This window comes from Mustela lutreola, chromosome 1, assembly GCF_030435805.1.
Source record: "Mustela lutreola isolate mMusLut2 chromosome 1, mMusLut2.pri, whole genome shotgun sequence".
In the NCBI taxonomy this organism is placed as follows: Eukaryota; Metazoa; Chordata; class Mammalia; order Carnivora; family Mustelidae; genus Mustela; species Mustela lutreola.
Genome location: NC_081290.1, coordinates 260,498,840 through 260,643,018, shown reverse-complemented (window position 1 = coordinate 260,643,018; position 144,179 = coordinate 260,498,840). Strand labels below are relative to the sequence as shown.

General features: G+C 39.0%; 2 protein-coding genes across 4 annotated transcripts; both read right to left on the bottom strand.

Moving 5' to 3' along the window:
* Positions 1–884: 884 nt before the first annotated feature.
* Positions 885–18,615, bottom strand: DEPDC7 (DEP domain containing 7). The gene is made up of 9 exons (XM_059139121.1): positions 18,458–18,615; positions 7,926–8,316; positions 5,914–6,041; positions 4,891–5,080; positions 3,110–3,321; positions 2,217–2,359; positions 1,715–1,840; positions 1,515–1,593; positions 885–1,207 (listed from the first exon to the last, which is right to left on the bottom strand). The coding sequence occupies exons 1-9, from the start codon at positions 18,528–18,530 to the stop codon at positions 1,014–1,016; spliced, it is 1,536 nt and encodes a 511-aa protein (XP_058995104.1). The 5' UTR covers positions 18,531–18,615; the 3' UTR covers positions 885–1,013.
* Positions 18,616–42,019: 23,404 nt separating this feature from the next.
* On the bottom strand, positions 42,020–119,823 carry QSER1 (glutamine and serine rich 1). 3 transcript variants are annotated; one of them, XM_059139003.1, is made up of 14 exons: positions 119,422–119,526; positions 117,567–117,668; positions 88,428–88,540; positions 87,670–87,831; positions 79,929–83,609; positions 67,136–67,464; positions 65,815–65,931; positions 65,154–65,287; positions 63,710–63,927; positions 55,504–55,641; positions 52,971–53,068; positions 48,826–48,978; positions 46,680–46,775; positions 42,020–45,672 (listed from the first exon to the last, which is right to left on the bottom strand). In XM_059139003.1, exons 4-14 carry the CDS (start codon positions 87,764–87,766, stop codon positions 45,532–45,534), a joined length of 5,202 nt encoding a protein of 1,733 aa, XP_058994986.1. In that variant the 5' UTR covers positions 87,767–87,831; positions 88,428–88,540; positions 117,567–117,668; positions 119,422–119,526; the 3' UTR covers positions 42,020–45,531. The 3 variants fall into 3 exon arrangements, with proteins under 3 accessions (XP_058994986.1, XP_058994993.1, XP_058994977.1); XM_059139010.1 differs by having other exon boundaries at positions 117,567–117,665; positions 119,422–119,442; XM_059138994.1 differs by lacking the exon at positions 117,567–117,668 and having other exon boundaries at positions 119,422–119,823.
* Positions 119,824–144,179: the final 24,356 nt, after the last annotated feature.

Sequence of the window (144,179 nt, the reverse complement as noted above, 5' to 3'; positions counted from 1 at the left end):
TATGAGAGGAACATGGTAAAAGATAGCATAGGCTTACAATTAGCAAAATCCAGACTGTGGAGAAACTCAAGAACTGATCAATTTTTATTTAATGAGAAAAGCAGAGAAGAGGAGGAGGAGGAAAAAGGAGGAGTTAAAAGAAGAACATATAAATTAAAAGAGAATTAAGAAGCACATTAAGCAATTGCAACTTATGGACCTTAATGGATCCCTCTTGGAATTAACTGTCAACATCATTTGAGATCAGAAAATGTGACTATTGACTGCATATTTGATGGTACTAAGGAATTGTGGGTTTGCATGTACATAATGATGATACTGAGGTTATTTTTAAATGTCCTTTTCTTTTAGCCATGCATTCTGAAATTTAATAGATGAAGTGATATGATGTCTGAAGTTTGCGAGGGTGGGAGCAAGGAAGGCGTGGGGATATAGATTAAATGAGATTGGCCATGAGTTGCCACTTGTTGAAACTGGAAAATGAGTACAAGTTATTCTATTATTCTATTCTTCCCCATTTTTATACATGCTTGAATTTTCCCACAATAAATTTTAAAAGATGAAGTTTTTGAAATCATTAGGACAGTTCAATTTCTGACTTGTCTACTCTTTATGGTAATTAGCAAATTCACTTTATCATAGCCCGAGTTTCTATCTTGCACCTTTTTAAGGAGTACCTCTCAAGGTAAAAACCACACTCTTATTAACTTGTAATTACAGACTTCCTTACTATTTAATGCTTTGTTAAGTAAACACTGCAATGTCGTCTAATTAAATTCCTATGATGTTCCATAAAGTACTGGGCACAGTACTTACAGATCAGCTCACCTTAAAGAAGTCAATACCTAACAGCAATACACCATCTAATAGTTTCAGGCACGGAAGGTTATATAAAACATGTTTTATTAAGTACAATTTCATATTTAGAACATTTAAAATTACAAATGTGATTAGATATTTAGGATACATAATTTATTCTTAAAATACATAAGTTATATACAGACATTAAAAACTCAGTCTCCAAAATACTCAATAAAGATGTCTGGATGACACTTATAAAACTGACCTAGCAATTTTTTCTTCTCCTTGGCAGACAATTTTGAATCCTCATCAATAGTCTTTAGTAAATTCATTAGTTCATCCTTGGTTGTCTTCTGTGTATGGTCAGAATAATCACTTTGATCAATTCTCTGGCAATATATGTATCCTTTAAGATTAAAAGTAAAAAGTTCAGTTAATCTATTCCTCAGATTTAAAATAAAAAAAACAATATTTTTACATTTATATTCTTTTTCCCCAGTTTGTAAAATGCACTGAAGATGCTAAACACCGCTGAGTCTCTTACCTAGTTGACAACTTACCTTTTTGACATAAGGACACTCTCTGCTAAGTCTGGATAACTCTGAGGAGTTTTAAAATCTAGCTGAAGTGCAACTACTTACAACAAAACACTTACAAATAAATACTAGAAATTTGCCTTTGGAAGATCATGAAAATTGTATTTCTCAGATTACCTGTGTCTCTATTTGGATCTCTTCCTTTCTGAATGGCCATGAGTTTAACACTAACAATTTTATGTAGAGTTCCTGGAATCTTAACAAAACAAAAAAAGAGAGAGAGAGAGAGAGAGAGAAGGGACACAAGAGATTATTCAAATGATTTTAATCTAGTTATCTACTACATAAACTCAGTTTAACTACTTTCAGAATTTTACCTTAAAAACATCTTTTTGATGGTCCATTAAAAAGAGTACGAGAAGATCAGTTTTGCCTTTGGATAAATTTTTATTGTCAACAATCGCTTTTGAGAATATCCTTTTCACAACCATTCGGTTGTCACTCTATAAAAATAAAAACATACCCAACAGTGTATATTTAAAAGAATGAATTTCATAGGGACACCTGGGTGGCTCAGTGGGTTAAGCCTCTGCCTTCAGCTCAGGTCTTGATCTCAGTGTCCTAGGATCAAGCCTGGCATTGGGCTCTGTGCTCAGCAGGGAGCCTGCTTCCCCCCCAACCCTGCCCCTGCCTACTTGTGACCTCTCTCTTTCAAATAAATAAATAAATAAAATGAGTTTAATAGAAGAGGCAATGTTGGATATTAATAGCTACTACTCATTTCAGCATACTTGATGCCAGTGTGAAATAATTTGACATGTGAGTCCTGTAAGTATTAAGACTACTCGAATACAATTCACATTTAGACAAAACACTTACTTCTTTCTGTAATTTAAATTCAGAAGGATGTGCTGCAACAGCCATGAAATACAGTAGTCTTCTAAATTCTTCTCTATTTTGGGAGTCCAGAAGCTTTAAGAAGAGCTGAGTGGCTTCTAATGCTATTTCAGTCTTCCCGTTCACTTCAGCCAAAAGAAAAAACTGCTTTTAATTTTGACCAAATATGACTATCAAAGGGAACAAAATTCAAGGTAAAGCTGAAGCAAAACACTAAACTAACTCAAAACTATTTTCAAAAGCAAAACCAAATAAAACAACTAGGAATTACAATACATGACCAATGTCAACCATTAAGGCAGACTCCTAAATCCTTGTATAATCCTTTTTGGATGTTAAATCAAGCTCTTGGCTTTGTAAATAAATCCCCAGCCTGCTTTTCATTAATCAAACACATTTCAAGGGTACACTACGTGTAAAGTAGTGATATATCCAACTCTACCTGAGAAAAATAGAAAGGAGTCTTTGAAACCCCCAATTTGTTTTCAACAAACCATGTGGAAGAGTTTGGCTCATTGGTAGCGGGGCAGAGTGTCTGCAACTTTGAAGACAATGAAGTGGGGGGAGTGGAGATGTTGGTAGAGCCTTCTAAAGAAAAGAACTGCCACACTAGACCTATTAAACCTCCAGTGAATAGGGCAGCTTTCTCCTGTGCCAACCAGAAGTAATTGCAGAGCTTGCTAAAGCCTCCTTCCAAGTGAGCCCTAGAAGTTTTGGAATAAACATACTTTCCATGGATTAATCCAGATCCACTTCGAGCTTAAAGTAGTGCCATTTTGGTTCATTTGGAGGATTTAATTATCCTCCTTTTTTATTATCCTTTTTCCTGTTTCCTCCAAAAGACAAATTCCAGTATCCAGTAAGATCTTACTTACCTAAGAGTTCTGCAATGCCATTATGAACATCAGATAAGTGATTTAACAGAGGTTCCCTACTACTGTAATATTTGCCAATGGCATCAAACAGAAGTTCTTTCACTAAGTCTATCCTCTCTGGTTGCTCAGGAAAGTTTCTGCTTATGTCCACCACCGTCTGGTCTGGAAGGTACTCTAAGCAGTCAGTTGCTGCAGAGAGCCATTCGTCTTCTCTATGGGGGAGAAGAGAATTATTTTTTAAAAAATTATCTGAATTATTTTAAAAAGCAAAGAATAACAAATATACACACAGTACCTAATGTACTACCTCTTTCAAGTCTGCCATGAGGATAAATTTCCATAGACTTAGATATAGATATGTGTAATTCTTTTTAAAATACAGCTAGATCATGTATCACAGACAAAAAGTTTGGCTTCATAGATCTTCCTTTTTCTTCTTGAAGAGGAAACAGAGGCTATCCACTATAAGACAAACTGAAAAGGATATCAAAATTCAAACCCTACTCTTAAAATGCCACCTGGGTAACCTCAGAAAAGCAGTGTCTTTCAAGAAACAGAATTCTAGAATAACTTCTAGTACTCAATTTGGTAATATGCACTATATATTTATATGTATTTTGTATACGGTTTTAAAAAAGAACAATCTTGTGCTCTACCGCTAGGAATCAGGACAACAAATTCTGCCAGCACTCAGGGGCATTACTTCGGGCAGGTCATGTCAGCTTTCTTTCTTTAAGATTTTATTTATTTACTTGACAGACAGAGCTTACAAGTAGGCAGAGAGGCAGGCAGAGAGGGAGGAGGAAGCAGACACCCTGCGGAGCAGAGAGCCTGATGTGGGGCTCGATCCCATAACCCTGGGATTACGACCTCTGCCTAAGCAGAGGCTTAATCCACTGAGCCACCCAGGCGCCCCTCATGTCAGCTTTCTGCACATCAGCTTCACCAAGGTCACTGTTAAGATGCGGTGAGATGATCTCTAAGGTCACTTCTAGCACAATTTATAACTCTGTATTTAAAATGTAAGGTAATTATAAAATATTTTCATATGTTGCTTCAGATTGTAGAAATATGGGGTGCCTGGCTGGCTCAGTCGGTGGCTCATGCAACTCTTGATCTTGGAGTTGTGAGTTCAAGTCCCTTAACAGGTGTAGAGATTACTTAAAAATAAAATCTTTTAAAATACTTGATTATAGAAATAGGATTTAAATTATTTCTTTTTGTACAAGAATTATAGGTATGCGGGGCACCTGGGAGGCTCAGTCAGTTAAGTGTTCTAGACTCTTGATTTCAGCTCAGGTCATGATCTCAGGGTCATGGGACTTAACTCCACCTCCGGCTCCATGCTGAGGGTGGAGCCTGCTTAAGATTCTCTCTAGCTGGGGCGCCTGGGTGGATCAGTGGGTTAAAGCCTCTGCCTCTGGCTCAGATCATGATCCCAGGGTCCTGGGATGGAGCCCCGCATAGGGCTCTCTGCTCAGCAGGGAGCCTGCCTCCCTCTCCCCGCAACCCCGCCTGCCTCTCTGCCTACTTGTGATCTCTGTCAAATCAATCAATCAATAAATCTCATTTTAAAAATGAATATTTAAAAAATGATGAAAATTACATCTGATTTTGACCGAGGTCATTTTGTTCTTCAATTTCCCAAGTCCTGATAATTAGCAACTAATGCTTATCTGATGCTGTGGACAGAAGAATGCAAAAGATTATCTGAAAACCACCATCTAGGACTTTCCCTACAAACACCCTCAAATTATTGAGACAGATGTATTTCCACATACTGAGAGTCACTGTAAGCCTTGAGGATCCCTCGATCCAGATAGTTACTGCTGTTGACCAAGTCAGGTTGCCCCTTAGGCTGAGGTACTTTAGATACAACCTCTTGCTGTTTGAGTAAGGAGTCAAGAAGTGGAAGGTCTACAAGCTGCAGTAGACGTCCAATTGTTTCTTCTTGCCATACTTCATTAATAACTACACAGGAGAAATGACAAAGTAAAAAGAAACAATATTTACTAAATGCTCACCATGTTATTTGCCCAGGCAAGTCTAAGGTATAAATTTGTGGCAAAAGAAAAAAAAGAGAGAGAGAGAAGAGAAAGAGGAAAAAAGAAGAGGGAAAAAAAAAGTCAATCTTATTTATGAAGTGGTTTCATAAAACAATTCAAGATTTGTTTAAAGTGTAGGAGAACAGACTTTGGACGACAGGAATTCTTTTCATTCTTTTACTGTAAAACCAATATGGCAGAGATAAGAGATCAAGTCATATAACATGTTAATAAGGACTTTGGAAGAAAGAATGATTCATTATTCCATCTGAAAACTGGTCTGAAACTATTGGCTCCAGATTATTCCACTCAGGGTTTCCACAACTGGGATGGGGGAGGGAAGGTGGAAATTGGTCATTAATCTACATTCCATTGCCACAGACAAGGAAGAACATAAGAGTTCTGTTTATGTTTTAATGTGAGTTTCAAAATTTTATTTAACCTAATAAAATGTTAGAGAAAGAAATATCTGAGAGCATATTTTAAATAAATAAAAATCTGCACGCAAAACACTGCAGATTTGAACCTCTGCCAGCTGATAGGACAAAAGTCAGTGTTCAAGAGTTGCAACACTGATCTATTTGTTAAAGATAATAGACCTCTGTTAAAACTTAATATAAACAGCTTTAATACACAGTGTACTCTTTCTTTGTGCTCTGAACATTTAAATTCTAATAAAGGTTAAGACTGAAAAGTTTTAAATAACTTATTTTATCTGAAGTTGGTCTTCTATTTCTTACTTGTATCATCTTTACTTACCTTGTGGAGACAAGGTTGCAGAGATGTTTACAGGAGGGGAGTTAGTAGGCTTTAAACTCAGATTTTCCCACAGATCCTCTAAACTTGCTGATTTGATATCAGATGACTTAAATAATGCACCTGAATACCTAAAATGAATTTATTTTTTAAATTACTGTTTATTAGTAAGTTCAGAGAAATACTTTACTATCAGAGAGCTGAGTTTCTACAAAGTTCATGTATTTCAGAGCAAAAACACAACAAATGCAAATTCTAAGAGTAGAATACAAAAATATCCACCTTCTCTCTCAAGCCTAAATACACATATGCTAAATTTTCCTTTGAATATTCAGATTTAAGTAATTTGATGACTAAAATTTTGATCTCCAATTTTAAAACATAATCTAACTTTAACAGCTTACTGTTTTTAATCACTCGTCTCTATTTTGGGGGCATTTTTTGGTGGATAGGGCTCATCGTTTTCCACATATAGGCCTATAATCCTTTATACACAATTCTGAAACCCCAAAAGCTGTGAGAAATCTGAAGTTTATTCAGAACTCAGATGGTGACAAAACTTGTCCCGCCTGCATAGTCTTTACTTATCCCAGTTAGTATGACTATTTTGTTTACCACAGAAATATTACTGCATTTGGTTACCAGATGCTCTCCCAGATCCATCAAGGAGGGCCATCTAATATATGGTTTATGCACAAAATTATCTTTTTAAAACCTCCAAAGTTCCAAATTTCTACATGCACGTGCCTCCAATGGTTTCAGATAAAAAATGTGCACCTGCATTTGGAAAGCAGTGATTTTGCCCTATCTTACCCTCACATTTCCATCCTATATAGAGAGGTAAAAGTTATCATCTTCTAAATAGAGTGTTGAAACTTAAGACATTAAGATATTTGAAACACTAAATAACACTAAATTTGATACATGATATATTAAAAATAACTAAAAGTTGGTAACACTAAAACCCTTTGGGTCAGATCTGAATTAGAAGAGCTTCGGTTAGGGGTGCCTGGGTGGCTCAGTAGGTTAAAGCCTCTGCCTTCGGCTCAGGTCATGATCCCAGTGTCCTGGGATGGAGCCCCACATCGGGCTCTGTGGGGCTCTCTGCTCGGCAGGGAGCCTGCTTCCTTTTTCTCTGCCTGCCTCTCTGCCTACTTGTGATCTCTCTCTGTCAAATAAATAAAATCTTAGGAAAAAAAAAAAGGAAGAGCTTCAGTTACATGGTCACCTCTACAAAGTTTTGCTGAAAGAAATATAAGGGAAACGTTTTATTTCATGACAATTAATCAAGTTAATGTACTTATCACCAACACCCATTTCAAGCACTGGGCACTATAGCTCCGTCCCCCAGTGTCCCCCTCCGTCCCCCAGTGTCCCCCTTGACATGATTCCTTCCTCCCCAGTGGAGCTCACTGTACCCTCATCTGCAGACGGCAATGCTGCAGTAGATTCCTAACTGGCTCTCCTCGTTAGGCTGTCCATATGGCTGCCAGGATGACGTTTCTAAAATACACTGTCATTTTCTGTGGTCTCCCCAACATCTGTACGATTGATTGCAAACTCCTGATGTCATATGTCATATGAAATCCTCTGCATTCTGGGTCCCACGTACCTTGCAGACTTCACATCTGCCATGTCCTGGAGTCCAGTGATAACCCACTTGTCTCCCTTCCGCCCTTCTTCCCTCCCTCCCCTTTTCTGTTGTTCTGTATGTATAAACCCCCTTACATGTTTTTACACTGCGACTGTGAATTGAAGCAGGAAAAAAAATAAAAATCTGTTGATTATTCTACTAAATATAAAATATGAATAAGTAGGAATTCCAGGAGAAATTCACTGTATCCAAATAGAAATTTCCAAATAGAAATTCACTGTATCCTGTCAAATATCCCCACAGACCCAGCCCTTAGCCTAGTTTACAGTTTCCAAAAGAACATAAAGCCGGTCAGCCTCTCGCTAAAAAGTAAAGGAAAGCCTGCCAATGTCCCCAGGATAGTCCAACATTTCATACGAACCTGGAAGGTGAATATAATTTATTCTCTTTGCCCGACTGACTCTCTTGGCCAGGTACAGTTGTGAATCTATAAAGGCTGCAACTACTATCTTCAAATGTAGGTTTCTTGTCTTTGCCGAAGACTTTGGTTGGAACTGCTTCAAATACTTTGTAGTCCATAAGTGCCTGACACACTCTCACCACTTTGGACCGAGGAATATCCACATCACCAAAATATTTATTCTGAATTAGGTGAGAGAAAATGACATCCACAGCCTCTGAACCAACGAAGCAGTCATTGTGTCTTTTTAAATGGTGTCTTCGCCTCTTCACTTCCACCTGTGTTTGCAGAGTGTTAATAATGCTGCTCCACACATAGGTGGCTCCGAACGGTTTCTGGGCCACACTGAAACCTGCAACGGGAAAAACCGCAGAGTAACCTTGTTTATTAATAATCAGGTCCAAGCAATCCTTAAGCAAAAAGTGGCAATTTCCAAAGTTATTAATGAGGAACAGGTATGGGGTCAGCTTGTTGCCCAACTTTTCATCAGTAGCCCCTACTGTATGGCGAACACTGTTCTACGGGCTAAGATACATCAGTGAGCAAAACAAAGTCCCTGTTCTCACGGACCCTACTTTGTGGGAAGATACAGACAATATGCGGATGTTGGACAAATGCTGGGGGTGGGGCGGGGGGGCGGTGGTGGTAATAAAGACTGGTGAGGAGAACACGATTTTGGAGGGGATGTCTGGAAAGATCTGACAAGGTGGTATGTGAGCAGAAGCCGGAGTAAAACCAGGAAGCAAGGTGTGCAGATATCTGGGGAAAGGGCAGAAGAAGCAGGAAGAACAAAGGCCCGAGAAACAAGTGCGCTTGGCCAGGAGATGAGGAACAAGGCCAACATGGCCTGAGTGGGTAACCAGGGAGAGAACAGTAGGAAGTCAGATCAGAGGGGACTGGAAATGGTCTTTGGGGAGGGGGAGTGCAGATCAAGTAGGTCCTTGCGGCAGTTACGAATTATGTGGCAGGAACTCTATTAAGTGCCTCACATTTAGACCATTAGCAATGCTATGAGGCAGATATAATGTCTATTTGAGAGATGGAAAACAGATGCACAGAGTTTAAACGTAACTTCCAGACATACAGTAAGAGGTGCTACTGGAATTTGGCTCATGGTCTGCATCATTTAAAAGCATTTATCGGTAAATAGGTAGATGGATAGTTATACACACACACACACACACACACACACACACACACACGAGTTGGAATAAACTAATATTTTTAAAGCTTCCTATTATGCAGGCTTAGGAGTTAAGTACTTTGTGCAGGGAAGACTGCCTTCTGCCCAAGAGCTCACAGCCTACCACAAAGAGAGGAAAAGCACAGAAACTGAGCAAGATTTTAGCAAAACAGAAAAGAAAGAAAACATGCTTTCAAAGAGTTATCACATTTTTCCTCATTGTAATAAATGGATATTTGGCAAAACTACAAAGAAAAGGAGAAACAATTAAGAGGGAAAAAATGGACCTTAGTTTTAATAAGCTGATGGAACAGAGTCTAGCTAATCATCAGCTCGTTGGCCAGCTGGCTGGCCTTTTTTTTTTTTTTTTTTAAAGATTTTATTTATTTATTTGACAGAGAGATCACAAGTAGGCAGAGAGGCAGGCGGGGTGGGGGGGAGTGTTTGAGGGGGCAGGGAAGCAGGCTCCCTGCTGAGCAGAGAGCCTGATTCTATTTGATGCTTTCGATTTAATGCGGGGCTCAATCCCAGGACCCAGGGATCATGACCTGAGCAGAGGCCTTAACCCACTGAGCCACCCAGGCACCCTGGCTTGCTCTCTTTTTACATAAACAGAGAGTATGCCTTTTTTTGTGTTATACCTTTCAGTGATCCTCGGAATACACAGTGGTTCTAATTTTTAAGCCCCCAGTTTTGTTAAGTGTATTACTTCCTATATTTTTAGGATACTCTGACAGAGAAGTTGAAAACTTATTATGTCCCTTAAGGTCATGTAAAAAGGAAAACTAAGCATCAGCACAAATATAAGGAATGAGGGGAGCTATAACCAAAGAAACTGCTACCTGAAACTACCTTCCTGCCTTTTTAGAAAAAATAGAATGTATGAGATGAAGGTAAAGTTGAGTTCCTAAAGACAATAAAACTCCATTTAATGTGCTAGGGTCATAAATTTTAAGTAGGTCATTCAGTCTTTTATATTATAATAAAAGAATCCCAGTGGGCCATCACACTGTATTCACTTACAGTGTCATTTCGCAGCTACTAGAAATTAACATCTTCACCATGAAAATCACTAACATACACGCAGGCATACACATAAAATCCTTTACTATTTGTATACTTCCTGTACCAAAAGTAGATGGGTAATTTAACTATCTCAATTATTATGTTGGTTTAAAATAATCAGCAAGACTGTTTTTATATTATTTTATTATTTTTAAGATTTTATTTATTTGACAGAGAGAGAGAAATCACAAGTAGGCAGAGAGGCAGGCAGAGAGAGAGAAGGGAGGAAGCAGGCTCCCTGCTAAGCAGAGCCCCATGTGGGGCTTGATGCCAGGACCCTGAGATCATGACCTGAGCCGAAGGCAAAGGCTTTAACCCAGGCGCCCCTGTTTTTATATTTTAAAATTCAAGATACTTCAGAATCCAGTAACAAACAAAGAAGGCAGTAATTGATGCTAGTTTTCCAAATATCATGTGAGCGAGCAGTTTTAAGGACTGAATTATGGAGAATCAATTAGATAAACCACACCGGTAAGAGATTTACTACTGGCACAGTATTTAATATCTACTGAACAGAGCCAGAATGGAGCATTTGATGAAATCTTAAAACCTGTCCAGCTCATTCCTGGTGTCTAGAACCCAGGAGTAGCTGCACTGTTTCCAGCCACAATAACTAAATAAAAGGAGTGTTCATAGTTAATATTTTTTTTAAGATTTTGTTTATTTATTTGACACAGAGAGAGAGAGAGATCACAAGTAGGCAGAGAGGCAGGCAGAGAGAGAGGGGGAGAAGCAGGCTCCCCGCTGAGCAGAGAGCCCGATGATGGGCTCAATCCCAAGACCCTGAGATCGTGACCCGAGTCAAAAGCAGAGGCTTTAACCCCCGGAGCCACCCAGGCGCCCTCACAGTTAATATTCTTAACTTCTTAAAATACTAGAGATCATAGCTGAGATTTAAATGAACTTAATGTCTGATCTTTAGCCTTTCCAAATATTCACTGTTATTAATAACAACTCATGTTTGAGTAAATATGAAAAGCTCTGCCTTCTCTTATTGAATCCTGATAAACTTTCTCTGAAATAGTTGTTAATAATCTTATTTTGAGGAAATCGAGGCTCATGAGTTAAACAAACCCAGTTTCACAGGTAGTAAATATATGCTTTTTCTAGTTCTCAAATGCAAATATATTAAATCACCAGAGGGTTTTAGCATCAACTTTTCATTGAAGACTAGGATTAAGTGAAAGAGCTTTAAGTGAGCCAATGATATCAGAAGAAACAAAAAACTTAAAGATTTGTGAGCCCTCCCCCTCACCAAAAAAAAGATTGTGAACCCTTAACAAAGCTATTTAAAACAGCAGCCATGGGCGTCTGGGTGGTTTAGCTGGTTAAGCACCTGCCTTCGGCTCAGACCATGATCTCAAGGTCCTGGGATCGAGTCCTGCATCAGCCTCCCTGATCAGTGGGGAGTCTGCCTCTCCCTCTCCTTTTGCCCCCCCCCCGAACTGATGATCCCCCCCCAATATATAAATAAAACCTTAAAAAAAAAGGCAATCATTAAATAAACCAATAAATAAATGCCACAGCCGTTAGTCCTAAAATAAAGTAGGATATCATAAATTCTATAATACATACAAGCCACAGTACACAGGAGTAGGAGAGGAGAGGAAAATAAGATTCAAACGTGTAGAGATCAGAGGGCCTTTTAAGTAGCAGTGAAATAGACTTCTGGCTGGTAATGATATTAAATTTGAAACACCTCAGTCCTAAGAGTTGAGCTACAAGTAGGTAAGTATAAAAATCCTAAAAATTGAGGCTGAGTCACTTACTAATTAGAGATCAACAAGACAACAGAAGGGGGTAGGAGGGAGGGGATACACAGCTTCAGTGACAAAGGCTAATCCTCAGAGGGGAAGTAAGAAGAATAAATTTCCGCATATTAACTTGCTGCTTAAATATGGGAAATCAGGAAGTTCTACAGGTTGGATAACAGTATAAAAGATTAAAGAACAGGTTAGAGCAGGATAGTAGGCACCTCTGTGCCACACAATGTTTCCAGAGTCCTCTAGGCAGGATACAATTCAGCCCTTTCAGGTCCCCTCTGTTCTCACTGACCATTAATTCCCAACACTGCAACCTGGGATATTTCCCCTTAAGCATCACCACCCACAGACCCAAACCAGCTCATGTTCATACAAATACTTTAATACATAACATAACCTGCACTTGACAAGTACATGTGCCAAAACCCACACCAGGATAACCTGTTTTTTTAATGCTGACTTCACCAGTTGAACATAGATCCCCCACATGCTGGTCTGAAACTTATTCATCATCATCGAAGAGTTGAAGTGAATATGGGTATAGCAGACCACGGCCCAGTGAGACAAATTACTGTGACTTCTGAACAGGATTCAAGAGACCAGAAGTAGACAAAGAGTGCTTTGTAAGTCTAGCATCAAATTTCAGCTTCAGCTTGTCCCCAGCCCTTACTTGCATATGAGCTAGACATTTCTTTAAAAGTCATCACTATCTAATTACTAGTGATGCTCACCTTAAACCAGGTGCCCCAGTCGGTTAAGCATCTGGCTCCTGATTTGGGCTCAGGTCATGAGCTCAGGGTTGAGAGAGGGAGCCCCACATGGGGCTCTGTGCTGGGCATGGAGCCTGCTTGAGATTCTCTCTCATCCTCTGCTCCTGCCCCAACCCACTCTCTCCCCCTTCTCTAAAATAAATAAATTAACAAAATCAGATTCAGCACTATCTGTGCCTTGATGCTTCCTTTGGTCACAAATGTTCTAAAAGCATCATGATGAAAGGATCAAAGAGTCTAGAGATTAGCTGTGATGACCTGGGATAAGAGAATTAACCTCTATAGGTTGGTTTCTTCATTCACTGATACAAGAGCTGAACACTGTGTTTAAGATTGGTTTCAGGTCTAAACATCTGATTATAGGATTTCAGAGACTGAAATTCTACCCATTTCCATTTAGATATGGACACTGAACACCACAGAAAATATGGTAAGAAATGAGGAATAGGAACAAATGTGACCTTATAAAAAGCTTTTTGGAAGGTGGCCTAACAAGAGGCTCAGAAATTGTTTTAAACTAGATCTATAACATACTGTGCTCATAAGCCCTATATAAATCTAGGTTAGTTAACATTCATTTTTCAAGCACTCATCTTTATTTGCTTGAAAGCTTTCATTCTTCAAGCACTCATCTTTATTTGCTTGAAAGCCATACTTACTTTTCAAAACGAAGACCTGTCCTTTGCATGTATTTGAAATCTATCCAAAAAAGTTTACCAACCATAAAAAGAAGTTAAATTTCTGATACTGAACTCTGATATATATGTGTAATACTAGTATCTTCCCTTCTACAAATACACACTAAATACTCAAGTTATTGAAATAATTCCTTAAAAGATCAAGTCATAAGGCAGACATGTCAAGAAATTACACTTATTCAGAAGTTACAAAGGGATAATCAGCTTCAGCTATGATCTGCAGAACAAACCTCCCACAGCCCTGCTGGTGAAACCGACCTAAGGACATAAACAATTCTATAGTCACTTCAAATTAGTAGGATTAGGGGCGCCTGGGTGGCTCAGTGGGTTAAGCCGCTGCCTTCGGCTCAGGTCATGATCTCAGGGTCCTGGGATCGAGTCCCGCATCGGGCTCTCTGCTCGGCAGGGAGCCTGCTTCCTCCTCTCTCTGCCTGCCTCTCTGCCTACTTGTGATCTCTGTCAAATAAATAAATAAAATCTTTAAAAAAAAAAAAAAATTAGTAGGATTATTCGCCTGAGAAGATCATACACACATTACAAAAGTGGATCCCAGTGCAAGGTAAATGCAGAGAATTATGAAAAAAAAAAAAATGCTACTTCTAAATGAACATGTAACAATCTCCTTTTCCTTCTTGGGCTTTAGAATGCCCCTACCCCACAGGAAAAAAAAAAAAAAAGAATTCAGATAGCTCATGTTAGGCTATTTTCACAAAACTTGGACAGCAAGTTAATGCCTTTTTTTTTTTTTTTAAGATTTTATTTGTTTATTTGACAGACAGATCACAAGTAGGCAGAGAGAGAGGGGGAAGCAGACTCTCTGAGCAGAGAGCCCAATGGGACTCGATCCCAGGACTCTGAGACCATGACCTGAGCTGAAGGCAGAGGCTTAACCCACTGAGCCACCCAGGCGCCCCTAATGCCTTTTTTTCAAATGTCCTTACAATTCACAAAAGTTCAAATTATTTAATTGCCTTATAGACTGCCTCACATAATAGATTTGGATATTCAATACTTGTGAGTGGTAGATGATTGCCAACTACTAAAAATTTTTAAAGGAGAGTTAATGCAGTGGTTCTTAGTGAATGATTTTATAGTTACCTAGATACCTGGCAATGTCTGGAGCCATTCTTGGTTGTCCCAGGCTGAGGAAGGGGAAGTGCTACTGGCATTTAGTGAGCAGAGGGGCTAGGGACACTGCTAAACACAGGCCAGCCCTCACAACAGAGAAAATGTCAATAGTGCCCACAGTTCAGAAAGTGTGGGTTAACTGAACAGTATTAGGATATGAAAACTTGTGTTAATGCAGCAGGCACAGCGCTCTTTTCTGTGGATACAAAGAGTAAGACCAAAGCATGAGTTCTGGTGTCCCAGATACCTGATTTCTATTCTCGGCCCCATCATTTACTAATAATGCAATCCTGGCCAAACAGCCTAACTTTTCTGTTGCAAAACAAGAGCTAGGTCCACTTCCCTCAGTTACCGTGAGGATCACAGGAGACAATATACGCTAAGTGGCTACCATCAGTACTCAGCAATGAACAGACGTGTAACTCCAAACAGAGTGGGAAACTGTCACAATTTGGAAGAGCCTAAAGATTCAATGTAATATGATATCCCCTCCTTTTTTAAAAGATTTTATTTGACAGAGAGAGAGAGAGAGAGAGAGGGAACACAAGCAGAGGGAGTGGGAGAGGAAGAATCGGGATCCCTGCTCTGCTCTGCAAAGAGCCTGATGTGTGGCTCCATTCCAGACCCTGGGATCATGACCTGAGCCAAAGACAGATGCTTAACTGACTGAGCCACCCAGGAGCTCCTGTAATGTAATATCCTGAATGGGACCCTGGAACAGAAAAAGAACATTAGGCAAAAATTAATGAAATCTGAGTAAAGTATGGAACTTCAGCTCATAAGTATGTGTTAACTTTGGTTCATTAATTGTGACAAACATACTATACAAAGGTAAGATGTTAATAGTAAGGAAAAAATGAGTAAAGGGCAGATGGGAACTCCATATACCAACTTCATGACTTTTCTATAAATCTAAATCTATTCTAAAATTCTAAAAGTTTATTTAAAAAGTAAAAAGAAAAGGGAAGGTATCTTACTTCTTCCCTCCTCTGAACTAAGGGGACAGTCTCTACCTTCAGAGTTTATCCTTTAACTATTCGTACCACCTGAGGACGTCAGGCTTTAAACAGAATTCAATAAATAAATTCTGCCAGCAGATTAAGACAAAATGTGTCACATACCAGAGGATTTAACTCTTCCTCAGAAAATAATAAATAAATCCTAATAAATCTTAAGTCATTTAGTCATGAGCATCTGCCTTCAGCTCCAGTTGTGATCCCAGGGTCCTGAGATAGGCCCCAAGTTGGTCTCCCTGCTCAGCAGGAGGCCTGCTTCTCCCATTTCCTGTGCTCCTCCCCCCATTCATGCTCGCTTGCTCTCTCATGCTCGCTCGCTCTCAAATAAATAACATTTTTTAAAAAAAATCCTAAGTCATTTAGGATTAAAGAGAATTGTTTTAAAAGATTTTATTTATTTATTTGACAGACAGAGATCACAAGTAGGCAGAGAGGCAGGCAGAGAGGAGGAAGCAGGCTCCCTGCTGAGTAGAGAACCTGATGTGGGGCCCAATCCCAGGACCCTGAGATCATGACCTGAGCAGAAGGCAGAGGCTTTAACCCACTGAGCCACCCAGGTGCCCCGGATTAAAGAGAATTTTAAGAATTTTTTTTAAGAGGTTTTAAAACATTACTCACAGAACTGCCAAGACAAAAGAAAACAACTAATCTACTGGACATTAACCAAAACCTTATGAAAAAGGATAAATGTAGAGAACTGAGATTTGGGTGTTCAAATAGGCAGCTGTGACTGAGTGGGAAAACCCTGCTAGACACTGAGAGCAATACGCAATGCTTTTACTGTATATTGGTTTTGGTAGTCCAAAGTTTGCTTTCCTCTTGTGTGGTATTAGAGATGTCAGGCTAAACCCAAGACTGCCTCTAAAAAGAAGCCTACAAGTAGGTAAAGGATGTAAAAGAAATCTTTTCTAATAAGAACAATTTTAAAACAGGCTAAGAGAAGTATCCACAAAAGTAGGCATTGGTCCCTACTTTAATTGAGACAGATTAATGAGACAGCATATGGGAAGTACTTTGAGCTCCCTGGAAAAGTGATACCAGGTGAATTCAAAGAATTAGGTTACAGTATGAAGGGATAACAGGATAACACACCACTTTCTTGTCTATATTGAAAGGCAAATATCTTCAAGTGCTGATGGCTAGCTTATAGCATTCATTTCTTCTACATAAATCAGGTCCCCTGGTCACTACAGCCCCTTTAGGTGTGGAAAGAGTAACTATTCAGTAGAGAATGAAGAGTACAAAGCTGCTGGCAGCACACAGAGAGCCAGTTGCAAGGAACTAAGAAGCACAGGCTCCTATTACTGTGCTCCCTGGGACTGTGACAGGGAACTCAAGGGTGGAAGAGGGATTAACAAATGCTAACAGGTAGAGTTCCAACTCTAGCAAGCAAAACAAATGAGAAAAGGCAGTGGGCCCTTCTCTGCCCACTGCACCTGCCAGGCAGGAAACTGGTCTTTTCCTTGGGTTTAGATCTGCTTACCAGCACCTCAGCTCTTCCCTTGGAGAGTCGCCTACTTAATTTTGAAGATACATACTCCCTTATGCCATCTAAGAACCTGTTCACAAATGCCCAAAGCTCAGAACTGGTATTTCAGCTGTTAGAGAAGACAGGGTGCTACGGTTCTAATCACTTAAAAGCTGGCAATTGCTTTCACTCAGAGAGTAGACTTCCCAAGACTGTTTCCAATTTTGAATTCTCAAATGATGAATGAATCCCTTCTCTTCACAATGTAAAAGAGAAATTCTGAATGTAGCCATCATACGCTTATCTGATCCTTTAAATTGGTGGGGAAAAGGTCAATATTATGATTGTGCTTAGAAAAGTAGCTCTCTATCACAATTTATTGGCATTTTGAAGATTAAAAGGAGTATTAGTAATTGTAAGTCGACACAAGACTGGAACCATTGAGATGGACCCAAACGACCTGAGTCAATTCACTGACTGACTACTGTTCATCTTGAGGAAGGAGTCAATTTCACTAGTAGGTATTTTCCAAAGGAAACGTTTTTGCCGGATAGGGAACCAACAGCCCACACAGCAGATACAGAAAGGGAGAAAGTTGTATCTGCTCTAGAAAGGGGGAAAAAAAAATGCTGTGTTGTGTGAATATCTTTACTTACTGAGTTGTAATATGCTAGGATCAGAATTTAGAATTGGTTATCCCTTCCGTTCATTTGTTTGGATATTCAAAGAAAGCAAAAGGCTAAGCAAGCTGTCCCCAAAGATACGATTAAGCTGGTGGCAGAGTTCACCAAGTTCTCTCCTAAGGTCACAAAACCATTAAAAAAAAAAAAAAAAGTTCAAAACTTCTATTCACTGAAATACTCCTTATCCAGAAAATTTAACGAATAAATACTTTTTATGCCAAGTTCCTTCCCATCGAACAAAAAACACTCATCACTCCCAGGAAGTCTGGGGAACAGAGTGGGCAAGAGAGGCGCTCGGTCCCTGGCCATATTGTGGGCCGAGGTTCGTGCTTGAGACAGAAGGCGAAGAGCCATCGCGGTCCGGAGATACTCGCTACGCGTAACGCCGTGGAGCCGGTCTGGAGACCGAGTGAGAGCGCCTGGCACTCAGCGGGCCACTGACGAGCGCGCGGCGACGTTCAAGTTGGGGAGCTAAGTAAAAGCTGAGCTGTGAGGGCGGCGGGGTCTGCCGGCCGAAGCCCACCCGCCGGAGAGGGATCCAATTCGCCGACACCGAGAGGTACCCGCCCGAGTGGTTACAGCTGCGCCGACGCGCAGGACCCGGCGGGGTCCCGGTCCAGCGCGAGAACCGCAGCCTGAGCCCCTCTCCGCCAGCGCCCCCCAGCCCGGGCCGGCCCGAGACCCCCTACACACCCCGGACAGGGGGCCTCAGCACCTACCCGGAGGCCTCTGCGCCGGGCTATGGAAAGCCGACAGGTTCAGCGCCGCCGCCTTCTCCCGCACCGTAGCCATGGCTGTGGCTGCCAGGTCGCCAGCCCCACCGACCGCGGCACCGCAGAGTCAGCGCCTGCCGCTCGGCCGCCAGTTAACTGGCCCAGGACGGGGCGGGGCTGCCGTCAGGTCCCGCCCCCGCCCCGCCCGGCCCCGCCCAGGGCGCCGCGCGCCACGGGTCATGTGGCTGTCGGAGACGCGTGTAACCTGCAGCCCGAGGGCCGGGAAAAGGTGCGGCCTCCGCGGTCCTTGACTGCGCTACTCGCTTTTGATGAGGGAGATAGCCAAGCAGGGAGCACTTCGCTGTGGGCCCGGTGACTGGCGCCGACACCTACGCGACCCGCTTCCCACCGTCGCTCGGCGCCTCCTAAGCGCGGGCAGCAGTTGGCGCCCGGCAGGCCCAGCCCACCTGGGTGCAAACCGTGTCCCGCGGTTGATTGGTTCTGGGACGCAGCATGTAGCTTAACTGCTCTGTGCCTCAGGGCCCTCACCTGTGGCGTGGGGTTTGTTTTGTTTTTTTTCTTTTTAAGTGGGCTCCACACCCAACTTGGACTCCCAGGGGGGCTTGAACTCAGGACTCTGTGATCAAGACCTGAGCTGAAACGGAGTCTGAAGCTTAAACGACTGAGTCACACACACCCCCCTCCGGCGCCCTTGGAGTGGAGTTTTTTTGTTGTTGGTTTTGTTTTTTGAAGATTTTATTTATTTGAGAGAGAGAGAGCAGGGCTTGGAGTAGAGGGAGAGGGAAATAATGTCGAGCAGATTCTGGGCTGGGTGCAGAGCCCATCCCGGGACCCCAAGATCATGACCTGAGCAGAAACCAAGAGTCTGAAACTTAACCAGTTGAGCCACTGGGGTACTCCTGGTGTGGAGTTTTTTTTAATGAAGATTACACAAGTTAATTCATGCTCAGAATTTTAGTAGCTTTTTCTAAAAGTTAATGCTTAAAATTATGTCATCATGACAAATGCACCGAGATTTCGCGCACCCCTCCCTGTAAAAAAACAAACAAATCTTTATCTGGCCCAGGAGAGCAATGTCTAGAGGTCATGGTTAGGAGGGCAGCTGGCTGGCCACGGGGCTGACTGCCAAGGAAATCGGTGCCGCCTCCAAAGTAACTCTGGGTCAGGAGGGTAAGGATAGAGTTTGCTGCGCAGAGGGAGTGGAGGCTAGGAAAGACGGAAAGGGAGGGTTGTTAACGGGAATCTGAAGCTAGAGAATCCAGGGGTCTAGGGCTGGGGTACTTCTGAAAGGATAAATGCTCTAAGGGACCAATAATTCAACCGCCAGATACTTGCCCAGTTTTTTTTTTTTTCTTTTCTTTTTTTTTTTTTTTATTTTTTTTAAAGATTTTATTTATTTATTTGACAGAGAAATCACAAGTAGATGGAGAGGCAGGCAGAGAGAGAGAGAGGGAAGCAGGCTCCCTGCTGAGCAGAGAGCCCGATGCGGGACTCGATCCCAGGACCCTGAGATCATGACCTGAGCCGAAGGCAGCGGCTTAACCCACTGAGCCACCCAGGCGCCCTCTTTTCTTTTTCAAATTTGGGAATTTTGTAATGATTTTAAACCATTGGTACATATAATGTTTGGTTAGAAGGAGGATGCCCTCGTGATCAGATTGTAAATTAGAATGGCTTTTAGGTGGGAATTCATTAGCTTATTGGAAGAAGCTCCTACATGCGGCTCAAAGAATACAACACTAAAACTACAGACGTGGTTGTTTCAAAGAATACAAACTTAGGAAGCTGTGACCCTAGAATCCCAGTTTAGTGTGTGGGACCCAGGCAATTGCTGTTCTAAGATTCAGAAAAGGTTACCAGCTGGTTAGGCCTTTTTTAATATACTCTCTCCCCCTGGTGGTAGTAAAACCTGGTCTCACCTTGTTCAAGGAATTTCCTCTGTAATTTCTCAGTTGTTTCCTGCTTGCAGAGATAAGAAACAATATAGGACTAGTTTCAGGCATTCAACAGACCAGTTAACATTAGTCTGTCCCAGGCTGCGTAACTAAATAAAAACACATGTTCATCCTCACTGCTTGGGAGAGAAAATAACTCATACCAAACTCTAAAAACTAGTCTTTTTTTTTTTTTTTAAGATTTTATTTATTGGACAGAGATCACAAGTAGGCAGAGAGGCAGGCAGAGGTGGGGTTGGGGAGCAGGCTCCCTGAAAAGCAGAGAACCCAATGCAGGACTCAATCCCAGAACCCAGGAATCATGACTGAGCCAAAGCCATAGGCTTAACCTACTGAGCCACCCAGGTGCCCTGTAAAAACAAGTCTTGACAAACACTAATATTGGGTCTTTTGAAAAAGACAGGTGACCTTAATGACCATTTTAATAATTTATATAACATTTCAGATAATTTTTACCAGCTTATGCTGTATCTGTTTATGTCACTCAAAATGCTGTATTTCCTCTTTTCTACCTAACCACAGTCTATGCACCCTGGAAGCCTAACTCAAAACCCACCTTCTCTGCTGGAGAGGTTGTACTCTGGTATATTCCCTCTCTGACCACCGATGACGCTTACCAAGTCCATTAGTATTTAGTGCACCCTCCCCCAGCTTGTACAGATATCACCTAATGCTTTCAGCACACATTGCCTAACAAAACTGGAAAACTGTCCAGGGCAGAGAGCATATTTTAACCTTTGGGATTTCTTTTAGTACCTAAGGTTAAGCATATAAAAGATATATTCTTTTTTTTTTTTTTTAAGATTTTATTTATTTATTTGACAGACAGAGATCACAAGTAGGCAGAGAGGCAGGCAGAGAAAGGAAGGGAAGCAGGATCCCTGATGAGCAGAGAGCTTGATGCGGAGCTGGATCCCAAGACCCTGGGATCATGACCTGAGCCGAAGGCAGAGGCCTTAACTCACTGAGCCACCCAGGCACCCTAAAAGATATATTCTTACACAGAGTTTTAAAAAAAATAACAGCTTTACAACCTAAGTGTCCATCAATAGATGAATGGATAGAGGAAGTGGTGTATACAGAGATATGGTATATATGCTTACTTAGAGAGTAAATATCACAGTCTAAAATAACATTTTCTACTCATAATGGTTTCTACTGTTATGCATTTTTTTTGAAAATGCAGACTCCTGCTCCCACCCCACTTTTTGATTTCCTGTTTCTGGGATGATGTTCCTAATAATATCCATCAATTTTTAGATTATGGTAAAAATATACAAATCTTCATTGAATTTTTTTAAAAGATTTTATTTATTTACTTGAGAGAGAGAGAGAGCATGAGAAGGGAAAAGGTCAGGGGGAGAGGCAGGCTTCCCTGCTGAGCAGAGAGCCTGATGCGGGATTCCATCCCAGGACCCTGGGGTCATGACCCGAGCGGAAGGCAGACGCCCAACCAACTGAGCCAACCAGGTGTCCCAGTGAACCACATTTTGAGAAATATTACTCCAAAATCTTAAAGTTTCCTTTTTCCTGATAGAACTTTGTTTTCATAGAATGTAAGTTCCAAGACCACAGAAATTTTTGTTTTTTCACTACTGTATCCTCAGCATTTAGTTCAGAAGCTAGTTTGTAGGTAGCTCTCAAAAATGTTTGTGAATGCCTGAAAAAAATTTCAGATGCGGGCACCTGGGTGGCTCAGTGGGTTAAGCCGCTGCCTTTGGCTCAGGTCGTGATCTCAGAGTCCTGGGATCAAGTCCCACATCGGGCTCTCTGCTCAGCAGGGAGCCTGCTTCCTCCTCTTTCTCTCTCTGCCTGCTTCTCTGCCTACTTGTGATCTCTCTCTGTCAAAATAATAAATAAAATCTTTAAAAAAAAATTTCAGATGCAATAATTACCAAGAGTTTATTGCAATTATTGCATGCATTCAGATGCAATAATTACCAAAAACCCCATCCTGAATGTATAATTTTCTCTATATATAGTATACTTGATATAATGGTATATCCTGAGGTTTTCCAAATTTTTATTTATTATTACTTTTTGAAGATTTTATTTTTAAGTAATCTCTACATCAAACATGGGGCTTGAACTCACAACCCTGAGATGAAGAGTCACATACTCTACCCACTGAGCCAGGAGGGTAACCCCTAAGTTTTTTTGTTTTTGTTTTTGTTTTTTTAAAGAAGCATAAAATTGGGCGCCTGGGTGGCTCAGTGGTTAAAGCCTCTGCCTTCGGCTCGGGTCATGATCTCAGGGTCCTGGGATCGAGTCCCGCATTGGGCTCTCTGCTCAGCAGGGAGCCTGCTTCCTCCTCTCTCTGCCTGCCTCTCTGCCTACTTGTGATCTGTCTGTCAAAAAAAAAAAAAAAAAAGAAGCATAAAATTTTAATGTAAGCTTCTGTACAATTTTATTTGGGTATTTAAATTATAGAAGATTGAGGAATAAATTCGTAGCCCTTCATGTAATTCCAAATACAAGACTTTTTAAGTTTAATTAGTTGAAAGCTGTGGATACTATGAAAGAATTAGAATAAACTATGTTTCCCATAAGTATTTTGTAGAAATATTCCAGTTATCCACAGTCCACCTCCTTTGTTCTTTATATAGACCATAAATCAACAATGACCCTTCTCATGAACAGTGAGATACACTAGACAGTTGTTTTACTCCTTCTGTTCTATACAAGTTTCCATTAATTAAAAGCTAATACATATTACAACTAATATTTAGAACACAATTGTGTTTCTAGCAAAGTCGTGTAACTACTTTGGGCTGGTAAACTACTAAATAGAGATTAACTATGACCATCATTGCCATGATTTTATTACGGCCCCAGAATTTGCCTTAGATCAACCATTTTCTCTCTCACAAATGGTGTTTCTTCCCCCCTCCTCCGTGCAAAATGGATATAGCTTTATTTTTCTTCTAGCAGTAGAGTCTAAAAAATTACCCCTTAGTATTTAAAGCTACAAAACCTTTTATGATTCAGTTGTTAAGCGTCTACCTTTGGCTCAGGTCATGATCCTGGGGTCTTGGGATCAAGGCCTGCATCAGGCTCCCTGCTTGGCAGGAAGCCTCCTTCTCCGTCTCCCACTCCGCCTGCTTGTGTTCCCTCTCTTGCTGTATCTCTCTCTGTGAAATAAATAAATAAAATCTTTAAAAAAAAAAAAAAGGAATTCAAGATACTGTTCATATATTACCCAAGGGTCAACATTAGTCTAGAATAACCTTTGCCCCTCAAACTTCTCTTCAAATGGTCTTTAAAATCCTAACACTAAAATGGTAAGAATAGTCTTTGCCAAGAGCCATAAACACAAAGCTGAGTACACAGAATGTTCCTCCTATCTCACTGGTTGTTATTCCTCTGTCTCCTTTCCTCTGATAGCTCTTCTTCTCCTTGCCTACTAATGTTCGAGTGTCCCAGGGCACTCTATCCTCTTCTCTGTTACTCACTCCCTCGTCTAGTCTCATGTTTGTAAAAATTTCCAAAGTCTTCCAAAATTGTATCTCTAAGTATTTCATATTTCCAGACTCATATCTGCTGCCAGCTCTTCATCTCCTCTTGGATGTCCAGGAGACATCCCGCACTTATCATGTCCAAAACCAAACTCCAGGTCTTCCCCCTCTAAATCCGTTCCACACTGACTTTCTCCAGCTCAGCTAATGGCAGTGCCAACCCTCTAATAGCTTAGGTCAAAAGTCTTTGTCATCCTTGACTTTTCTCTTTCTCTCACCCCCTACATCTGATTCATGAGAAAACCTGTTGGTTCCATTTTCTAAGTATATTCAGAATCTGACCATGTCCCACTATCTTCCTTCCTATTACTCTGGCTTGAATCTCTGTTGTCTCTTGCTTGGACTGCTGCAGTAGCTTCCTCATTGACCTTGCTTTTTTCTCTTTGTCCCCATCCTTCTCAAGCTTTTAACAAGGGTGCTAGAGTAGTCCTTGAACCATAAATCAGATTATGCCACAGATTAAGCATCTACACACTCTACCTTTCCATCTTTCCATTCCAGACACATTACCTTTCACCTGTTCCATGAACATATCACACACATGCCTGCCTTAGGACCTCTGCACAGCTGCTCAGTGTGCCTGCTCTGCTCTGTCCCCAAATAAACACACGCTTACTTCTCTCCTGGTTTAAATGTCACTTTCTCAACAAGGACTTCCTTAACCATACAACAGTCACGACGTCATCTTTCACAGCATACCTCAGCACTCCAGGTCTTTCTTAATCTGATCTTTCTCTCTTTTCCATATTTCTTATTTCTTTCTAATACATATACTGACTTTTTTTTTTTAAGATTTTATTTATTTTTTTGAGAGTGAGCCAGTGAGAGAGAGAGAGAGAGAGAGAGAGCGAAAGCGAGCGCAACCCAGGGTGAGAGGCAGAGCTGAGGAGGAACCCCAATGCAGGGCTCGATCCCAGGACCCTGGGATCACCATCCAAGCTGAAGGCAGATGCCCAACTCATTGAGCCGCGGTGTCCCTCGTGGATTGGATGTAAATTCACATGAACAGGTCGATAACCCAACACCCTGAGAGCTTCTTTCTTGTGTTTGAAGAAATCTCTGTATGAGGGCCAGCTTTTTAATTTTATATTTGGTCCAGTCCCCACTCCATATACATGGTGTGACTGCTCAATGTCTTTCCTATTGCAACTTCCTCCTAGTGGGGAAGAACCACACCACCTGCTGGCTTCTGTTTAACGTGAAGGTGCTTTCCCTGAGGCTTTCCAACTCCTGTGGCTCTGGAAGGCCTTTTAAATGTGGGGAGGGTGTTTCGATTGAACTGCTCCATTAAAGTCTTGTGACCCATCCTTTCTGCCCCTCTATCTTCCTTTGCATTAGAGGTTGAGAGTTGGAGTCGCCCAGATCTCTCTTTACTCCCTGTATCAACATCCTGCTTTGTTTGGAAGAATGGTTGAATGTCATCTCTGGTGTTTTTCTTCAATCTCGTCTCATTCAACACTCCGCTTAAAGAATTTTTTTTTTAAGTTTGGAGCATTTGGATTATATCGACTTGTTGATGAAGACTTCCCCCCTGTTTTTAAGTTTCTCTGGCCTTTTCAGTTGCAGTTTGTCAAGAGCCGACTATAAATTGGTGCTTGGAAGTCCAGAGAGTATATAATTTAATAATTACCAGTGGGGTGTGTGCGAAATTTTCCATCTCTTTTGCACTTGGAAATAAGCTTGCTAAATGATTTCAGGGGATCGGGGGACTGCTGGAATGGATGACCAGTGAGGCTTCTCTTTAAGATTTAGATAAAAGGCAAAATCTTGTGCTGATTATAACCATATCCGAGAGCCCTTAAGTAGCACCCTCAACTGGTCACCGTTTGCCTGCTTTTTGGTTTCAGGTCTCTTTTTTTTTCCCAAAACCAAAAGGCAGGGACAGCTGGGTTACTCAGTCCATTGAATGCCTGCCTTTGGCTCAGGTCATGACCGCAGGGTCCTGGGATGGAGCCTGCGTCGGGGCTCCCTGCTCAGCGGGGAGTCTGCTCCTCCCTCTCCTCCCTGCTGGTGCTCTTTCTTGCTATCTCTGTCTTTCTCTCTCAAATAAATAAAATATAAAAACAAATGAAAAACAAAACAAAACACAAGAACAAGAGGCACTACTCAGAATATCAAGTTACTAAAGATATCCAGTACCATATTTCATTAGATCTTAATTATGGGATCAAATCACTTATCCATTTAAAAATATTTAGTGATTTCTTACCATGTGCCAGTACCAGAGGTGGATCCCAATGGGCTTGACACTTATTGCAAATCTGTGGACCTTCTTTAAAAAAAAGGGGGGGTGGGGAGGAGAAAGAAGAGAAGGAGAAAGAGGGGGAGGAGGAGGAGGAGAAGGATACAAAATTATAAATTCAAAATTAGGTACAGACTTCTGTTTCCAGGAAGATGGACTAGAAGTACATTTCCCTATTCCTCCTAGTAAGTGTAACCCAAACCCCTAGACACGATGTACAAAACAAACCAAGAAGACTCTGAAGGGTGTAGGAAAGGGACTGGCTAGGGGCCTTGGGACCCAAGAATGACATGGCAATGAGTTTTCTTTTTGTCTCAGATATTCCAGACTTAGAGATGAAGGAGCCAGGATATGCCAATGAGCACAGACAAAAAAGCCCCCTCAGAAGCCTGCTCCCTCTAGCCAGAGAAGACTTGAAGGTAGAAGGACTTGTTTCTAGTCACAGCTCTGCCATAAACACTGTGTCTTGGTGAACACTCTCTCTTGCTGAAGCTACTGCAGCAGCTAAGTCCAGCATTTTGATTCCAAGTTGGGAGAGGAAAGGAGTTTTTTATTTTTTTTAATTAAATATTTTATTTATTTATTTGACACACGGAGAGAGATAGCAAGAGAGAGAGAGCACAAGCAGGGGAAGTAGCAGGCAGAGGGAGAGGGAGAAGCAGGCTCCTTGCTGAGCAAGAAACCCTATCCCAGGACTCGGGGATCATGATCTGGGCCAAAGACTGAGCCACCCAGGCACCCTGAGGAGTTATGTTTTAAGCAAAATTGACTTTTCCCTGCTTAGAATAGAAGTAATTGCGCACCCCAGAACATATGCAACTTGAGAAATGTATAAAAGAAAAAACTCACCATCCAAAAACAATCACTATTAACATTTGAGGCATTAAAAAAATTTTTTTTAACAATGCATGTACTTTATGTATTTGGTGTTTTACTGTATATAAAATTTTGTATTTGCATATCTATGAGAAAGATCTGTTTTTAAAAAATACATCTAAAGGGGAGCCTAGGTTGCGTTGGTTAAGCAGTTGACTCTTGGTTTCAGCTCGGGTCATGACTGCAGGGTCTTGGTATCCAGCCCCACCTCAGGTCCATGTGCAGTGGGGAGTCTGCTTATGGATTCGCTCTGCTCAGCCTCCTGCTCTGCTTTCTCTCACATAAATAAATAAGTAAATCTATCTAAAGAAAACAAAACAGAGGGTGCCTGGGTGGCTCAGTTGATTAACCATCTGCTTCGGCACAGGTCGTGATCCCAGGGTCCCCCCTGCTTGTGCTCTCTTTCTCTCACTCTCTAACAAATAAATAAAATCTTTTTTTTTTTAAGAAATTTAAAAAAAATTTTTTAAATAAAATTTTATTTAAATTTTATTAAAATCTCAGAGAGAGATCACAATAGGCAGAGAGGCAGGTAGAGACAGAGAGGGAAGCAGGCTCCCTGCTGAGTAGAGAGCCCGATTTGGGGCTCGATCCCAGGACCCCAAGACCATGACTTGGGCCAAAGGCAGAGGTTCAACCTACTGAGCCACCCAGGCACCCCTATAAGTAAAATCTTTAAAAAAAAAAAAAGTCCAGAAAGAGAAAAACGACTCAGTGTGTACTCTTGATCTCAGTGTTATGAATTTGAGCCCCACGTTGGGAGTAGAGATTACTTTTTAAAAAATCTTTAGGGGGATGCCTGTGTGGCTTGGTTAAGGGGCTGCCTTTGGCTCGGGTCATGATCCCAGGGTCCTGGGATCAAGCTCTGCATCAGGATCCCTGCTTGGTGAAAAGCCTGCTTCTCCCTCTCCCACTTCCCCTGCTTGTGTTCTTTCTCTCGCTATGTCTCTCTCTTTCAAATAAATAATAAAATCTTTAAAAATAAAAAAATAAAAGGACCTAAGATGAATGGACCAAGTATCCAGAAGAAATAATTTCTATTTTCACTCCTAGTTAATAAATCTTAGCCTATCTTCATCTTAATTTTTATTGCTGAGATTTTGTAAATCTCAAAAGCAAAGTAACTCATGCAGTACGGGTACTTAGTAAATTAGGTAATGAATTATAAATATTGTTTTCCAGTTAGCCAAAAAATAATACTGTTTACAATGAATGGGATTTGAGTGCTAATGTCTTTATAGGCAGTGAATTAATAAATTATACCCACTAAGCTAATCATCTACTTTCTTTAATAAAACACATATACACAGAGCATTTAGGGCAGGGACCATAAGAGCACACATAGCAAGATAAAGAATGAGTGGGATGTCAGGTTGTGACTTCAAAGTTCAGAAAAAGCAGTTCTATATCCAATGACAAAATCTGTCTTTAAAATAACTGATTACGGGCGCCTGGGTGGCTCAGTGGGTTAAAGCCTCTGCCTTCAGCTTGGGTCATGGTCCCGGGGTTCTGGGATCAAGTCCCGCATAAATAAATAAATAAATAAATAAATAAATCTTTAAAAAAATAAAGAAAGAAAGAACTGATTACAATGTAGTTAGTAAATCACTCCCCTACAGAAACACTGTATAATAAAAACCTAACCTAATATTTGGAGTAATGCTTAATTCCCAATAGAAGGAAGGCAGTTTTGCTGTTCTCTGATTTAGAAAAAACATACCTGCTTTTATTAAGATTAATATTTATAAATACTACATATAATAATAAAAAAATGGACCATGAAGAGGAGGACTAAGGGACAACAGAAGGTAAAAAAATCTATTCCCTAATTTTATACATATAATACTTTCAAAAAACCTAATCTGAATTTAAAAAATCATTTTTATTACATATTTGTTATATATATATATATATATATATATACATATATAATTGTTTTTTAAAGATTTTATTTATTTATTTGACAGAGAGAAAGATCACAAGTAGGCAGAGAGGCAGGCAGAGAGAGAGAGGGAAGCAGGCTCCCTGCTGAGCAGAAAGCCCAATGTGGGGCTCAATCCCAGGACCCTGAGATCATGACCTGAGCTGAAGGCAGAGGCTCAACCCACTGAGCCACCCAGGCGCCCTACATATATAATATTTAAAAAATTTTTTTAAAGATTTTATTTTCAGCAGTCTCTACACCCAACATAGGGCTTGAACCCACAACACCGAGATCAAGAATCCCATGCTCTACTGACTGAGCCAGCCAGGCATCCCCTATTATTTTAAGTATGTTATAATTATATATAATTATTATTTTATCACATGCAAACATGATAGAAAAACTCTTATACCAAATAGACCTCTGAATTTTTTGCATAATATCATATACTTAAAAAATTTTAACAGTGGAGATTGACATCTGGCATGATAGAAGGAGGAATTCCATTGACTCATTCACCGATGAAACTGTAAAAATTATTTTCAAAAACAACCATCTAGAAGCTCCTGGCTGGCTCAGTCAGTGGAACAGACAATTCTTATCTCAGGGTTGTAGGTTTGAGTGCCATGTTGGGTACAGAGATTATTTAAAAATAAAATCTTAAAAACAAACAAACATTGAAAGCCTCTAGAAATGGCCCCAAGTATAAACAAAACATGAAGAACTATCTATTTAAGAAAATGTGTGAAAACTAAGAAGAAAAGGCAAGAGTCTTTATTACAGAATGAACCAAGACCAACCCCTCATTTTTCCCTAACTCAACAAGGCAGAGACTGTAGGGTTTCTTATTCCCCCAGCTCCCAGTGGGAGGACTTTTTTTCTGGGAGGAGCAGAACATCAGCATTCCTCATCCTTCCCCAACCACTTGTTTTGAGGCTAAGTCCTGGGTGAGAGTATGGTTGAGAGGTAGGGACTCCCTTCTGCCCAGCTCCCACTCATGGAATGGAGGCTCTGCCTTGGGTGTGACATGCTGAGAATACTAAGACCTTATCTTATCATCCTTGCCCTGGCTCACAATGTAGTGGGTCCATGCCAAGAGAGGCAAGCCAAGAAGAGCCCACAGGACTGCACTGCACACCCCGCACCCCAACAACAAACGCTTGGTTCCTAGACTGGGCATGTTCTTCAGAGAGAAGCTTGCCTTCCTTGGCTTTAGAACCCTTGCTCAGAGATTTTGCCTGGTAGGAGAAGCAGATCATAAAAAAGATAACTACTAATCTTTTCCCCCCAAAACTGACTTCATTTGCAACAGAGCATGGAGACACTCAAGTCTCAGGCTACCCACAACCAAAGTGCCGGTTACGGTGAAAGGCAATGGGGAGGAGATCTACAACACAAGCTCAACTATAGGCTGGTTTTCAGAAGAGAAATGGATATGACAGCTGAGGTCAGAACAAAAAAATCAAACACTGAATTCAGAAAGTCTTCCTACAAGTGAGTCTTGACTGGAGTAATTTATAGAGCAATTTATGCCCAGGCACAAATTGTTAAAAATAGAGCAATCAGCTGGAAATTAGTGAAGTTTAACAGCTGGGTGTGGTCTCAAGGAAAGAGAGGAAAACCGCTCTACCAAAACCACTGTCATTTCAGCATAATCATGGGCATACCCAAAACTGCACTTTTTCTGAGGAGCAACACCAGAGGCTTAATACCATGCAAGGGCATAGTAAGGAGGGGAGACATCACTGAAATAATCCAGCCAGACCCTAAACAAATAAGCACGTAACATGTTCCAGAAAGGGGTGAGGACCAATACTCAGAGTTACCACAAGCGAAAATATATTGTTTGAAACATCAGTTTCCAACAAAAACTATGAATAATGCAAAGAAACAGAATAGTATGACCATACCCCAGGAAAAAGCAGACAGCAGAACTCGTTTAGGAGAGTGAACAGATACCAGATTTATCAGAAAAAGGCATCAAAGAAGCTAGTATGAACATGTTTACAGAAATAATGACAACATTCCTTTAAATATCAAAAAATATGTAGAAATCATTAAAAAAGTAGAAACTATGAAGTTGAAGAGTAAAATGAATGAAATTTTTAAACTCATAAGAGGGGCTCAACAGTACCTTTGAACTGGCAGAAGAAGGAATAAGTCAACTTGAAGATAGGTCAATAGAAATTATGCAAACTGAAGAACAAAGAGAAGAAAAGGAATTACGAGAAAGGATCCTCAGAGAAATGTGGGACACATTTCATACCAGCATACATATTGGGAGTACCAGAAGAGAGCAGAGAGAAAAGAGCAGAGAAAAATATATGAAGAAATAATGAAGAAAAATTCTCAAATTTACTGAAAAACAACTATCAAAACTAGACAAAGACATGACAAGAAAAAACATACTGCAAGCTAATATCTCTTAGGAGAATGGATGTGAAAAATCTTCGACAATGTACTAACAAACTGAATCCACTGACCTAAAGAAAGAATTACAGGGGCACCTGGGTGGCTGAATGGGTTGAGCATCTGACTCTTGATTTCGGCTCAGGTCTTGATCTCGAGGTCATGAGTTCAAGTCCAGCACTGGGCTCCACATTCAGTGTGGAAGATACTCTTAAAAAAAAAAAAAAAAAAAAAAAAAAGAATCAACCACCATGACAAAGATTTACCTGAGAAAGGCAGTTGGTTTAATATATAAAAACCAATTAATGTAAGAAATCATAACAGTAAAAAAACAAATCAAATGATCAATCTTAATAGATGTAGAAGAAGCACTTGGTAAATTCCAAAACTACACTTTCATGATGAAAACCCCTCAACTAGGGGCACCTGGGTGGCTCAGTTGGTTAAGTGGCTGCCTTCAGCTCAGGTCATGGTCCCGGGATCCTGGGATTGAGCCCCAGTGGCGCTCCCTGCTTAATGAGGAGCCTGCTTCTCCTTCTCCTTCTTCCTCTCCCCACTGCTTATGTGCTCACTCTCTCTCATGCTCTCTCTCAAACAAGTAAATACAATCTCAAAACAAAAACAACAACAAAAAACCAACCTGAACAAGCTAGGAAAAGAAAGAACTTCTCGGGGAGCCTGGGTGGCTCAGTGGGTTAAGCCTCTGCCTTCAGCTCCAGTCATGATCTCAGGGTCCTGGGATCAAGCTGGCATCAGACTCTCTGCTCAGGAGGGAGCCTGCTTCCCCCTCTCTCTCTGCCTGCCTCTCTGCCTACTTGTGATCTGTCAAATAAATAAAATCTTAAAAAAAAAAAAAAAAAAAAAAAAAAGGACATCTGCAGAAACCCCACTGCTAACATCATACTTCATGGTGAAAAACCGATGCTTTCCCCTGAGATCAAAAACAAGACAAGGAAGTCTTTCCAACATTGTGTTAAGGTGTTCTAATCAGAGCAATTGGGCAACAAAATGGAATATAAGCATCTAGATTGTAAAGAAACAAAACTGTCTCCATTCGTGTATGACATGATCTTGTGTATAGAAAAATCTCAAGGAACCCATGAAAAAGAAACTATTAGAACCAATAAGAGGGGCGCCTGGGTGGCTCAGTGGGTTAAGCCGCTGCCTTCAGCTCAGGTCATGATCTCAGGGTCCTGGGATCGAGTCCCACGTCGGGCTCTCTGCTCAGCGGGGAGCCTGCTTCCTCCTCTCTCTCTCTCTCTCTGCCTGCCTCTCTGCCTACTTGTGATCTCTCTGTCAAATAAATAAATAAAATCTTTAAAAAAAAAAACAATAAGAAAGTTCAGCAAGTTTACAGGGTACAAACCAATATACAAAAGTGGATTCAAGTTATCGGGTTATCTAGCTCTTGATAGTTTCTGTTCAAGGAATTTGTTCATTTGCTCGAAGTTATCAAATTTATTGGTATGAAGTTATTTATGATAATTACCTTATGATCTTATTTTTTTAATTTTTAAAAAGATTTTATTTATTTATTTGACAGAGAGAGAGAAAACACAAGCAGGGGGAGCAGCAGAGGGAGTGGAGAAGCTGAGCAGGGAGCCCAACGTGGAGCTTGATCCTAGGTCATGACCTGAGCCTGAAGGCAGACACTCAACCATCTGAGCCACCCAGGTGCCCCAATTTTTAACATTTTTAATTGAACTACAGTTAACATATATTAGTTTCAGGTGTACAATATTACATTCAATAATTATATACATTATGAAACACTTACCACAAGTATAGTTACCTTCTCTCATTATACAAAGTTATTACATTACTATGGACTATATTCCCTATGCTCTTTTATCCCTGATTTTATTTTATAACTGGAAGTTTGTATCTCTTAATCCTCTTCACCTTTTTCGTCCATCTTCCCACCTACCTCTGGCAACCACTAGTTTATCTTCTGTATTTATGATTCTGTTTCTCTTTGTTGTTGTTTGCTCGTTTTGGTTTTTAGATTGCACATTCATGTGAAATCATATGGTATTTGTTTTTCTCTGTCTGACTTATTTCACTTAGCATAATACCTATTACGTCCATCCAGGCTGTCACAAATGGCAAAATTTCATTTTTTATGGCAAAGTAATATTTCATTATGTATATATACCACATGTGCTTTATCCATTCTTCTATTTTTTCAAAGATTTTATGTATGAATGAATGTATGTATTTGACAGAGAGAAAGCACAAGTGGGATGAGCAGGAGAGGGAGAAGCAGACTCCCTGCTGAGCAGGGAGCCCAATGTGGAGCTCAATCCTGGGACTCCAGGATCATGTCCTGAGCCAAAGGCAGATGCTCAACTGACTGACTGAGGCACTCTAGTGTCCCCATTCATCACCTGATGAACAGCTAGGTCACTTCCGTACCTTGGCTATTATAAATTGTGCTGCAGTAAATTTAAGGGTACATCTTTTCAAATTAGTGGTTTGTTTATTTTTTTCCTTTTGGGTAAATATCCAGAAAAATTACTCACTCATTCAGTACCTCTATTTTTAGTTTTTAAAGTAAATTCCATATTGTTTTTCAGAGTGGCTACACCAATTTACTTTCCTATCGACAGTGCACACAATGGATTCTGTTTTCTACAAATCTTCAGCAGAGTTGTATTTTCTTGCTTTTTGTATTCCTGGTTATTTTTGATTTGATGACAATGTGAATTTTACATTGTTGGGTGTTGGATATATTTTTTTAAATATTTTATTTATTTGACAGAGAGAGAGAGAGAGAGAGAGAGATCACAAGCAGGCAGAGCATCAGTGTGTGGGGGGGAAGCAGGCTCCCCACTGAGCACAGAGCCCCATGTGGGGCTTGATCCCAGGACCCTGAGACCATGACCTGAGCCGAAGGCAGAGGCTTAACCCACTGAGTCACCCAGGCACCCCTGGGTGTTGGATTTTTTAAACGATTCCTCAATATATTTTTGGACTTTGTTCTAGGATTCAATTAAGTGACTTGGAAATAATTTAATTTTTTTCAAGCTAGCTTTAAGCTTTGTTAGATGGGTCCAGAACAGCCTTTAGTCTAGGTTCAGTTCTGTTGCGCTAGTGAGATAATAATAATTTTCTGAGCGCTCTGCTGATGTTGTGTTAGGACGTCTCTCCAATCTGACTGGTGGGAACATGAAGCCTGTCAGTCCTTGTGTGAGCTCAGGGGATTGTTATACTGGACTTTCTGGTCCTTATTTTTGGCCTTGGTAGTTTCCTCCTCCATGTGAGCTGGTCAGTATTAGTCGGAATCAGTACTAGTTGGAAACCTCTGAGTATCTCCAGAATTTAATCCTCGTCAACTCCCTTCTCTCAGGTCTTCTACACTGCAAATTCCAACTGCCTAGGCCTCCCCAAAGACTGAAGTTCTCCTCCTTAATTTAAGAAGACCTACAGGCGCCATTTGGATTTACCCTGTTACTCTACCATGTCTGAAAGTGGAAGTTGTCATTTTGGTCCTTATTCTCTCCCTTCCTTCCTTCCTATTCCCTTCTTTCCTTTTCTTCCTTCCTTTTCCTTCTTTTTTTCCCTTCCTTCCTTCCTTAATTCCAGAATAATTAACATACACTGTCATATTAGTTTCAGGTGTGAATTTTGGTCTTTCTTCTAAGAGCAACAGACTGCATTTGAGGGTTTTCAATGGGGAGGCACATGATCAGTTTTTTTAAAAATCACTGACTGCTGTGTGGAGAATGCATGGAAGGAAAAGCAAGACAGGAAGTGGGGAGACAGCAATTTACCGTGTTGGGTCCCCCCCAAATTGGGTACCCCAATAATGGGTCCGTGATTAAAGGAGCGAGACTGATACAAAGCGAAGGTCAAGCAAAGCTTTATTTCGCGCCAAGCATCAGGAATCAAACAGACCGGTCGGGGCTGCCCCTCCAGACAGGAGAACCCCTCCCTGCTTTCCAGACTAACTTTTATAGAGCAAAGTCCATGTGGTTGGGCCTGGCCACACACAGGTGGCCAATGAGATTGTAACACACACAGGAAACTCCACAGTGATGCTAGGTGACAAATTGAATTACAATTAACCCTAGTAGACATTTGAACCAGCCTATCACACCTTGGTTAGGATTGGTGCCAAAAGGCTCCCAAAGGCCGGGGGCCCATACTCCTTGGTAGCTAGGAGACAGTATGTGCCCCCACTGATTGAATACCTCCACCTGGCCTGACCCACCCTTGTACTAGGACTTTGTTACGTGGGACTGGTTTCCCAGACTTGCTTTTAAATAAGTTCCCCTGGGTGGGGGGGCAAGGTCTATTTAAGCTTTACAGCAAAATGGCAGTTCAACCGGGGTGGGGCTGCTCTGGCTGAATAGGCCCTTACAATAGGTTACCGTATCCTGACAGTTGATGGTTTGGACCAAGAAAATGACAGTGAGAGACATGGGAAAGATAAGGTTTATTTAGGAACCGATAGTATATTACTGTCTATGTGAAGTTCGAAGTGGCAAGTCTTTGACCTCTATGCTAAGGAAGTTTCATTGTGACCCTCTGAAGAGAGGGGCTGTATATAAACTATGTTCTTGCTTCTGGATTTTAAGCCAATCAGTGATGGCTATTTGCAGGGCAGACTTTCACCTTGTCATAGTTGACCCGTCAGTTATGGACTGAATGCTTTTGTCCCCTGCCCCCACTTCATATGTTGAAGCCCTAACCCTCAATGTGGTGTTATTTGGGACGAAATGTTTGAAAGGTAATTAGGGGTAAATGAGGTCAGAAGTGTGGGGTGCTCATGTTGGGATTAGTGCCCTTCCAGAGTACTTGCTCTCTGTCACATGAAGACACAGCAAGAAGGTAGCTATCTGGAAGCTAGGAAGAGAGCCCTCACCATGAACTGACTTCTGGATCTTGATCTGGGACTTTTAGCATCCAGAACTGTGGGAAATAAATCTGTGTTGTTTGAACTCCCTAAATCTATGGTAGCCCAAGAAAGCAAATAGAGTGGTGCTCAGCCACCAGTCAGTGATGACTTCTCTTGTTTCTCATTTGGAGGGCGCAGTGTTTATTCAGGAGCATGGGCATTCTTTAAAACAGCACATTTTCCCCTTGCAATGCTTTGTGAATGGTGCTTTAATACATAATCTTTTTGATAGTGAATTGTTTGCAAACTCCTGTGATAACGTTAATGCGTTTGCATTAGCATCACCTGTAAAAAAAACCTTGACTTCCTGACTTCTACTTAAGTCAAATAACCTTATCTCATAATTAGCTCAATGGAGAACTGGCATTGGAAGACCTTCTACTGATTGGCCCACTAACAGTTTTTAAGTCATTGATAAAAGAGTAGATAAACAAGGCTAATTTAAAAAATTCATTCTGAAGCCTGGTTCTTTCAGTTAAGCTGTTGCTAGTGTTTTGAATTCTCTTGCTTCACCGCGTAATGACAGGTGCTCTCTGATGATAGCCCATTCACTTCCATCAATTAAATGGAAATTAAATATAAGAATTATGAGAATGGATTTTGGTCTGTTGAGAAGCAAGCGCAGGAAGACCTAAGAGCATGACATTCAAAGGATGGGTATAATGAGATGTTTTGGATTTTATTTTATTTTATTATTATTTTTTAAGATTTTATTTATTTATTTGACAGAGAGAGATCACAAGTAGGCCGAGAGGCAGGCAGAGAGAGAGGAAGGGAAGCAGGCTCCCTGCTGAGCCGAGAGCCCGATTGGGGGCTCGACCCCAGGACCCTGAGATCATGACCAGAGCTGAAGGCAGCGGCTTAACCCACTGAGCCACCCAGGCGCCCCTGGATTTTATTTATTAATGTGATCTCTACACCCAACATGAGCTCTAAATCACAAATCTGAGATCCAAAGTTGCATGCTCTTCCAACTGAGCCAGCCAGACGACCAAGAGATGTTTTCTTTTGAAGACAGAAAAGAGAAAGCAGGGAATGGACCACGGACAAAAATGGCATTTTGAACTATTGACAGGCCGGCTCAAAAACACTCTAGACTGACTGCAAACGACCACTCATGTATATATCACCTGTCCCTTAAACACACACCTGGGTGGCTCAGTGGGTTAAGCCTCTGCTTTCAGCTCAGGTCATGATTGAGCCCCGAATCAGGCTCCCTCCTCAGCAGGGAGCCTGCTTCCCTCTCTCTCTTTCTCTCTCTCTCTGCCGGCCTCTCTGCCTAGTTGTGATGTCAAATAAATAAATTCTTTAAAAAACAACAACAACAACACTCACACCTATTCGGTGCCTATTGGGTAAAAGACTTCATGCTGTTGGAGTTAGAAAGATGAAGACGATGTAGATTATGACCTTAGGCACTTCACAATGGACTGCTGATAGCAGACATGTTTCTTTTCTTTTCTTTTCTTTCTTTCTTTTTTTATTTTTTGAAGATTTTATTTATTTATTTGACAGAGATCAGAAGTAGGCAGAGAGGCAGGCAGAGAGAGAGGAGGAAGCAGGCTCCCCGCAGAGCAGAGAGCCCGATGTGGGGCTCGGTCCCAGGACCCTGAGATCATGACCTGAGCCAAAGACAGAGGCTTAACCCACTGAGCCACCCAGGCGCCCCAACAGCACACGTGTTTCTAATTAATCTTAACCTACTGTCACAAGGTAAACTAAGTACGGTCATGGTGTGTGTGTGTACAAATTACTAATTATTTTGATCTAAGTCTTGCAAGTTAGTAAAAACTTGGAAATAACACAGAAAAATCATTCTTCCCCTTCTGCCATAACTCCCTGCCACTGAAACAACTTTGCGTTTCTCTCAACGTTCCAGTCTCCCTGGAAGCGAAGAATATTAATAGCTTTAGAAGACTGTGTTTCTTACCTCACTCTCAGGATGAGAAACTAGATCCAGACTAGGCTTCACGTGACAGGCCCGAGGACAGAGCTAGTTTAGTGGCAAGTAGAAACGATCTTCCTGAATACAAACCAAGTATTATGCCTTTTTCTTTGTCCAGCTTTGTGTAAAATTCTTCCCAAACTTTGAGACTTGGCTTAATCATTATTACTACCTCGTGAAGCCCTGCCTGACACTCCCCAAGCAGACAAACTCTCCCTTTTCAGAGTACTTCACTCACAATGAGTACTTTTTAAAAAAATTAACATATAATGTATTATTAGCCCCAGGGGTACAGGTCTGTGAATTGTCACAGCAAGCAGTGAGTACTTTATTTTTTTTTTTTTAAATACAAAGGATTTATTTTTTTTAAGATTTTATTTATTTATTTGACAGAGATCACAAGTGGGCAGAGAAGCAGGCAGAGAGAGAGGGGGAAGCAGGCTCCCCGCTGAGCAGAGAGCCCGATGCGGGGCTGGATCCCAGGACCCTGAGACCATGACCTAAGCCGAAGGCAGAGGCTTTAACCCACTGAGCCACCCAGGTGCCCCCGCAGTGAGTACTTTTAACAGAAACATTCACTTACTTTTACCAGGACTTTGTTCCCTAATTATCTCATCTGGAGTCTCGAGCCCAAAGGACAGAGGAATGGGAAATCATGGTCCCTGGGTTCTCTGCAGATGAGGACAAAAATGTGAAAAACCATGGCCACTACTGATGAAGTTCCAGAACCTAAATCAGGTTCGGTGGGGTGAGGTTTGGAGCTGACGACTAAAGAAAGAATTCTTAAGACATCTTTGGTGCAAAATGGTGGTTCATCCTCAGCCAGCCTCCTGCTCCCTCATCACTACCTTTCACTTTTTCATAAAATATCAATAATTTTTCTATTGTACAAACTCTTGGTGTTGTCACTTTCTTCCCATGCTGCAATTACATATTGCTGAAGTCCTTAACGCGTTCATTGCAAAATCCAATGAATACGGTTCTGTTTTTACCTTTTTAATGATCTCTGTGCTTTCCTTACATATCCAATTATTTGTTAAATATTGAATGAGATCAGATATTGTGCTGGATGCTGGGAATGCAACGGTAAGCAAAACACACATACGCCCCATCATAGAACAGCACCAAACAAGCAACCTTAACAAAGTGTAGTAAAAGCTACATTAGAGGAATTATAGGGCACATAATCTGGTTCAGAGGGTTAAAACCTCTTATGTTAAACGGAAGTGATGTTGAAGTGAAATCTGGAGAATTAAGAGATGAAGGAAGCCTAGTTCAGCACGGGGAACATGAAGGACTGGAGGCAAGAAAAAAACCACACTGGAGGAATTTGAAGATGTTCCTTAAGCCTGAGCCACAAATAGGGGTAAAAAAAAGGCAGGAGAGTTAAGGAGGGACCGTCTCATTTCATAAAGCGCTTTTAAATTGTGGTAAGAGTCCGGGTTAAAGGCAAAGAAAAGCCATGGTAAGATTGTGAAGAGCAGACAAGAGGAAGCTCATTTCCCTGCAATTTAGGAAAAACATTTCTACCATGTCCATTATTTTTTATTCCATATTTTAAGTGATTTTCACTGTTGCCTTTTCTAAATATTATAAAAGGAGCTAAATTAAAAAGAAAATCTTTAGGGGCGCCTGCGTGGCTCACTTGTTAAGCGTCTGCCTTCTGCCCAGGTCATGATCCCAGCGTCCTGGAATGAGCCCTCTGAGGGCTCCCTGCTGAGTGGGAAGCCTACTTCCCCTCTCCAGCTCCCCCTGCCTGTGTTCCCTCTCTCGCTGTCAAACAAATTAATAAAATCTTTAAAATAAATAATTAAATCTTTATTTGATTTGGGTGAAAATTACCACTCTATGTGTCACAGATAAATTATATGTAAAACAGAAGTTATTCTGCAGAGCAATTTCTTGACTCCCGATTAACATCACAAAATAGATAAGGTTTAACAATAGATTAATAGGTAATTGTTTATCTTCCTTTTATTTGAAACTTTGAAACCAGTCAGCTCTAAATTATTCATGCTGTCTTAAGAACAGATGTATATACATAACCTAAAATGATCAATAATCCAGATGGGTTCTATTTCACTCTGGAATGTTACTTTATCTTCATTTAAACACAACTGTCTCTGAAATCTAGGAATTTACTGAAAGCCGCACCAGATTGTTGGAGGGGAGGTGGGTGACGGGATGGGGTACCTGGGTGATGGGCATGAAGGGCACCTGATGTAATGAGCACTGGGTGTTACGTGCAACTGATGAATCACTGACTTTTACCTCTGAGACTAATGATACACTATGTTAATTGATTGAATCTAAGTAAAATAACATTTAAAAAAAAGCACCACACCACAGAGAATGGCCCATCCATAATACCTAATTTTTGTGATCCATCCTGGACTGGGAATTAAAAGCATATTCTACACTGATTTCAAGAGTTAAGAAAGTGGTTTCTACCTTTTTCTTTACACTTTCATAGTTTTTGACTTTTTTTTTTTTTAACAGTAAGTAGGTAGCTTTATTATTTTCCTGGCAATAAAAATATTTCTGTATGGAAAAAAAAGAGAAGTATCCTCTTTCACATCTTCTTTGAGAAGTTCAGGTTAAATAATTGATTTTAGAGAGCTTCTCTGAGATACAAAATGCATTTTAAAAAAGAATAATAAAAAGAACCAGAAAGTAACAGGACATTAACAAAGCAGGGTAGAATTGCTATCATTTAGGTTTGCAATACGGATAATTTTAATGACTATTTTCTAAGATATTTGAATGACTATTTTCTAAAATGAACAGTTTTAGCAATGAATGGAAAATAAAACAGCAATGTTAGAGTTTTAAAATATTTTTTGATAGAGATCATTGATTAGATTTAGTTTTGAACAATATAAAGTAAGTCAAGGAATGAAAATGCTTTTTTTTTTTTTTTTTGAAAATGCTTTTATAATCAAAACTAACTGGGGTGCTTGGCCGGCTCAGTTAGTGGAGCATGCAACTCTGGGTCTCAGGTTGTGAGTTCGAGCCCCATGCTGGGGTGTAGGGATTACGTCATTTATTTATTTATTTATTATTTATTTATTTTTAAAGATTTTATTTATTTATCAGAGAGAGAGAGGGAGAGAGCGAGCACAGGCAGACAGAATGGCAGGCAGAGGCAGAGGGAGAAGCAGGCTCCCTGCTGAGCGAGGAGCCCGATGTGGGACTCGATCCCAGGACGCTGGGATCATGACCTGAGCCGAAGGCAGCTGCTTAACCAACTGAGCCACCCAGGCGTCCCACATTATTTATTTAATTAAAAAAAAAAAAAGATTTTATTAACTTGAGAGAGAGAGAAAGCAAGAGCAGGGGGAGAGGCAGAGAAAGAGGGAGGAGACTCCCTGCCAAGCAGGGAACCCGATGTGGGGCTTGATCCCAGGACCCCGGGATCATGACCTGAGCCCAAGGCAGATGTTTAATTTACTGAGCCACCCAGGTGCCCTTAGAGATTACTTAAAAAAACTAATCAAAGCACAGCAAATATGCTGAATATATATTTACCTGAAATAAAGTTTTTAAATATCATATGAAGATAAAAGCAGGATCTTATTATTCTGAAAATTAAGGAGTCAGGATACACTGTTTTTTATCTACTCAATAGCTTATATAGACTTGTTCCTAATAAATTTGTTTAGGACTTTATAACACGCTGTGTTGTGTGAAGAATTTATAACGTGATGATGCTTTTGGATAATAGAATATCTCAGTTTTCAGTTCTTAAAAAAACAAACAAACAAACCTCAAAACATTCTGATTTTGTTGTTTAAAAAATTGTTTTCATTTTAATGATCTGAGTTAGTAACAAACAAATATACAAAATTGTCTTTCACATTTCCATACATTGTATTATGGACCACTTAAAACTCTGGGATACAAATGCAGGTTTCTTTGTATCCTTAACTTCAATTATTGTCACTTATAAATAAAGGTGATTTTCGAAAACATGCATTTGTGAACATAGATGCCAAAGTTGTACATGTGAGTTAATGTACAACCAATAGTGTACATTGTTCATTTGTGCAGTTAAGTGTCAAATGCAGTTGACACAGGTAGAAGCAATTATCCTGGGACAGTTTACTATATTTGAAAAGCATTTTTGAGAAGCAGATGGAACTACAGTTTAAAACAAAAGCTGTATTCTACAAATACAGTAAAAATTCACAATTTGCACATCTGAAGCAACTTTTGGGACCCAAGGCTGATTCAATAACCTTGCTGCTATACTGGTTTTATATGGGTTTATCTCCAAAATCACACATTGGAAAACAGCTGTTTCAACAAAAATAAATATATATATTAAAAGGAAAGTGAGATTTTTAAAAAAAAAAGTGAGGAAAGCTCCGAAAAGAGTAATAAGGTATGAGTCACCTGTAATTTTCATTTTTCAGTTTTAGAAATTTAAAGAACTTTAGAAACTTAAAGGTAATCTGAACATTTTCTAAGCTGTTTTCAATTAGGATTTTTCCATCTCACCAATGTTTTCTATTTGATAATATAATAGAAAAATGGACGGTTTCTATTGTTGACTTACCATAATTCTTAAGTCATGATAAATTTGTGACTTCATTAGAGGATCAAATAAGTGGAAACTGAGTTATCATGAAAATGGGAACAAGGAAGTCCCTTCTATAACTGTTGATCTGAACTAGAAATAAACACCAACACAAAGTGATTTTTTATATTAAATTATTTCCAGGTATTTGTAGGGAGGAAAGTCCAATCTTATATAAAAATGTTTTCCTGGATGGTGGCAATATGTGCTTTACCTCTTTAACTCTATCTACAACCTAAAATTATTTCTAGATAATAAATTTCAAACTCCCTGGCAAGGAATGTGAATACTAATCAGCTAAGTATTTATTCAACTTCATACAAAGAAAGGACTTGTGAATGGACATTTTAAGAAGAGTTCCACTTTTTGCTAAGGTCCAAGTTTGATGTCATTGTCTATAATATATGATCAACTGAGAGAAGATGGTACCAAAGAACTAGGTCTCTTGCAGGCAGTTATCAAAGACTGGCCTCTGATTTTATGAAAACACTTGTTTTACTAAAATGAATACACTGCCAACATTTTGAGGGCAACTGCAGTTGAAAAGGAAATGGATTATTTTCTATAGGAAAGATAAGATCAACTTTAAGGAAATGTTCCTGTTTTCCACGGGCCTTACGAAGGAGACATGGCTAGTGATTTCAAACATGTACTTCAAGTGTTACCTAAATGCACGATGGCTTTTAAAAATGTTTAACCATCAGTGATTCAGGAAAGTAAGCTGGGGGAGTAAAGATATGTACGTATAACACTACATTAGGAGATGTAGTTATCTATTCTGCACCTTGGAAATGAAAGAAACAAATTCTGTCCAGAGTCAGTATCAGAAAGAAATATGGCTGCTTCCTACTCTTCTCCACTTGGCGAAATCAATTTTATGATGCTCTCACTGCTGATACATCTCACTTGAGTTAGGTAAAATGGATTTAGGTTACTTTTGTTTTCCAAAATAAACTGTTTAAACTCTCAGAAACGGAATATTTAACCATTGAAAGAAACTTCTATTATTACCTTGTCTAATGGCAGGTATGAAGATTGTTGGATTAAGGATTATTGCTTTTAAGAAGATAACCATTAGAAATAAATATGTAAGCTTAACTCAAATACTTATTTCCTACCCAATGCTACAATTTCTTATTCTCAAATCAAGTCACATATTATCTTTAATTTTTTGCCAGTTTACCAAGGTTTTAAGTATAAGAAGTTGGCCTGTTAACTCAAAATCAAGACAATAGCAATGTCCACATAAGCATGTCTTATTTGGGCAATGAGCAGGAACACTGCTTTCTTGATAGGACTTAAGGCACTAAATGGTGGTAAAATAAACAAAAAGTATGATGATTAACAACTTCTTTAGAATCCTAAAAAAGGAGATCGTTTAAGAAGGACACTAGTAAATCTTTTTTTCTCAAACAAATAAGGCATCCTGTTGGCAAACACAAATAAAACAAAAGGTCATGTTGAACCTAATACATTCACTGTCTCAGCTAAACTACTGGAAACACTAGCTATCAAACTAAAGGAAGCTACAACAGCATGTATAAAGGTTGGAAAGGCACCAAAAGGAGAGTTCTACCACTTCCAGTTCTAAGTGTCAGGTAAGCTGTGTTTAACACTGCATGTAGTCTAATTATAAATTTTATTCTTCCAAATGTATAATGGTAGTTAATTTTGATTTTGACAAATCGGTTATTCAAGTACTAGTTTAGTAAGGAATTGATTTCCATGAATTAGAAAATGACTGCAGTGTCTAACACAACTCCACGTATAAAGCTACACTAATTCTAGTACTGAATGCATATTCTGGATAACACTGAAGCAAATCCGTATAAACAAAAATGGTTACCTTAAGATAGAATTCACAATAGAAATTCAATATATAACTAAATAAGATTTACTGAAAATAATGAAAAGTGTAGTACAGATACATCAAACATAATTATAACCACAACATTTTCCTTGTGAAAAATACAACTATTAGTGAAATAAAATGTACAATTGAAAATTTTTCCAAAGGAAAAAACAGTATAAAGGAAAATACTTTTCTTTGAGATAGGGAAAATAGTATGTCATTGTTTTTTTCATTACAATATAATTTGACACAAAAAGCAGTCCTAGAATTGCACCAATTCCACATCCAGTTTCCTGAACATGTTAAGAGTAAAAGGAGTTCGTAAAGCAGAATGCAGTTTCTGAATTTCATATTTTAAATTGAGGATATTCTCATACAAAATGTCACATCACACCAGATCTGTTTACATAATGTACAATACTTTCTGTTTTGTGGCCAGACATGAATATAAACATAGGCATTTGGTGCCACCTCTCTTTCGTTCTGGTGTTTAGTCAGAGTCAGGAAAAAAATAATCAAGTTACTTAAGTGTTATCTCTCTAGCAATAAAGAAAAATTATATTTAGTGCATGCTTCATCATTTGTCAAAAAACATTTCTGAAAATAAAACTCAGTTACCCAATGGTTTACAAAATAGAAAAATCATTCATTAGGATAAAAATGTGGTGGGATTTTAGGTCCATTTCCAAAGGACTGACTTCCTGGGCAGCACCACTGTCCTTGAGCAGAGGTCATCAGTAAGTTCTATGAGCAAAGCAGGTGTGCCTGACATTCACTTATCGGGTGCCCTATCCCCCCTTGGGCCCCCCCGCCTCTGCCAGTTCATTAGTGCCATAACACAGACGGAACCTTTGTGGAAATGTTAGGAACATTTCTGCTGTACATGATTTAGAAGTTCTCCGAATTTTTCAAATAGGTCTTCCACCCATTTTACATTTTTCATACAAAGTTGAACAATTTCTTCCTGTCCTAAGTCTTCATTTCTTTTCTGCACAGAAGAAATCTAAAATAAAGAGAATTACCACATTAGCTTATACTTCTCACTTCATTAGCTCTTCATAAGGGTTTATGGTTTCTGTATCTTGAATGAAAAGGATTTTATGACTATACCTACAAATACTGATTAAAAAAAAATTTCATCCATGGAGAATGATCATTTTGCATAAATTTGGGTGAAGTCGAATCCTGTCATTTCTAGCTCCATGAGGGCAAAGAGGAAGGCTAGAAAAAAATGGTTCAAACTTTCCGAATTCCTTCCAGTTATGTTAAAAGCTAAGTGACAGATTTTGGGGTCTTGCATTTCAAGGCATTGTAAAAATAGTCATCATATTTTGCACAACCATCTTTATTTTCTCCTTGGCTAGAGGTTAGATTTATGAACATCTTTCCACTGATTATCATCAAATGCTTCAAGTGTAGCCTCAATCCAACTTAACTCTCAGTTAAACAACTGGTAGTGCTGATCAAAAAAGTACAGTCTACAGCTGTTTAAGCTTTGAGGAAATTGATCATTATTTTCCAGCCACAAAATGGTATTGTTGTCATATATAAATCCTGAGCAACTTAAATTATGATACCTAAAACTTACAATTAAATTTTAACTATCATTTCTTCCTGCCAACACACAAAAACCCCTTCCTCTCAGCAATGAGGTGGGACAAGGCCATTCCAGTAATAAGGAAGACGTCAGGATATCAAAGCAGTGACTGAAGTGAATTAAAGCAGGATCATTATGTATTATAAGTGAAGAAAATGAAATCAAGTCCCATTTATTATGGCAAAGTAAAGCAAGCAAAACAGCTTAAAAACATTACCATTTACAGCTTCTGTAAGAGCCTCAGATTAGTATGAGAACAACACACAACAGAGACACTCAGGAGAACATTTTTATAAGACAATACAGACACATGTGTTTAACAGTTCTCTTTGAGACACTATAAAGTACTACAGCTACAGTCTCCTTAGAGTTCAGAAAAATATTTCTTTTTTAAATAAATGAAAAAAAATTACCTCATCTTTACATATCAGATAAACATGGTATTTATAATGATGGAGTGAATGATATAAAGAATACAGCTGTATTTTCTCTGGATCGACAGCAAATTCCTATAAAAACAAAAGAGTTTATAGGCATATTTATTTCATAGGCATATTTATTTCATGGAATATTTGAGCTCTGAATACTTTTATAAAAATATTAGACCAGAAGCCTGAATGGAAATTTTAAAAATGAAATGACTGATACTGCTAGATATAGGCTTAAATATGGATAAGAGGCTTATTCAAAATAAGAATTTAAATTGTATTTTAGAATCTTCACTCCTTTTTTCTGAATATAAACACAATATTTCAAAAAATTTAAACAGAGAAAAATTTAAACAGTAGACATACAAGAGGACTTTTAAAAAAGAATGCTATAATCTCTTGCTTCCGAGAAAATAGTTTAAAGCACATTTCCCCCCCATGTATAACATGTATTAATGATACCAATTCTCTAATGGGAAGGAAATCCTACTACACATATTGTTCTGCAACTTTATTTTTAATAACTTGTTTTTAACCTAACTAAAACTTGTATATCTTTCTACTTATTACGTATAACCCCTACCGCTATCAATTATATGAGGGCAGGGAGTTTCGGCCACTTTTCACAGTTCTATTCCTAGTACTTAGAACCGTATTTGGCACACAACCGGCACTCAAAATATTTTACTGAAAGAATGAACGAGGCTCTTTTTAAAAAGTACATAGTATTGCATCATCCGGATGGCCCTTTATTTTCCAGTTTCCCACTGGTGAAGCTTAACTGGACTGCTCTTACAATTGCGCAAAGGGCAAAAGCATACGTTTTCATGCATTTGTAAATGTGTTTTTACAGAGGATATTTTTGTTGTGAAATAGATATGCTACTAAACGGATTTCTAAAAAGGCAGTAATTTAGACAATGTTTGAGAATGAGTGAATTCCAATTTCCATAATTTTACAGATATACTGAATCTTATGAAATATGTTCACATTCACTTATCTGTATGCGTTTGTATCTAATGACAAAAAAAAATACAGAAAATGTAAGTACAGTCTTCAGGTAATTCCTTGCCTATTCATTTATTTTTAAAATCTGTAAGTAATGGGTGCCTGGGTGGCTCAGGTCATCCCCAGGGACCTGGGATGGAGTCCTGCATCTGGCTCCCTGCTTTGCAGAGAGTCTGCTTTTCCCTCTGGCCCTCCTCCCACTCATTCTCTTAATCTCTCTCAAATAAAATACATAAAATCTTAAAAAAAAAAAGTCTGCAAGCACTAACTACATACAGATACTATGCTGGACAATGGAGAAAAACAAAATAAGACCAAGTCTCTGTTCCTTGAGCTAAAGCTGCTCTTTCCTACCTGAAAAAAGACTTCACAGTTAATAATAACATAGTAAAGGGGCGCCTGGGTGGCTCAGTGGGTTAAAGCCTCTGCCTTAGGCTCACGTCATGATCCTGGGGTCCCGGGATCAAGCCTCGCATTGGGCTCTCTGATCAGTAGGAAGCCTGCTTCTCCCTCTTCCCTCTCTCTGCCTACTTGTGATCTCTGTCAAATAAATAAAATCTTTAAAAAAAAAAAGTAACTTCCTAAAAAAAAAAGTATTTGCTTGTTGCAATATTTTATATTATTATTTTTAAAAGATTTTATTTACTTATTTATTTGACAGAGAGAGAGAGAGAGAGAGATACAGCAAGAGAGGGAACACAAGCAGGGGGAATGGAAGAGGGAGAAGCAGGCTTCCTGCTGAGCAGGGAAGCCTGATGTGGGTCTCAATCCCAGGACCCTAGGATGATGACCTGAGCCCGCTTAATGACTGAGTCACCCAGGCGCCCTTTGTTTCAGTATTTTATTTTATTATTTTATATTTTTAAAAGATTTTATTTATTTGACAGACAAAGATCACAAGTAGGCAGAGAGGCAGGTAGGGGGTGGTGGTGGTGGGGGAAGCAGGCTCCCTGCTGAGCACAGAGCCCATTGTGGAGCTTCATTCCATGACCCTGAGATCATGACCTGAGCAGAAGGCAGAGGCTTTAACCCACTAAGCCACCCAGGTGCCCCTGTTTCAAAATTTTAAGAGGAATTATATTAACTGGAAAAGGTATAATTGTAACAATCCATATACACTTACTTGTGCAGATTTGGTGGTTGTTTTAGAAGTCCTTAGAGTTTTCTTATTGTAAGTTTTGCCGTTCATTTTGATTTTAGAGATAGTAGAACCCCCACTCTTTGCTTTAGAGTCTCGAGTAATTATCGTTAGTTCGGGAAAGCTTTCCAAAGCATTCTTTAAAATAAAGAAAAAATAACTGACATCAGAAGAAAACTAACTAACTTCCTGCTATTCAACTTATTTAAAAAATACAGAAACATATACATACATTCATATATAGTACACACATGTATATAGATGGGGTATGATAAATATACACAATATAGAAATACACATGGGTATTAAACAGAGCCATAAATTCTTTGTAGCTCCTCCATCAAAATGTAGAATCTATTTCCTCATCCCTTGAATCTGGATGAACCTTACCTTAGGACCTGCTCTACGCCAATAGCGCATGGCCCTGTAGGGACTCCTTAACAAGCCAGAGAGTTCTAGAAATGCTCTCTGTGGCTTCAAAGTGGGAGAAAGAGGGACACAAGTTTCTTCAAAGCTCTACCAATTCAACCACTGTCAACACCCTGCCTCTTGGCCACACCCTTGGCCACACTTCTTGGCCATAAAGATCCCAGATGATCGGGATCCCTCCCTGATGAGAACAGTGAAAACAAGCTGCATTATAATACTTCTTTGGCTTCACTACCTCTCTGCTTCTTTTGACCTCAGCTATATAAAAACAATCTAAAACAGACTTTGATGCATTTTCTGGCCACAATGACATGGTAGTTACTCACTGATGACGTAGTGGCCACAAAACCAAACCAATTCTAGGCCACTCTTTAAAAAGTCACTGGCATATTTTGTCCTTATCCATTTGGCAAATCATCTGGACATGAAAAACTGCAAATAATAACTGAATGATATTTGTAGCTAAATTTAACTAGTTTAAGTATTGTTTTAAGGCCACCTGGCTGGCTCAGCTGGGGACAGAGTTTACCCCCCAAAAAAACCCCAAAAAACAAAACAAAACAAAACAACAATGTTATTTTAAAAGACTAAACTGCGTTACTACTGTCATTTAGTACTTTGACACTAAAAGGGCTCAAGTGCTCACAGAATATTTATTATTCAGAATGAAGTCCCCATTTGATAAGATACACTGTTTTATAAACAGTTACAACCTTTAGGGCTAACTCTCTTCCAGACTATGAGTTCTCAAGCACCTTTTGTGACAAGACACTAAAGATGACTGGAAGCACATGGATTTCAGAGGAAAACAGAACACGATTAACCTCAAAGGGCTTTAGGATTCCTTAAATTACTGAGTTCATGTGTAATGGTGTTATTTCTAAAGAACAGAAAATCTTTTAATCTTTTATAATCTACTATTATAATATTTTATTATTTTAAATACTGTGCATGTATCTTGGCTTTGAAATGCAAATTGCTATAAATGAAAAGAACCAAAATTAATAACTGATTTCAAAATTAGAAATTGTTTTTTCTTTGAAAAGAAGAATATGAAAACTAATTTTTCAGCTTTTCATCATAAACTATTGCATAAAATTTAAATATCTACTGAATCTATTAAATTCCAAATGGGGCTTTATTTTAATACAAGTTATTAGAGAATCAGTTTAACATTTCTAAATGGTTAGCCAATGCGTGCCTGGCTAGCTAAGTCAGTGGAACATGTGAATTTTGGTCTTGGGGTTGTAAATTTGAGCTCCATGTTGGGTGTAGGGATGACTTAAAAAAAAAAAACACTTTAAAATGGGTAGCCAAAACTGGCCATTTTTAAGATAGAATAAAATTTTTTTTCTAGTAAATTTTTAGAAAACACACATACAGTAGCATTCTCTTCTCTGCAGAAAATACTGGACTAGAAGTCAGTAGGCCAGATTCTTAGAATTGAGTTTTATACTACCTTTTGACTTTTTTTTCTCTGCAAGTGCATGTCAGTGAAGAATATAGGGCTATTAGTAGTCTGGTGCCATTGAACTTTGATTTTTTTTTTTTTTTTTAAAGTAATCTCTATGCCCAATGTGGGGCTCAAACTCACAACCCAAGACCAAGAATCACATGGTCTGTAGATAGAGCCAGCCAGGGCACCTCTGGTGTCATTTAATTTTGAACTCAATCTCAGAGCTTTAATTACCACCTAGCTAAAATTTTCACTTTTATGTGGAGTTCAGATAAAATAGGGATGTGAAAAAGGTATACAAATTACCCAAATGAGTTGAAAACTTATAACCACATAAAAACCTGCACACAAATGTTTACGTAGTGGCTTACTGATAACTGCTAAGTTAGGAAGCAACCAGGAAGTCCTTCAGTACATGAATTAACTGTGGTATAGTCAGGCCATGGAAGATTATTCACTGATAAAAAAGAAATGAGCTGTCAAGCCATAAAAAGACATGGTAGAAAGAATTCTTTTTTTAAACAAGTGATCTTTTAGATCTTTATTTTTTATTGTTAGAAGTAAGCTCTATGCCCAACGTGGGGCTTGAACTCACAACCCTGAGATCAAGAAACACATGCTCTACTGATTGAGTCAGCCAGGTACCCCAGAACCTCAAATTCCTGAGAGCTTGTTTGCAGATTCTAGCAGGGGAGCGCAGCTACTTGTAGAGCCTTGATGGAAGAACAGTCCTCTCCTCTATCGGGAAAGGTCTTTGACAGAGTGCGCAGCTTTGGGAGGGACACACACGGAGTGGTGACGGAGGAAGGCGCCACTGGCCTAGCCAGCCAGATCAGCCAATCAACCCTGGCGATCAATGGGGTGACAGATGTCACAGCCAGATTGCCGTCACATCCAGAACCTTAAATTCTCATTAGTATATGAAAGAAGCCAATCTGAAAAGGCTACATATAATATGGTTTTCAACTACAGGACATCCTGGAAAAGATAAAACTACAGCGATAGTAAAAAAGATCGGTGGTTGCCAGAGGTTAGGTGGGGACGGAGGGAGGGATGAATAGAGCACAGACGATTTTTAGGGCAGTGAAACTAAAGTAGGGCACTTCAGTAGTCGGTAACGTCATTATACTTTTCTCCAGACCAACAGAATGTATAGCACCATGAGCAAGGCATGCAAACTATGGGCTTGAGGTTAGAAGGATGAGTCAGTGCAGGTTCATCAGTTCTGACAAATGGACCACTCTGGTGGGACATGTTGATAATGCGGGCAGCTGTTCATGTGTGGTAGAGGGGACTCTGTACTTTCTGTTCAGTTTTGCTGTGAACCTAAAACTGCTGTAAAAATAGTCTCTTGATAAAAATAAAAAGCTATATAAATGTATAAAAAAATTCTCCCAAGTAGATATAATCAAATGATTCTAAATGTTTTATGTTATACTTTCAGTAAGAAAAGCTAGGAATTTTTTGACTATGAAGTAGCTTCTGTGATAAATTTTCTGTGTTTAGATTAGCTTTTTGTTGTTCTCTATTTCTGATAACACCAAAACCATTTTAGAGTTCCTATATATATCTGCCATTATGTTAAGATCAATTTTTCCTCAGATACTGAGTAAGTCAGGCATGTAAGGGAATTTTGATAATTACTGCTAAGGAAAGGCCAATTATAGATGAAATATGAAAATTTTCAAAGATTTAAAAGAAAAATAACTAAAATTTGGTAGTTTAAAAGAAGTACTTTTGAAAGCATTTGGAAATTATGTAGAATGAATTCTAGATGAATATAAAGCCTAAAAAATGAATTTATATATATATATATATATATTTTTTTTTTTTTTTTTTTAAAGATTTTATTTATTTATTTGACAGAGAGAAATTACAAGTACACTGAGAGGCAGGCAGAGAGAGAGAAGGAAGCAGGCTCCCTGCTGAGCAGAGAGCCCGATGCGGGACTCGATCCCAGGACCCTGAGATCATGACCTGAGCCGAAGGCAGCGGCTTAACCCACTGAGCCACCCAGGCGCCCCTAAAAAATGAATTTAAGCAGAGAAAAGCAAATGATTAACACTAAGAAAGGACTTAATAAAATAAAAAGATAAGCAAACCAGACTTGTAATGAATAAAAATCAAACTTTCATTGGGTGAAAAACTGAACAAAGCTGAGAAGAACTTTCATAAATTTCCTGCCTATTACACTTAAGGCTTTGATTGTCAGGGAGTTTGCTAATAAATAATCTGAAGGAAATACCTTGAATGACTGATCCAAATGAAGATTCAGAAGAAGTCTCTTTCGGTTATCATTCAGCATGCTGTCTATTTTTTTCATATGAGGCAAAAGCAGCTCATCTAAAACAAGATAAAAGTTTAACAGGATAAATTATCAACACAAAAACTTGTTGAAAATTCAACTTTTCCTCAAAGTTATGACATCAAATTCACTGGTGTATATAAGTATCATGTTTAAAATATTGGACATGTAGCTAACTTGAAAAAATAGGTCTGCAGTAGCCAAGCAAGCAAGAAGCAGCATAGAAGGATGACAGGATCAGAAGCCCTGGGTTTTAACCCGGTTTCTGCCACTAGAACTGACTGATGACAGCTAAGTGACCAGTAAGCACATTGCCTAATTTCTCTAGACCTCATTTATCATCCAAATAATAATATTATAAAATACAGATTTGTCTGACATCATAAAATTTTATAAAATACTACATATGATATTTTTATATTTTATTTTATAAAATATTTATATTTTATATTTTGTTTGACACAGAGAGAGCAAGCTTGAGTGCATAAGCAGGGGGAGCAGCAGAGGGAGAGAGAGAAGCAAGCTCTCCACTGAGCAGGGAGCCCAATGAGGGGCTCAATCCCAGGACCCTGGGATCATGGCCTGAGCTGAAGGCAGACACTTAACCACCTGCCTGAGCCATGCAGGCGCACCCCAAGTATGAAATTCTTAATTTAATTTCAGTTTGGGCCAAAGAAAAAGTACAGGAAGAAAAATGATCAAAATCTAGTTTCAAAAACACAAGAGCCAAATAGTTATTTCAGAAAAGAGGAGAATAAAAGTATGATAAAGATTCCTAACTAAAACTTTTCACTTTCTTTTTCTAAAGAAACTTTAGAAAAACTTTAAGCTCCTTTAAGAAAAGCATTTTCATCAGACTATTACTTTTGGTGCTGTATTAAAATATTTTAGGTTACTTGATTATTTCTTAAATTGATCAGCATAATAATATACTTTATAACACTAATCACCTTGAATAACTTTTCTGAAAATATTCTAAAAATATAACCCTCAGAATCTGGTTACTAATTTTGTAGCTGAATGAAATGATTCTTTGTATTTGGAATACAAACACAAGCACAAAAAGAACACTTTTAATTGAAGAACAAGTCCTTAGTGAGGAATGAGTTCTAAGATCACTATACCACACCTTGATAGTTACATCTTTCTAGTAGTGATTAAACCTTTTCAAAAACTGTAAGAATTTACATTTCACACAAAACATTTATGGCTTATTTTAAAAATAGAACAATTAATGTCTTTCCTCCTTATAGCAAATGGAGAAAAAAAACCCACAATGATAAGCAATAGAAAAAAAAAAATCACTTAAAATACAACTACTCCAGAATCAACAGTACTAAGATATGTATATTCTATGATGCAAGGAGTTTTGATTGAGTGAAAAAAACATTTAATGGCAAAAATGCCAACATGGGGAATTAAGTATTGGGTTTTAATTGTGATTATTCTACCATTAACTTGTTCTATAACTCTATGAAATATATTTAATCTCTTTGAACCTTAGTCTACAAAGTAAATGTTTTAGACTAGGTAATCTCTAATATTTCTTCTAGCTCTACATGATTTTAAAATGATTGACGTACAGATTACTGCCTCTGATTATATGGTCAAAAAAATGATGGACCAGAAATTAGACATTGGGTTTTAATTATTTCTTGGCTACTTGGAAATTGTGGGCTCTTAAGTAAGTCACTTAACTTCTATGAGCTCACATATAGCCATCTACAAAATGGTTATATGAATTGTTCTGGAATCAAACAGAATAATGTATATCAAAATATGTGGAAATAATATGTATTATTAGGCATTGTGTTGAAGTATATTGTTAGTGATTTTTGTTACTATCTTTTGATCATACATGCACACAATCCATTTTGATAGAAGGATAATGGAAACTGGCTTATTAATAATTTTATTCCCTTTTTTCAGTTGTTCTTGGAGAATGCCATAGTAGCTGAGGGGTAAATGTTAGTGAGCACCATTAAATACATGGGTCACCAGTTTATTTCAGATATTAATTTCATCTCTATTTTACTGTAAGAAAAAGTTACTAAAGGAAGAATATAAAGGAATAATATTAATGAATATAACACAATATATGGATTTATTATTAATTGATTAGAAAATAATTATTCTGTGATGTATCTTTTACTAGATACCAATATAAAATTTTAATCCTTCTGCCACTATTATCCAGTTCATCTTTCCAATTGTTATTAAATAGAATATATTGACATCCGGACCTTGCATGTAAGACACTTAGTGAAGACTAGAGAGTAGTTATATAAAGCTGTTCAAGTACTGACAATTCAGGAATTATAGAATTACTTTATAGAATCCATATCACCAATTTGTGAGCTGACAATGTACAGGTATCTATTATAAAATCCATCTATTAAGTGCACAGCTAATAGACAAGAATAAAGAAGATCCAAGAAGCGCTACCAAGAAGGCACTACTTAGCAGACTGTACCATTGCTCTTCTCTAAGGCTTGCATTGTGTCAGGGTCCAAAGCAATGCTAACAAGCAATTCCATGTAGCTCTTAAAGGTTTCCTTCATTGCTCTTGTATTCAAAAAACGAGTGACAAAGGGAGCTGGAGGATCAAATTCTGGGAGAGTAAAAAAGACAAAATATTAAAGAACCTTCCTGATAACTTTAAAAACACTTTTATTTATAACAAGAACCTATAAACAGGACAAACGTTGTAGATAAAATTTCTTCAAATTTTCAGTTCTGCCCATTTGGCTTTTAAAAACACCCCAGGGTAGAGAGTCCCAAAACTGGTTTGTACATTGTAATCACTAGAGAGCTTTTAAAACCAGACCAGACCAAACCAAACCAAACCAAACCAGGAACCCAGACTGCTGGACTTACTAAAATAGAATCTTTTTTGGGGGGGTGGGATAGGGAATAGGTCAGTAGGGGGAAGTTGGTAGGGGGTGGTAGCAGTAGTAGTGAAACTTAAATATACTTCTAAGTGTTCCCAGGGGACTCTGAAGCACAAGAACAGCCCAGCATTTGTAAATATCAGCCCCGGGGCGGGGGGCGGGGGGGAGAGGGCTCTTTCTTCTTCCCTGGCCCCACCATAGACATCTGCCGTCAGCTTGTGCTACTCCAGAACTCATGGTTTCCCTAGATTAAAGAGACCTTAAGACATCTACAGCCATATTTTCTTTTTTACTTCTACACTTAAATTATGTAGAATTCTGGCCTAGAGCCAAGGCTTATTCAAAATTAAAATATAGGGCGCCTGGGTGGCTCAGTGGGTTAAGCCGCTGCTTTCGGCTCAGGTCATGATCTCAGAGTCCTGGGATCGAGTCCCGCATCAGGCTCTCAGCAGGGAGCCTGCTTCCCTCTCTCTCTCTCTGCCTGCCTCTCTATCTACTTGTGATTTCTCTCTGTCAAATAAATAAATAAAATCTTTAAAAAAAAAAAAAAACAAAATTAAAATATAAATATATATATAAATATAAATAAATAAATAAAATGGCCCATGCAGAGAGAAAATTTCACTGAAATTCAATGGCAAAAACTGCAAGATTAGAAATGTGTCAATTTTTACTTTCATTCAAACACATAACTTAAAAAAAAAAAAAAAAAAAAATAGGTCCAAAATGGTATCACTTAATTAAGGCTCCAAGTCAGTAAACCACCAAGACTTAGTAACACCTAATCTGACTGTAGTTTTAAGACCCCAAAAATGTAACCTTTAACCAGTCAAGATGGGAATTTCCTGGCCAGCACTAGGAAATTTACTAATAGATAACTTTCAATCCACCTCAGGAGGGTGACCTTGCCTAAAACAGTGGATTCTTTGTTAATAATTTTTTTTCTACTCTCTACTTTTTTCTTTTTTAAGATTTTATTTACTTATTTGACAGAGATCACAAGTAGTAGGCAGAGAGGAAGGAAAGCAGGCTCCCTGCTGAGCAGAGAACCTGATGCGGGGCTCAATCCCAGGACCCTGTGATCATGACCTGAGCCAAAGGCAGAGGCTTTGACCCACTGAGACACCCAGGTGCCCCTTTACTCTCTACTCTTAAAAACCCTTCCTTTTCTGTAGCCTTTTTGACCTCCCCTCTACTTGCTAGATGGGATGTTGCCTGATCCATGAATCTAATAATCAAGCCAATTAATCTTTAAAATTTACTCAGTTGCAATTTTTGTTATTAACAAACTATTATCATAGCCTTTAGTAGAAGTTCTTTTAAAAAAAATTTTTTTTTAAAAGATTTTATTTATTTATTTGACAGAGAGAGAGAGAGAGATCTCAAGTAGGCAGAGAGGCAGGCAGAGGGGGGGGGGGAAGCAGGCTCCCTGCTGAGCAGAGAGCCCAATGCAGGGCTTGATCCCAGGAACCTGAGATCATGACCTGAGCCGAAGGCAGCGGCTTAACCCACTGAGCCACACAGGCGCCCCAGTAGCAGTTCCTACAGTATGGTTTAAGGACCTCTTAGGGTTTCCTTCAAGATCCTGTTTCTGATTTCAAAACTGTTTTCATAAAAATATTAAATGTTATTTATCTTTTTAACTCTGTTCATACTTCTAAAAATGATGGGTACAACTGCTGGTGCCTTAGCATGGGTTGAGGCGGTGAAACCAAACTACACTAGTAGCCATATACTCTGCCATCTCACTGCCATGCCTTTAAGGGGAGGGTGGGGAGCCAATTTCACTTAATAGTCCTTGGGGTGCCTGGCTGGCTCATTTGGTGGGGCATGCAACTCTTGAGGTTGAGGTTGTGAGTTTGATCCCATGTTGGGGAGAGATTACTTATAAAAAATTTAAAAATTAAAAAAAAAAGGATAGTTCTTGGTGAAGCAGTAAAAAATTTTTATTAAATCATTACTATTGAGAAAATGTCTTAATATTCTGTGTGATGAAATCAGAGGTACATATGCACTTCTGTTATGAACTATGATGGTTATCTCTAGGAAGAACATCTATGTAATTGAGTTACGAGATGAACTAGTCACTTTTCTCCCCATGGGACACCATTTTCATTTGAAAGGACGACTGACACACACACACACACACTATGCCTATTCAGACTTGCGTATTTGGTAGACATGGTATTCTTTATTTTTCTTTTTAGATTTTATTTATTATTTGACAGAGAGAGGCACACAGCAAGAGAGGGAATACAAGCAGGGGGAGTAGGAGAGGGAGAAGCAGGCTTCCTATGGAGCAGGGAGCCCAATGCAGGGCTTGATCCCTGAATCCTGGGATCATGACGTAAGCAGAAGGCAGACGCTTAAACAAAAACTGTGCCACCCATATACCTCCAGACATGGTATTCTTTTTTTTTTTTTAAAAAGATTTTATTTATTTATTTGACAGACAGAAATCACCTGCTGAGCAGAGAGCCCAATGTGGGGCTCAATCCCAGGACCCTGGGATCATGACCTGAGCCGAAGGCAGAGGCTTTAACCCACTGAGCCACCCAGGTGCCCCGCAGACATGGTATTCTTAAAAATTAATGAAGCGGACCTGTCATTCAACAAAAACAATTGACAGCATTTGCTGTCAATGAGAAAATTTGAGGTTTCAAATGAAAATCAGAATTTTGGAATTCTGTATCTACCAATATGAGGCTGACAACATCCAAATCAATACTTAAGGAATTTACTGATGAGATCAGTGGTAATATTAATGAGTGTTATTTTTTTTTTTAAAGATTTTATTTATTTATTTTACAGAGAGAGATCACTAGTAGGCAGAGAGGCAGGCAGAGAGAGAGGAGGAAGAAGGCTCCCTGCTGAGCAGAGAGCCCGATGAAGGACTCGATCCCAGGACCCTGAGATCATGACCTGAGCCGAAGGCAGTGGCTTAACCCACTGAGCCACCCAGGCGCCCCATGAGTATTATTTTTTTTTGATGCTGTAAAAATGTATGACCTAAATGTAAGAGTTAAAATCATGAAACTCTTAGAAGAAAATATAGGGGTAAATCTTCATGACCTTGCATTTGGCAATAGATTCTAAATATGACACCAAAAGCTTAAGCAATAGAGGAAAAAAACCAGATAAATTTGGCTTCATTAGAATTTCAAATTTTTGTACACCAGTGGACATTATCAAAAATGAAATGTCAACCTACAGAACAGGATAAAATATAAAGAACTCCCACAACTCAAGAACAAAAGGAGAAATGCCCATTTGCCCATTAAGAAATGGGCAAAAATTTCAGATATTTCTCCAAAGAAAATAAGGAAATGGCCAATAAGCACCTGAAAAGATGCTCAACATCATTAGTTGTTAGGGAAATACAAATCAAAATTTCAATATAACACTTTACACCTACTAGGACAGCTACAATAAACAACAACAACATACCCAAAACAAAATATAACAAGTATTGGTGAAGAAGTGAAGAAATTGGAACCTCCTACATCGCTGGTGGGAATGTGAAACGGTGTAACCGCTTTGGAAAATCAATTAGTGGTCCCTCAAAAAGCTAAACTTATAATTATATGACTCAGAAATTCTACTCCTAGATGTACTGAAAAAAAGATACAAACAGATATTTGTAAGCCAATGTTCACTGCAGCATTATTTACAATAGCTAAAAGGTGGAAACAACCCATGTCCATCAATAGATGAAAAGATAAACAAAGTGAACATACAAGGGATAAACTTACAATGTATTCAGCCGTAAAAAGTAATAAGTAATAAATGTGAAATGTGAAAATGTGCTGTAACATGGATGAACCTTGAAAACATCATGTTAAGTGAAATAAGACAAGCATATTTATATGATATATTTAGAGTAGGCAAATTCATGGAAACAGAAAACAGATTAAAGATTACCACAAACAGGGGAAAAGGGTATGGGGAGTTATTGCTTAATGGTTACAAAGTTTCCATTTTCTGTGATGAAAATGTCCTGGAAATAGAGAGCTGTGATAGTTGCACAACAGTGTGAATATAATTAATGCTACTGAACGTACACTTAAAAATGACTGTAACAGCAAATTTTATGTTTATATATTTTAGCACAATTTTTTAAAAATGTGGGAAAAAGTAAAATAGACTATGTACATTAAAGAGCTAACAGATATTTTCACATGACCAATGGAAAATGTCATAAAATCATTCATGGATTAAAGATACATTGCGGGGGCGCCTGGGTGGCTCAGTGGGTTGAGCCGCTGCCTTCGGCTCAGGTCATGATCTCAGGGTCCTGGGATCGAGTCCCACATTGGGCTCTCTGCTCAGCAGGGAGCCTGCTTCCCTCTCTCTCTCTCTGCCTGCCTCTCAGTGTACTTGTGATTTCTCTCTGTCAAATAAATAAAAATCTTTAAAAAAAAAAGAAAAAAAAAAAATAAAGATACATTGCGGAGGTAAGACAAACCAATACATTTTAAAGTAACAAGCATGAAAAGTTGAAAAAGTTACTTTTTGTCAAGTTCATAAAATAAAAACCTTCTGAATATCAAAGAAAAATATCCATAATTGTCTGAAAATTAAAATATTTTAATTAAAATACTCCTCCCTTTCCCAACTACAAAATCTACATAAAGCTGGGTTTTCTTCTTTCTTTCCTTCTTTTTTTTTTTTTTTTAAAGACTTTATATTTACTTGAGATAGAGAATGTGAGAGAACATGAGCAGGGGAGAGGCAGAGAGAGAGGAAGAAGCAGGCTTTCTGCTGAGCAGGGAGCCCGATGTGGGGCTCCATCTCAGGATCCCCGGATCATGACCCGAGCCAAAGGCAGATGCTTAACTGACTAAGCCACCCAGGTGCCCCAAGGCTGGGTTTTCTTTATATACTTTACCCAAAATATATATGTAGAAGCAAATATGAAAATGCTACTCTTATAACTAGTGTTATTTTAGGAAAATACAGTTGTTAAAAAATATTAATATGGAATGGGTTTATTTTAAATAAATATTTTACAAAGTTATTTTAATTGATATTTGGTAAACATCAATAGATAAAGCCTTAAAAAAAAAACCCACAAGTGTTTTGGAATCTTCAATAAATCTGAAGACTATAAAAGTCTTGAAACAGTATCACCAGCCTATAAATCTATGTTTATCATAAATATTTGACTTTTTAAACACTAAAAATGCTTACCTATTACTGACACCTAGTGGCAACAATTCAAGTTACCAATAAAGAAAAACTTGAAAGTCATCTGAGGAAGCAGTACAGTGGTGTGCACATTCAGAACTCAAACCACTCCATTCTAAACAGTAGGCAGGAATGCTAACTGCAAAGATTACGTATATTGCCTTCTACACATACTCAAAGCACTAAATTTCATCTAGCCTACAGAAATGCTCTTTGGGAAAAAAAAAAAAGAAATGCTCTTTGGTATCTTCTTTATAAATTCTGATGTGCATACTTTCTAAGTAGCTTTTAAAAACAACACATTTCAAGTAGACTGTTGCCCTGAAGAAGACTTTTTGTTACAATTCGATTTCCATTCCAATAAGCTTTGAGATGAGCTCCCAAGCAATGACAGTTGTAATGTCAGAGGCGAACCTGGCCATCAACCTCAGTAGCACCCCCAATGCCCAATTCATCATTCACGTTCAGTCTGAATTTTTTTTTTAAGATTTTATTTATTTATTTGAAAGACACAGATCACAAGTAGAGAGAGAGAGGGAAGCAGGCTCCCTGCTGAGCAGAAAGCCCGACATGGGGCTCGATCCCAGGACCCTGAGATCCTGACCTGAGCCAAAGGCAGAGGCTTTAACCCACTGAGCCACCCAGGCGCCCCATCAGTCTGAATTTCTTATGCGTCCCCCTCTTCTACCCCTACTGCTACAACTAAGGTTCAGACTTTGAATTATACCTGAACTATGAGGTCTTGTAATTCAAATTCCAATTGCTCCCTACTTAAATTCCTCCAAGGGACTCTTCTGGGCTTGCAGGATCCCAGGCTTTTCAGCTTTAACTGGGCATATGTGGCCTTCTGTCATCCTTTCATCTTTTTCTGCCTACCTCCAACTTTATGCTCCAGAAGAAAAGTCACCAATTTTTTCCTGGAAGGGCCAGGAGCAAACATTCTAGGCTTTAATGGTCATATGCTTTCTGTAGCAATGATTCAAAATTTGCCACCTAGTAGAACAGCAACTATCTGAACATACGTAAATGAATTCGTGTTTTAGTTAAATCTTTACTTACAAGAATAGACTATTGGTCAGATTTGGCCCACTGGCCACAGTTTGCCAACCTCTGCCCTACACTGAACTGCTTTCTTTCTTGCATATATTACACAACAAGTTTGATGGCTAATGGAATGTATGCTGGTGTACTCTTGTGTTTTACAACTATCCCAAACTCAGTTTAGTTTTGTTCTTTTTAAAGATTTTATTTATTTATTTGAAAGAGAGCATGAGCAGGCGTAGGGGGAGAAGCAAACTCCCCTGCTAAGCAGGGAGCCTGATGTGGGGCTCAATCCCAGGGCCCTGGGATCATAACCTGAGCCGCAGACAGACCTTTGACTGACTGAGCCACCCAGGTGCCCCTCAGGTTCAGTTTCTAATAAAGTAAATACAACTATTATCTATATCTATATCTAGCCTACAAAAATGCTCCTTGGTATCTTCAACAGTTTTAAAAGTAAAAAAAAGTGTTAGATCAAAAAGTTTGGTAACAGCCAGACTCTTAATCTCACAAAAGAAACTGAGGGGTGCTGGGTGTAGGGGAGTAGGGAGAGGGTGGTTGGGTTATGGAAATTGGGGAAGGTATGTGCTATGGCGAGTGCTATGAAGAGTGTAAACCTGGCGATTCACAGACCTGTACCCCTGGGGATAATAATATATTATATGTTAATAAAAACTAAAAAACTAAAAAAAAAAAATTAAAAACAAACAAACAAAAAGTTTGGCAACTGCTGACCTATTTCAACCTTTTCATTTTATAAAAGAGAAAACTAAGGCACAGATAGGGTACCTCGCTTAGTCAAGGGCAGCTGGTTGGCTAGGGGCAGATACAGAGTAGTATGCATGATATTATATAATTAATAAACATTCCACATACACCTAAGTATATATTATATATATATTTCTATACCCTATTAATTAGTTTCAGAGTAAAAATTACATGCCCTATTAATTACAGTATCAGAGTAATAGTTTCTTCTAGCATAAACACAGACTCAGAAGTTTAGAACGACAGGGGCGTCTGGGTGGCTCAGTGGGTTGAAGCTCTGCCTTTGGCTCGGGTCATGATCCCAGGGTCCTGGGATCGAGCCTTGCGTTGGGCTGCCTGCTTCCCTCCTCTCTGTCTGCCTACTTGTGACCTCTGTCTGTCAAGTAAATAAAATAAGAACTTTAGAACGACAGGATTTAGTATAAACTATGTGATCTAATAATCCCCACCCCACCCAGAGAGCGGAGGTAACTGGCATTACTGTGGTTAGAACTCGCAACAGTCTTTCAGTTCACTGCTTCTTCTACTTCACAAGGTTGTGTGCGGTTGTGTGCGTGGGCAAGCCGTGCTTTCAATTAGTGCTCAGGCAATGTGAATTTGTGTTTGTATGCAGGTATACAGGTATGGATGTATTTATTTTTTGAATTTATTTTTATAAAAGCCTAACCCGAACTCAATTAGGTAGGTAAATCCCCCCAAAAATAAAAGTTTTGAGTTGTGAGCATCACCGCTTCTCTCTGTTCATGCTGACAGTCTCAAGTTATCGAGGTATTCATTTCATGGAGAACTTACCCTCCTCATCACTACTACTAGAATGGATCTCAGGAGAGGAGTCAGACTGGGATGATGAAAACTCTTCTTTCCATTTCTTCCGTTTCTTTGGTGGTGGCTCAGCCTTTACTTTCAGCTGTTTAACTTTGGGTTTCACGGAAGGGGCTTTTGTAGTTGTAGTTTTTGGTGTTGGAGGATCAGAAGTTTTGTTGCTACTACTTGGCTTAGCCTGAACAGTTCTGCAATGTTACAGACACACTTCATTAACACACTGAAATCTTGTCAGATTAAAATAAATTGAGACCAAAAATGAGTAACACTAGTGAAGAAAAGTATATTTAATTACTAACATCTCCAAAGTGAAGTCCAAGTCCTATACATCGCCAACGATGACTCCCCCCGCCAAATCCTCTTGAAATACATTCTAACCACTGACATTCAATATTCAGTCACTAAGGGACTATTAATTCAACTTTGATTTCTCTCTCTTAACTCCTTCTTTCTCTATGAACTCATTTCCCTGTGGACGAGGCCGTATAACCAGTGATCCAAGGCTTTGGGAAGTAATGCAGGATACACCCATATCCAGCCCTGACCATCTGAAACCCTTAGGTGGAAACAGGATGTTTGGATCTGGAGACCCAAATATACTTGTCCTAGAGCCCCTCAAGATTTGCTGTATTAGCTCTGGAGAGTTGAATGGATAAAACCTCATCATAAAAATAAGGTACACTGCTTCCACTAAGTTGGAACCTTAATCAAGCTAGACCTTCCTAGCACTAGATTGAGACTGTCTAGGATCATGGCCCTCTTCCCATACAGATCACAGGAATGTGGCTAGGTCATCTGTCTTCCAGATTCATGTTCCACATAACCCAGAATCACAATAATTAATATATGACAATTCTATTGTATACTTGCTTAGTAGTGTGTAAGTCTTATAATTTTTTCTCAAATTTTTCATTTAAAACTGGACACTTCATCATTTTATGGATAAAAAGGGGGGGCTTCAAAAAAGGTTGTGCTATTCTAGATCACAAAGAGCAGAATTCGAATCTTTTGACTCACCCATTTTTTCCTCCACTATATTAGGGTGACACCAAGAGGACTCTGGGAAAAAAAAGAGTGCCCATCCCACAAAAGACAGTCATGAGCTTTATAACCCCTCTCATTACACCAAAAGGAATCACTTATTACAGCAGACACTGAATTTTCAGACTTGTATATGATAAAAAAAAATTCATCAGACTCTTTACTTGATGTAATTCTCTATATAAAACATTGCCAGGGTGCCTGGCTGGCTTGGTCAGAGGAGTGTGGGACTCTTGATCTCCGGGTCATGGGTTCAAGTCCCATATTGGGTATAGAGATTACTAAAAAGAAGATAAACTTAACAAAATTACATTGCCAAAAATAAGTCTTCCAATAATTGCTACATAAATATGTTACATACAAAAATAAATACCTGATAGTTTGTGAAGGCTTACTTCGTGGTTTTTTGGAACACACTCTGACATATTCCTTTTTGTTTGTGTTTTCAATGAACTTCACATATATCTTTTTGTATTTACTCTTTGCCTCTCCAAAATACCCAAGGTACTAAGGAAAGAAACACTCTGAATTACATACTTAAACATTCTGTACATAAAAATTTGTTGGCTTCACTATTACATTGCTATCCTCAAAGTTTTCCAAATGTAGCTCTGGCCAGGCTACTTCTCACCCTCAATAAAAATAACTTCAGGCTTATTCTTAACTGCAAACACAGAAGCAATCTCATTTGGCTAATTACCAGATGCTTACTTACTCAATGCTATTAAGTAACTACATTAAGTACAAAAGAAATCATTTCTGTAAGTCTTCTGGTAAAATCAGGATGTTTGACCGGCAGAATAATCAATATAACAGCCTCTGAGTCCATATGAACTCTTCATAGACTAATAATAATAATTTAAAAAGCCAGGATTTACATACTGATATCAGACTATCATATACCAAATTTTATACTATTATCAGAAATGTTCAATATAAATTACATTTAAATTTAAATCATTCTGTATTTTCCCTAGGATCACGATGCTGTCAAAAAAACCAGGAAGACGAATATAAAGAAGCACTCTACTTACACTATTGGTAGCAGCAAATTCTCTTTGTCCATCTCGAATTTCAGGAACAAATTTCTGTAATAAAGCTTTTTGTACTTTCCAGATAGCTGGGGGTTCTTTTCCTGTTTTTAAAGCCTCCTGTAATATGTATTTATATGTAATTATACTTATTATATTTATACAAACTGACAACAAATTCTAGATTTATAGAATCTTAGAGCTGAAAGGAAAATTAAAGACCTATCTAGCTAAACTTTTGTTTTTTACCTACCTGAACTTTTGCAACAATTCTTATAAGCTTGCTATTCAGTCTCTGCCAAAATCCTTCCAGGAATAGGGAGGACACCAACATGCATAGTAGCCAGTTACTCTTTTGTGTAACTGTTGGAAAGTTTTCTAATGATAGTCATACATAAATCGACACAATTTTTAGAGTATGTATGTATTCAAAAAGACCAGAAACAAATATGTTAAAATATTAACAGCAGTTAATTGTGAATGGAGGGCATATAATTTGAAGGTTATCTTCCTCATTTATACTTTTTAATGCCACTCCTCTCTGCCCCAATTAAAAAGTCAAAAGCAAGCAAACAAAACCCCAAGCCCCCCCCAGATAGGTTTCTGAAACCTATTTCTTTTTAATGGCTAAAGTTTTTCAGTATGAAATTTGACATTCTACCTATGATTCTACAATTTGCAATTATGAAAATATGTCAATTCTATGTTTACATCATATTTCTCTTATTTTCTTTTTTTTTTTTTTTTTTTTTTTTTTTTTTTTAAAGATTTTATTTATTTATTTGACAGAAGGAGATCACAAGTAGGCAGAGAGGCAGGCAGAGAGAAAGAGAGGGAAGCAGGCTCCCTGCTGAGCAGAGAGCCCGATGCGGGACTCGATCCCAGGACCCTGGGATCATGACCTGAGCCGAAGGCAGCGGCTTAACCCACTGAGCCACCCAGGCGCCCTCTCTTATTTTCTTTAAACTGTTAAATGAAAAATTCATTTTCTCCAAACTCCTAACAATACAATGATTTTGGGAGCCTTGAACAAAATGAAATTTCAAAACAGCTCTAATTACTAGTACCTAAATACGGTATAGTGACTAGTCAGAAATACCTAACACTCAGAAAGAAGTCAAAATTATTTTAAACTGCTTTCTTTTTCAAAATATCTGCTAGTTTGATTTTTTTATTTAACAATTATAACGTAGAATAACTATCAAAATATAACTTTTTGCAATTCAAGCTAGATCTTACTACTAAAGTCATTATGAAGGCTTATTACATAAGGACACACCCACTAAACTATGACCTTGAATATACCTGTGAACATTCAAATCACCTTAAAAGTCTCTATGTCTTCTATCTTCACCACAAATTCATCACGCTCTCTGTACTGGCCTTCCCCTCCACTTTCTGTGTTTTCCTCATCTGTAAAACCTTCTATGGCAACAGTGTCCTGTCCTTTTGCAAACTGGTCTGAAGGAAGACTATCAAGTTCGCAGGGCTTTGGGGGTTCTGTAGAGTGTATATTTTCCAGGGTATTTACTGCAGATGAAGTAGAGCAGGGAGGTTCTTGCTTAACTGGACCCACAGTGGTGGAGGAAGGAGTAGAAGTACCAGTAGTATTGGCAGTTGGGCTAGTAGTTGCCACCCGCAGGGCTTCTGAAACTAGATCAAGCAAATGCAAATCAGTAATACAAATAAACATTCATTTGTTCTGAGTAAAATCTGAACAGTTTAAAAAGAAAGATTTGATTGCTTTTACCATCAAATTGAAACAATGAATATTACAATAAGAAATTAAAGAATGGCTGTTAATTTCCAAGAATCAAAGTGATGGAATTACATCTGGATGACAATCAGACTGAGCCTCCCATCAAGCTACACTTTCCCCTACCTAAGTCCATTAAGTAGCACAAAAATATTTTAAGTAGAGACACAAAAGTGATGCAAGATAAGTAACGGTCAGCTGACCAAAGCTGTGAAGAATTCATAGAAGAAAAGCCAATCTGATGCACGAAGGGAAAACAACACCCCAACATACTTTGAAAAAGCCTTAAGCACTATAGAAATAAAAAGGATTATGAAATAATATGAAAAACTGTATGCTAACAAACAACTTAGATGACATGGACAAATTTCTAGAAAGATGAAAACCACTAAAAAAATCTCCAGAAGAAATAGAACATCTGAATAGACCAATAAGTACAGAGAATAAAAGCAATTAAAAAGTATCCCACAAAGACAAGCACAGGCCCACATGAGTTCATCAGTAGATTCTACCAAGAGTTAAATAAGAATGAATACTAATCCGTCATAAGCTTAAAAAAAATATGAGTAAGCACTCATTTTATAGGACTAAATATTATTCCAATAGTTAAACCAGACAAAAACATCATGAAAAACCATAGGACCATTATCCTTCAGGAATATAAACACAAAAATCTTCAAAAATATAAGCAAATCAAACAACATATAAAAAGAACTACACATCATGACCAAATGGGTTTTATCCTAGAAATGCATACTTAAACAGCAATCAATCACCATGTTATGAACAAAAGACAAAAACCACAGGATCATCTTAGTAGATGAAAAGAAAAAGCATTTGGCAAAATTCAACATCATAAATTTAAACACTTGTGATAAAAACACTCAACAAGCTAAAAACGGAACAGAACTTCTTCAACCTGATAAAGGGCATCTATAAAAAAAGAAACCCTGACATCATACTTAAAGGTAAAAAACTAGATGTTTTCCCCTCAGAAAGATGTCTGAAGAAATAAAACAATATTTGCAGATGACGTGATCTTGTATACAGAAAAGCCTAAGAAATCGCCTAAAAAACTACTAGAATTACTAAGTAAATTCAACAAGGTTTCAGGATACAAGATCAATATATAAAAATCAATTGTATTTTTTTAAAAAAAGATTTTATTTATTTATTTGACAGAGACCACAAGTAGACGGAGAGGCAGGCAGAGACAAAGAGAGAGGGAAGCAGGCTCTCTGTTGAGCAGAGAGCTCAATGTGGGACTCTATCCCAGGACCCTGAGATCATGACCTGAGCCGAAGGCAGCGGCTTAACCCACTGAGCCACCCAGGTGCCCTGTACTTTTTTTTTTTTTTTTTTTTTTAAAGCAAGCTGTACATGCAACCTGGCTTGAACTTACAACGCCAGGATCAAGAGTTGCATGTTCTACCTACTGAGCCAGCCAGATACCCCCAATTGCATTTTTATATACTTACAATGATCCATCCAGAAATTAATTTAGGAACACAATTCCATTAATAACAGCATCAAAAAGAAGAAAATATTTTAGAAAGGAAGTGTAAAACTTATATTCTGAAAACTACATTGTTGAAAGAGTTCTATTGTTCAAAAGCCTTATTATCCATTAGGAGAGTAAAGATTATTAACAGATTTTGAGAAGCAGAAAACACTGCAATTCCTATTATAACCAGGAAAAGAAGAGAAATATTTCATCAAAATAATCAGGGGTTGGGAGAATAGATAAAGATAGGAATGAAACAAAACTGACCATGTATCAATGATTAAAACTGAGTGATACATAACTTGGTTTAATATCAAGAATCTTTTTGTTCATATTTGAAAATGCTCATAATATGCTAACCAAATATATATATATATTTTTAAAGATTTTATTTATTTATTTGACAGAGAGAAACCACAAGTAGGCGGAGAGGCAGGCAGAGAGAGAGAGAGGGAAGCAGGCTCCCTGCTGAGCAGAGAGCCCGATGCGGGACTCGATCCCAGGACCCTGAGATCATGACCCGAGCCAAAGGCAGCGGCCCAACCCACTGAGCCACCCAGGCGCCCTAACCAAATATATTTTTAAAAAGAATGTATAACTTTCAAATTAGTAGAGGAAAAATGTATCAATATTGTTCAATGCCCTTTTTATGAAGCTTTAAAACAAGCCAAACAAAAGTACAGGGTTCAGGTACAGTATGGCATAGTGTAGTAAAATATAGTATAGACATAGGAGTTATTAAGAGGTATAAATTTCAGTTATAAAATAAGTAACAGAGACAAAGAGTACTGCTGAGGCAATACAGTCAATAATATTTTAACAAAGTCATACAGTGAAAAATTAAGAAGTATATGTTGTTGAATCAGTAAGTTGTACCCTGGGAACTAATATAACCTTGAATGTCAACTATACTTCAAAAAAAAAGTATAGATAGTGCTTAGGGATATATATATGGGTGGTAAAATTATAAAAGAAAAGCAACTCAGATATGGTTAGTTCTAGAGGTTTTAAGTTGGGTTAATTTAATATTCAATTTATTTTTGTACTTTCTTATTCTCTAAGGAGTAGCATTTAACACTATAAATTTTCTTCTTTGTTCTACACTTTTGGAATATCCCATTGGTTTTGAAATGTAAATTTTCCACTGTCCTTTCTAAGTGGCTTATCATTTCAGTTTTGGTTTCCTTTTATTTTTTTTTAAATATTTTATTTATTTATTTGAGAGAGAGAGAGATCACAAGCAGGCAGAGAGGCAGGCAGAGAGAGAGAGAGGAGGAAGCAGGCTCCCTGCTGAGCAGAGAGCCCGATGCGGGGCTCGATCCCAGGACCCTAAGATCATGACCTGAGCCGAAGGCAGCGGCTTAACCCACTGAGCCACCCAGGCGCCCCTGGTTTCCTTTTAAATCCTTGAGTTATTTAGAAGTTTTAAAAATAAAAACTTATTTTTATTTCTTTGTCCCTTTTTTTTTTCTTTAAACTATTATCTTATAAAATTGCTCTATTTTGGTGGTCAAGGCTTAAGTAATGTCTGCATTTCACATTTTATGGGAATTTTATGTGTTTTTCTTACATGTTCTTTATTTCTATATAGGAGTGATAATTCACAAGAAAAAATATTCTGAAAGAAAGAAAGCAGAGATATGGAAAAATATACCAAAACAGTTAACAATAAAATTAGTATGGTAATATTAAAAACAGAAGTGGGAAATTAAATTTGTAAGAAGAGATTTTACAGAAAGGAAATTGAACGCAGTAATATTTTATGTACCTAATTATGTGGGTTCATAATATATCAAGTAAACAGTATTAGAAAAATAATCAAACATATTTCAAAACTTTAACACACCTTTTTCAGGAATCAACAGATCAAGCAATCTAAAAACAAATAAGGATAGGGAGGATTTAAAAAACTGTTTATTATTAATAATTTCAAATATACATAAAACTAGAGAATACAAACCCTCAAATACTATAACCCAGCTATAACAACTACAAACATTTGGTATACTTTTATCTGTCCATCAACCCCTTTTATATTTGCTGGGATAGTTTAAGGCAAATTCTAGACCTGTCATTTACCTCCAACATTCACATATACATTTTCTTATATAACCTAATGTCATTTATTACATTAAAGAAAAACCAAAGAGATACAGAGGATTTGAAGAGCATTACCAAATAAAATCTGCTAGCACTTGGTATTCATGGAATATTTATACAAATTGGCCATTTACCAAGGCACTAAAAATTTTTCATAGATTTCCAAAAGCGGCATTATTTAAGCATTCCCTTGACCAAAATACAGTAGGGTCATAAATTAGTAATAAAAGAATACCACTACCACCACCATCAAAACGAGAAAGCTACAAGGAAACAGGCAAAACCCTACTTTTTCTTAATAACTCTTGGGTTAAAAAGGAAATCAAAACTGAAATGACAAACCATTTAGAAAGGACAGTAAGAGCATTACAAATTAAAACTAGAGGCATAGATTAAAGCCCAGGTACAATGAAGATAACTTATACTTTAATGCCATTCATTAAAAAGCAAGGATATATACAAATAAACTTAAGCATTAAACTCAAGAAGCCAGAGAGAAAACATTAAATTGAACCTAGGAAGATAGGGAAAAAGAACGGATTAGAGAAATTAAGAAAAACTGAGTAAAAAAATGAAAATAGGAGTTAAAAAAGAAAAGTAAACTGGTTCTTTGAAAAGAACCACTAAATAGGCAAACTTTTCACAGAATGGTAAGGAAAAAGATTAAAACACATTTGGAGCAAGAAAGAGAACATAACTACAGAAAAAGGGAGACTAAAAACTTAGAATGCTATGTACAACTTTATAACAGCAGATTACAAAACTTAAATGAGAGGGATGGTTTTACTAGAAAATATACCTTTTGAATAATTGATTCAGATAGATTAAACTACCTCAGAAAAAAACTGGAAAAGTCCCAGATATATTCTTAGAAAGTTCTAAATCCCTATTTTATGTGGTAAACTTTTTTATAGCTTAGACAAATATAGAAATTTTCCCAATTCAGTATATAAAACCAGCATATTCCTGAATATAAAAGTAAACAAGATTAAGACAAAACCAAAACCAAAAAAAACAACAACAAAGGATCAAGACAAAATCACTATAAGCAATAATTTCATTTATGAATCTAGGTGTAAAAATCTCCAATAAAACAGTAGCAATTTAAATCTTGCAATGGATTAAAATAATTAATCATGACCAAGGAGAGTTCATGGTAGACTTTTCTTAGAAAGGTTCAACATTAAGAAGTCAAATAAAAGACTAAGGTGCCTGGGTGGTTCAATTGCTTAAGAGAGACTCTTGGTTTTGGCTCCGGTCCTTATCTCAGGGTTATGAGATCATGCCCCTCCACGGACTCTGCGCTTCATGCGGAGTCAGCTTGAGCGTCTCTCTCTCCCTTTGCCCCTCCCCAGCTTACATGCAGGCTCTCTTTCTCTAAAATAAATACGTAAATTAAAAAACAACAACAACAACAAATAATAGATTAATGTGGAAAAGCAGATTTATCAGAAGCTCAAAAAAGCATCTGACAAAAATTCAATATCCACTTTTAACTTAAAAAAGAACCTCAAAACAGAAGGAAATTTTCTCAAAGAGTATACGGTACTAGAAACTGACAACAAATATAATTCATAGTCAAACACTGCATATTCTGTTTCAAACCAAGAAGGACATGAGGACCCTTGCTCTCATTGCTACTATTAAGCAGAGACTGAGGAGCCTGGGTGGCTCAGTGGGTTAAAGCAGAGGCTGAGCCCAAGTAAAATAATAAAAAAAAAAAAAAAAAAAAGAGAGAGAGAGAGAGAGAGAGAGAAAGAGAATGATAAAACTCCCATTATTATTTTTTTTTAAAGATTTTTATTGATTTATTTGACAGAGATCACAAATAGGCAGAGAGGCAGGTGGGGGTGGGGAGCAGGCTCCACGCTGAGCAGAGAGCCCAATGTGGGGCTCGATCTCAGGACCCTGAGATCATGACCTGAGCCGAAGGCAGAGGCTTTAACCCACTGAGCCACCCAGGCCCCCCAAAACTCCCATTATTTTTACAAGCCATAAATGTCTACCTAAAAATGCAAGAAATGCAGGTGGAAACACTGTTAAAATAACCCCCCCCCAATGCCAAAACCAAAATGAAGATATAAAAATCAGTAATTGCCATACACCACCATCAGTAATTGCTAAGAAGACAATGTGGGGAAAACTGTAGTTAAAAAACTGTAGAAACTGTAACATCTATGTAGAGAAAAATGATATAATATAAAAATACATAGTATAAAATCTGAATAAGTAAAAAAACCAATATATTCTATAAGTGGATGAGAAGACAATACTGTAAAGATAGATTTTCCCTTAAAATTAATGAATTCAATGTATCACAACAAAAATACCAAAACATTGAAGAGACTCCTACTTGCCCATTACAGGACAATATGAGCATCAGAAATCACGACAGTAAATTGATAAAACGATGAATTTTTCTAAAATTCATGGCTTCTGTACCAAGCAAGATGAAGTAAGCCCTCTAGAGCCTATTATCACCCATGTACTACAAATAAACACTTTGAAAAAAATAAAAAATGCAACTACCTGAAGAGTCTGGAAAGTTAATAAAGCGGATAGATTGGAGAGGTAAGCACAAATTTAAATAACAATTTTTATATGGAGATGTTTCTTACTTCTTTCCTCTCTTATCACCTAGCATTGACCAGAGGGTGACCCCTGATTTAGAGCTACACAGGGCACAAACAACAAAAACTCCAAGAAAATCTGTTTTTCTAGAGAGAAGAGTACAGAGAAGAGGCCCATTCAAGGTGATGAATGTGGGGGGGCAAATGCCATTTCTTTCTTCTCTTTTCTCTCTCCCAGACCTATCCCACTAGCAACCCAAGTCACAAAGCTGCAATGCCATGGTGGTGAACCAGACATCTTAAACCCTGACAAAATGCCTGCCTTTTTGGCATTCCAGAAGAACCTGGAAACAGGGCCACTAATGGCATGAAGAGTTTATAAACTGTTACATAGTCAATTATATCTCAATAAAGCTGAGGGAGGATCTAGGGGGACTCCCTATTTTTTGTCTTCTACGGCTGTATCGCCTTAAGCCCCACTTGCAAAAATTGTATCAAAGCACCAGAAGCTAAAACTCCAAGAAAAATGCCAGCTTTCTAGCCAAATGCCTAAGGAAAGGGAACCCAGGGAGCTGGGTAGTATGGAAAATTCCCAGGGAGGAAAGTGCTGGAGAGCAGTATCTGCTAATTCTGTATATAAACACATACAAATTTCAGTTTCATGCTTAAACTGCACTTATGTAGAGTAGATCCAAACTAGCATAAGAAAGGGTTTGAGATCTAAACTTTAACAAAGTCTACCCATCACCTAAGTTTCAGACTAACTGCTGAGATAGATCAAAGCAGCAGAGCAAAGGCTTTGAAAATTGAACCAACAATGGAATGACCACTCAAAAATGAGACAATTTGTAGTCTGACCGCTTGCTAAAACAACACAAATCAACATTCTCCAGAGGATTTTAACAGAACCCAGAGTCTCACAGTATAGTACTCAAAATGTCCAGGATACAATTCAAAATTGCTCAATATACAAAGAACTGGAAAAAATGTGACAATTCTTAAAGGGAAACCAGAGCCACTCTTATGACTCAGATGTTGGAATTATCAAGGTCTTTAAGCAGCTGTTGTAAATATGCTCCATGAAGTAGGGTCGACATACTTTTAAAATGAGTGGAAGTATGTAAGTCCTCCGTAGAGAAAGAGAAACTAGAAAAAAGAACCAAAGACAAATTCTAGAATTGAAAAAATACCTGAAATAAAAAATTCACTGGACGGGAACAATAACAGAACCGAGAAGGTTGAAAAACCAATGAACATTAAGGTGAGGCAATAAAAGTTATACAATATGAAGAACAGAGGGGGAAAGAAGATAAAAAAAAAAAAAGAACAGAACCGGAGGAACACTATCAAAAAGTTTTACATTTGTGTCACTGGAGTCCCATAAGGAGAGAAAGGTTGGTACAGAAAAAATAATGTCCCCAAACTTCAAACTTCATAAAAGACATACATTTTACAGATTCAAGAAGCTCAGTGAACTCCAAACAGGATAAACCCTACTGAGATAAACAATTACATTGCTGAAAACCAAAGAAAAAGAAAAGCCTTGGAAAAGGAAAAGATTTTCGGGCTGATGGGAAGTGATACCAGAGAGAAACTTGGAACATCAGGAATAAAGGAACTACAACAGAAATTATAGAACCTACATAAGTACAAGAGGCTTTTCTCCTCCTAAGTTATTTAAAGTATATTTGACTGTTGAAAGCAAAATCATTCCTTCTTTAGGGCTTTCAATATATGTAGATGTAATATACAGGACAAATATGTGTAACATAAGGGCAAGGGTAAAGGGACCTGTATGGTTGGTAGGCTTTGGCATTTTACTTGAAATCATAAAAATACTGATTTTAAGTGGATGGTAATCATTAGGTCAACTGCTAGAAGAATAATACAAAAAGATACAGTCAGAAAAGATAGAGATAAATTTAAAAATGAAATACCTGAAGTTTAAATAATGTGTTTTAGAAAAACAGGAAAGGGGGAAACCAGAAAACAATAAAATGAAAGATCTAGCTATATCAATAATTACACATTAAATGTAATTAAAACCAGCAGAATATATGTTCTTTTAAAGTACACACGGAACATTAATCAAGATCAAGCATATCCTGGGTCATAAAGCTAACCCTAACAAATGTCAGAGAACTGAAATTACACAAAGAAGAAATCAATTAAGGAAAGGTATCTGGAAAATACCCAAATATTCAAAAAATATAATAACTCATGGACCAAAGAGGAAATATCAGAGAGTACTGAAAGAAAATAATAATAAATAATAAAAATAAAATTTGTGGGACAAAGCTGAGGAAGGGTTTAGAGAGAGCTTTATAACATTAAATGCTTATAGCAGAAGAGGTTCTCAAATTAACAAGTTAGGCTTCTACCACAAGAAACTAGAAAAATAGAGTGTGACAAACCTAAATCAAGCAGGAAAAAGGAAATAATGAGAACAGCAAAAATCAATGAAATAGCCAACAAAGGAGAAAAAGAATTAATAAAATCAATTAATGTCTATCCAGACTGACCACAACAGAGAAGACATAAATTATCAACATGAGGAAATGCTACCAACAACTCTATACCCATAAATTAAACAACTCAGATAAAACAGACCAATTTCTTCAAAGATACAAACTACCAAAACACAGTCAAGAAGAAACAGACAAGATGAATGGTTCCATCATCAAAGAAACTGAATCCATAGCAAAAAACTTTCTGACAAAGAAAACTCCAGGTCCAGGGGCGCCTGGGTGGCTCAGTGGGTTGAGCCACTGCCTTCGGCTCAGGTCATGATCTCAGGGTCCTGGGATAGAGTCCCGAGTCGGGCTCTCAGCTCAGCAGGGAGCCTGTTTCCCTCTCTCTCTCTGCCTGCCTCTCTGTCTACTTGTGATCCCTCTCTGTCAAATATATAAATAAAATCTTTAAAAAAAAAGAAAACTCCAGGTCCAGATGGTTTCACCAACAAATTCAATCAAGCATCTCTGGGAAGAAATCGTACTACATAATCTCTTTCAGGAAAGAGAAAAGAAGGGGACAGTCCCCAATTTATTTATGAGGTCAGCAATAACCAGACACCAAAATCTGACAAAGGCATTAAAAAAGGAAAGCTACAGACCAATATCCACTGCAAAGATGGATGCAAAAAAATTAGAAAACTGAATTCATCAAAGTATTAAAAAAAAAGACAAGATATCACAGCTGTTGGGGTTGATCCTGGGAATGCAAGGCCATGAATACATTTGAAAATTAGTCAATGTAATTCACCATATTGAAAGACTAAATATGAAAACTACATAATCATTTCAACAGATGAAGAAAAAGCATTTGGCAAAATTCAACCTCTGTTCATTATAAAAACTGTAAGCAAACTAGGAAATGTAAAGAATTTCTTTAGTGTGATAAGAAATCTACAAAAAACCTACAGTTAAGATCATACTCAATGGCAAAAGGGTGATTTCTTTCCTCCAAAGATCAAGAACATATTCAGGAAGTCAGCACTCAACACTTTCATAAAAAACTATATAGGAATGTTAATTCCTGTGTTTTAAGATAGGAGTGAAAAAGATGTAAGATTGGAAAAGAATAAAAGTGCCCTTATTTGCAGATGATACAATTTCCTACATTAAAAAATTCTTAGGAATCTAAAAAGCCCCCTAGAATAAATGAATAGTACAGATTTGCAAGATCAACACACGAAAAAAACAAAAAAAAACCCTGTGTTTTTATAATCTACCAATAAGTCACTGGAATTTGAAAACTTTTAAGAGTATAATTCACAATAAATAGCACCAAAAACATTTAACTAACTATAGACCATATGTAGGATCTATTTGTCCCAAACTATAAAAGACTAATAAAAGAAATCAAATATGTTCATGAATTATTAAAACTCAGTACATTGTGAACAGTTCAGTTTTCCTCAAATTGCTACAGATTCAAGGAAATCAAAGTAATAATTCCAGCGGGATTTTTTTTTCTTTTTTGGTAAATACTGATAGCTGATTTGAAAATTTATATGGAAAAGGAAAGGAATTAGAATAGGCAAAACAATTCTGAAAAAGAACAGACTTGGAGGACTCACAACTACCCTGTCGCAAGACATACTGTAAAGCTACAGCAATTAAAATAGTGTGGTATTTCTGAAAGCATAAACACAAAGTCCAAGTCTGAGAATCCAGAAACAAATTCATACAAATATGGCCAACTGATTTTTAACAAAGATGCAAAGATAATAAAAGGAGAAAGGACTCTTTTCAACAAATGGTGCTGGAAAAGCTAGACTTCTTCATGCCAAAAAATTAACTTCAACCCATACCTCACCTTACACAAAAATAAAATCAAAAGGGATCAAGAGCATGGGACTCTTGATCTCAGGGTTGTGCGTTTGAGCCCCATGTGGGGTGCAGAGCGTACTTTAAAAAGGGGGGGGGTGGTGGAGATCATAGACCTAAATGTAAAATGCAAAAGTTAAAAACTTCTAGAAAACAACGGAACATTTTTGTAACCACAGGTTAGGCAAAGATTTCTCAGGACACAAGCACAAATCAAAAAAGGAAAAATGGATAAATTAGACCTTGTGGCAATTAAAATTTAAATTTGTCTTTCAGAGATATTTGAGGGCTGTGTTTAGAGGATATGAGCACTAATTCTGCCTGGGGTAACTTCCACAAAGTGACTTTGAAGATGGTCTTCATAGGTAACAGGGTCTGCTGGGCTGAAGAAAATTGAGAGGGTACTCTAGCTAGAAAACCTGCCTAAAGAGAAGTGTGAAATCAGGCTTACAGGTCCCAGAAACAATGAGAAATTCAGTTGTTACAGAAGAGGAAAAGTGGAAAGAGTGGAACCAGAAAATAAAATATGGAAAGGGAGAAGTTTAACATATCATTTTAACGTTTCCCCCCAGAAGCACTGAGTGTGGTGCAAAGGATTCTAACGAGAAGCAAGAGAGGAGTTCTTCCACCGAAGGCAGCAGCGGGGATGGCAGCGAGAGAACTTCGAAGACCTAAGAGTATGAATGGGGTTGACAGTAATGATTTTAACTACAGATGAAGCAGTAACACTTGTTGGGAAGAAAACAGTCTTAGATTCATATTTTAAAACAGAAATTACAAAAGCTTTGTTCTACAAATGGAGAGTGGAATAGGGTTTGCAAAGCGCCCGGCATTGGGGAAAGAGGAGTATAAAACCTTACCAGGATCAGCCACATCCATAATGTCTTTGACTCTAAGACTGACTTTCCATTATACTAATTTCCCTGTATAACAAAACGAGAATTCTTTAGAAATGTATTAGCAGACGTTTATGCTAATAGATTATTTGGAATAGCAGTTGTTTCCGATCACCTCAGTTAAGGGTGGTCTTGAGTCCAGAGAGAAGCTAGAAGTACATTCAAAACGAGGTTTAACTTTTAAAGACCCACTTGACTTACACAAAAGAGCGAGGCAGGAATACAGGCTCTACAACCACACAAACCCGAGTGCGGATTCCAGCTCTGTCACTTACTAGCTGTGTGGACCTGCACAGTTCACATCCTCTCGACTTTCCCATCTATGTACTGGAGGTAACAGTGCATTGCTACTGGGTCCTCGCACAGAGGTCATGGCTATTTTACTGTCATAAATCTTTTCGTTCCTTAAAAGAGCTGACCTGAGGCAGTGCTTCTTTAAACAGTTCCTCCAAGTGTTCTCTTAACTACAGAGTAAAGTGAAACACGCACCCAAAGGTTTGGAGACACAGTCAGGAGCCTACACAAAACTTGAAAATTTTATCTTAATTATACTCATGTGCATGCTACGCATAAGATAACCATGTTTATAAGTAAAATGCTAATCTTCAGGTAAAACTGACATACCAAGAAAATAAGCCAGGGTCCCCAATACAATGCCTCACATCCATAAACCACCACGAGAAGCCTCAGATTAAAGAAGTCTAGGTATGAACTATGTAATTTATGTATCATGTGGTAGAAAGTAAACAAAACAAAACAAAACAGAAGTTTTCAACCTAACACCCAAAGCTTTCCTATAGGGAAAGAGCATTTAAAAAAAAATAAGTACCTGAAACACCCACCTATGCATTTTGTCCTGAAAATCTTATAGACCTGCTTCAAGGTAAGAAGGCTTCAAACCCAGTCTATTAGCATAAAAACAGTGGAAATCCCTAATTATGAACCTAAAATTTAAAACTTTACCTGTTTTCTTCTTTTTGTCAGAAGCAGCATCCGTAGCTAAGGTAGTAGAGGCGTTTTTATAAATATCATGACTGCATGCTCCAGGATCTTCTTCATCAGAAGAAAATGAAGATAAATGGTCCAAGTTTTTATGTTCATTATCAACTTTTTCCGATGGACTGTTACCCCCAGTTTCAGACACCAAAGGTGTGGGTGTCGTAGAAGAAGTCTTCGGAGGTGGCGGGGGACACAGTGTGCGAACAGTCTGGGTCCCTGGTCGCCTAGTCCTGTTGGGCATTCGGACGGCAAGAGTGGAAAACTGCTGCTTGGGCCCGGATTTCAGAAAATCTAAGAAAGAGGCAATGAATCCTGTTTTGACTTCTGGCTGTCTTTCCTCTACTTCTTTGATCTTCTGTCTCATTTTTTCTTGGTGCTGATAACCATCGTGACAGCTTTCTGAGGAAGGAGGGGTGTAGGGCAAATACACATCTGTTCCCCTTGGATTTTGGCGTTTGCCCTGGGCAGTTCTTTTTGGCTGTTTCTGATTACTGTTGTCTTCTTCTTTCATTTGCCCCTTTCCGGGTTTTTTCTTCTGCAGGTGAAAATGCATTAAGTCTTGGTTTTCTTCTTCAATCTTGACACCGATGGCCTCCCCAGGTGGGGCTACGGCCAACAGTGCAAGGGCACTTCTGGCTGGGTTCACCGACCCAGCGCTGTCATCACCTGCTACGGTGAGCTCATTCTCTGACGCAGCACTCTCTCCACTCATGCTCCTACTAGAAACAAACTCTTGGCTTCTGTTATTAGTTAACGTATTATCGATAGGAACTTCGCTATCCTCTTCGGATTCATGATTGGTAGCAGACTGTTTCTTGAATGAGCCAGAACTTTGCTCCTGGGCTTCATGACTTGGTCCGACCACTGGTGAAATTACTTTAGATGCTTTATTTTGAACAGTCTCAATATGCTGTTGATCGAGAGTCATTTTTGATTGGAGGGTGGGTACCGGTGAAAGGTTTACGGCGACCTGATTTCCATTTAAGGAAATATCACTTATATTCTGTGGCTTTCCTACCGTAGCTGTTACAGAGTTAAAATCCGAAGTCACATGCCCAACATCTAATGACTGCTGAAAATGAGATTTAGAATCACCATCTTCAACTGCTGGAATGGTTTCATTTGAAGTTGACTTGGAAAAATCAGAGGGAGTAACCCCACAAGCTGCTGCTGTAGCTGCTAAGATATCATCTACATTTGATAAAATATTTCTCTCATCACTGAGAAGCATTGCCTCTGGGAAACATATTGATCCAAGAGAAACAAAATGATTCTTTGAATCATGTTGATTTGTTTCACTAAAATGGCCCTTTGTTGTTAGATGCTGTTGTAATGGTTTTGAAGACTCAGAGAGGTCCATTTTCATGATTTCAGAAGTTTGAGGATGGAGTTGCTGCTGAGAATGATCACCATTGCTCTGAATAATATGACCATCCATCTGAAGGAAAGGATGTACTATCTGTTGAGGACTCTGAACACGCTGTACTTGTAAAGATGCCTTTACTTGCCCTAAACCTGCCTGCAGTATTGACTGCTGAAGAATCTGTAGATCACAGGTAGAATCTAAAAGAACCTGTGTATTGGGAAGAGATGCCTGATGGCCATGCCCTAAAGAGTGATTTGGAATTTGAATCTGAGATGAAGCATTAATTATTTGATCATGTTGCTCCTGGACCTTGGCTTCATGTACCTTGTGTATAAGAGGATGCTGCTGGTTGAGGTCTTTAGCATTCAATCTTATTTGTGAAGTTTGCATTAAATTAGTTGCCTTCTTAATATCAAGGGCTGCTGCACTGACCTGGCCAATTTGTTGGGTAAGCTGTGTCACTGAACCAACCATGCTTTCTTCTTTTTTTGACCCTTGTAGGGCAATCCCAACAACCTGATCCTCAAGACGAGAATTACTTCTGATTACACTCTGAGAATATCTGTCCTCTGCCTTTGACACCTTGTAAGCTGGTTCTTGAACATTAATTTCTCCATCAGATAGCCTTTGGGTCGATGACTCAAGAGATACTTGTGGTTGTAATACCTGTAACTCCTGCATTGGAAAATCCTCTTCTTGCTTTGAAGATGTATACACATTTGAGTCAAGTTTTCTTTCGGCATAAGACTTTGGATCAGGGGAAGGTATGTTGTTCTGTAATGTCTGACAGTGAGTGGAGGACGCAAAAGATGATGACTGGACAGCAGGCAAAAACTTTTGGGACTGGGGAGAGGATGACCCTTGAGTCTGAGCATTTTGGGAAGAGTGCATAGAAATATAATTCTGGGTTGGGCTAGTATCTGACAAATTTTGAGCCCGAGAGGTGGAAGAATAAGAAAGCGAAGGGGCTGTTAATGTTAGGGACTGCCCTGAAGCGTAGCTTTCTGAGGGGCTAACAACTGACAACACTTGTGACTGAGATGAATAACTAACCTGTGTCTGGCTGACTGGTGACAAACCCTGAGAATGACTAGATGAATAACTTTGAGACTGACTAACTGAAGATAGATCTCTCGTTTGAGCAGGGTAGTTCTCACTTGTAACTGAAGATAATACTTCCTGTTGATTAGAAGAATAGTTAAGGGTCTGGTTTTCAGAAGTTATAGTCTGAGATGATCCAGAAAAAGTCAATGTTTTATATAAGGATGGCAACTTCTCCACTTTGTTGGACCTATAAACCTGTGAATGAACAATAGATGGCACATTGTGTGGCTGTCCTAAACCATAATTCTGGGACTGACTGACTGATAAAAGGCTTGGTAGCTGCGCTGTAGAATAAATCTGTGCTTGGCCCGATATTACTGAACTCTGATTATGTAAAGGTTTGGAATAGCTTAATGTTTGCACAGGGGGAATTATACTTTGAGGTTTGGGGGTCTTAGTTGATGTTAGTGGTTGTTTTGTAGAACAACTTTTTCCTTTTGTAGAAGGAGGAAACCCTGATGATGGAATTGCAGATGAGTAAGACTGAGCAAGTTCCACTGACACCTGGGAGGTCTTCTGCTGTAGTCCTCCATTGCTCACCTGAGTAGAATCTCCAATTGGGCTACAGGATAAGGATGACTGCCTGCTAGTTTCCTGAAAATTAACGACACTTGCATTTGATAGATAGCTATGTAAGGAATGCTGTGAACCAGTCAGTTGTGCCTGAATAGACTGGGTACCTGAAGGCCGCTGATGGTGTTTAATAACACTACATTCTCGAAGAAGAGCTCTTTCAATGGCAGCAGTAGAACTAGTAAAGAGAGCTGAGCTGTAGGCTTGAGGAGTTTGCTGGGCTCCCCCAAGTGCTGAAGGCAACAAACTAAATTGAGGTTGTAAAAGATGGGGTGCAGACTCTTGAGCTGAGCGATATGTTGAAGACTGAGGTGGTATGCTGTTACTTAATGCAGAACTGCCCAGGCGCTCAAATGCCAAAGCAGTCGGAACAGTTCCCTGGGAAGTCTTGATTTGTAGCAAAGGGTCATGAGGATTTAAAATTCCATTTGATGTAGTGTTAAAAGATGAATCCTGAAGCACCAAAGGTGAGGTGGTAGCAAAGTTCCTATTGCTGAAGGTGGTGGGATGCTGATAAGCAGAGAGGGCAGAGGGTGGAAGTGTTCCAGTGGTTGGCAAAGATCCAGTAACAAACAGCTCAGTTGCTGCTGAGGAATGCATACCTAGGAAGAGAAGACACAAAAAACTTTATGCAATTATAACACAAATACACACACACACACACACACACACAGAGTCTCCATAGTAGAGACTTACATAATCCATTAAAGATTAGAGATTTTAACACATTAAAATCTCTAAGACTATCTCTGTCAAATAAATAAATAAAATCTTTAAAAAAAAAAATCTCTAAGACTGAAAAGCCTGACAATTTAGTTCTGCATGTATATCTCAAAAATTTTATTTCAAAAACAGCTAGTTTTCTTTTTTTATTTTTGAGAGAGAGAGAGTGTGCATGTGTGTGTGTGTGCGCGCTTCTGCGCGCGCGTGAGGGGTGCAGAAGGAGAGAATCTTTCTTTTTTTTAAAGATTTATTTATTTTAGAGGCGCCTGAGTGGCTCAGTCATTAAGCGTCTGCCTTCAGCTCAGGTCATGGTCCCAGGGTCCCAGGAACAAGCCCTGCTTCCGGCTCCCTGTTTCTCCCTCTCCCACTCCTCCTGCTGGAGTTCCCTCTCTTGCTCTCTCTCTCTCTGCCAAATAAATAAATAAATAAAATCTTAAAAAAAAAAAAAAAAAAAAAAAAAAAAAAAAAGGATTTATTTGAGAGATAGAAACCGTGCAAGTGCAGCGGGGAGGGCCAGAGAGAGAAAGAGCGCCCCAAGCAGACTCTGTCATAAGCATGGAATACAACGTGGGACTCAATCTCATGACCCTGAAATCACAACCTGAGCAGAAACCACGAGTTGGTTGCTTAACTGACTGAGCCACCCACTTGCTCAAAACAGGTAGCTTTCTTTCTTTCTTTTTTTTTTTTTTTTAAAGATTTTATTTATTTCACAGAGAGAGAGAAATCACAAGTAGGCAGAGAGGCAGGCAGAGAGGGAGAGGGGAGGAAGCAGGCTCCCTGCGGAGCAGAGAGCCCAACATGGGGCTCGATCTCAGGACCCTGGGATCATGACCCAAGCCGAAGGCAGAGGCTTCAACCCACTGAGCCACCCAGGCGCCCCAACAGGTAGCTTTCTTAAAGCAAAAACAAAATTACAAAGGTATTAGCAATTCCTATCTATAGTTGTTCTATAAATGAGTTTATATGTTAGATAAGGTCATCTGAAAATTAAGAAAACAATAAAAATGTACATAATCTCTAGTGATTAATTTACCTTAAAATCTCAATGCAATAGCAATAGACAAGGTGAAATGTCCATAATATTAAAATGAAAACCCAAACTGCTTGGGGCGCCTGGGTGACTCAGTGGGCTAAGCCTCTGCCTTTGGCTCAGGTCATGATCTCACGATCCTGAGATTGAGCCCTGCATCGCACTCCCTGCTCAGCGGGAAGCCTGCTTCCCCCTCCCTACATGTGATCTCTCTCTCTGTCAAATAAATAAATAAAATCTTTTTTTATTTTAAAGATTTTATTTATTTTTATTGACAGAGATCACAAGTAGGCAGAGGGGCAGGCAGAGAAGGAGAGGAGGAAGCAGGCTCCCTGCTGAGCAGAGAGCCCAATGCAGGGCTTGATCCCAGGACCCTGGGATCATGACCTGAGCTGAAGGCAGAGGCTTTAACGGGCTGAGCCACCCAGGCACCCCAAATAAATAAAATCTTAAAAAAAAAAAAATCAAACAAACCCAAACTGCTTACATTTAACATGATAAATAAATCTAAAAATTAAGTGAGGTGAACACTGTGAAGTTTCTTTTATCAAAATATATACATTTTGGGGGCCCCGGGTGGCTCAGTTGGTTAGGCGTCCAACTTGATTTTGGCTCAGGTTGTGATCTCAGGGTCGTGGAACTGAGCCTTGCGACAGGCTCCTTGATCAGAAGTAAGTCTGCTGGATATTCTCTCTTGCCTGCTTTCTCTGCCTACCCCCTCACTCCATGCACTCTCTCTCTAATAAATAAAATTCTTAAATACACACACACATACATACACACACACACACTTAAAAATATCTTGGATTTCAAGTTTTGACTTCCTAGGAACAAATTCCAATGATAATAGATGTACGCTTATCATAAAAGGCTGATGAGAAATTAGTTTTGTCAAGAAGAGATTTAGTAACATTTCAGGAAAGCATTTTAGCCACATGTAGCAAAAGTTAACATTTACCCTTACGATCTAAAAGTTCTACCTCTAGAAATTTATTCTGTGGAAATAAGTGGACACAAAGGTATTTGTACACACAAATACTCTTTATAGTTATTGTGTGTGCTAATATGTAGAAACCCATATATCGGGCGCCTGGGTGGCTCAGTGGGTTAAGCCGCTGCCTTCGGCTCAGGTCATGATCTCGGGGTCCTGGGATCGAGTCCCACGTCGGGCTCTCTGCTCGGCAGGGAGCCTGCTTCCTCCTCTCTCTCTCTCTGCCTACTTGTGATCTCTCTCTGTCAAATAAATAAATAAAATCTTAAAAAAAAAAAAAAAAAAAAAAAAAGAAACCCATATGTCCATCAGCACAAGAATGATCAAATAATTATGGCATAACTGATTAATACTATTGCTACAAATACTGATTAAGTGGATATGTACATTTTAATACATAAAGATACCAAAGAAGAGTAAATACCAACTGCTAACTCTTCTCTACAAAAGTGGAACGATTATAAGGAACTATCACCTTCCCTTTCGTAGGCCTTTTTATTGTTTACATGTTTTTTTAGTGAACTGTCATTAAAATCTTTTTATTTAGAAAAATAGGGAAAAAAAGATTCTCTGACCCTTTCAAAAACCTTCTTCTCTCACTTCTTCCCATTAAATGTCAAAAAAGTATTAGTACTATGAAGACAGAAAATAATAGAGTTAAGCTTCAAAGAATGAATAACATTTAAAATATATGTTTAAAATGATATTATCAGGGCGCCTGGGTGGCTCAGTGGGTTAAAGCCTCTGCCTTCAGCTCAGGTTGTGCTCTCAGGATCCTGGGATCAAGCCCCGAATTGGGATCTCTGCTCAGCGGGGAGCCTGCTTCCTCTTCTCTCTGCCTGCCTCTCTGCCTGCTTGTGATCTCGGTCTGTCAAATAAATAAAATCTTTAAAATGAAATGAAATGAAATAAAATAAAATAATTTTATCATAGAAATTGGAGTAGAAAATCTAACTAAATATATAAATGTGCAATTATTCCAGGAAGCAAAAAATGAAACTACTTTGTTTTATAATATTCTCTTTTACATCACACTAAAACATTAATGATCTCCTTGGAAGCAGGAAAAAACATTGCTAAAGCATACCAAAAAGCTCTATTAATGGAATTTATAACAATGATAAAGTATTATTTCCTATCACTAAAACTTTAGTATATGTGCTGCCGAAGCGAGCACCTATTACTAAAACTTTAAAACAGCTCCTCAAATATGCTATGATATTTCTCATTCTTTGAAAAAAGTAAAAAAAAAAAAAAAACAAATAATTTTGGCGGAGAAATAGTTGAAAAATGGAATGTATATATAAATAGGGAAAATACAATAATATCAGCCTATAATGGCCTTTACTAAATAGTGACATTATCCATTCAGTTCTGGATAACTTTATGTAACTCTAATGAAATCATTCCCAAGATTGTTTTTTACTATTTTTCCTACTCAGCCTGAAGTCACAAAGATAAATGAATTTGTTCGCCAAAAAACCAAAAAAGATGAATATGTGAGGTGATTGTTGTGTTAATTCACCAGATGGATGCGGATTTCTTTGACAATGTAATGCATAGCAAATCACCACAATGCACACTTTAAACATCTTACAATTTTCTGTCAATTAGACCTCAATAGAGCTGAAATGGAAAAATGAAAGAAACTGAGTGCTTGCTCCTATTAAGTAGTCAAGTAACCACTTAAATGACCAGATAAGAACTTCATATCTAGGGTTTATATTTAATTATTACCTTCTTCAACTTTTTAGTTTTCATCAGAGTGATAAACTGGAATTCTGTCCAATGTAAAACTGATAAATTCTAGGTTTTAAAGTTCATTTCTCAGTTACTATACAGTGACAAGGTCATAAGAAGTGTATTTTTATCAGTATTTCTTCTGGATTTAAAAATTCTGAAAACAAAGAATTACCTGTCTGCCAGGATGGAGCCCTGAATTGTGGTAAAAGAGTAGTTCCTGAAGAAGCAGCCTGAGCAGTTCGGGACTCAACAGCAGAGAGAAAATTCATCACTGAAGATTCTTTAGTGTTAGTGCTGGCGCTGTTCACACTAGTATCAAATATTCCAGAAAGACCTACATTTGAAGATAAAATATATCATCAAGTAAAAATATATATTAATATCAAATGATTATTTCTTATTTTAAAAAGAATCGCAGAAATCTGAGGCCAAAAGCTCCTTAACCCTAAACTGTTTTGAAATAGCAAACAGATACTAGTTTGACCAAGTACAGTCATAATTTAAAATCCACAAAGATCTATAAAAAAAGATCTCCCCACCAATTATATAGATACTCTCTATCAGTAAAAGACAAAGCTTTTTTTTTTTTTTTTAAAGATTTTATTAATTTATTTGATAGATAGAGATCACAAGTAGGCAGAGAGGCAGGCAGAGAGAGAGAGAGGAGGAAGCAGGCTCCCTGCTGAGCAGACAGCCTGATGTGGGGCTCGATCTCAGGACCCTGGGATCATGACCGGAGCCGAAGGCAGAGGCTTTCACTCACTGAGCCACCCCGGTGCCCCAAAGACAAAGCTTTTGATTTCATTTTCATTTTCACTTTTCTTATGGCTCCGTTATGTCCTGCTCACATTCCTAACCCACTGTGTGAAAACTGATTTTTCTTCTTAATCACTAAATGTAGCCAGATTCATTTTATGAGAGCATTTTTACCAGTTGGCTGAGGTGTGGTAGCATATCCAGGAAGCTGGTGAGGGGCCGCAAAAGTCTGTCTCTGAAGGAGATCTGCTTCAGAGTGTGAGGGATGTCCTTCTTCATAGCTTAAACTAAAGGATAACAAAAAATGTGACTGAAAACACAGAGCTCGAACAACAGTATCAAAATATCTCTAGGAGAGCAATTATCAAAGGTAGCGGAAGACTTTGACTAAATATCTGACCTACACATCAATAGAGCAAATAGAGTCTGACAACGCTGTCAAAATGAGGAAAATACATTGACATATACTAGGAAGAGAAATGATGCTAGTATTTTCCTCAATTCAACTTTACTTCCTTTAACTGGGAGAGCAGTGACAGGGTATAGTGTGAAGAGCAGTTATCGTGGAAAACAGGATAGCTGAGTTCATCATCGGAGCTCTACCACGAGCTTCCGGTGTGATTTTAGTAAGAGATTTAATTAATGACAGACTAAATTTCTTATCTGTGTGAATGAAGGACTAGACAAGATAATCTCTAAGTCCCTCTAATTCTAACATTCTATGGAGTATCAGATAACTTGAATTAATTGATAATTAAAATAACTCACCTAGAAAATTCAAAGTTGGACATTTTGAGAGTAATTTAAAACAAGATATTTTTTCTGCCCTTGATATTTACTTTGAATATTTTAAACCCAGAGAAAAACTGAAATAGTCTTACGTCCATTACTTAAGACTCAATAATCTTAATTAACATTGTGTTACCTGTGTTTTATTTTTCTTTATAAACAGATATAAACACACACTTCTTTTTTATTAAACGCTTGAAAATAACTTGCAGACATGACATTGCATCCATAAATACTTCAGCTATATCTCCTAGGAATTAAGCATTCTTCTATATAGCCAATAATCATTAATAGACATGAGGTCATATTCCAATTTCCCAATTGTTGCCAAAATGTGTGGGATTTTGAAGCTCCTTCTATGCGGAATCCAATAAAAATTCAAGAACTGCACTTGGTTATGTCTCTAAATTGAGAACAGTGCCTCTATTCCCAGGTCCCTTTTGTCTTGATTTCATGGCACAGAGTTGTTGTTATTGAGGAATCCAAGTTAGCTGGATGTAGACTATACCAAATTCTGGGTCTGTCTGAGTGATTCCTCATTAGAAGTACACGAGTGAGATTTTATACTTCTCACTGCACCATGTGAGGATGCACACATCTGTCTGTCTGTGTCATGACTGGTGATGATAAACTTGAAGGGGATAAGGCACATCTGTCAGATCGCTCCATGTTGTTATTCTTTATCCTTTGAAATGCAATTGTGAGGTATAATTTAAGACTGTAAATATCTTGTGCCCAACAGCCAAAGGTTTCAGACATCATCTACTAATTATCACACTGGAGACTGGAAATGGTAGCTTTCTAATTACATCATTCTTTTAATATTTAAAAGGTATTCTTCTTCTATAAAATAAGAATGAGCTTTCTCCCTTTTCTCCCTCTCATATACATGCTACATACACTTAAATTTTCATATTTTTAAAAAAATGCATAGATCTTACACTTCATAATTATACCACTGTAGACTTGAAAACTGACATAGAGTTGACATACAATATTAGTTTCAAGTATACAACACAATGTTTCAACAATTATACACATTATGAAATGCCTACCATGACACATGTAGTTACCTTCTGTCACCATACAATGTTATTACAGTATTATTGACTATATTCCCTGCTAGGAACATTTATATCCAAGTCTTCCATGGACGTATGTTTTCATTTCTCTTAAGTTAAATATCTAGGAGTGGAATTACAGGGTCATAAAATAGGTGCATGTACCATTTTACATTACCATCAATAATGGATCAACATTTCATTTTTGCTTTACATCCTTCTTGTGACATGTTTTCAGTCTTCCTTTTTAAAAAAGATTTATTCATTTATTTGAAAGAGAGAGAGAAAGAGATACTGAGTAGGAGGGCAGAGGGGGGAGAATCTCAAGCTGACTCTGCGCTCAGTGTGGAGCCTGACACAGGGTTCAATCCCACGACCCTGAGATCACGATGTGAGCCAACACCAACAGCCAGCCACTTAACCAACTGCGCCACCCAGGTGCCCCAACAGTCTTTAATTTTAGTGATTCTAGGTAGATATAGTGGTATCTCATTGTGGTTTAATTTACATGTTTTTATCTGCCAACAGGCTGTTCTTTCAGTTCCTCTGGTGAAGTTTGCCAATTTTTGGCCTTTAAAAAAAGCAGGTTTAGTTAGCTCTTCTATTGGATTGTAAGAGTTTTTCTTATATTTTGGATCCATATTTTTTGTCAGATATATGTACTGTGAATGTTTCCTTCCAATCTAGTGGATTGCTTTTTTGTTTTTTAGTGTCTTTAAATAAAAAGCTTTCATCATCAAAAATAAAAAGCTTTGGGGGCGCCTGGGTGGCTCAGTGGACTGAGCCACTGCCTTCGTCTCAGGTCGTGGTCTTGGGGTCCTGGAATCAAGCCCCTCAACTGCCTCAGCATCCCTGCTGAGCAGAGAGCCTGCTTTCCCCCCTCTCTCTGCCTGACTCTCTGCCTACTTGTGATCTCTCTGTCAAATAAATAAATAAAATCTTAAAAAAAAAAAGTTTTTATTGTGGTAAGAGCATTTAAGATGAGATCTCCCCACTTAACAAAGCATGGGATACATTACTGTGTCACAGGCAAGATGTCCTACAGCTGATCTCTAGAGCTTATTCATGTTAAATAACTGAAACTTTGTATCCTTTGAGCAACTCCCCATCTCCCCCTTCCCCTAGCCTCTGGACCACCATTCCATTCTCTGCTTCTGAGTTTGACTAACAAGGTTTTAATTTTTGATCAACTTGATTATATTTTTCCTATAAAGTCAGTACTTTATTTATTTATTTTTTAAAAAGATCTTATTTATTTGACAGAGATCACAAGTAGGCAGAGAGAGAAGGAAGCAGGCTCCCAGCTGAGCAGAGAGCCTGATGTGGGGCTCGATCCCAGGACCCTGGGATCATGACCTGAGCTGAAGGCAGAGGATTTAACCCACTGAGCCACGTAGGCACCCCAAGATTCATTTTTTAAATTTCAAAAATTAAGGCATAATTTGTATACAATAAAATTCACTGTCTCTAGTTTGGCCAAGTACATAAACAATGCAAAAACTAAGGGAGAGAACAGTCCCATCATTATAAAAGATTCCACCCATGCCCCTCGGTAGTGAACTCTTCCTACCATCTCCCAAGGATCTATTCTCTGTCCTTACAGTTTTGCCTTTTCCAAAATGTCAAATGAATATAATCATTTAATATGTAGCCTTTTGTGTCTGGCTACTTTCAATTAGCTTACTGTCTGAGATTCATCCATTTTTTATTTATATCAGTAATTCATTACATTTTATAGCTGAGCAGCATTCTGTTATATGGACGCATCAGAGGTTAGTGCTTGTATTAAATGCATTAACAGTTTAAGGATCTTTGGGTTCTTTCCTGTTTTTTTAGCAATTATGAATAAAGGTGCCATAAACTTGTGCGTAAGTTTCCGTGTGAACACAAGGTTTCATTTCATTTGACTAAATATATTGGGGTGGGGGGGGAATAGCTGAGTTACTTGGTAATGTTGAACTTTAGAGAAACTGCCTATTTTCCAAAGTGGCTATCCCTTTTGCACTCACCCAGTAATGCATATGTGGTCTAGTGACTGCACCCTCACTGGCACTAAGTATTCCCAATTTTTAAGTTCTTTCTTTCCTTTTTAAAAATTTTAACCACTCTAATTAGTGTGCAGTGGTATCTCGTTGTGTTTTTTTCCAACATTTATTTGAGGGGGGAGGGGCAGAGAGAGAGAGAGAATCCTAGGCAGATTCCATGCTGAATGCAGGGCTCCATGGCTCAATCTCACAATCCTGAGATCATGACCTGAGCCAAAACCAAGAGTCAGCTGCTCAACTGACTGTGCCCCCCAGGTGCCTCCTTCACTGTGGTTTTAATTTGGATTTCCATAATAACAATGCCGCATCATTTGCTTATCTACCATGCAGAAATCTTCTTTGGTGAAATACTCAAATCTTTTGCCTATTGGGGGAGAGGGGGTTATTAGTTTCCTTATTATTGAGTTTTAGGTTTTGCCTATATATTCTAGAATCAAATCTGTGTGAAATGTATGTTTTGCAAATATTTTCTCCCACTCTGTGGCTTTTATCCTTATAACAATGTGGTTAGGGGCACCTGGGTGGCTCAGTGGGTTAAGGCCTCTGCCTTTGGCTCAGGTCATGACCTCAGGGTCCTGGGATTGAGCCCTGCATTGGGCTCTCTGCTCAGTGGGGAGTCTGCTTCCCTTCCTCTCTCTCTGCCTACATGTGATCTCTGTCTGTTAAATAAATAAATAAAATCTTTTAAAAAAATGTAGTTAGAAGAACAGAACCATTTTTTAAAAAAGATTTTATTTTTAAGTAACCTCTACACTTAACCTGGGACTCCAACTTACAACCCCAAGGTCAAAAGTCGCATGCTCGACTGACTGAGCCAGCTAGGCATCCCTATGAATTGTATTTTTGCTGTTGTTGGTGAGAGATCTTTGCCTACTCTAATAGCTCAAAGATTTTTCTCTTCCGATTCTTTCTGGAAGTTTTAGAGTATTACTTTTTCCATTTAGGTCTATGATTCATTTGGAATTAATTTTTTGTATATGGTGGCTGGTAAGGCTTGGGATTCATTTTTTAAAATTTGGGTATGCAATTGTCCCAGTACTATATTTTGAAAAAACCATTTTTTTACCTATAAAATTGCTGTGGCATCTTTAAAAAAAAATCAACTAGCCATATATTTGTGGTTCTCTTAACTACTTGGCTACATTAATATGTCTGTTCTTAGGCCAGTAACACACAGCCTGATAAATGACTCATTCAGGTTGTACAAAACTTTCAATTTTGTTCTTCAAAATTATTTTGGCTATGCCAGGTATTCTCATACAAATTTTACAGACAGCTTGTCAATTTCTACAAAAAACATTGCACTGTATCTATACATCAATTTAGGGAAAACTACCACTTTTAAAGTACTGAGTGTTCTAATCCATGAGTATGTTTATTTATTTAGGTCTTTAATTTCTCTCAGCAGTCTTTTGTAAAGTTTAGTGCATTATTCTTGCTAGTATTTTGTTAAATTTATCCCTAAGTTTCTCATTTTTCTTATTTTGTTCTAAATGTTTTTTTTTTAAATTATAGCTTTATCGATATATAATTCACATACCTTAAAGGTCATCCTTTTAAAGTGTACAGATCAGTGCATTTTTAGAATAGTCAGAGTTATGCAACCAGAACCATAACTTAATTTTAGAACATTCTTACTGCCTCAAAAATAAACCTGTACCCATTAATATCACTCTGCATAGCCCCCTCCATCCAACCCCAGGCAATCACTAATCTACTTTCTGTCTCTGTATTCGCTGACTCAAAACATTTCACAAAAATACAATCATATGGGCGCCTGGGTGGCTCAGTGGGTTAAGCCGCTGCCTTCGGCTCAGGTCATGATCTCAGGGTCCTGGGATCGAGTCCCGCATCGGGCTCTCTGCTCGGCGGGGAGCCTGCTTCCTCCTCTCTCTCTCTCTCTCTCTGCCTGCGTCTCTGCCTACTTGTGATCTCTGTCAAATAAATAAATAAAATCTTTAAAAAAAAAATACAATCATATTATGTGGGCCTTTTGTGACTTTGTTCACTTAGTTTAACATTTGCAAGGTTCATCCATGTTACAAAATGGATATAACAGTACTTCATTCCATCTTATGGCTGCACCATATCCCACTGTATAGATATACATACATTTTGTTTAGCCACTTATAAGTTGATGGACATTTGGGTTGCTTCCACTGTTCGGCTATTACGAATTATGTCGCTAGAACATAAGTGAACAAGTTTTTCTGTGGATGTATGTTTTCTCTTGGGTAGATACCTAGGAGTGTGATTCTTTATCATATGACAACTCAAACTTGTTCAATATTTTGAAGAATGGTCAATAAAATGACTGTACCATTTTACATTCCCACAAGCAATGGTTAAGGGTTTCATACTTCTTACAGCCTGTGTTTTTATTATAAATAGCCATCCTAGTAAGTATGAAATGGTACCTCATTTTGGCTTTGATTTGCATTTACCTAATGATGTTGAACATCTTTTTTTTTTTTTCCTTAAATATTTATTTGTTTGAGGGGGTGCCTGGGTTGTTTAGTTGGTTGAGAATCTATCTTTGGCTCAGATCAGGATCCCAAGGTCCTGCTATCGAGTCCCCCATCAGCCTTCCTGCTCAGCGGGGAGCCTGCTTCTCCTCTCCCTCTGCCTGCCACTCCCTGCTTGTATACTCTCTGTCAAATAAATACAATCTTAAAAAAAAAAATTATTTAATTGAGAGAGAGAACATGCAAGGAACAGGAGGAGAAAATCCTCAAGCAGACCCCTGCCGAATAGGAAGCCCAATGGAGGGCTCCAGGACCCCGAGATCATGACCTGAGTGAAATAAACAGTTGGGACACCTGAACCGACTAGGCCGCCCAGACAATCCCATTTTGAATTAATTGTTGCACATAGTTGCACATAGTGTTGTACAGGAGTCTAATTTTATTATTTTGCTACTCATTTTGAATATAATTTGAAATTCTTCAATAAAAAAACAAATATCCAGATGTTGCTTTTAAAAAAAAAATTTTTAAATATTCCTATCGGGCTCTCTGCTCAGCAGGAAGCTTGCTTCCTCCTCTCTCTCTGCTTGCTTCTCTGCCTACTTGTGATCTCCATCTGTCAAATAAATAAATAAAATCTTGAAAAAAATATATATATTCCTACCATTTTATCTACTTTTCAAATAATCATAGCCATCATGCTTTATATTAAAACATTTTAGGGGTGCCTGTGTGGCTCAGGTGGGGTAAGCATCTGCCTTTGTTTGGCTCAGGTTGTGATACAGGGGATAGAGCCCTGTGTTGGGCTTTGGGCTCAGTAGGTAGTCTGCCTCTCCCTGTTTGTGTGCTCTTTCTCTCAAACAAATAAAATCTTCTTAAAAATTTAAAAAGCAGGGTGCCTGGGTGGCTCAGTGGGTTAAGCCGCTGCCTTTGGCTCAGGTCATGATCTCAGGGTCCTGGGATCGAGTCCTGCATCGGGCTCTCTGCTCAGCAGGGAGCCTGCTTCCCTCTCTCTCTCTGCCTGCCTCTCTGTCTACTTGTGATCTCGGTCAAATTAAAAAAATAAATAAATAAAAAGTAAAACAATCCACACACATATATTTCCCTGTTCTGTCAGCTGACAGACCTTGAAATGAAGACTCCCCAGATGCCAAGAGCATACTTCTTTCCCAGATAAGGATTCCTAACACCATACTTCAAGAAAAAGGAAGCAGTGCTCCTTGAAGAAACGGGTCATTCTAGTACTGGAGCAGGAAATATAGAAGAAATGAATCTGGAGCATCCTATAGTACCAGAAAGTAAGAAGTGCTGGGGGCGGGGGGTGGGGGGGAGACAGACAGATGGGGGAAAACCCCTACATTTACAAGGGCATGTCAAGGAGTAAAAAATAAATAAATAAAAACAACAATGGCATGTCAAGGGGACAGAGAAGCCAACTGGAAGGGTTCCTAATGGCCAAAGCTGGAAAATTTTAACCCTTATAAAAATCTGAGTCACTGGTTTGTTGACATTATTAAAAAAAAATTTTTTTTAAGTTTACTTTATGGTTTGGGGGGGTTTTGTTTGTTTATTTGTTTTTTAAATACAAATCTCTATACCCAATGTGGGGCCTAGAACTCACAACCCCAAGATTAAGAGTCACTTGCTTGGGTGCCTGAGTGGCTCAGTTGGTTAAGTGTCCAAGTCCTGATTTTGGCTCAAGTCATGGTCTCAGGGTCCAGGATTGAGCCCAGTGGTGTACTCTGTGCCTTGGCAGGGAGTCTGCTTGTGGAGTCTCTCCCTTTGCTCCTCCCTCATCCATGTTCACACTCTCTCTCTCTAAAAAACGAGTAATCTTAAAAAACAAAAAACAAAACAAACAAACAAACAAAAAACCCCCCCCAAAAAAACAAATCCACACACTCTTCCAAGTGAGCCAGCCAGGTGCCATGACATTATTTTTTTAAACAAAAGCCAAATTTTTAAAGTTTATTTTTAAAAAAAAAAAAATCTTATTTATTTATTTATTTGACAGAGAGAGAGAGACAGACAGACAGGGAAAAAAGGAACACAAGCAGGGGGAGTGGGAGAGGGAGAAGCAGGCCTCTCGCTGAGCAGGGAGCCTGATGCGGGGCTCGATCCCAGGAAGCCAGGACCATGACCTGAGCCAAAGGCAGATGCCCAACAACTGAGCCACCTAGACACCCCAGATTTTTTAAGTTTAAAAAAAATTTTTTTGAGATTTTTAAAGTAATCTCTATGCCTAATGTGGGGCTTGAATTCACAACTCCAACTTCAAGATCAAGAGTCACATGCTCTGTTGACTCAACCAGCCAGAGCCCCACAAAAGCCAACTTTAAAAAAAAAGAAAAGAAAAATCATCCTGGAAAAAAAAAATCAAAACATGGTCAACAAATTTCCATATTTGGGCCAATGTAAGATCTCCTTTGAATAAATATTCATTTATTTAATATAGGACCTACCCTGCTATAATCTATCCTAGCCCCCAAAGGCCTGGACAGAGAACTTATACTACCCCCATAACATACTCCAAAAATTACAGGAGCTAACGGCCTAGAGAAGAGGAAGGAGCCAAGAGATAAGAGTCATAATTGTTTTAATCTTCGTATTCCCAGCCTAGCATAAAACTGTAATCCTCTATCCCCTCTCCACACACTCAAAGTAGCGTAGATTCTGTACTGAAGTTAAAAAGGATCAGGATTTTGCAGGGGGTAGTATCATCTTCCTTCAGTTGCTGTCACTTAAATGCCAAATTAAAAAACGGATATTTTCCTAAAAATTAAAACGAACCAAAAGATTATTCAGTTACCACCCTCTACCTTAAGTCTGAACATTTTCTCCCTAAGCTTCTTAATTTAATTTTAAATTTTTGTTTATTTTTTTGAGAGGGGGAGAGAGACAGAGAGAGGAGGAGGGAAGAAGTAGAGGGAGAGAGAATCTCAAGTAGGCTCCACTCCCAACACCCAGTCCAGTCACATGCAGGCCTCCATCTCATGACCCTGAGACCATGACCCAAGCCAAAATCAGGAGTCAGATGCTTAACTGACTAAGCCACCATGTGCCCCTACCCTTCTTAATTTTAATCTAATATGTTTAGCAAAGAAAATTAAGTTTTTAAGGCAAATGAGAAACCGGAGACAAAAAAATCTCACCAAAATTAGTTTGTGCAGTGATGGTATACAATCATAAGAAAAAAATGTTTTTGAATATATTACTGAGAATAAGCTATCTTATGGTTTACATCCTGATAGTCATAGCATACAAATCTACTCCTTGGGTAGCATACTCTATGTCCATGGTAGTTAAGAAACACATTCCAAGTTTTAAAATCAATTAGCAAAAGTTCCATGAAATATGTTAAATCCCAGGGAGACAAGCCAGTACTTGCATACAAGTAATAAGTTACTTAAGCAATGAATGAATGGTTTTGCCTTATGTAGTCCTATTTATTTTTTAAAGATTTATTTATTTACTTTAGAGAGAGAATATGGTGGGGAGGGGCAGAGGAAGAGGTGGAGGGTCTGCACTGGGCAGGGAGCCCAACACAGGACTTGATCCCAGGACCCTGAGATCAGGAGCTGAGCCAAACCAAGAGTCAGATGCTCAATGGACTGTACCACCAGGCACCCCCACCTTAAGTAGTCTTTTTTTTTTTTTTTTTTTAAAGATTTTATTTATTTATTTGACAGGCAGATCACAAGTAGGCAGAGAGGCAGGCAGAGAGAGAGGAGGAAGTGGGCTCCCTGCTGAGCAGAGAGCCCGATGTGGGCCTTGATCCCAGGACCCTGAGATCACGACCCGAGCCGAAGGCAGAGGCCCCAACCCACTGAGCCACCCAGGCGCCACCTTAAGTAGTCTTATTACTCTCTTATCTGTGTTAAAACAATGTGGCCACTGAAGATAGAGATATGCTGGTATAATAAAAACAAAATTCTCTTTAAGCTTTAAAAATATGGTTTTAAACTTTTCATAGATGTGAAACAAAAAAACCCTGGACTGGAAGTTAGGAGGCCCCAATTTCAGTTCTGATTCTGCAATCAACATTAGAAGACTTTCAGTAAAACATATAATCTTGCAGAGCCTGCATTTACCTATTTATGAAGCGTAATGTTCTTTGTATTAGTTTATATTCTGAGTCAAGTTAAATATTTTTACCTCATCTATCATACAGTATTCTTCAGCATAAAATCTGTTTTCAAAATTGAGTACAGAGATAAATCACCTGGAGTTCATATAATTAACTTTGTCTGTGGAACTCTAGCACGCCTGTCCCACTCCTATCTAATGTCAAGTATTTTATAAATACTTTATTTTAGCTAATCATAGTCTGAGAATTCAGAACAAAATCATGAAGTACAAGAATAATCAGCCCCTGAGTGGCTCAGTCGGTTAGGAGTCTGACTCTTGATCTCAGCTCTGGTCTTGTCTTTTCTTTGGGAGAGAGAGAGAGCATGCACATGCATGCAGAGGGGGTGGACAAGGATGTGGAGAAACTAGAACCCTCAGATGTTGCTGGTGGGAATGTAAAATGGTGCAGCCACTTTGGAAAACAATTTAGCAGTTCTTCAAAATGTTAAACACAGAATTACCATAAAGACTCAACAATTCCACTACTAGGTATCTGCCCAAGGAAAATGAAACATATGTTCAAATACTTTTATGCAAACGTTCACAGCAGCATTATCTGCAAAAGCCAAAAAGTGAAAACAACCAAATATATACCAACTAGTGAATGGATAAACAAAATGAGTCCATCTGTGCAGAGGAGTATTACTCCGCTACAAGCACTTACAGCACTGATACACGCTACGACATGGATGATTCTCTGAAACATCATGCTTAGTCACAAAATCCAAACACAAAAGAACAGGCATTCTATTATTCCACTTAAAGGAAATGCCCAGAAAAAGCAACTCTAAAGAGACAGAAAACAGATGAATGCCCAGGACTAAGGGTGAGAATGAGGAGTGATTATAAATGGGCACAAGGTTTCTTTCTGAGGTAACAAGGTTTGAAGATTAGATGGTGAGAATACTGTGGTGACGTAAATGTACTAAAAAATCACTGTACACAATACAGGAGAATTTTATGGTGTGTAAATTAAATCTCAATAAAGCACTTAATTAAAAAAAAAGAGCTGGAAGAATCAAAGGGCTTATCTCTAAGGAAACCTTGGGCAATGCATAGCTTCTCTGAAACTTCATTTGCTCATCTGTAAATGAGCACAAGTAACTGCTATTCCCTGTGTCACATGGGCTCTTTAGGTCCACTAGAAGTGGGTTCTGCAGAACATCAGAAGGCAGAAGAGCTCAAGTATTATTTGTCCAATCCCTCCATCACAACCATGATTCCAGCCAAGCCTCATCCCTCTACAACCATAGCTTCTTCTGGGTTCCAATAACTTGTAAACCCCACCCCTTCTTGGGCATGGACGTGGCTTCACACAGCTACAACTCATTTGAAGTCTCATTATCCTTTTTTGGTTCCCTTAACCCCGCCCCCAGCTATAAAACCAAGCCCCTCATTAAAATGAATCAAATGAACCAAAGGAACGAAATTATGTTTCGAGCAGAGCCCTTAACTTATAATTAGTGTAAAGGAAGTACAATTGGTACTTTGTACCAACAAGTTATTGTTAAAACAAGTATGATTTCTTGAGATAAGTAAATTTGTTTTTACTGTTCCATATAGCTTTAATGATCTTTACCAAAACAATCCTAATTTATACAAATGATACACTAAAGTTGGTTAAACAGGTGTTTTTCTTTACACCAAGAAGAAGAAATGAAGACTAGTATGGTATTTCCTGGTAGTGGTGTGGTAGAGCATATTCAAAATCAGTCTATCAGTTCCAAGCATTATTCACACAAAAAGAGACAGACTTTGGCATTTGTAACAGATGCCCAAGAAAAACGATGCCAAAGTCAAGGCTATGAAGAGTTTCCGTCTGTTGTTCTGTCAGGAAATAAATGAAATGTGATGGTGATGTGGCATATGCTTGGCTATGTTCATAACAAGAGACACCAAGGCCTGGGTTGGACACAATTCCAAAATTCCATTTCATCATTTTCCTTTTTTATTTCTGTCATCACCTGCATTACTGACCTTTCCTTTGAACAAAGACAAAATTTTCAGAACCTTTCCCATCTCCAGTATTTTCCTGAAACATTTTTCTTTTAGAAGAAATACATCTGTATAGCTACATGCAAAAGAATGAAACTGGACCACTTTTTTAGGTCATACATAAAAATAAACTCAAATATATTAACGACCTAAATATTAAGACACAAAACCATAAAACTCCTGAAAGAAAACAAAGGCAGTAAACTTCTGGACATCAGACTTAGCAATATTTTTCTGGATCTGTCTCCTTAGGCAATGGAAACAAAAGCAAAAATAAACAACTGGGACTGTATCAAACTAGTCAAACTAGTAAGCTTTTGCACAGCAAAGGAAGTGATCAACAAAACAAAAAGGCAACTTACTGACTTATAAGATATCTGCAAATGGCATATCTTATAAGGGGTTAATACCCAAAATATATAAAGAACTCATAAACTTAACACCAAAAAAAAAAAAAAAAAAAATCAATGAACAGAGAACCTGAATAGACACTTTCCCAAAAAAGACATATTAATGGCCAACAGACATATGAAAAGATGCTCCACATCACTAATCATCAGGGAAATGCATACCAAAATCACAATGAGATTGTCACTTCACACCGTCAAGATGGCTAGGATTAAAAAGATAAGAAATAACCAATGTTGGCAAGGACGTGGAAAAAAGGGAACCCTCATGCATAGTATAGCCACTGTGGAAAATGGTATGGAGGTTCCTCAAGAAATTAAAAATATTATACAATCTAGTAATGACAGTTTCTAGTCTAATCTCGTAATGGCTATCTATGACAAGAAATATCATACAATATAGTAATCCTACTTCTGGGTATTTACCCAAAGAAAACCAAAACACTAATTCTAAAAGAGATATGCACCCCTGTGTTTATTGCAGCATTATTTACAAAAGTCAAGATATGGAAGTAACCTAAATGTCCATCCACAGATAAATGGAAAAAGATGTGGTATGTATATTTACACAAAATATTCAGTTATAAAAATGATATCTTCCCATTCGCAACAACATGGGTGGACCAAGAAGATATTATGGTAAGTGAAATAAGAGAAAGACAAATACCATATTTTACTTATATGTGACATCTAAAAACAAACCAAAAAACAGAAATAGGTCATAGAGGACTGGTAGCTGTTGAAGGAGCAAAATAGGTGAAGGGGATTAAGAAGCACAAACTTCCACAGGCACCTGGGTGGCTCAGTTGGTGAGACATCCGACTTTTTTTTTTTTTTAAACAAAGAGAGGCCTTTTTTTTTTTTAAAGATTTTATTTATTTATTTGACAGACAGAGATTACAAGTAGACAGAGAAGCAGGCAGAAAGAGAGGAAGGGAAGCAGGCCCCCTGCTGAGCAGAGAGCCTGATGCGGGACTCGATCCCAGGACCCTGAGATCATGACCTGAGCCGAAGGCAGCGGCTAAACCCACTGAGCCACCCAGGCGCCCCGAGACATCCGACTCTTGATGTGGGCTCAGGTCATGGTCTCAGGGTCCTGGGATTGAGCCTTGGAATGAGCTTGCGCTGGGTGTGGAGCTTGCTTGGGATTCTCTCTCCCACTCCCAAGCATTCTCTTTCTCTCTCAAAAAATAAAATACATAAAACAAATAACTAAGTCTCAGGGTTGACCGGAACAGCATAGGGAATATAGTCAATAATACCGCAATAACTTTGTTGCAACGTATTAATTATCTCTAATGTTCAGACATTAACATATTCATTTAAGAGGTAGACAAAAATGGTCATGTTGGGCCCTAAATGATTATATCTCATTTCAGGTTCTGAAGAAATTATTAGAAATGAACAAGAAGACAGCCGGTTATTTCTCACAACACACAGCATAGTTCAAATTTCTAGGATTTGAATGTATAGGTACCATGAAATATTTTTATTTTAGCTTCTTCATTATATCTTATTGTTTGTGGCCTAGTTCCCTGACCAAATTATATTTCTTCCTTTTATGAGAAACTAGTACAGCTGAATTTTTTACTGTATCACAATTTTGTTCACTATTAACATGGTCTAGGATTTCTGGCATTAGGTAAGTCAAGTTTGTTGAAAGATACACATTTATCATAACAATTCACATTTTTTTTTTAATGGGCACTAAAGTAAGGTTTATTGTGTGATAGCAAAGTGATAGTACAAAGCTCCCAAGGAGGGAAGGGACCCGAAGGGGTTGCCCAACAATTCACATTTATGCACTAGGTTGCTACGCAAAAATTTATATACCTTTGATTTAATATAAAAACCTAATAACATTTTATAGAGTAGAGAAAAAGATTTTCAGTTGAGTCTAAATCCAAAGTTATAATATTCACTTTGATACACAATATACGGTTTTTTTCTTTCTCTACAAATTTTCATAAAAATTAAACGGAAATTTTCTGTAAGCTCAAAAGGTTTGTTATTTCTGTTTTCTTAAGGATTATTTCCAGAAGTTTGTAAGCCAACTAATCAAAGACTTATAAAACCACTACTATTTTATATCATTGTAATTGCATTATATTATTTATATTATCATAAGACTGACTTAAGATACCAAAGAAGGTAGAATGCTTAGCCTGCCTTAAAATATCCCATATATTATAGTTAAATTAAAAAAATTTTAAGTATATATATATTTCAGAGACGTACTATGGTTGAAAGAGACGCATAGTGTGAAATTTGCTTTGAAATACCACAAAATAAATACAAAGTAAAAGAGAAGGTAGGTAGGGGTATATATGAAACAAGACTGACCATGTGTTGAAGTTTTTAAAGTTGGCTAATGAATATGTAGGGATCATTGTGTTTGGTTGGAATGTGCTTGGTTGGAAATTTTCCTTAATAAAAATGTTACTGTCTGTAGTAGAGAGAATAAATTTCCAAGTGGCTAATTCACCTTCCGGATTTCTGGTTCACAAAAACGATAATGCAAAGGAAGAAATTATTTATAATAAACATTTAAGGAAGGCATATACCATATTTTAAAACAATTTTATAATTTACAAGCTTACTATCTTTTTTTTTTTAAGATTTTATTTTTTGGGTGCCTGGGTGGCTCAGTTGGTTAAACAATGGCCTTCGGTTCAGGTCATGATCCTGGAGTCCTGGATTGAATCCCACATCAGGCTCTGGACTGACCTCTCCCCTCTCATGCTCTCTCTTTCTCTCAAATAAATAAAATCTTAAAAAAAAAAAAAAGATTTTATTTATTTACTTATTTGACAGAGAAAAGAGAGGAAGGAACATAAGCAGAAGAGTGGGAGAGGGAGAAGCAGGCTTCCTGCTGAGCAGGGAGGCTGATGTAGGGCTGGATCCCAGGCCACCCAGGTACCCCCAAACTTATTATCTTAAAAATTTTTATAAACATGTCTATTAAGTGTGAATAATATTCATACTCACCCCAAAACACACTTTATGAGGATGATGTTAAGATGACCAGCAGGTGCACAACATATCAAGGTTAATTAGCTGATATACCAGATTAGCCTTTAATAGCACATTTCAAACCATCATCTCCTATGTTATATTAGAACACAATTTATAAGTCTTAGAAGCAATTCATCATTAGCATGTTATAAAGGGTCAGACTGAGCCCAAACTTGCTCTTGTTTAAAAAAAAAAAAAGGAATACAGAGATATTAACCAATGACGAAAAACACCATCTCTGGTTTTGTTTTTTGTATAGCCACAGTTCTACTTATACCCTATCCTTCCAAATTACTCACACTTTTATTTTTGGCATTATTCTACTAGACCCTTTGTGGCTTTGGGCAAATCAAACTTTGACTCAGTCTAATGTCTATTTATGTGAGAATCCAATTAGTTGCTTTACCAGAGTAATAGTTATTTTCCAGTTTGCTCAATATGAGAAATGTTTTAAAATGTTAAGCCATCTAATTTAAGCAGATCCAAGCAAAAGTATTTTAGCTTATCCACATTTTTGTGTTTGTCATGCTTCACTGGGTCGGACAAATCTGGTCTCAAGTTATTTAAATAGGATCAGTGATCACACAGTAAGGAGAATGATGAAGTCATATGAAAATTTCATTATTTTATGCTTAGTTATACCCCATACAAGCCTACAGGCCTATCAACATAGGACAAGCTACATGGTCAGAACCCCCAAGGAACATTTAAACTTAAGGAGGCCAAATTTATTAAACTCTGAACATGAGACAAGTCAAAACAGGATATATGCCAGCATTAAATATATTCTTTTTTAAAAAGATTAAGTTAGGGGCGCCTGGGTGGCTCAGGTCAGGATCTCGGGGTCCTGGGATCGAGTCCCGCGTAGGGCTCTCTGCTCAGTGGGGTGCCTGCTTTTCTCTCTCTCTCTCTCTCTGTCTGCCTCTCCATCTACTTGTGATCTCTCTCTGTCAAATAAATAAATAAAATTTTTTAAAAAAAGATTAAGTTATTTTAGAGAGAGGGAAACTGTGCATGCACACAAGCTGGAGGAGGGACAGAGGGAGAGAATCTCAAGCAGACTCTCTGCTGAGCGCAAAGCTCAAAGCAGCACCAGATCTCGCTACCCATGAGATCATGACCTGAGCCGAGAATTCATGAAGTACCCTGCTTCTCACTAGAAAATATTTCTTCTCCTTTCAAAAGATTACCAACTTCCAAGAGTTGGGTATTTAACTGTCTGAGGCACCCAGGTGCCCCAGAATTAAATAGTCTTTAGTAAATCATTATTTATGTTAGTTATTATATGAGGGATACATGGAAGAAAAAACCCAATTGCTCAAGGTAGACTGTCAAGAGACACCCAAGTTAGTGAAGATGGACCCACAATACACAAGCACAGAGAAATATTTAGTATCAAGAATTGATGAATGCTATGAAGAAACTTCAAGCAGGATATGAGGCTACAGTGATGGGGGAGGGTATATACCCTTTCCGTTGAGGGTACTAAGAACAGACCTTTTTTTTTTAATAATTTTTTTTTAAAGATTTTATTTATTTATTTGACAGACAAGCAGGCAGAGAGGCAGGCAGAGAGAGAGAGAGAGAGAGAGAGGGAGGGAAGCACGCTCCCTGCTGAGCAGAGAGCCCGATGGTGGGCTCCATCCCAGGACTCTGAGATCATGACATGAGCCAAAGGCAGAGGCTTAAACCACTGAGCCACCCAGGCGCCCCTTAAGGACAGACCTTTCTAACAGTGTGACATTTTGAACTGAATGAAATGACAAGAGAAAGCCATGCAGATTATCAGAGGGATTATCAGCTCCTAGCTGAGGAAACAGCCCAAAGACCCCAAGATAAGAGCGTTCCTACTGTAGCTGTCTAAGGAACAATGAAAAATGTGTGTTTCATTCAGAGATAAAAAACTCAGGGCAAGGGGGAATCTGTGGTCATGTTCTACAAAAAATGAAAGAAAAACAAGCCCATGTCCTCTCATTTACCTCTTCATATTATGCAATATGTCCACACATATTAGCATACGGCTAGCACGCTGGTGAACAAACACTTACTACTGACCAAGCGAAAAGAGTACTGACTGCAATTGCAAAGGCCTAGACTGGCAAGGCCTACCTAGATGGGCCTGAGTAAAAGTTAGGAAGCTGATCGCAGCAGCCAGTCACATGAAGTCATCTAGCACACTGCTAAAATTGAAAACAGCAGTAGCAGCAACAAAGGATAAATATGTAACAAAGAATTAAGATTTTTTTGCTAAGCAAGTTTAGCAAAGGGGTAGGCAATTTTTTAAAAACAAAACTTGTAGTCTCATTTGAATTGATGGCCCAAAAGCAAAACAAAAACACCCTTATTGAAGTACCCTGCTTCTCAATGTAAAATATTTCTTCTCTTTTCAGAAGATTACCACCTTCAAGTCCTTGTTCACATATCACTAGTTCAATTAGTCTGCCCCCTCAACCCACCTTCAATTCCTCCTTACCCTGTTTTCTTTTTCCCCATCACCTCCAAATATACTAGATAATTTATAGTTTTATTTACTACTTATCATCTGTCTCATTCCACATACCCCAGTGAAATTACGGGACAGGGATTTTGGTTTTATTCACGGATGTATCCAAAACTCCCGAGTATTAAATATATGAGAGATGCTTGGTAAACATCTTGAAAATTCCCTTACCTTACTGCAACCATTCAATCTGATATAAACTCATATAACCAAACTTCTTCAAAATCTTTATGAAAGAATGTTGTAGGAAAATAATTCTAATTTTTGAAGTAATGAGAAAGTATAACCTAACACACATGTTAACTCCCAACCAAGAGACTCAACATTCTTCTTAAAAGTCTCCCATCACTAATGGCTCTGATTTCTTTTCATTTGTCAACTCTACTCAATTTTAAACTCCCACCCTTCTCAAAAGTTTTCCCTGAGACCCAGAATACCTCGTGATTAAGAGCAACATCTCTGAAGTCATACTTCATGGTTTAAATCCTGCCTCTGCCATTGACTAGCTGTGTGAACTTGAACAAGTTAACTGCTCTTTGCTTTAGTTTCCGTAAAATGGGCTAACAACAGTACGTATCTCACAGACTTGAGAATTAAACGAGGTAACCTAAGTATCAGAACAGTGCTTAGCACACGGTATGTATTCAATAAATGCTAGTCATTACCAACAGCTAACTTCAGTTAGTTGAATAGGTAGTTAGTTACCTACTCTTCCTCCTCAGAAACCTTAATCTCTGAGATTCTACTACTGTCTTCTATACAAATGTCTATTCAGACTCCCATATTCACCTTTCTGGTCTCATCAAATGAGGATAAATACTTTATTTTTAAGCAGAGATAAGAATGTCAAGAAGGCAAGGATGATAACACCATTAGCATCATATAGAAATGAAAATTACAGGCCTTTACCCCAAACCTACTAATTCAGAAATTCTGGGTGTAGGCCCAGCAACCTATGTTTCAACAAGCCTTACACGTGATCTGAAGGACTCTTAAAAATTGGACAACACTGATCTAGAGTATGATCATGTCCGGGAAGGGAATTACCAGACCTGTTTCTGCCTTAGGACATTTGTACGTGCTCTTTACTCAGATCTTACGGAAATGCTAATTTCATAAGCAGAAATTTTTTTTATTTGCTTGCCTGATCTCCTATCCTACACCAAGAATGGAAGCTGTACAAGAACAGACTTTGTCTTTTTTTCTTTTTTTAAGATTTTTTAATTTATTTACTTGTCAGAGAGAGAGCGCGCGCGCAGGCAGGCAGAGTGGCAGGCAGAAGCAGAGGGAGAAGCAGGCTCCCTGCTGAGCAAGGGGACCAATGCGGGACTCGATCCCAGGACCCTGGGATTATGACCCTTGATTATGACTGCAGAGATTGGTGCCACCATCAGGGACTTGAAGGATGCAAGGATGGTGCTTTCCACCATAGCCTCATTCATTTCTATTTGGCCTATGCAGGAGAGGGGTAGGTCTCGGAAAATGATAGCAGATTACCGTATATTTAACTGAGTAGTGAATCCGATTTTAGCTTCTGTAACCAGATACGGTTTCATTGCTTGAACAAATTATAACACATTCCCTAGTACCTGGTATGCAGCTATGGATCTGGAAAATTCCTTTCTCTCCATACCCACCCATAAGCAGTTTGCTTTCAGCTGGCAAAGCCACCAATACACCTTTACTGTCTTACCTCAGGGTCATGTTGACTCTCCACGCCTAATTCACAATTTAGTTCACAAAGATCTTGATCACCCTTCCCTTCCACAAGATCTCACACAGGCCTATTACATTGATAAATATTAATGCTGATTAGACATAATGAGCAAGAACTAGCAACTACTCTAGACTTATTGGTAGGACATTTGCATATCACAGAGTGGGAAATAAATCAGACTAAAATTCAGGGGCTTTCTACTTCAGTGAAATTCAGTGGTACAGGATATGTTGAGCTATCCTTACTAAGGGGAAGGATAGATAAGTTGTCTCTGACCTTTGTACAACCAAGAAAGACACATGAGATGTACCTAGCAGGACTTTTTGGGGTTTGGAGACAACATATTCCCCACTTGGGTGTGTTACTCTGGCCTATATACCAAGTAACCCGAAAAACTGTTAGTTCTGGGTGACAACAAAGGCTGTATAATAGGTCCTGGCTGCTGTGCCAGCTCTTCTGCCACTGGGGCCATAACGTTAAAAGATCCACCAGTCCTTGAAGTGTCAATGATAGACACGGATGATGTTTAACTACTCTTTTTTTGAAAAACCCACCCTGGGCCTCAATAGAAACTGAATGTTTAACCACGGGCCCCCAATTTACCACAAGACTCAAAATACCCATCATCAACTCGGTGTTATTTGATCCAACAAACTACAAAGATGGGCATGCACAGTAATACTCCATCATCAAATGGGAGTGGCATATACATGATTGGGCCCAACCTGGCCCTGAAGGCACAAGTTACATTAAGATATGGCCCAGGGGCACCTGGCTAGCTCAGTCCTGACAGCATGCTACTCTTTTTTTTTTTAAGATTTTATTTATTTATTTGACGGAGAGAGATCACAAGCAGGCAGAGAGGCAGGCAGAGAGAGAGGAGGAAGCAGGCTCCCTGCTGAGCAGAGAGCCTGATGCGGGGCTCGATTCCAGGACCCTGAGATCATGACCTGAGCCAAAGGCAGCGGCTTAACCACTGAGCCACCTAGGCGCCCCAGCATGCTACTCTTTATCTCAGATTTGTAGACTCAAGCCCCACGTTGTGTGCTGAGATCACTTAAAACTAAAATCTAAAAAAAAGGTGGCCCAAATGCCTATGGTCCCCATTCATGCTTCACTTTTTTCTCCCAACCTGTACCCTTAAAAGTACCCTTACAACCAGTTGACAGAGGAAGAAAAGACTGGGGCCTGGTTTACAAGTAGTCCCATGAGATCCGTAAAGACCACCTAATGTAGATAGCTGTAGCCCCAAAGCCCCTTCCTGGGATATCTTCAAAGGAGAGTGGTAAAGGGAAACCCTCCCAGTGAACAGGACATCAAGCAATGTACCTGGATGTCCATTTTGCTTGAAAAGAGAAATGGCCAGAAGAGCAATTATATACTGATTCATGTGCCACAGCCCATGATTTGGCTGGATGGCTGGGGGTCTGGTTGGAACATAACTGGAAAATTGGTGACAAAGAAAGGTATGTGGATACATGTCTGAATGGGCAAAAAAACCTAAAGATATTTGTTTTCCATGTGAATGCTTACTCTTACCAAAGTGTGACCTCAGCAGAGGACGGATAGAATGATCTGGTCTGTGGACAACAGAGAGCCTCCTTCCCCAGCTGCCCCTGGGCTAATGAACGAAGTGGTCGTGGTGGCAAAAATGGATGTCATGCAGGGGCTCTGCAACATGCACTACCCCACCCTAAGGCTGACTTGCTTATGGCCACTGCTGAGTACCCAATCTGCCAGCCAGATACCAACACTAAGCCCCTGATTAGGCACCATTTCCCAGGGTGATCAGATAGCTACCTGGTGATAGGCTGGCTACACTGAACAGCTTCCCTTATGGAAGGAGCAACAACTTTGTTCCTACTTGGGATAGTCTGGATATGGACTTCCCTGTTTTCAGTGATTCGGCCAAAACTTTATCATCTGTGGGCCAACACCTGATCCACCATTATGGTATTCCAAAACAGCATTGCTTTTGATCAAGGAATTCACTCCACAGCAACAGAAGTGTAACAGCAGGCCCATTTTTATGGAATTCACTCATCTTACCATGTTCCCCATCAACCTGAAGCAGCGGCTTGACAGAATGGTGGGATGGCCTTTTGAAGACTTTTTTTTTTAGTACCAGGTAGGTGGCAATACCTTGAGGGCTAGGACAAGGTTCTCCAGAAGGTTGTATATGCTCTGAATCAGCATCTGGTTGCCTGGGACTGTTTCTCTTATACCTAGGCTTCATGGGCCTGGGAATCAAGGGGTAGATTGGGACTGTCACTACTCATTAATATCCCTTATGAACCACTAGCCAAATTTCTTCCTGTTCCAGTGACTTTATGGTCTGCTGGCCTAGAGATCTAAGGTCCAACAGGAGGACTGCTTCATTAGGAGACCAATAATGATTCTACTGGACTCTTAAATTAGACTGCCATCTGGCTACTTTGAGCTCCTCATGCCACTGAACCAACAGGCAAAGAAGGATGTTACAGTGCTGGATTGGATGAATGATCCTGACTCTCAGGGGGAAACTGAAATACTCCACAATGGAAATGAGGGTGGGTATGTCTGGAATACAGGGCATCCCTTAAGGTGACTCTCAAGTATTACCACGCCCTGTCATTAAAGCAATGGAAAACCACAATTAAATCCAAGCAGGACTAATAATGGCACAGACCCTTTAGAAGTGAAGTTTGGGTCACGCTACCAGGTAAAGAACCACAACCAGCTGTGATACTTGCTGAAGGCCCACAGAATGGGTAGTGGAAGAGGCAGTTATAATACCAGCTATAAGCATGAAACCAGTTAAAGGAACAAGGACTGTAATGGTCTTGAGTAATTCCTCCTTATTTTGCTTATTTTTTTGCATATCTGTTTTATGCAGACATCTGTATATATACAGATATATATTTGTTTTATTTTCTCTTATTTCCTTATTATGTGACATAAGAGGTACCGATTTTCTAACACAGTACTTAAAGTATTGCTAATTTTACATCCTAATATTTAAGTTACGGAGTATCAAGGAGAAGAGTAGACATAACAGGACTTAATCCCCTCTCCTGGGGAAAGGATTGACATGTTCTCAATTGTACACAGAGAGTTGTATCAGGTTAGAAGAAATTATGATCTTGTTATCTTCCTTTGGAGATTAAGTACAGTTTAAAGAGATGCCTATAGGTATAGGGGAACCTGGGTAGTGCAGTCAGTTGAGCATCCGACACTTGGTTTCAGCTCAGGTCATGGCATTAGGGTTGTTGAGAACAAGCCCCACGTGGGGTTCCATGCTCAGCAGAGTCTGCTTAAGAGTCTCTCTCCCTCTGCCTTCTCCCTAAAGTAAATAAATCTTAAAAAAAAAAAAAAAGATGTCTATAGGTGTAAAGTTGATAAGGGATGGATGTCTGATGTTTCATTGTATTGTCACCTTCACTGGCCTCAGGATACCCAAATTAAGCACTGTTTTCGCCTCCTTTTCCCCCAAAAGGAATCCACCCCGTTCCCTGCCTCACTGAGCTGGGACATCTCATTTTCTCCTGCCCTCTAATTTACATCATGGGCTTCCCTTGTTCTTAAGCTTTAGGACTCAGATTGAATTACAGAACAGGCTTTCCTGGTCTCCAGACTGCAAAGAGCAGAGCATGGAACTTCTCAGCCTCCATAACTGTGTGAGCCAATTCCTCATAATAAATCATAGATAAATAGATAGATATCATAGTTATCATATATATATATCTCCATCCATCCCCATAAAAAATCATGTATTTCTCTGGAGAACCTTGACTAATACAACCTCCCTCCTATCTCACCTGATGAATTGCCTCTCATTTGGTGTCCTGTTCTCTCCCTCTGCCAATTCTAATGCATTATGTACTTAACTGTTAAAATAATCTTAATACAACACTTTTTTTTTTTTGCTCATATCACCATCATTATCCTTCCCAAAAACCTTTCAAAGCTTCCTATTGAGATGCAGAGGCTACACTCCATGGCATGTCATCAAAGCCCTCTAAAATCTAGCATTAACACACCGTAGTAGAGTGTTACCCTGATGACCTCCCCAGTGAAACACACCTTTGTGCAGTCTCTCCCCGATAACTCTGCACCGGGACCAGGACTACTCTGACCAGTAGACTGTGGCAAAAGTGAGGCTAAGCTAGTTCAAAGATCAGCCCTTAACTGGTCTAGCAGATTCCATTTCCTCCCTCTTTGTAACACTTGCTCGTAGAAGCTCACTCTTCATGCTATTCCCTTATTCCACTCCTGCAGCACGGACAGTAATTCAGATCAGTTGTGTGCAGTATACCTGGCAAATGCTTCCATGAACTCCTTGAACTTTGTATAATTTTTTCTTCTAAGTTTCCAAAGCATTTTTGTAACTCTTAAAAAGAAACATAGTAGTACATTTAATTCATTTGCTGAATGTTTAACAGGCTCTTACAATGTGCCAGACATTGTTCTAAGTGCTGACAACAAAGCTAATATTCTATATGCTAGTCTCTATACTACAGAACATGGATACCATTCTAAACACTTTCCTGAATTATCTCATTTAATTCTCAAGAATTCTAAAAAGTATCCTCATTTAATACAAGGAACCTCAGGCACAGAGAGAATAAGAAACTTATTTACAATCAGACTGCAAGTGGAATAGAAATATAATCCCCCAAATTCTGACTTCAGAGTTTACACTATCAACCCCTACTCTACATTGCCTTCTACAGATGTGAACAAGACAGACAGGATCCCAGTTCTCATGGAACATGCATTCTATCGTGGCAGTGGGAAGAGGAAAGAGTAGTGATAAAGAATATACATAAATCTACAAAATTACTTCAGAAAGTGATAATGCTAGCAAGAAAATAATGCTTTATGGTATGATGCACTGATGAGAAGTTACTCTAGATAGGGCAGTCAGAGAAGGTTTTTGTAAGGTTTCCCAGTAATATCTGGGATAAGACCTGGAGGTCCACAAGAAGAGGCAAAGCAAAGGCCTGTGAAGACAATACCAAATAAAGAGAAGAGCCAGTGCAAAAGTCCTAGGACACACATAATCTCAAACTTAGCATGTTTTAGGAACACACTTTATGTGTGTGCGGCTGAGGGACGGGAGAAGGAGGGGAATGATGAGGTTGGAGAATAAGTCGAGGCTCAGATCATGTAAGGCCTTGTAGGCCATGATAAAGATTTTGGATTTTCCTCTGAGCAACACTGGAAGGTTTTAAGCAGGGTAACGACATTACCTGATTTATATTTTGCAATGTTGACTGGCTGTTGCATATTTAATAAACTCTAGAAGGGCTAAAATAGAAGCAAGGAAAGTAACAGGAGGCAACTGCAATAGTCCACGTGGGAAATTATGGATATGGAGCTCAAACCTGCAGGATTTACTGAGGGGATGAATACTGGACAAAAGAAACGACCACAGATGGCGCCAATCTTTGGGACTGCCCTACTAAGCAAATGGTGGTATTATTTACTGAGGTCAGAGAAGGTTAAAGGTGGACCAGGTGGATTAAGGTGATAATCATATAATATGTTCTAAATATCTATCCAATATCCAACTGGAGAGGAGAAGGAGGCAGCTAGGCAGATATAAATGTAAAGAGATCAATTTGAAAGTTGTTTGATATAATTGGCAACTTCAGCTAGGGTGAGTGAGGAGAGAAGGAAAAACCAAAGAACTCCAAGCCCCGGGCACTCCCACATTCAGAAGCAGAGAGGCAGTCAGCCTTTATCCTGTTACTCCTCTGGATCACAAGTTCTTTGAATGGCAGAACGGTGTCTTTTTCATTCTTTTGGTACTCTACAGAATTTAGCTCAGTAACAGAAACTCAAAGATGCTCATTAAGTTCTAATGAACAACTACATGTCATTTGGTTTCTCAAGCTTTCACTACAGAAATATAATACTTGAGGATAAGGGGAACCGTGTCTCACATATTATGGGCCCTCAAATATTTGTTTAATGAATGGGGGGGGGGGGAAACGTGGACAGGTTTTGCTGGATACATTTTGGTATTCATTGTTCCAGAGAGCACAGCAAGGAAAGGTAGAAAGCAAGCAGCAGCTTAAGTCTTCAAACTATTTTTTTTTTCTAAACATTTTGTTTATTTGAGAGACAGTAAGCGAGCCAGAGAGCACAAGCAGAGGGAGTGGAAGAGTTCGGAGAAGCAGGCTTCACGCTGAGCAGAGAACCCAATGTGGGGCTTGATCCCAGGATCCTGGGATTATGACCTGAGCCAAAAGCAGACCCTTAACCAACTGAGCCACACAGGAGACCCATCTTCACATTTCTAATATCCATACCACTGCATAAAACAATACGGGGCAGAGGGTGGAAGGCAGTGGGGTTCTGACATGAGACACCTTAAGAAGTCAGGGTAAGAGGTGGGGAAAGGGTGAGTTACCTAGGTGGAGGTTAACAGCATGAACGAAAGTTTTAAGGTAGGAAGGGACTCAGAACAGCCCAACTATGGGAAGAATTAATTGAGGGAAGGAAAGAAAAGGTTCAAGATTATTTAGTTTGGAGCCTACTGCAGTGAAAAACCATGGTGGCTTGGGTCAGGGTGGAGCAGTAGAAACAAAGAAGTAGACAATTTCAAGATATACTGAAGAGATAAAAAAGCAGTAAGGCTTGGTGACTGAGCGAGCACACACAACTCCCAAGTTCTGACCTGAGCAACTAGGTGGGCAGAAGTGTGACTTACTGAGGCAGGCTTCCCTAGACAGGCAGAGGTGGAGCAGGTGTGGAGAGCATGAGCTCATCACTAAATGGCCGTTATATTCCCAAGTAAAATCTCAGAGAGGTATGTAATTAGGTGGTCAGAACATGTTTAGGCCTTAGACATATACATAGGCATCTCCAGAGATGACATTTAAAATCATAGGCATGGATGTAATTTTCCTTAGGAGAAAGCACAAGAAATTCTATCAATTCAAATCACTGGAAAAAATGAAAATATGTGGAGATCAGAAGAGTAAGAACTATTGAAGAACAGGGAAAAGCAGTGAGCCAGGAAGGTACAAGTAAAACCAGCAAAGTACACTGCTATGGAAGTGAAAGAAAACACATATCCATCGGGAAAAAATAGTCAAAATGACAAGAATATTGAAATAAGGGTACTGCTGACACCTGGTCAGCCATGAAATCTCATTTAACCTATAACATAGATTGTGTTTTCAGACTATTTTACTATGAAATAGTGCAGTGCAGTAATTAAATGTGCAGGCTCCAGATCTACAACATCCAGGTTTAAACCCTGGTTCCACTACTTATTAGCTAAATGGCTCTAACTATACTATACTTGATTATACTTGTAATTAGTATATACTTAATGTCTCTGTGCCTTAGTTTCCTCATTCATAAAAAGAAAGCAAAAATAATACCTACCTCAAAGAATTGTTAACATTAAGTGTGTGTGCGTGTGCATATACTCATCAATTAAAATAGTGGCTAGCACAAATTAGTTCAGTAAATGATAGCTTTTATTACTCACAACACTGCTTCTATGGGAAAATATTTTCTGAACAAAAGAAGTTTGTTTGAAATAACCTTTCACTAATTTGAGACTGTCTCTATTCCGCAGAAATTGTGATCTTACAAGGTCTTTTTCCAAAAGCCTTGAGGGAAACTAGACTTAAAACTCACTAAAAAAAGCCTTAATGTAGTAGCTTACCAGTTTGTTTTTGTTTTTCTTTTAAGAGAGAGAATGCACCTGGGTTGGGGGCGATGGGCGGAGGGAGAGAATCTTAAAACAGGCTACTTGCCCAGTTCAACTCAGGGCTTCATCTCATGATTCTGAGTTCATGACCTGAGCTGAAATCAGGAGTTGGAGGCTTAACCGACTGAGTCACCCAGGCGCCCCCGTAGTTGACCAGTTTTAGAGAAGCTACTAATTTTTTTGTTGTTTTTTGGAGGGGTACCTATCTCACTCATTACACATTCATACCATGATCAGAAAGAACTTATCTATTAGGAAATTTGAAAAACTGGCATGGAAAAAATGGACTATTTCAAGTGACAAAGTTACAAAAACAGATAAAAATCTACTTCAAATAAAGTATTATTTAGTCACTTTTTGGTGCATAGTCAAATACAAACACATCTATCATCACTATGATGAAACAGCCTCTCGATGCTCTGTGCAAGATATAAATAACAGGTAGAGAAAAGGAAGATCTGCAGCTTCCTGACGATCATCTTATTTCCAAAAGTATGCAAAGGTATTAATAGTATCTCAGACAGCCCCATCAAAAGTATCTCCAGCTGCATGGTGATAGGCAAAGATATGCCCATTCAGTCCCTAAAATTAACTCAGTCCCTAAAATTAACTGAGAAAAACACAAATAAATTTTTTATCCCTGAATTTCCTGTTGATTTAACGAGTACTATTTCAGAAATTTCCAGAAAACTCTGTACACCCTATGGTAAGATGCTGGGAGTTTCCCCTTAGCTCTTAATTTTTTAATTGTTAATACAACAGAAATACCTAATACCTGATGGAGCTAAAATACCAAAAAAGTATTAATTTCAAAGTAATGAGAAATTGTTTGTCATGTTCTTTCCCCATCAACTAATGAAAATACTCCATTTCAGGACCAAGCAAAGACACAAAGTAGGGACATGTCAGTAACAACAGAATGTCATTACCATCTGTTAGCTTCTGAATAGGTTACTGGAAACAAGGTGACAGACAGGCTAATTCTTTATGGATAAGTATCCATATCACATCATCACAACTAGTACTCATTTGCACCTTCAAGAAGAAACTGCCACAAAGGGGAACAAAAACATTCAACTGATATATGAATTATGAAAAAGCTTTCTAAAATGTTATAAAAATATGAATGGGCTTCTAAAAATGCAGAATACTTAAAGATTTACAGGCCATATTTCAGATTCAGTATTTTCTATACAACTGAAATGAAAGAGGACATTTCACAATTTGAAGAATAAAATGAGGTACAGTTAAGAAGTGTGTGTAGCCCTGTACAGATGGCCTGATCCTAACACAAGATGTTAACAAAGCAAGTTGGTGGGGGAGGGGGAAAGCCTGCATTTTCGATGCTAAAATTTAGTTAACTCCACCCCCAAAATACATATTTTTAAAGGGGGGGGGCTTAGCATTTAAGAATCAATAACTTCCAAAAAACAGAAAATAAACCTCTTTCAGATTACGTGTTCCAAATGAATCTACTTACTGTTTTCAAATGTGTTTGGGAAGTCATTCTTTGTTACTTTGATAAATAACATTTGGAAAATATGACAAGCAGATTTTAGTTTCTTGCCTCAGAAGTATTCTGCTAAAAGAAATAACAGAAATAACTAAGTAGAATTTGTTCCATTTACCTAATAAAATACTTTTTATTTAAAACATTGAAAGTGCTGCACAAATACCTATCATTATCGTTCACTAAAGAGAAAGCAATTTTAATTTGTAAATTATCGCACTCAATGCAAAAGCTATTTGAAAAACAAATCAGCACCAAAAAAAAAAAAAAAATTAATAATGGGAAAAGTGCCAAACATCTTTCATAAAACTCCTTAAAATATCTTAAGAGCATATAATACAAAGTTATGGCTATTTCTGAAAAGTTTCAGCAATTATTTAGCTCCAAATTGGCACATCGCATTCTTCTTCTTTTTTTTAATCACAGCTCTTTTAAACAAAGGATCTAAAATTTTCTGAGAAAGCTTATTTCCCTTTTCTTGAATCAAATTTTTCTCATTCTCTCTTAATCATCCCAAGGTATTAAGACAAAGACCAACTACTTTTCACACATTATTTTCCAAATCATAAAGGTGGAACTTTCACAAAAACAAAGAAGATAACCTAGAACTGTAATGTATAAAGTAAAAAGAAAAAAAAGTTCACTTCTGTCGTGACAATAGTGAAGAAATCTGATGAGATCATAAAGCCACGAAGCTTCCTGTTGGTAGCTGAGGATGAAGTCATTAGCAACCCAGGATTCCCTGGTCCTTGTAATCAGAAGCTGCACCTACCAGATTCTGCATTGTTCGGCAGAGGTGGCTTTAAAACACCCCGCTCCCGAATCGTCCAAAGCAGACCACGCCTTCCAGTTACCATTCAAATGGACCATTTCACAGTGTGGCACTACTACACATTTCCCGCGAGCTTAAATATCTTGTTAAGAGTCAACATTTTAGATTCCCTTGGTCATGATGGAGCAAAGATGAACTCTTGAACCCCGCGCTACATAATGAACCCGGGTTTCAGAAGCCGAGATGGAGAAGCATGCTTCTGTTCTTCAACCTTTACGGCCTTCACTGACCAGCCCCCCTCCAATATCTTCCCAATTCTTAGTCACCCCAAGACATAGAAGGCAAAAAAAGATTCCTTACTTCCTGCTGTTGTTAAAAGGGGAGGAAACCCAAGAGTAACTTTGAACGCGTGGAAGAGAAATAGCTTAATCTTGGCCACCACTGCAAACATATGTCACCCAGCTCCGTCGCAGCTTTCGCGCCCCTCCAGGCCCCCCTCCCGGGCCCCACGCCCCAGGGGTTCTCCCGCAGCCCAGCCCTCCCGGGTCCCCCCCAATGCCAGGGACGCGGCTCGGCGCCTCTTCCTCTCGCGCCTCCCCCACCCTCACATTGCCGGGGTCCCCAAGACCACATTGTCCGTTCTAGTACAATGGAATGTCACTGCCCGGAACTCCTCAGGGGCCCCCCTCAGCCCCCCGAAGCCAGTCCCCGGTCTCCCTGGTCGCCCAGTTCAGGCACGAACCCAAACTTCACCATGTGAGAGAGCCCGAGACCCGCGAGGTGACGGAGACCCACGACTCCCGCCTAGCCCTCCCTTTGACTCACCGTCCCCTACCAGCCCTAAGCGCGAATCCCGCACGGGGCGCCCCCACCCACCCCAAGACCACCTCATAGGAGTCATCATCCGCCTCTCCCAGCGCGGGCAAGGGCGAGAAGAGCGGAGGGCTCCCCGCCCGGCCCGGACCCCTGGGCGGCGCTGCACAGGGGCGAAGGCCCCAAACGCATCCCCGGCCTTTCCTGGCCCACGACGACCCCGCCGCCCACCCTCCCTACCTGGCCTTGAGGCTGGGGCTGCTGCCGCTGCTGCAGCTGCTGCTGGCGGCGGCGGTGGCCGCCGCGGCTCGGGGTTCGTAGGCCCAGGCGGGGGCGGGGGGTGGTGCGGCGGCGCTGGCGGTGGCGGGGGCGGCGGGGGGCGCGGGCGGCGGCGGCGGGTCGGCGAAGCCGGAGGTCGCGTAGTTCCTGTCCATCGTGGGGGTTGCGTAGGGAGGGCGGGCTGCAGTGGGGGCTCCTCTAGGGCCCAGTGTATGGGGGGCGGGAGGGGAGGGAGGGGGCGGGGGGAGGAAGAGGAGGAGGAGGCGGCGGCGGAGGGAGCTGCCCCCTCACATGGCCCCGGCGGGCGGACGGGCGGAGGGCGCGCTGGCCGGTCTCTGCCGGGGGAACCCGGGCCGCGGCGCGCGGCGAGGCCCCAGCCGGGCGGTCAGGGAAGCGGCGGCATCCGCGGCCGGGACTCACGGCGGCGGCGGCCGCTTCGCCCCATGTTGGTGGATTTCCCAGGATGCACCTCCCGCCCCCCCTCCGCCCCGCGGCCTCGCCCCGCCTCCCCTCGGCGCCCCGCGCTCGCGGCTCGCGGGCCAGGCGGGCGGCCCGCGAGGCCTCCTCCGCCGCCGCCGCCGGCCGCCTCTCCCAGGCCAGCGGGGCGGAGAAGGCTCGAGGCCTGCCCGCCCGGCCGGCTCCGGGAGTCCTGAGCGGGGCCCGCCGGCGGCAGCCAACGGGCGGCGGACTTCCCGCCCTCGGCTGCTCCGCGGGGAGCTGTCCACGCTCGCCGCGCCCCGCGTGGGAAGGGGCCGCGCCCGCAGTCCGCCCCGCGGGCGGGAGGGGAAATGGAGCGGAAACCCAGCCTAGGTGCTGCGAAGGGGGAGGCTTGTCAACGCTTTGCCTGGAGTTCGTTATTTGACCCTTCGAGTTATTTTGAGTGTCTCAAATACTCCGTTCCCACATCGCGATTTCTTTCTCTGAGCCCGGTCCCAAACCAGAAACAGCTGAGCGGGCTGTTTCACAGTCGGTTTACTCCCTTCCTGCACAAAGCTTGCTGCGCTAGAGGACCCTTTTCCTGTTGTGAGGGGAGATTTATATTCAAAGAGATTCAAATTCAAACGTATTATTTTCCAATCCTCGTTGAAAGGACCTTTCCCAGGGGCTCTTATTAAGTGTCCCCACCCCCACCTTGGGAATTTTCTCATTCTGGATTTCAGAATCTTCTATCCGAAGGTAAATACTGCCTCTTCATTGATTAATCCAACTACCATCTGGATGACTTTAATTACAAGACATTCAAACTCACTATGCACACTTTGTGTTGGAGATTTTCGTCTGAGACTTGGGACTTAAGCAGGACTTTACCCAAACATTTCCCGTGTGACCTCCACGCATTTTAGCGGGGGTTAATTTAGTGATTATTTTGAGGATCTTCTGTTGTATATCAGAGCTGCGTTTCTTCTATAATCATGAGTAGTGAAACCTAGGGTTCATGGAAATCATCGTTTGGTCCGTAAGGCATAAAGTAAAAGTTAAACAGGAAAGTTTATATTTATTGATCATCCCCCTTAAAAAAATCAATACTGGTTTAACAGCTATTATGTGCTTAGCACAGAAATCTGCCCCTCAAGATAAGCTTAAAAACGTTTAAACAAACCAGACAGGCATAGTAGAAGACCTAATAAATTTGATACATTATCCCTGATCACCATTTTAAAAGCCAGTTTAAATTTCGGTAATACCTGATACTGAATCTGCTCTTCCGTACGAGATTATTTTTGTTCTGGGAGATTCTGTTTTCCTCCTGGCGCCAACATCCTTTTGTTCCTATTCCTTCCTTTTTGTAAGTCTTTCGGCACCTGTGATGCTTAAGAGTCTGGTCCCCGGGTGGGGAAGCGAGGAAGTAAGTAGTCGTTATTTACAAATGAATTCAAACGTGTAGACCCAAGTGATCTTGCCAATTTTATGCTAATTTCAGTATGCATTTACCCTGGATATCTTTGAAAAGTAGTTTTCCTTGGGGAAGGAATTTGCCAGATAATTTGAGATCCTGCGGGGAGAAGTAAGCGTAAATCTCCCTTGCAAACTTTATTTTTCTTACTGCAGACTGGAAATCTGTAATCTAAATAAATAGTTTTCACTACTAACTATTACACTTGTACGTATTTTTGTGAGCACTAAAGTTTAGTCTTTACAGAAAGTATAGAAAGTGGAGTGTCAGGCTATAAATGTTTTATGGCCCTTCGTTGGAGTTACCCACAACTGGTACTCAGAGTGAATTATGCAGGCAATACCAAACAAGTGGCAATAAAGCCTTTATAGTCCCTCACACCATAATGTAGTGTATTTATGTCACATAAATCAGAGAAAAGATATTAAGGGAAATTTTGGGTGAGTATTTAAAAAATAATATTACTCTGTCACCATGTGCCATGTTCCTTTGCCCGCTATTTCTATCTCAGTTCTCAAATTGGGGACAAGTTTTGAAAATCGATGGCATCAAAGGCAGTTTGATTGCAAGATGAATTGAAATCTTACACTTTAAGAAGGAGTCTTCTTGTCCTCACCTCCGTCTTCACTTCCTTCTGAGTTTATTACCCAGGAGTTAGTAATGCCTCAGAATATATCCATGAACCGTCTCCGCACATTACCCGGCTTTCCTCCCATCCCACTAGAAAATCACCAAGTATTTCAACTGGTAGGAAGCTTGGAGTTAGATGAGTAGTTCATCACCCTTATTTTGTTGAGGAAACGGAAGCCCAGTGTTCAGCAACTTGCTTTAAGGTGACAGAGGCTATCAGTTGGAGGAAGGATCAGTGGAACCCCATCTCCACTGAGGCAACCTTATTTGTTTGTTGGGAATGGCAGAATTTGGGCTTGCCTGGCTGGAAATGTAGTCAATAAGTTCATATACTCCAGTGTTACCAAGAGACCAGCTACTAATTGGAAAGATTCAAGAAGGCCAAATTATGGGGGGCGTTGTTTTTTTTTTTTTTTTAATTTTTATTTATTTATTTGAGAGAGAGAGAGAGCTTGCAAGCACATGGGGTAGAGGCAGAGAGAGAGGAAGCAGACTCCCTGCTAAGATTGACACAGGACTCAATCCCAGGACCCTGGGATCATGACCTGAGCTTAAGCCAGACACCTACATGACTGAGCCACCCAGGTGACCCCAAGTTTGTGGTTTTACTGAGAATATCAGGAGTATGTTTGTGGGAAGTGGGTTGAGGAGGGGAGGGGGCTTAGTTAGTTTTCCATGTTTCCTTTCTCTTCCAGTGTTGAGAACTATAAGCCCCGTCTTTGCCAGGGCAGCCGTGATTTCAGTCCCGTAAGTCAGCATCAGAAATTAAAACATCAGAAATGCAGTTAAGTCCCACTATGATTTTTCTCTCTCTCAGGGGCTTGACCCTATCACAGTCATCTTTTACCAATCCCCATTGTCTGTCATTCCACCCAGGGAAACAGCTATGGAGTCAGAAGAGCCTGCTTCTTTGGAAGCCACAGCCTCACTCAGGTGTCACTGAAAGACGGTGATGAGGCACATTCCTCCTGGTGAGCAGAACTTCAAGAAGCATATTCGATCATCAAATTTTGTATGTGTAGAAAGTGGTCTGAGCTGTGGATGTGGATGGACTCAGGTTCTGGTGAATGACTTAGCTGATCAGGAGTCTGGAAGAATGAAGGTTGAATGATTGGAGACCAGGAGTTCTGGAGATGAAGAAAGATAGTGGTGCAGCCTGATTACGAAGTCTTTCATTGAGTGTATCTTTTATCTCCTTGCATAGATTACGGGAAATTTAAACCACCTTCTGCAGATGATAGCTTTCTCAGCAGAATAACCAATAATAGGGACACCTGCCTGGCTGAGTCGGTAGAGCATGCGACTCTTGATTTCAGGGTTGTGAGTTTGAGCCCCACGTTGGGTGTAGAGATTAGTTAAAAATAAAATCTATGAGGTGCCTGGGTGGCTCAGTTGGTTAAGCTAAAGGTAGCTTTAGCTCAGGTCATGATCTCAGGGTCTTAGGATTGAGCCCGACGTCATCTGGCTTCCTGATCATCCAGGAGTCGGCTTTTCCCTCTCCTTCTGCCGCCCCCCACCCTGCTCGTTCTCTCTCTCTCCCTCTCTCAAATAAATTAAATAGAATCTTAAAAAAATTTTTTAAATCTTTAGAAAAAAGAATAACCAATAAATATCGAATATATGTGTCCTACGTTCTGTGCTTTGGGCTTTCCATGGATTATCTCATTTAATCCTCAAAATATCCTTAACATGCGGTATTGGCTTTTATTATTTCCATTTTATAGGAAATTGAGGTGTAGTGAAGTTAAGTAAGTCCCCAAAGCATGCAAGCCCCTACAAATTGATGATGGTGCAAGGGAAGGCCAATATGTTTGACTCCAAAACTTAATAAGGTTGGTAAAGAGCTCCTGCCAGGTTTCTCCACTGAAGAGTTAACTCTATTTTCCTTTATAATTAATGCATATTTTGTGGGTACTTTAAGACCATGTAAATTCCTGAGGCCTCATTTTTTCACCACTGATTTTAGAATCTGTATTAGTTTCCTGTGGCTGCTGCAACAAATTATCACAAACTAAGTGGCTTCAAACAATAGAAATTCATTGCCTCACAATTTGAAATCAGAAATCAAGATGTCTACAGGGCTGTGTGCTCCCTGGGAAGGCTCTAGGAGAGAACCCTTCCTCCAGCTTCCGGCCCTTTTCCTTGGTTTGTGGTCACAGCTCTCCAATCTCTGCCTCAGTCTTTATAAGGCCTTCTCTGTACATCTGTCTTCTTTTAGGTTTTTGGGTTTTGTTTTTTGGCTTTTTTTTTTTTTTTTAGTAATCTCTACATCCAGTGTGGGGCTCGAAGTGTGCCCTGGAGAGCAAGAGCCTCATGCTCTTCTGATCGAGCCAGCCAGGCACCATTTCTCTTATGTCTTTTATAAAAGCACCTGTCGTTGGATTGGTGGCCCAGTTGGGTAATCCAGGATGATGTCATCTCAAGATCCTTAATTATATCTATAAAGATGCTTTTATCAAATAAGGTCACATTCACATGTTCTGAGGATTAGGACATGGACACATTTTTGAGGGGCCACCAATCAACTCACTGAGGCATCCCCTAATTATTCTTGTTTGAAACAACTGTTATTATGGTTACCAAGTAATAATTTTCCTAACTCCATGATTTATTCTTTTTTTTTTTAAGTTTTTATTTAATTATTTGACAGAGATCACAAGTAGGCAGAGAGTCAGGCAGAGAGAGAGAGGTGGGAGCATGCTGTCCGATGAGCAAAGAGCCCGACGTGGGGCTTGATCCCAGAACCCTGGGATCATGACCTGAGCTGAAGGCGAGGCTTTAACCCACTGAGCCACCGAGGCACCCCTCCATAATTCATTCCTTAATCATTAGTTTCTATTCTTCTACTGGAAGGAATTTTCCCTTTATCTATCTATCTATCTATCTATCTATCTATCTATCTCAGTACAGACTCATGATTTCTTACTTTAGTCAATGGATTTGTGCAGTAAAGGATTAACAAAGCAGGTCCATGCTGTCCAAACACTGTACAGAGCAAAGAAAGATTTGGCCCTTGCCAGGCTCCAGAGCAATAACTTTTAAGCACTTGGAAAATCCTCCTAAGAGTATCTTTGTTTAGGGATGTGTAGATGGCTCAGTTGAGTTAAGTGGCTGCCTTCGGCTTAGGTCATGATCTCAGGGTTCTGGGATCGAGTCATGCAGTGGGCTTTTTGCTCCATGGGGAGCCTGCTTCTTCCTCTGCTGTCTCTGCTTGTGCTTTCTCTTTCTCTCTCTGACAAATAAATAAAATCTTAAAAAAAAAAAAAAAGTATCTTCATTTACCTGAGGCCTTGGGCTGTACAAGATATGCTAATGATGTGACTTACAGTTGAGTCTTCAGACCACGCAGTATTAGTTTGACCTCTGGAGGGACTGGAAAATTAAGGTCAGCCACCGGGGCAGTTAGCCATGCTTATATGACCTGCTCTCAATAAAAACCCTGTACACCAAGGCTCAGATGAGCTTCCCTGGTTGACAGTACAGGACTCCACTGGGCAGGACACTGCAAACTTGTACCTGGTCTCCCTTATACCCTGCACTAGGTGCCTTTTACCATTGCTGATTTTAATCTGTATCCTTTCACTATAATAAACTCTAACCATCAGTATAACAACTTCCCTAACTTCTGAGTTCTTTGTAATAAATCATTGAACATGAGGGTGTTCTTGGTGAAGTTATAACCTGTTACCATATTTATTTATTTATTTATTATTTTTGAAAGTGTTTCAGTGTCTTTTTAAAAATTTTATTTTTTTTTTATTAACATATAATGTATTATTAGCCCCAGGGGTACAGGTCTGTGGATCGTCAGGTTTACACACCTCACAGCTCTCGCCATAGCACAAACCTTTCCCAGTGTCCATAACCCAAGCACCCTGTCCCTATCCCTCTACCCCCCACAACCCTCAGTTTTTTTTTGTGAGATTAAGATGTTACCATGTTTATTTAAAACACAGGATTTATAATCTCTTTCCATACTTATTTATTTTTCATATGAAGGTGGCCTTGGGGGTCCTTGAACACATGATTAGAATCTATTACCATATTTATTTTTATAATGAAATAATCACATACTTGACGTAATACCCAAACATTTAATTACTTTAGTATACTTCCTCACATTAAGGACCCATGAGAAAATTTTAAGCTGGGAATGACATGATCAAAACCATGGAAAACACTCCCTTTCCCTTCCTAATGTCCCACTCTGGTCTACATCTTCAGGCTAGATGGAACACTGGTTCCATCACAACACAAGAAGCACAGTCCCTTCACAGATTTACATGCAAACACACACCCGCTACCACCACCACCACCAACAACAACAACAAGAAAAGAAAAAAACATGTCACTACTTAGGACAGTCCCACTACCCTCCTATTGTCCTAGTTGTTTGCAAATACAACTTGAGGCACCTACTTTCCAGGGATTTTGCTGCTGAAGAACTGAATTTCAACCAACAGTGGTAGAGCATGTATTCTCAAGTCTCCAGATTCTTCAGCTAGAGCCTAAGCATGAAACACTAAAGCACACTCTGCCTGAGCAGAAAACCACCTGCAAAATTGCTTTATACACTCTTCCTTCTCTTGTTACTACTCTGTTCCCTTGGTCCCAAAGCCCTAGATATAGTGGTGGTAAAGGAAGATTATTGGGAGTGGTTTAGACGTCACCAAATCATCATGCCTGTTAATGTTAGTATATAGATACTAATCACTAGCCGGTCATTACTTGGTATGAGGTTTAATTTTGTCATATGAAATTTTTCAGTTACTTAAAATTCAGATATGGTAGGCTCAAATATCTTGTGGAAGTCCAAAGCCTCTCCCAAATTTCTGCGAATTCTGAGGAAACTTACAATCTCTTGCTCAACATGTCTTCAAGTTTCTTCTGCTTCCATTGACTGACTGCTCTGTTCAAGGTAAAAACTGAAAAAGTCTCTTCATAGTTACACTAGCACGTATGTACACACACACAAATCCACTCATGGGAACATTTATGAAAGAAAGTAAGCACTGGATTATTCATGATATCAATTTTACATTTCTGTTATTTATGTGTATGTACTCATTTTTCCACTGCTCACGTAATATGGCTGCTTGCTTACAACTTTAAAAACTCAGAGGAAGCATTGCTTATGACATGTTGTAGCAGATCCCTTTGGTGCATGTCCTGGCTCACCTCTGAGACAATTCTGACCTACCTAATGATCATAGCATCCTATCCCAAGATCACGTCATGTGTCTTTCTGTATTCTGCTTTGTATGACACCACTGGAGCTCTCCGGAGTGTAGAGAAGTTTGCACCTCCCCCTTAGGAGAAACCCTTACTCAATGAAGAACAGAAGCCAATGGATAAGTCAACCTCCTGGCTTCCAGGTGGGCTCCAGGGAGGCATTTTGTGCCCTTCTCAGTGGTCCTCATGGAAGGGAAGCTCTTGTTAACTAGTAACAGCAACTTTAATGATAAGGCCCTTTGGTTTGTCCTTCAGTCCAGTCTCTCTCTCTCTGCTCTGTCATTTTTCCTGCCTTCCAATTAACTACCTGCATTCAAATCATTGTCTCAGGTTCTGCTTTTGGCGAAGCATGTCTTATACTACTATTTGATATAACTACTTAATGTTAGTGCTTTCAATTTTGATGTATGTCTTTTCATAAGTATCTGTCCCCAAGTCAAAGTAGTTATTAAATCTTCTCCTGTCAGGCTTGGGGACAAGGCGGAGTGAAGGAGTGTTGCAAAAAGTGCTAAAAGCTACATTTTAAAAGCATCTTTAGGTCAGAACTGGGACAAATAATCCCAAAGAGGTTATCAATATAAAGTTTGAAACAAGTGAGCGTAGGTCCTTTTTAAAAAACACTATAGTTCTTCCAGACAAAAGCTTCTATGCCCCCTTCATATATATTACTGATAAAAGTGGAATCCTGAGTCTTGCTGGCCCTCTACCTTGTTCCCCATGCCCAACTACCAACACATCTTATGAAGCTTGTAGGCCTCTAGGAAGATGGTTTCAAAACTCTGGGGCTAGACAAGTAGCTGGAGCTACTTGGAGACAAGTACAGGGAGAAAGCAAAAAAAGGACCCCAAAATAAGAGTTGCTGCTATTGCAGAAATGGGAAGGTGGTCGGTTAACTCTTGGCGCTAAAATTTTATCTATAATAGTTTTCTCATTTTGTTCAAATTCCAATACTACATCATAGTCTACTATATTGAAATGCCATAATTCAACCAAGTCTTCGTCTGTTGTTGGACATTCATTTCTAATTTTTCAGTTTTAACACTACAATGAGCAACTTTCTAAAAATATGTAATCTCTTTGATGCTTTAAGAGACATTCCTAGAAGTGGACTTTCTTTGTTATGGAACACAAATGCTCCTCAATGCTCTTTCATGTCCTTCATGAATATTGTCAAATTATTTTCCAGAAAAAGTGTATCAATTTGTCTTCCACCCACAGTCCATGAGAACATTATGTTGTGTGTATCTACATCAGCATGAATGCATGGACTCACCTTGTGAAAATATGGTCACAGCAGCCACACTCGTGTGAATTGGTTTATAGTATTGAGGAGCTTCGAATTACAACTGGGCCCTTTTCTTTTTACAGTTAGTTTTAGACCTAAGTCTTTTTGCCCCAAGCTCTATCTGAGGCATCTTTGTGACCTGGGCATCCTCACCTTCTCTGCCATCTTGATTGGAGATGCCTACCAATTACCAAATATTGCCCGCCAATTTTTTCAGACACTTATCTATCAAAGTCAATAAAGTTCAATGGGTCTTCTCCAGCTGTCCCAATTTACAATGAATATACAAAACAAAAATCTGAGATTAAGAGCAACTGTGGTTAAGAAACTTAACCTAATAGAAATGAAATAAGTGAGAAGGGCTGACATTATGAGAGTACCTATGAATGTCCTTGTAAACAAAACAAAAACTAAAGAGGTACTCTTTGGAGAGACAGAACAGCAGAGAGGTTAAGAGCTAGGCTTCTTTGATTCCAATATTGCTTCTGCTGCTTACTGGGTGACCTTGGATAAGCTACTTAACCTTTCTCGTTCTCAGTTCCCTCTTTATAAAACTAAGTAATAATAGCTGCTTCACAGAAGTGTTGAGAAAATAAATAATTTCATATATGCTTAGAACAGTGCTAGGCACATAGTTTTGGGGTTTTCTTTAAACTTTTTTTTTGTTTGTTTGTTTGTTTTACATAAAGAAGGTCAAAGAAGGGGCACCTGGGTGGCTCAGTGGGTTAAAGCCTCTGCCTTCAGCTCACGTCATGATCTCAAGGTCCTGGGATCAAGGCCCGCATCAGGCTCTCTGCTCAGCAGGGAGCCTGCTTGCCCCCTTCTCTCTCTGCCTGCCTCTCTGCCTACTTGTGATCTATGTCTGTCAAATAAATAAATAAAACCTTTTAAAAAACTTTTTTAAGACTGGTCAAAGAGTAGTATGAAGAATACCTTTATATCACGCATTAACATTTCATAAATGTTGACATTTGCCACATTTTCTTTCAGTCTCTCTTTCTCCTGCACACCATTTTATCTAAGCTTGCACTAGAGGTTTAGCTGGTACAATAAGGTGAGGAAAATATAAAAAAGTAAGATTATCTTTGTTTGGGAATGTCATGATTACATCATAGAAAATCTTATGGAATTTTCTGTAAAAAATAGACAGTTGAATTTGGCAAGATCACAAGATACAAGGCCAACAAATTTAAAAATTATATATCTATATAGTAACAATAAACAATTAGAAAATGAGATTTTAAAAAATTAAAACATAATTCACAACCATAGAATTCACCATTTTAAAGTATACAAAAGTGGGCTTGAGTATATTCATAAGATTGTGCAACCATCACCACTATCTCATTCTAGAACATTTACAACCCTCCCCCCAAATCCCTCACATCCATCAGCACACACTCCCCAGTTCCTCTTTCCTCTAATCCCTGAGAGCCAGTAATCTACTCCCTGTTTCTATGGATTTGCCTATTCTGGACATTTCACATAAATGGAATCATATACTATGTGTGGATTTTCTGTTTCTCTGTTTCAAGTTTTTATGCAAATTCTAGTTAGTTAACATATAGGGTAATATTGGTTTCAGGAGGAAGATTTAGTGATTCATCACTAAATAACACCAGTGTTCATCACAACAAGTGCCCTCCTTAGTGCCTATCACCCATTAGCCCATCCTCCACCCACCTCCTTCCATCGACTCTCAGTTTGTTCTCTAGAGTTAAGAGAACCTCATGGTTTGATTCCCTCTCTTTTTCCCCTTCCCCTATGTTTATCTATTTTGTTTCTTAAATTCCACACATGAGTGAAATCATACAGTATTCGTCTTTCTCTGAATGACTTATTTCACTTAGCATATTGCACTGTAGCTCCATCCACGTCATTGCAAATGGCAAGATTTCATTCTTTTTTTTTTTAAAGATTTTATTTATTTATTTGACAGACAGAGATCACAAGTAGGCAGAGAGGCAGGCAGAGAGAGAGGAGGAAGCAGGCTCCCTCCCCCCGATGTGGGGCTCCATCCCAGGACCCTGGGATCATGACCTGAGCTGAAGGCAGAGGCCACTGAGCCACCCAGGTGCCCCCGCAAGACTTCATTCTTTTTGATGGCTGAGTAATATTCCATTGTGTACCTATACCACATCTTCTTTATCCATTCATCAGTCAATGGACATTTGGACTCATTCCATAATTTGGTTATTGTTAATAATGCTGCTATAAACATTGGGGTGCATGTGCCACTTCGAGAACCAGTATTTTTGTATCCTTTGGATAAGTTCCTGGTAGTGCAATTGCTGGGTCATAGAATAGTTCTATATTTGATTTTTTGAGGAAGCTCCATACTGTTTCAAGAGTGGCTGCACCTGCTATGTGTGGCCTTTTTGTGTCTAACTTCTTCTACTTACCATAGTGTTCTCAAGGTTCATCAATGTTGCAGCATATATCCATATTTTGTGCTGTTTGCCACTGAATAATATTCCATGCATGGACACACCAAATTTGTGTATTCACTCATAGGTTGATGGACATTTGGATGTTTCTACTTTTTGATTATTATGAACAATGCTGCTATGAATATTTGTACACAATTTTTGTGTGAGCATATATTTTTAATTCTCTTGTGTATATACCAAGGAATTGGAAATTAAATTTTTAAAATAACACTCAGAATAGTATAAAAATACATGAACTATTTAAAGATGAATTTAACAAAATATATGCAACACTTATACACTGGGACCTATGAACATTGCTAAGAGAAATTTAAAAGGCTTCAGTATCTTGAAAAATATATCATGGACTGGAGGACTCACCATTGTTAAGAGGTCGATTCTCTTTAAACTTTTCTACAAATTAAATACAATCCCATAAAATTCCTAGAAGTATTTTGATTTAGAAGTTGACAAGCTGATTCTAAAATATATATGGAAATGTAAAGTGCCTTGATTAGTCCAGATTATTCAGGGAAAGAATAAAGTTGGAGGACTTATACTAGTTATTTTCAAGACTTGCTACAAAGCTACATTGAACAAAACAGAATGGTATTGGCATTATGATAGACAGAGACCAAAGGAACAGAACAGAGAACCCCAAATGCATCATCAATTGATTTTCAACAAAGTCTCCAAGATAATTTAGATTATTTGGTGGGGAAAAAGAAAGATAACCTTTTAAATAAATCCTGCTAAAATAACTGCATAATTCAATGCAGGGAGAAAAGGAATCTTGATCCTAATTTCATGTACACACAAAAATTAGACTTACATGTAAAAGCTGAAACTATAAAATGTCTATAAAAAACACAGCAGGAAATCTTTACAATGGTGGGGCAGATAACAATTTCTCAGCAAGATACACACACGCACAACGAACATTAAAAGAAAAGCTATAATTGGACTCTTCTGCTTTTTGAAAGTCACTGTTAAGAAAAATGAAAAGGCAAGCAATGACCTAGAGGAAAATATTTGTTAAGCACATACCTGATAAAGGACTTACATCTGGTATATATAACAAACCCTTTAACTCAAAAGTAAGAAGATAAACAAGCCAATTTAAAAAATGGCCACAGATATGAACAAATACGTAATAAAAGAAGTTACACGAATGACTAATAAGCATATAACAAGATACTCAATATCATCAGTCATCAGGGAAAAGCAAATTAAAACTACAATGAAATACCACTACACACCCAACAGAGTGCGTAAAATTAAAGGACTGGTAATAGCAAGCGTTAAAAAGGATGTGGAGCCATTGGAACCATTCCATTGGTTTACACTCCTACAGGGAGTGTAAAATAGTTCCACCACTTTGATAAACAATTGGCAGTTTCTCATAAAGTTGAACACCCACCTGCCTATTACCAGCAATTCTACTCCTAGCTATTTACCTGAAAGAATTGAAAGTTTAAGGCTGCACCAAGACTCATATATGCATGTTCATAGTAGTTTTATTCACAAAGGCTTATCAGCAAGTGAATAAATAAATACAATGCAATGAAATACTATCCAGTAATAAATAGAAACAAACTGCTAATACATGCAACGATATTCTGCTGAATGAAAGAAATCGGACCCTAGAGAACACATGTCATTTGATTTGATTTATGTAAAATTCTAGTATAGGTGAAACTAATCTTTAGTAACAGAAAGGAGATCAGAGGTAGCCTGTGGCTAGAGAGTCGGTAAAGGGACAGATGGGAAATTTCTGCAGTTGGGATGATCGTTGTGTTGGTGTCCACATTTGTTAAAATTTGTGGAACAGGTCACTGAAGATGACTTCATTTTATGGCATGTAAATTATACACCAGTAAAATTGTTATAAATGTAAAAAAAAGTCAGGGAATAAAAGGACACTTTTAGAAACTGAAAACATGATGATCAAAAAATTGGAATTTGGGGTGTCTGGCTGGCTCAGTAAGTAGAACATGTGACTTGGTCTTGGGGTCATGAGTTTGAGACCCACATTGGGAATAGAGGTTACATAGAAAAATAAAATCTTAAAAAAGTTAAGTGCATTTGAGTGGTGCAGTCGATTAAGTGTCCAACTCTTGGTTTCAGCCAAGGTCCTGATCTCAGGGTTGTGGGATTGAACCCCTTGTGGGGTTCCACACTCAGCTGGAGTCTGTATGAGATTCTCTTTCCTTTTCCCTCTGTCCGCCCTGCCCCACTCATTCTTTCTCAAATAAATAAATATGTTTTTTAAAAAAACTTTAAAAAATTAAAATTTAAGAGTTAAAATTTAAAGTATAGGAATATATGCAGAATGTAGAATAAATGGAGAAATAAATGGGAAAAGTGAATCAATTCAGGAAGTCCAATATTCAACCATTAGGAATCACATAAAAAGTAGAAGGAACAAGTAGAAGAAAGTCACCAAAAATTATACATGGAGATTTTCTGGATTTAGGGAGTAGGGGTGGAATACAGATCTCTATGTTGAAAGGAGGCATTAGATGCCGTGAACAATAAATAAAAACTTACATCAAGCCTCAGAATTGTGAATTGGAGATCACCAGGGGTAAAAAAGGTTGAAAAGGCTCCAGAGGATGGAAACTAGACTTTAGGAGAAAAGAACAAAAGCAGGGACACCAGTGTTATGGGCTGGATTGTATCCTCCCAAAAATTAGATGTGGAAGCCCTAACCCTCACTACCTAAGAATATGACTAGATTTGAAGATCTGGTCTTAAAGAGGTAGTTAAGGAAACATGAGGGCAGGGTGGGCCTAATCCAATATGACTGGTGTTCTTCTAAGAGGAGGAGATTAGGACCCAGATATATATTAAGGGAAGGCCATACAAAAATGTGGAGAGAAGAGGGCCATCTACAAGTAGAGAGGGAGGCCTCAGAAGAAATCAACTTGCTGATCTTGTTCTCAAGGCTTCTATCCTCCAGAATTGTAGGAAAACAAATTTTCATTGTTTAAGGGGAAAAAGAAGGTTCAATTGGAAATAAAAGGTCATATGCAAAAGAATTGAATCAGAATGCTATTAGAATTCTTTTTTCTTTAGATTTTATTTTTAAGTTTTCTCTACACCCAATGTGGGACTCAAACTCATAACCCCGAGATCAGGAGTTCCATTCTCCATGGACTGAGCCAGCCAGCCAGGCCAAGAATGCTGTTAGAATTCTTTTTTCTTTTTTTTTTTTTAAAGATTTTATTTATTTATTTGACAGACAGAGATCACAAGTAGGCAGAGAGGCAGGCAGAGAGAGGAGGAAGCAGGCTTCCTGCAGAGCAGAAAGCCTGATGCGGGGCTCAATCCCAGGACCCTGGGATCATGACCTGAGCTGAAGGCAGAGGCTTAACCCACTGAGCCACCCAGGCGCCCCTGCTGTTAGAATTCTTAATGGCAATCAGATGCTGGAAGATATTAGAGCAAAATCTGCAATCTGCCAAGGAAAATGATTTTTAACCTAGAACACAACACACAACCAAATTGTAAATCAAATGTGAAAGGAAAGAAGACAGTCAGAGGCATGCAAGGACTAGGGTTTGACCTACTCTTTTGAAGTTCCTTTACCTTTGTGTATGCCTTGGTACCTGAGGAATAGGACCAATTTCCTGAAATTATTCTCAATGTTATTATTTTTGATATAACCATTTTAACCTGTTCAAGACTAATTAATGTCAGGAATTATAGGAAAATGAACAAGATGAAAGAAAATGGTAAATAATGAGACATTACAAAGTTTTCAAGAAACAATAACAATATTACTATTAGGTGTTAAGCGCATTTATGTAACACTTTACAGTTGAAAGGCTTTTTAACATGCTCATATGAACTGAACGATCATAGCGAAAGTATTTGACCTAGGAACTGGCGCATGATAGATGTTAATGGTATACAGATCCTAAGGTGATCTCCAATGCTCCCTCACTTCTGGTACTCACACTTTTGTAACTCTCCTCCCCTGTGTGCTGGTGGAAATTGTGACTTTGTTCTAACCAATAGAAAGTAGCACAGGAAATGGGATATCACTGTTGGGATTGTGTTGCATGACGTAAGGCTCTGTTTTGCTAGCAGGCGCACATCAGAGATGTCTTTGCTGGCTTGATGAAGTGGCCCTGTTGATGAATCCTATTTGCAGGGAGCTGCAGGCAGCTTCTAGAAACTGCAGGTAGCCTCTGGAGCTGAGGTTGGCCTTTTGCTTCTAGCTTATAAGGGCCTTCGGTCCTACAGAAGCAGGGAAATGACGTCTGCCAACAACCTGAGTGAGCCTGAAAGTGGATTCTTCCACACTGAAGCCTGCAGATGAGAACACAGCCTGCTCAATGCCCTGACTGCCATCTTGTCAGACCCAGAGAAGAGGACCTTGGTAAACTGTGCCTACACTCTTGACTCAAAGTTACTGTGCAATAATAAATGTGTGTAGCTTGAAAGCACTAAATTCATGGCAATTCGTTATATAGCAAAAGAAAGCTACAATAGTGTTCAACAAGTGTTAATGGGCTTGAAACGTAAATGAGGTTAGGGCTACTGTCTAATAGCCTTCTTTCTGACTGTCGTCTTGGTTCTGAACTTTTTAGCCCCTGCCCCACCTCCTCTGGTTTGGTAAAAGAAGTTCTGATTGGTCTTGCCTCTTGTCTTAGAATAATTTTCATTGTGATGTAGAGATCTGCTGATTTTCTTGCTCAACATCTATTGCCCAGGTATAGTAAGAGCATCAGTGTCTTTTGGGGAACTGCCTCTCCTTTACTTCCAGTCTGAATATGCTGCACGCTGGATCCTAGATGGGCACATGAACCAGGCCTGCTCATGAATTGGACCAGGAGAGGTCTTATGACCTACACTTGGCCAGTTAGAATCAGGTTTTATTTTTTTAAGATTTTATTTATTTATTTGACAGACCGAGATCACAAGTAGGCAGAGAGGCAGGCAGAGAGAGAGAGGAGGAAGCAGGCTTCTCATTAAGCAGAGAGCCCGATGCAGGGCTCGATCCCAGGACTCTGGGATCACGACCTGAGTCGAAGGCAGAGGCTGTAACTTACTGAGCCACCCAGGCACCCCAGAATCTGGGTTTTAATACGTGGGCTTTGGGTGACAGAGGATCTCTTCTCTGCAGTCACAGAGCAGGTATGATGTAAGCCTGTGGCTTTCCCCTTCCCTTGATATGGAGAAAGTCTATGTGCAGTAGCAAAGTGTTAACACAGACAAGCTTAGTTTAGAAGAACTTGAGGTATCAATTCCCTGAGGACTGTTCCTACCACCCCAGACTTCCCAGTTCTATAGGCCAATTTGAATCAAGTTTTTGTGACTTTCTTTTTTCTTTTTTTAAGTAACTCAATGCCCAACGTGGGGCTGAAACCCACAACCTCAAGATCAAGAGATTATATGCTATTAAGTCAAGTCAGCCAGGTGCCCCCAATTTTTGTGACTTTGAACTAGAGTTCAGGCTTCTATCTTTTAAAGATTTTATTTATTTGTGGGAGAGAGAGAGAGAGAGAGAGAGAGAGAGAGCAAACGAGTATGAGTGGAGTGGAGGCAGAGACAGACGGAGAGGAATAAGCAGACTTCCTGCAGAGCAGAGAGCCCGACAGGGCTCAATTCTAGGACCCTGGATCATGACCTGAGCCAAAGTCAGACACTTAACGAGCTAAGCCACCCAGGCGCCCCAGGCTTCTATCTTTTACACTTTCCTCCTAAACAATTTAACATGACCCCTACATCACTTCTTCCAACCCCTGAGTGAGAAAAATATACATAGAGTCAGCAATGTACGGTAAATAATACAGCACTAATTTTGTAAGCGTGTCTCTAATCAACCCCACTTCCTAAATCTTTATGGTTCTAGTCCTCAAACTTCTCCAAATTAGTGTCTGTTGGAAACATATTCACTGAACTGTTAGGACAGGTTCTTCCTTTGGATGATGTGGCTGTTCCAAGTGGTTTTAAAAATTTGTATCTTTTACAATTTTTTTTCTTTTACAATCTTTTCACAGTAATCAAAATCTAGGATATTTTTTCAAACCCCTTGAAATTTCACTTATGGGCTTTGCCTAGTAAAATATTACACAAAAATAATTACTAAACCAATTCACCCCCCCAATCATTCATTTTTCAAGAGCATATAAAGAAGTATTCAAAAAACTTTCAATTGGTCCTAGGGAAACTTGTTGCCTTAAAATTATTTTGTTTCTATTAATAAACTTTACTTTTTTTAAAAAATTATTCTATTTATTTATTTGACAGACAGAGATCACAAGCAGGCAGAGAGTTAGGCAGAGAGAGAGGAGGAAGCAGGCTCCCCACGGAGCAGAGAGCCTGATGTGGGGCTCGATCCCAGGACCCTGAGATCATGACCCGAGCCCAAGGCAGAGGCTTTAACCCACTGAGCCACCCAGATGCCCCAATAAACTTTACTTTTTAGAGCTGTTTTAGGTTCAGAGCAAAATCAGTTGGAAAATAGAGAGAGTTCCTAATATCCTGTGTCCCTCTCCCATGAACGACATCCCCCGCTATCAACATCCCACACCACAGTGGTACATTTGTTTTAATAGATGAACCTACACTGACACATCATTATCACCCAAAGTCCATAGTTTACCTTACAGTTCACTCTTGGAGTCCAATTTATGGATGTGGACAAACATGCAATGAAATGTATCCATTAGAGTATCATACAGAGTAGTTTCACTGTCCTAAAAATGCCCTCTGCTCCAAATATTCACCCCCATCCCTGACAACCCCTGATCTTTTTACTATTCCTGTAGTCTTGCCTTTCCAGAATGTCATATAATTGGAATCAGACAGCATGTAGACTTTTCAGATTGGCTTCTTTCCCTTAGTAACATGCATTGAAGGTTCCATTATGTCTTTTCATGGCTTGATAGTTCATTGCTTTTTTTAGCATTGAATAATATTCCATTATCTTAATGTGCCATGGTTTATTCGCCTACTGAAGTACATCTTTGTTGCTTCCAAGTTTTGAAAGTTATAAGTAAAGCTGTCGTAAACATCTATGTGCAGGTTTTTGTGTGGATATAAGTTTTCAGCTCATTTGGGAGCAGAATGGATGGATCAAATGGTAAGCATATTTAGTTTTGTAAGAAACTGCCAACGATTGGGGTGCCTGGATGGTTCAGTGGGTTAAGCCTCTGCCTTCCGCTCGGGTCATGATCTCAGGGTCCTGGGATTGAGTGCCCCATCGGGCTCTCTGCTCAGCAGGGAGCCTGCTTCTCCCCACCACTCCCACCCTCTGCCTGCCTCTCTGCCTACTTGTCATCTCTGTCTGTCAAATAAATAAATAAAATCTTAAGAAAAAAAAAAAACTGCCAACTGTCTTTGAAAGTGTACCATCTTGTATTTCAACCAGTAATGAATGAAAGTTTCTGCTGCTCCACATCCACACCAACATTTAGTATTCATGCTATAGATTTTGACCATTCTAGTAGATGTGTAGGGGTAACTCGCTATTGACTTAATTTCCAGTTCTCTAATGACATATGATTTTGATCTCCTTATGTGTCCTCTATACATCTTCTTTGGTAAGGTATCTCTTTGAGTCTTTTGCCCATGTAAAAAATCTGATTGTTAAGTCTCCTTATTGTTGAGTTTTAAGGGTTCTTTGTATAATTTGGACAAGTCTATTTTTTTTAAGGTTTTATTTATTTTAGGGAGAGATGGAGAGGGAGAACGGGAGTGGGGCAAGGAGCAGAGGGAGGCAGACAAGCAGACTCCACATTGAGCGAGGAGCATTGGTGGTTCAGTGGTAGAATTCTCGCCTGCCACATTGAGTGAGGAGCCTGACCCAGGGCTGGATCCCATGACTCTGAGATCATGTCTTGAGCCAAAATCAAGAGTCACACATTTAACTGACTGAGCCAGCCAGAGGGCCCCTGGACAACAGCCTTTTATCAGATGTATCTTTTGCAAATATTTTCTCCTAACTTGTTTTCTCATTCCCCTGATTTAAGTAATTTTAAGGAGTATAAATATTAACACTTATGTATAACTCAATGCGATCCAAAACAACATAAGGTGGTTTAAATGTTTAACATGAAGTAATATTTAATAATATTTATTATTATATTATATAATAATATATTATTACATTAACATCATATAGAAATATATTAATATAAAATATTAATAATATTTAATAATAACCAGAGTTTATTTATGTGTATGATACTTAGGAATACTTTTTAAAAAGATTTTATTTTATTTTTTTAAAAGGTTTTATTCATTTATTTGTCAGAGAGAGAGAGAGTGAAAGAGAGTGAGTGAGTGAGTGCAAGCAGGGGGGTGCAATGGGCAGAGAAGCAGGCTCCCTGCTGAGCAAAGAGCCCAATAAGGGGACTTGATCTCAGGACCTTGTATGTATGTAAGAAGAATGTTTAACTGAAACAAGCAAGAGAGGGGCCCCTGGGTGGCTCAGTGAGCTAAGAGTCTACCTTTAGCTCAGGTCGTGATCCCAGCATCCTGGATTGAGCCCTACGTCAGGCTCCCTGCTCGATGGGGAGCCTGCTTCTCCCCCTCTTTCTACCTTTCCCCCTGTTTGAACTCTTGCTCTCAAATAAATAAATAAATAAATAACATCTTTAGGAAAAAAAAAGAAACAAGCAACAGATAGTTATTTAGTATAAACTTTATTTACATGTATAAAAGTATCTGTAATAAGAAATCCATTAAAACCAAAATATAATCAAGGCTGTAGGAAAATGTGCATTCAAAAAAATGGGTTGCTTTTCCCAGATAATGAAAATACTGATATATTTGTATTGGATTGCCTTACACTCTTAAACTGTTAGATAAACATATTTATTTATATTTTAGATTTTATTTATTTATTTATTTGACAGACAAATCACAAGTAGTCAGAGAAGCAGGCAGAGAGAGAGAAAGGGAAGCAGGCTCCCCACTGAGCAGAGAGCCCAATGCGGGGCTTGATCCCAGGACCCTGAGATCATGACCTGAGCCAAAGGCAGAGGCTTTAATCCACTGAGCCACCCAGGCACCCCGGTAAACATTTTTAAACAACAAAAAAACTGATGGTAGAAACACATGGTACAGAAGATTGAAGGCATCAATATATGTCATACATGATCCTAAATTCCACATAGGCACGATCTACAAAAGACTCTAGTTTTTAAAAATTACAGAAATTCTGGACACTCCTCTAATAGTGTAAGTGCCATACATAATATTTCAAAGCAAGGTAATAAGTAATGAAAATGTAATTTACATTCAATTAGAACAAAAACAATGTGAATAATATAAAATTGAACTTTTGAGCAACACTAACAAAACTTTTCTTATCAAGAAATTCTCTTGTACATAGAGGAAAAATATGTACACACATAAATTATCTGAGAAATAGAAAAAATTGGTTAGAATTTGCAAGGTCAATGGGAAACCGAAGATAACAGAGAACACTGTTGCTCCAAGAGTTTTAATGGTTCCAAGAGTTTTTACCCCACCCTGTATTCACTCAGAAAACACATTATTAACAGATGCAAAACTTTTTTTTTTTTTAATAAACATATAATGTATTACTAGCCCCAGGGGTACAGGTCTGTGAATCGCCAGGTTTACACACTTCACAGCACTCACCATAGCACATACCCTCTGCAATATACATAATCCTACCACCCTCTCCCTACCCACCCTCCCCCTGGCAACCTTTAGTTTGTTTCATGAGATTAAGAGTCTCTTATGGTTTGTCTCCCTTCCTTCCTACCCCCAAAACCCCCATGTTGCATCTCCACTTTCTCATATCAGGGACATCATATGATAATTGTCTTTCTCCGATTGACTTATTTCGCCAAGCACAATATCATCTAGTTCCATCCATGTCATTGCAAATGGCAAGATTTCAGGTTTTTTAATGGCTGCATAGTATTCTATTCTATATATATCTCATCTTCTTTATCCATTCATCTGTTGATGGACATCTAGGTTCTTTCCATAGTTTGGCTATTGTAGACATTGCTGCTATAAACATTTAGGTGCACGTGCCCCTTTGGATCAATATGTTTGTATCTTTAGGGTAAATACCCCGTAGTGCAATTGCTGGGTCATAAGGTAGCTCTATTTTCAACTTTTTGAGGAACCTCCATGCTGTTTTCCAGAGTGGTTGCACCAGCTTGCATTCCCACCAACAGTATAAGAGGGTTCCCCTTTCTCCGCATCCTCACCAGCATCTGCCATTTCCGACTTATCAATTTTAGCCGTTCTGACTGGTGTGAGGTGGTATCTCATTGTGGTTTTGATTTGTATTTCCCTGATGACGAGTGATGTGGAGCACTTTTTCATGTGTTTGTTGACCATCTGGATGTCTTCTTTGCAGAAATTCTGTTCATGTCCTCTGCCCATTTCTTGATTGGATTCTTTGTTTTTTGGGTGTTGGGTTTGCTAAGCTCTTTATAGATTTTGGATCCTAGCGCTTTATCTGATATGTCATTTGCAAATATCTTCTCCCATTCTGTCAGTTGTCTTTTGGTTTTTTAACTGTTTCCTTTGCTGTGCAAAAGCTTTTGATCTTGATGAAGTCCCAATAGTTCATTTTTGCCCTTGCTTTCCTTGCCTTTGGTGATGTTCCTAGGAAGAAGTTGCTGTGGCTGAGGTCGAAGGGGTTGCTGCCTGTGTTCTCCTCAAGGATTTTGATGGATTCCTTTCTCACCTTGAGGTTCTTCATCCATTTTGAGTCTATTTTTGTGTGTGGTATAAGGAAATGGCCCAATTTCCTTCTTGTGCATGTGGCTGTCCAATTTTCCCAACACCATTTATTGAAGAGGCTCTTTTTTCCATTGGGCATTCTTTCCTGCTTTGTCAAAGATTAGTTGAGGGTCTATTTCTGGGCTCTCTGTTCTGTTCCATTGATTTATGTGTCTGTTTTTGTGCCAGTACCATGCTTTCTTGATGATGACAGCTTTGTAATAGAGCTTGAAGTCTGGAATTGTGATGCCACCAACTTTGGCTTTCTTTTTCAATATTCCTTTGGCTATTCAAGGTCTTTTCTGGTTCCATATAAATTTTAGGATTATTTGTTCCATTTCTTTGAAAAAAATGGATGGTATTTTGATAGGAATTTCATTAAATGTGTAGATTGCTTTAGGTAGCATAGACATTTTCACAATATTTGTTCTTCCAATCCATGAGCATGGAACATTTTTCCATTTCTTTGTGTCTTCCTCAATTTCTTTCATGAGTACTTTATAGTTTTCTGAGTATAGATTCTTTGCCTCTTTGGTTAGGTTTATTTGTAGGTATCTTATGGTTTTGGGTGCAATTGTAAATGGGATTGACTCCTTAATTTCTCTTTCTTCTGTCTTGTTGTTGGTGTATCAAACACAACTGATTTATGTGCATTGATTTTAAATATTATTTATTTATTTGAAAGAGAGAGAGAGAGAACGAATGAGAGCAAGCACAAGAAGGTAGAAGAACATAGGGAGAGGGAGAAGCAGACTACCCGCTGAGTGGAGAGCCCAATGTGGGGCTCGGTCCCAGGACCCTGGGATCATGACGTGAGCCGAAGGCAGATGCTTAACCGACTGAGCCACCCAGGTGTCCCACTGTGCATTGATTTTATATCCTGACAGTTTACTGAATTCCTGTACAAGTTCTAGCAGTTTTGGAGTGGAGTCTTTTGGGTTTTCCACATAGAGTATCATATCATCTGCGAAGAGTGATAGTTTGACTTCTTCTTTGCTGATTTGGATGCCTTTAATTTCCTTTTGTTGTCTGATTGCTGAGGCTAGGACTTCTAGTACTATGTTGAATAGCAGTGGTGATAATGGACATCCCTGCCGTGTTCCTGACTTTAGCAGAAAAGCTTTCAGTTTTTCTCCATTGAGAATGATATTTGTGGTGGGTTTTTCATAGGTGGCTTTGATAATATTGAGGTATGTACCTTCTATCCCTACACTTTGAAGAGTTTTGATCAGGAAGGGATGCTGTACTTTGTCAAATGCCTTTTCAGCATCTACTGAGAGTATCATATGGTTCTTGTTCTTTCTTTTATTAATGTATTGTATCACATTGATTGATTTGCAGATGTCGAACCAACCTTGCAGCTCTGGAATAAATCCCACTTGGTCGTGGTGAATAATCCTTTTAATATACTGTTGGATCCTATTGCCTAGTATTTTGGTGAGAATTTTCACATCTGTGTTCATCAAAAATATTGGTCTGTAATTCTCTTTTTTGATAGGATCCTTGTCTGGTTTTGGGATCAAGGTGATGCTGACCTCATAAATTGAGTTTGGAAGTTTTCCTTCCATTTCTATTTTTTGAAACAGTTTCAGGAGAATAGGAATTAATTCTTCTTAAAATGTTCCCCTGGGAAGCCGTCTGGCCCTGGGCTTTTCTTTGTTTGGACATTTTTGATGACTGTTTCAATCTCCTTACTGGTTATCGGTCTGTTCAGGTTTTCTATTTCTTCCTGGTTCAGTTGTGGTAGTTTATACGTCTTGAGGAATGCATCCATTTCTTACAGATTGTCAAATTTGTTGGCATAGAGTTGTTCATAATATGTTCTTATAATTGTTTGTATTTCTTTGGTGTTGGTTGTGATCTCTCCTTTTTCATTCATGATTTTATTTATTCAGGTTCTTTCTCTTTTCTTTTTATAAGTCTGGCCAGGGGTTTATCAATCTTATTAATTCTTTCAAAGAACCAGCTCCTAGTTTTGTTGATTTGTTCTATTTTTTTTGTTTGTTTCTATTTCATTGATATCTGCTCTGATCTTTATTATTTCTCTTCTCTTGCTGGGTTTAGGCTTTCTTTCTTGTTCTTTCTCTAGCTCCTTTAGGTGTAGGGTTAGGTTGTGTATTTGAGACCTTTCCTGTTTCTTGAGAAAGGCTTGTACTGCTATATATTTCCCTCTCAGGACTGCCTTTGAACAGACACAAAACTTTGACACAGTTTGTGTTCTCTTTTATTTATTTATTTATTTATTTTGCTTAGGAAAAAGAATATTTTGTATAGAATTATATGCTTTACTGAAAGTATAACCTTATAAATGTGTATTTGTCTTTTTTTTTTCCATTTCGATTCCCTTTTCATACCCATATTCCATTATCTCCTGATTATAATGGAGGGGTCATAATGATCTAATTAAATACAAAGTTTATATCAAAATAAATCTAATGGTTAACACTAATCAGTTGCTTGGGGGAAGAAGTGCAAACAAAACAAATAAAAAAAAAAACACTACCAAAGTTACAACAGGAAT

What these genes read in the sequence shown, in the direction of transcription:
- DEPDC7 (XM_059139121.1), bottom strand. Translation starts at nt 18,530, where the DNA reads ATGGCTACGGTGCGGGAGAAGGCGGCGGCGCTGAACCTGTCGGCTTTC. An exon ending in CCCGGCGCAGAGGCCTCCGG is followed by an intron (nt 8,317 to 18,457) that starts GTAGGTGCTGAG and finishes TTCCCGTTGCAG; the next exon opens with GTTTCAGTGTGGCCCAGAAA. An exon ending in AGATCCAAATAGAGACACAG is followed by an intron (nt 1,208 to 1,514) that starts GTAATCTGAGAA and finishes TTAATCTTAAAG; the next exon opens with GATACATATATTGCCAGAGA.
- QSER1 (XM_059138994.1), bottom strand. Translation starts at nt 119,615, where the DNA reads ATGGACAGGAACTACGCGACCTCCGGCTTCGCCGACCCGCCGCCGCCG. An exon ending in AGCCTTAGAGAAGAGCAATG is followed by an intron (nt 53,069 to 55,503) that starts GTACAGTCTGCT and finishes ATCTTGTTTTAG; the next exon opens with ATGAGCTGCTTTTGCCTCAT. An exon ending in ATCTGATATGTAAAGATGAG is followed by an intron (nt 45,673 to 46,679) that starts GTAATTTTTTTT and finishes TCTTTATTTTAG; the next exon opens with ATTTCTTCTGTGCAGAAAAG.